General features: G+C 44.7%; 2 protein-coding genes across 3 annotated transcripts; one reads left to right on the forward strand and one right to left on the reverse strand.

Annotated features, from left to right (window-relative positions):
• Window positions 1–51,835: 51,835 nt before the first annotated feature.
• On the reverse strand, window positions 51,836–68,426 carry LSM1 (LSM1 homolog, mRNA degradation associated). Its single transcript, XM_044282986.1, has 4 exons — window positions 68,287–68,426; window positions 64,857–64,925; window positions 54,841–54,956; window positions 51,836–52,252 (listed from the first exon to the last, which is right to left on the reverse strand). The coding sequence occupies exons 1-4, from the start codon at window positions 68,330–68,332 to the stop codon at window positions 52,082–52,084; spliced, it is 402 nt and encodes a 133-aa protein (XP_044138921.1). The 5' UTR covers window positions 68,333–68,426; the 3' UTR covers window positions 51,836–52,081.
• Window positions 68,427–68,853: 427 nt separating this feature from the next.
• BAG4 (BAG cochaperone 4) lies at window positions 68,854–100,185 on the forward strand. 2 transcript variants are annotated; one of them, XM_044282988.1, is made up of 5 exons: window positions 68,854–69,119; window positions 86,725–86,817; window positions 91,475–91,726; window positions 96,492–96,647; window positions 97,475–100,185. In XM_044282988.1, the coding sequence occupies exons 1-5, from the start codon at window positions 68,946–68,948 to the stop codon at window positions 97,946–97,948; spliced, it is 1,149 nt and encodes a 382-aa protein (XP_044138923.1). In that variant the 5' UTR covers window positions 68,854–68,945; the 3' UTR covers window positions 97,949–100,185. The 2 variants fall into 2 exon arrangements, with proteins under 2 accessions (XP_044138923.1, XP_044138922.1); XM_044282987.1 differs by having other exon boundaries at window positions 68,855–69,119; window positions 96,489–96,647.
• Window positions 100,186–143,767: the final 43,582 nt, after the last annotated feature.

Consider the following 143,767-nt stretch of genomic DNA (forward strand, 5'->3'; position numbering starts at 1 on the left):
GTCAGCTTCGATTCACTCATCTCTATACATAACAATATAAAACAAAGTGACATGAAACAATGCAGTAGCACAATCATGATATACAGTAGAAATACTAAGAGAACATGGTCACATTTATTATAGTAAAATTATGGTACCAGGGAAAAGAGGGGGTAACACAGATGGGGTAAAATTTAAATGATGTAGATGGAAGTACATGGAGATAGCTAAGAAGGACGCAGCCGTACAAGTCAAAGCCCTTTGGAAAATACCCTAATTATTGTGCAGTACCACCACATATGGGACAAAAGAGCCTACCTGTGAGAACCACACCTCCAACAAAGAGCGGAATCAACAAAACCAAAACGATGAAAGAGTTCTCGGGTCTTGTACCGGCGGGAAAGTAATTTATAAGAGTTTTCTTGTAGCAAAACAAATTTGGAGAAACTATGTGAGAAAGCTAGCATAGATTTCATAAAAGGCTGTATTTACGGTAACTCTTTTTCCCACGAAAGGAGAGACGAAGGTTTACTGCTTCATTTTGTGACTTTTTGAAGCCAGAATTCTGGAGTAAAGGCATGATAAACCAGGGCCTCAGTATTTATTACCCCAATTCTGCAGTTTTAAGAAATATCCCTTATGTGTATCCCATATATAGTATACGACGTGAGTCAAATACCTGCCTCATGAATGGAGGAGCATCTTGGATTTTGAGGCATTTACTTTTTAAGAGGTTTTTCAAACATCATTTGAGATGTAGTGGTTTATACTAGAGTAATAGTGGCTCTCCCAAATTATTTCCTTGGAATGGTGCTCTTGTCGGAGGTGGTTCACCTGCCCACTGGTGTGTATGTAAATGATAATAGTAAGAAAAGTCGACAGGCACTCTATATGTGGTTTTAGAGGATATTTATTAATTGATATTTTACAAGGTTTTTGTTAAAAATATTGCTATTAAATTTTTTTAAAAATTAAAATAATTGAAATATTAAAATGTTGAAATCCCTCATTTATTATGGTGGGGGAAGGGTGGTGTGGTCTGGGTACCAGGGTGTGACCTGAAAGATATTCCGATGAGGGAAGGAGTTAATGTAGACACCTCGGTGGAGGGGGACTAAATGGTGTAACAAAAAATTATATTCAAATAGTGAACCAGAAAATTATTATAAAGAATTTGTAAAAAAGTTCATATAAAAGTTCAAAACATGATCAATAGTGAAAAAAAGTAGATATTCGATATGAAATATTCGATACGAAAATATAAAGAATTCAATGATGTTCAAAAAATGTCTCCAAGATATGTCCAAAAGTTTAGAATAAAATGCAGGTGTATATATATATATATATATGTTGGATTTAATCGATAGAAAAAGGAGAAAAAATATAAAATAAAAATAAGATAGGGTAGTTGAGAGATAGTCTCTACAGGTATATCCACATGCGATGATATAGGTGGAACTGGACTTTAGTTCAAGCCAAGAGTTGGTAATGTCATATTTGTTTACAGTTAGTTGCTGGTGGCGTCCCACACAGTTATTGTACTCACCCTTTGGTCTGAGTTAGGTACCTGTCCGATAGAGCTCTAGCTGATGCGTACTGTATGTTCCACGCTTTCTTTCGCTGGATCGGCGTCTGAATAGGCAGTAGTTAATGCGCTGATAGTTTGTCCGTGCACGTGGTGTGTTGCGCGCCTTTTTTTGTTGCGCGCCTTTTTTCGCTGGGTCGGCGTCTCATGTGCTTAGTCACGTGGTTGTTAGCCGTTCAGTAATTGACTTTTTCTTTCTATCAGTCGCAAAGATGTTCCAATAAAATTCCAATAAAGATTCTTATGAAGTTCCGATCTTCTCAAGATCTTCTTGGTTGAGGCGTGGGTTTTGGTGGGTAGTCGCAAAATTGTATATGCAAAGTTGCCAATTGCCATACGCGTTTCGAGGTGTTCCTACCTCTTCATCAGTCAGATATATAATTCCACATGTGTTAATTCATAGTTTTGATGCCTTCAGTGTGAATCTACAATTGTCATAGTCATGAAAATAAAGAAAACTCTTTGAATGAGAAGGTGTGTCCAAACTTTTGGTCTGTAGTGTACATCACCAAAAGACCCATTTCAGAGACGAGACTACAACATTTCAGCAATTCATCTATGGGTGCAGTGAGCATTTTGACCCCACAGGTGTTTCATAGAATCAATCAGAACCAATAAGATGCCAGGAATATTGAAAATTACCAAAAATATGCAGTTTTACCTGATTTTTTTATTTTTTACAAGATTTAACCAGAGATAAATCATCCCACAAATTGTAACGCAGTTTCTCCCAAGTACGGCAATACCCAATGTGGTTATAAGTAGAGTTGAGCGAACACCTGGATGTTCGGGTTCGAGAAGTTCGGCCGAACATCCCGGAAATGTTCGGGTTCGGGATCCGAACCCGATCCGAACTTCGTCCCGAACCCGAACCCCATTGAAGTCAATGGGGACCCGAACTTTTCGGCACTAAAAAGGCTGTAAAACAGCCCAGGAAAGAGCTAGAGGGCTGCAAAAGGCAGCAACATGTAGGTAAATCCCCTGCAAACAAATGTGGATAGGGAAATGAATTAAAATAAAAATTAAATAAATAAAAATTAACCAAAATCAATTGGAGAGAGGTTCCATAGCAGAGAATCTGGCTTCCCGTCACCCACCACTGGAACAGTCCATTCTCAGATATTTAGGCCCCGGCACCCAGGCAGAGGAGAGAGGTCCCGTAACAGAGAATCTGTCTTCATGTCAGCAGAGAATTAGTCTGCATGTCATAGCAGAGAATGAGGCTTCACGTCAGCCACCACTGCAACAGTCCATTGGCATATATTTAGGCCCAGCACCCAGGCAGAGGAGGGAGGTCCCGTAACAGAGAATCTGTCTTCATGTCAGCAGAGAATTAGTCTGCATGTCATAGCAGAGAATGAGGCTTCACGTCAGCCACCACTGCAACAGTCCATTGGCATATATTTAGGCCCAGCACACACACAGGCAGAGGAGAGAGGTCCCGTAACAGAGAATCTGGCTTCATGTCAGCAGAGAATCAGTCTGCATGTCATAGCAGAGAATGAGGCTTCACGTCACCCACCACTGCAACAGTCCATTGGCATATATTTAGGCCTAGCACACAGGCAGAGCAGAGAGGTCCCGTAACAGACAATCTGGCTTCATGTCAGCAGAGAATCAGTCTGCATGTCATAGCAGAGAATGAGGCTTCACGTCACCCACCACTGCAACAGTCCATTGGCATATATTTAGGCCTAGCACACAGGCAGAGCAGAGAGGTCCCGTAACAGACAATCTGGCTTCATGACAGCAGAGAATTAGTCTGCATGTCATAGCAGAGAATGAGGCTTCACGTCAGCCACCACTGCAACAGTCCATTGGCATATATTTAGGCCCAGCACCCAGGCAGAGGAGAGAGGTCCCGTAACAGACAATCTGGCTTCATGTCAGCAGAGAATTAGTCTGCATGTCATAGCAGAGAATCAGGCTTCACGTCAGCCACCACTGCAACAGTCCATTGTCATAAATTTAGGCCCAGCACCCAGGCAGAGGAGAGAGGTCCCGTAACAGACAATCTGGCTTCATGTCAGCAGAGAATTAGTCTGCATGTCATAGCAGAGAATGAGGCTTCACGTCAGCCACCACTGCAACAGTCCATTGGCATATATTTAGGCCTAGCACACAGGCAGAGCAGAGAGGTCCCGTAACAGACAATCTGGCTTCATGACAGCAGAGAATCAGTCTGCATGTCATAGCAGAGAATCAGGCTTCACGTCAGCCACCACTGCAACAGTCCATTGTCATAAATTTAGGCCCAGCACCCAGGCAGAGGAGAGAGGTCCCGTAACAGAGAATCTGGCTTCATGTCAGCAGAGAATCAGTCTTCATATCATAGCAGAGAATCAGGCTTCACGTCACCCACCACTGTAAGAGTCAATTTTCATAAATTTAGGCCCAGAACCCAGGCAGAGGAGAAAGGTCCCGTAACAGACAATCTGGCTTCATGTCAGCAGAGAATCAGTCTTCATATCATAGCCTAGAATCAGGCTTCACGTCACCCACCACTGTAAGAGTCAATTTTCATAAATTTAGGCCCAGAACCCAGGCAGAGGAGAAAGGTCCCGTAACAGACAATCTGGCTTCATGTCAGCAGAGAATCAGTCTTCATATCATAGCAGAGAATCAGGCTTCACGTCACCCACCACTGCAACAGTCAATTGTCATAAATTTAGGCCCAGCACCCAGGCAGAGGAGAGAGCTCCCGTAACAGAGGATCTGGCTTCATGTCAGCAGAGAATCAGTCTGCATGTCATAGCAGAGAATGAGGCTTCACGTCACCCACCACTGCAACAGTCCATTGGCATATATTTAGGCCTAGCACACAGGCAGAGCAGAGAGGTCCCGTAACAGACAATCTGGCTTCATGTCAGCAGAGAATCAGTCTGCATGTCATAGCAGAGAATGAGGCTTCACGTCACCCACCACTGCAACAGTCCATTGGCATATATTTAGGCCTAGCACACAGGCAGAGCAGAGAGGTCCCGTAACAGACAATCTGGCTTCATGACAGCAGAGAATCAGTCTGCATGTCATAGCAGAGAATGAGGCTTCACGTCAGCCACCACTGCAACAGTCCATTGGCATATATTTAGGCCTAGCACACAGGCAGAGCAGAGAGGTCCCGTAACAGACAATCTGGCTTCATGACAGCAGAGAATCAGTCTGCATGTCATAGCAGAGAATCAGGCTTCACGTCAGCCACCACTGCAACAGTCCATTGTCATAAATTTAGGCCCAGCACCCAGGCAGAGGAGAGAGGTCCCGTAACAGAGAATCTGGCTTCATGTCAGCAGAGAATCAGTCTTCATATCATAGCAGAGAATCAGGCTTCACGTCACCCACCACTGTAAGAGTCAATTTTCATAAATTTAGGCCCAGAACCCAGGCAGAGGAGAAAGGTCCCGTAACAGACAATCTGGCTTCATGTCAGCAGAGAATCAGTCTTCATATCATAGCCTAGAATCAGGCTTCACGTCACCCACCACTGTAAGAGTCAATTTTCATAAATTTAGGCCCAGAACCCAGGCAGAGGAGAAAGGTCCCGTAACAGACAATCTGGCTTCATGTCAGCAGAGAATCAGTCTTCATATCATAGCAGAGAATCAGGCTTCACGTCACCCACCACTGCAACAGTCAATTGTCATAAATTTAGGCCCAGCACCCAGGCAGAGGAGAGAGCTCCCGTAACAGAGGATCTGGCTTCATGTCAGCAGAGAATCAGTCTGCATGTCATAGCAGAGAATGAGGCTTCACGTCACCCACCACTGCAACAGTCCATTGGCATATATTTAGGCCTAGCACACAGGCAGAGCAGAGAGGTCCCGTAACAGACAATCTGGCTTCATGTCAGCAGAGAATCAGTCTGCATGTCATAGCAGAGAATGAGGCTTCACGTCACCCACCACTGCAACAGTCCATTGGCATATATTTAGGCCTAGCACACAGGCAGAGCAGAGAGGTCCCGTAACAGACAATCTGGCTTCATGACAGCAGAGAATCAGTCTGCATGTCATAGCAGAGAATGAGGCTTCACGTCACCCACCACTGCAACAGTCCATTGGCATATATTTAGGCCTAGCACACAGGCAGAGCAGAGAGGTCCCGTAACAGACAATCTGGCTTCATGTCAGCAGAGAATCAGTCTGCATGTCATAGCAGAGAATGAGGCTTCACGTCACCCACCACTGCAACAGTCCATTGGCATATATTTAGGCCTAGCACACAGGCAGAGCAGAGAGGTCCCGTAACAGACGATCTGGCTTCATGTCAGCAGAGAATCAGTCTGCATGTCATAGCAGAGAATCAGGCTTCACGTCAGCCACCACTGCAACAGTCCATGGTCATAAATTTAGGCCCAGCACCCAGGCAGAGGAGAGAGGTCCCGTAACAGACAATCTGGCTTCATGTCAGCAGAGAATTAGTCTGCATGTCATAGCAGAGAATCAGGCTTCATGTCAGCCACCACTGCAACAGTCCATTGGCATATATTTAGGCCTAGCACACAGGCAGAGGAGAGGTTCATTCAACTTTGGGTAGCATCGCAATATAATGGTAAAATGAAAATAAAAATAGGATTGAATGAGGAAGTGCCCTGGAGTCCAATAATATATGGTTATGGGGAGGTAGTTAATGTCTAATCTGGACAAGGGACGGACAGGTCCTGTGGGATCCATGCCTGGTTCATTTTTATGAACGTCAGCTTGTCCACATTGGCTGTAGACAGGCGGCTGCGTTTGTCTGTAATGACGCCCCCTGCCGTGCTGAATACACGTTCAGACAAAACGCTGGCTGCCGGGCAGGCCAGCACCTCCAAGGCATAAAAGGCTAGCTCTGGCCACGTGGACAATTTAGAGACCCAGAAGTTGAATGGGGCCGAACCATCAGTCAGTACGTGGAGGGGTGTGCACACGTACTGTTCCACCATGTTAGTGAAATGTTGCCTCCTGCTAACACGTTGCGTATCAGGTGGTGGTGCAGTTAGCTGTGGCGTGTTGACAAAAGTTTTCCACATCTCTGCCATGCTAACCCTGCCCTCAGAGGAGCTGGCCGTGACACAGCTGCCTTGGCGACCTCTTGCTCCTCCTCTGCCTTGGCCTTGGGCTTCCACTTGTTCCCCTGTGACATTTGGGAATGCTCTCAGTAGCGCGTCTACCAACGTGCGCTTGTACTCGCGCATCTTCCTATCACGCTCCAGTGCAGGAAGTAAGGTGGGCACATTGTCTTTGTAGCGTGGATCCAGCAGGGTGGCAACCCAGTAGTCCGCACAGGTTAAAATGTGGGCAACTCTGCTGTCGTTGCGCAGGCACTGCAGCATGTAGTCGCTCATGTGTGCCAGGCTGCCCAGGGGTAAGGACAAGCTGTCCTCTGTGGGAGGCGTATCGTCATCGTCCTGCCTTTCCCCCCAGCCACGCACCAGTGATGGACCCGAGCTGCGTTGGGTGCCACCCCGCTGTGACCATGCTTCATCCTCATCCTCCTCCACCTCCTCCTCATCCTCGTCCTCCTCGTCCTCCAGTAGTGGGCCCTGGCTGGCCACATTTGTACCTGGCCTCTGCTGTTGCAAAAAACCTCCCTCTGAGTCACTTCGAAGAGACTGGCCTGAAAGTGCTAAAAATGACCCCTCTTCCTCATCCTCCTCCTCCTCCTCCTGGGCCACCTCCTGTTCCATCATCGCCCTAAGTGTTTTCTCAAGGAGACATAGAAGTGGTATTGTAACGCTGATAACGGTGTCATCGCCACTGGCCATGTTGGTGGAGTACTCGAAACAGCGCAACAGGGCACACAGGTCTCGCATGGAGGCCCAGTCATTGGTGGTGAAGTGGTGCTGTTCTGTAGTGCGACTGACCCGTGCGTGCTGCAGCTGAAACTCCACTATGGCCTGCTGCTGCTCGCACAGTCTGTCCAGCATGTGCAAGGTGGAGTTCCACCTGGTGGGCACGTCGCATATGAGGCGGTGAGCGGGAAGGCCGAAGTTACGCTGTAGCGCAGACAGGCGAGCAGCGGCAGGATGTGAACGCCGGAAGCGCGAACAGACGGCCCGCACTTTATGCAGCAGCTCTGACATGTCGGGGTAGTTGTGAATGAACTTCTGCACCACCAAATTCAGCACATGCGCCAAGCAAGGGATGTGCGTCAAATTGGCTAGTCCCAGAGCTGCAACGAGATTTCGCCCATTATCACACACCACCAGGCCGGGCTTGAGGCTCACCGGCAGCAACCACTCGTCGGTCTGTTGTTCAATACCCCGCCACAACTCCTGTGCGGTGTGGGGCCTGTCCCCCAAACATATGAGTTTCAGAATGGCCTGCTGACGTTTACCCCGGGCTGTGCTGAAGTTGGTGGTGAAGGTGTGTGGCTGACTGGATGAGCAGGTGGAAGAAGAGGAGGAGGAAGCCGAGAAGGAGGAGGTGGCAACAGGAGGCAAAGAATGTTGCCCTGCGATCCTTGGCGGCGGCAGGACGTGCGCCAAACAGCTCTCCGCCTGGGGCCCAGCTGCCACTACATTTACCCAGTGTGCAGTTAGGGAGATATAGCGTCCCTGGCCGTGCTTACTGGTCCACGTATCTGTGGTTAGGTGGACCTTGCTACAGATGGCGTTGCGCAGTGCACACTTGATTTTATCGGATACTTGGTTGTGCAGGGAAGGCACGGCTCTCTTGGAGAAGTAGTGCCGGCTGGGAACAACATACTGTGGGACAGCAAGCGACATGAGCTGTTTGAAGCTGTCTGTGTCCACCAGCCTAAATGACAGCATTTCATAGGCCAGTAGTTTAGAAATGCTGGCATTCAGGGCCAGGGATCGAGGGTGGCTAGGTGGGAATTTACGCTTTCTATCAAATGTTTGTGAGATGGAGAGCTGAACGCTGGCGTGTGACATGGTTGAGACGCTTGGTGACGGAGGTGGTGGTGGTGGTGTTGGTGGTACATCCCCTGTTTGCTGGGCGGCAGGTGCCAACGTTCCTCCAGAGGCGGAGGAAGAGGCCGAGGCGGCAGCAGCAGAATAGGCCGAGGCGGCAGCAGCAGAAGAGGTAGCAGGGGGAGCCTGAGTGACTTCCTTGGTTTTAAGGTGTTTACTCCACTGCAGTTCATGCTTTGCATGCAGGTGCCTGGTCATGCAGGTTGTGCTCAGGTTCAGAACGTTAATGCCTCGCTTCAGGCTCTGATGGCACAGCGTGCAAACCACTCGGGTCTTGTCGTCAGCACATTGTTTGAAGAAGTGCCATGCCAGGGAACTCCTTGAAGCTGCCTTTGGGGTGCTCGGTCCCAGATGGCGGCGGTCAGTAGCAGGCGGAGTCTCTTGGCGGCGGGTGTTCTGCTTTTGCCCACTGCTCCCTCTTTTGCTACGCTGTTGGCTCGGTCTCACCACTGCCTCTTCCTCCGAACTGTGAAAGTCAGTGGCACGACCTTCATTCCATGTGGGGTCTAGGACCTCATCGTCCCCTGCATCGTCTTCCACCCAGTCTTGATCCCTGACCTCCTGTTCAGTCTGCACACTGCAGAAAGACGCAGCAGTTGGCACCTGTGTTTCGTCATCATCAGAGACATGCTGAGGTGGTATTCCCATGTCCTCATCATCAGGAAACATAAGTGGTTGTGCGTCAGTGCATTCTATGTCTTTCACCGCTGGGGAAGGGCTAGGTGGATGCCCTTGGGAAACCCTGCCAGCGGAGTCTTCAAACAGCATAAGAGACTGCTGCATAACTTGAGGCTGAGACAGTTTCCCTGGTATGCATGGGGGTGATGTGACAGACTGATGGGGTTGGTTTTCAGGCGCCATCTGTGCGCTTTCTGCAGAAGACTGGGTGGGAGATAATGTGAACGTGCTGGATCCACTGTCGGCCACCCAATTGACTAATGCCTGTACCTGCTCAGGCCTTACCATCCTTAGAACGGCATTGGGCCCCACCATATATCGCTGTAAATTCTGGCGGCTACTGGGACCTGAGGTAGTTGGTACACTAGGACGTGTGGATGTGGCAGAACGGCCACGTCCTCTCCCAGCACCAGAGGGTCCACTAACACCACCACGACCATGTCCACGTCCGCGTCCCTTACTAGATGTTTTTCTCATTGTTATGGTTCACCACAACAACAAATATATTATTTGGCCCAATGTATTGTATTCAAATTCAGCGGGATATAAATTTGAGGCCTAGTATTTAGGCGCTGGGTGACCGGTATGGATTTAGTGACAGAATTAGACTTGGAAATGCACAGAAGCGTGTGTGTGAAGTTATTCTGAATGACCCTATGTGCACCTTCAATATTATATACCCTTTTAGGGATAGATTTCAAATAGCTCTGATATAGCAGAAACCACTAAATTATGAAATTGCTAAATTGGGAATTGTACTTCAACCCAGAACAAAAAATGTGCTTTGACGGACACTAAATATCTTGCCCAGCAACAACAGTACAGCGGTGGGTAACGAGAGATTTAGAGGGATTTAAATTTGAGGCCTAGTATTTAGGCGCTGGGTCACCGGTATGGATTTAGTGACAGAATTAGACTTGGAAATGCACAGAAGCGTGTGTGTGAAGTTATTCTGAATGACCCTATGTGCACCTTCAATATTATATACCCTTTTAGGGATAGATTTCAAATAGCTCTGATATAGCAGAAACCACTAAATTATGAAATTGCTAAATTGGGAATTGTACTTCAACCCAGAACAAAAATGTGCTTTGACGGACACTAAATATCTTGCCCAGCAACAACAGTACAGCGGTGGGTAACGAGAGATTTAGAGGGATTTAAATTTGAGGCCTAGTATTTAGGCGCTGGGTGACAGGTATGGGTTTAGTGACAGAATTAGACTTGAAAATACACAGTAGCGGGTGTGTGTGAAGTTATTCTGAATGACCCAATGTGCACCTTCAATATTATATACCCTTTTTGGGATAGATTTCAAATAGCTCTGATATAGCAGGAACCACTAAATTATGAAATTGCTAAATTGGGAATTGTACTTCAACCCAGAACAAAAAATGTGCTTTGACGGACACTAAATATCTTGCCCAGCAACAACAGTACAGCGGTGGGTAACGAGAGATTTAGAGGGATTTAAATTTGAGGCCTAGTATTTAGGCGCTGGGTCACCGGTATGGATTTAGTGACAGAATTAGACTTGGAAATGCACAGAAGCGTGTGTGTGAAGTTATTCTGAATGACCCTATGTGCACCTTCAATATTATATACCCTTTTAGGGATAGATTTCAAATAGCTCTGATATAGCAGAAACCACTAAATTATGAAATTGCTAAATTGGGAATTGTACTTCAACCCAGAACAAAAAATGTGCTTTGACGGACACTAAATATCTTGCCCAGCAACAACAGTACAGCGGTGGGTAACGAGAGATTTAGAGGGATTTAAATTTGAGGCCTAGTATTTAGGCGCTGGGTCACCGGTATGGATTTAGTGACAGAATTAGACTTGGAAATGCACAGAAGCGTGTGTGTGAAGTTATTCTGAATGACCCTATGTGCACCTTCAATATTATATACCCTTTTAGGGATAGATTTCAAATAGCTCTGATATAGCAGAAACCACTAAATTATGAAATTGCTAAATTGGGAATTGTACTTCAACCCAGAACAAAAAATGTGCTTTGACGGACACTAAATATCTTGCCCAGCAACAACAGTACAGTGGTGGGTAACGAGAGATTTAGAGGGATTTAAATTTGAGGCCTAGTATTTAGGCGCTGGGTCACCGGTATGGATTTAGTGACAGAATTAGACTTGGAAATGCACAGAAGCGTGTGTGTGAAGTTATTCTGAATGACCCTATGTGCACCTTCAATATTATATACCCTTTTAGGGATAGATTTCAAATAGCTCTGATATAGCAGAAACCACTAAATTATGAAATTGCTAAATTGGGAATTGTACTTCAACCCAGAACAAAAAATGTGCTTTGACGGACACTAAATATCTTGCCCAGCAACAACAGTACACCGGTGGGTAACGAGAGATTTAGAGGGAATTAAATTTGAGGCCTAGTATTTAGGCGCTGGGTCACCGGTATGGATTTAGTGACAGAATTAGACTTGGAAATACACAGTAGCGGGTGTGTGTGAAGTTATTCTGAATGACCCTATGTGCACCTTCAATATTATATACCCTTTTAGGGATAGATTTCAAATAGCTCTGATATAGCAGAAACCACTAAATTATGAAATTGCTAAATTGGGAATTGTACTTCAACCCAGAACAAAAAATGTGCTTTGACGGACACTAAATATCTTGCCCAGCAACAACAGTACAGCGGTGGGTAACGAGAGATTTAGAGGGAATTAAATTTGAGGCCTAGTATTTAGGCGCTGGGTCACCGGTATGGATTTAGTGACAGAATTAGACTTGGAAATGCACAGAAGCGTGTGTGTGAAGTTATTCTGAATGACCCTATGTGCACCTTCAATATTATATACCCTTTTTGGGATAGATTTCAAATAGCTCTGATATAGCAGGAACCACTAAATTATGAAATTGCTAAATTGGGAATTGTACTTCAACCCAGAACAAAAAATGTGCTTTGACGGGCACTAAATAACTTTCCCAGCTACAACAGGACAACGGTAACGAGAGATTTAGAGGGATTTAAATTTGAGGCCTAGTATTTAGGCGCTGGGTGACAGGTATGGGTTTAGTGACAGAATTAGACTTGGAAATACACAGTAGCGGGTGTGTGTGAAGTTATTCTGAATGACCCTATGTGCACCTTCAATATTATATACCCTTTTAGGGATAGATTTCAAATAGCTCTGATATAGCAGAAACCACTAAATTATGAAATTGCTAAATTTGGAATTGTACTTCAACCCAGAACAAAAAATGTGCTTTGACGGACACTAAATATCTTGCCCAGCAACAACAGTACACCGGTGGGTAACGAGAGATTTAGAGGGAATTAAATTTGAGGCCTAGTATTTAGGCGCTGGGTCACCGGTATGGATTTAGTGACAGAATTAGACTTGGAAATACACAGTAGCGGGTGTGTGTGAAGTTATTCTGAATGACCCTATGTGCACCTTCAATATTATATACCCTTTTAGGGATAGATTTCAAATAGCTCTGATATAGCAGAAACCACTAAATTATGAAATTGCTAAATTGGGAATTGTACTTCAACCCAGAACAAAAATGTGCTTTGACGGACACTAAATATCTTGCCCAGCAACAACAGTACAGCGGTGGGTAACGAGAGATTTAGAGGGATTTAAATTTGAGGCCTAGTATTTAGGCGCTGGGTCACCGGTATGGATTTAGTGACAGAATTAGACTTGGAAATGCACAGAAGCGTGTGTGTGAAGTTATTCTGAATGACCCTATGTGCACCTTCAATATTATATACCCTTTTAGGGATAGATTTCAAATAGCTCTGATATAGCAGAAACCACTAAATTATGAAATTGCTAAATTGGGAATTGTACTTCAACCCAGAACAAAAAATGTGCTTTGACGGACACTAAATATCTTGCCCAGCAACAACAGTACAGTGGTGGGTAACGAGAGATTTAGAGGGATTTAAATTTGAGGCCTAGTATTTAGGCGCTGGGTCACCGGTATGGATTTAGTGACAGAATTAGACTTGGAAATGCACAGAAGCGTGTGTGTGAAGTTATTCTGAATGACCCTATGTGCACCTTCAATATTATATACCCTTTTAGGGATAGATTTCAAATAGCTCTGATATAGCAGAAACCACTAAATTATGAAATTGCTAAATTGGGAATTGTACTTCAACCCAGAACAAAAAATGTGCTTTGACGGACACTAAATATCTTGCCCAGCAACAACAGTACACCGGTGGGTAACGAGAGATTTAGAGGGAATTAAATTTGAGGCCTAGTATTTAGGCGCTGGGTCACCGGTATGGATTTAGTGACAGAATTAGACTTGGAAATACACAGTAGCGGGTGTGTGTGAAGTTATTCTGAATGACCCTATGTGCACCTTCAATATTATATACCCTTTTAGGGATAGATTTCAAATAGCTCTGATATAGCAGAAACCACTAAATTATGAAATTGCTAAATTGGGAATTGTACTTCAACCCAGAACAAAAAATGTGCTTTGACGGACACTAAATATCTTGCCCAGCAACAACAGTACAGCGGTGGGTAACGAGAGATTTAGAGGGAATTAAATTTGAGGCCTAGTATTTAGGCGCTGGGTCACCGGTATGGATTTAGTGACAGAATTAGACTTGGAAATGCACAGAAGCGTGTGTGTGAAGTTATTCTGAATGACCCTATGTGCACCTTCAATATTATATACCCTTTTTGGGATAGATTTCAAATAGCTCTGATATAGCAGGAACCACTAAATTATGAAATTGCTAAATTGGGAATTGTACTTCAACCCAGAACAAAAATGTGCTTTGACGGGCACTAAATAACTTTCCCAGCTACAACAGGACAACGGTAACGAGAGATTTAGAGGGATTTAAATTTGAGGCCTAGTATTTAGGCGCTGGGTGACAGGTATGGGTTTAGTGACAGAATTAGACTTGGAAATACACAGTAGCGGGTGTGTGTGAAGTTATTCTGAATGACCCTATGTGCACCTTCAATATTATATACCCTTTTAGGGATAGATTTCAAATAGCTCTGATATAGCAGAAACCACTAAATTATGAAATTGCTAAATTTGGAATTGTACTTCAACCCAGAACAAAAAATGTGCTTTGACGGACACTAAATATCTTGCCCAGCAACAACAGTACACCGGTGGGTAACGAGAGATTTAGAGGGAATTAAATTTGAGGCCTAGTATTTAGGCGCTGGGTCACCGGTATGGATTTAGTGACAGAATTAGACTTGGAAATACACAGTAGCGGGTGTGTGTGAAGTTATTCTGAATGACCCTATGTGCACCTTCAATATTATATACCCTTTTAGGGATAGATTTCAAATAGCTCTGATATAGCAGAAACCACTAAATTATGAAATTGCTAAATTGGGAATTGTACTTCAACCCAGAACAAAAAATGTGCTTTGACGGACACTAAATATCTTGCCCAGCAACAACAGTACAGCGGTGGGTAACGAGAGATTTAGAGGGAATTAAATTTGAGGCCTAGTATTTAGGCGCTGGGTCACCGGTATGGATTTAGTGACAGAATTAGACTTGGAAATGCACAGAAGCGTGTGTGTGAAGTTATTCTGAATGACCCTATGTGCACCTTCAATATTATATACCCTTTTTGGGATAGATTTCAAATAGCTCTGATATAGCAGGAACCACTAAATTATGAAATTGCTAAATTGGGAATTGTACTTCAACCCAGAACAAAAAATGTGCTTTGACGGGCACTAAATAACTTTCCCAGCTACAACAGGACAACGGTAACGAGAGATTTAGAGGGATTTAAATTTGAGGCCTAGTATTTAGGCGCTGGGTGACAGGTATGGGTTTAGTGACAGAATTAGACTTGGAAATACACAGTAGCGGGTGTGTGTGAAGTTATTCTGAATGACCCTATGTGCACCTTCAATATTATATACCCTTTTAGGGATAGATTTCAAATAGCTCTGATATAGCAGAAACCACTAAATTATGAAATTGCTAAATTGGGAATTGTACTTCAACCCAGAACAAAAAATGTGCTTTGACGGACACTAAATATCTTGCCCAGCAACAACAGTACAGCGGTGGGTAACGAGAGATTTAGAGGGAATTAAATTTGAGGCCTAGTATTTAGGCGCTGGGTCACCGGTATGGATTTAGTGACAGAATTAGACTTGGAAATACACAGTAGCGGGTGTGTGTGAAGTTACTCTGAATGACCCTATGTGCACCTTCAATATTATATACCCTTTTTGGGATAGATTTCAAAGAGCTCTGATATAGCAGGAACCACTAAATTATGAAATTGCTAAATTGGGAATTGTATTTCAACCCAGAACAAGAAATGTGCTTGAACGGACACTAAATAACTCGCCCAGCTACAGCACTAGGGACAGATTTAGCTGGATATAAATTTGAGGCCTAGTATTTAGGCGCTGGGTGACCGGTATGGATTTAGTGACAGAATTAGACTGGGATATGGCCAAAAATGAACAGACTATTGCTGGTTAAATGCACTTGGTGTGACAGCTTCACCCTGATGTAGGCTTTAGCCAAAAAACAACCACACCATTGAGGGTTAAATGCACTTGGTGACAGGCGCAGCTTGCCCCTGATTTTGTATATGGCCAAAAAATGAACAGACTATTGCTGGTTAAATGCACTTGGTGTGACAGCTTCACCCTGATGTAGGCTTTAGCCAAAAAACAACCACACCATTGAGGGTTAAATGCACTTGGTGACAGGCGCAGCTTGCCCCTGATTTTGTATATGGCCAAAAAATGAACAGACTATTGCTGGTTAAATGCACTTGGTGTGACAGCTTCACCCTGATGTAGGCTTTAGCCAAAAAACAACCACACCATTGAGGGTTAAATGCACTTGGTGACAGGCGCAGCTTGCCCCTGATTTTGTATATGGCCAAAAAATGAACAGACTATTGCTGGTTAAATGCACTTGGTGTGACAGCTTCACCCTGATGTAGGCTTTAGCCAAAAAACAACCACACCATTGAGGGTTAAATGCACTTGGTCGCAGCTTGTGCTGGCGCACCACAAGACACAAAATGGCCGCCGATCACCCCAGAAAAATGAGACTGACAAACGGTCTGTGCAGCCTAAAAACAGTGAGCAATTGAGGATCAGCAGCTCAATGATCCACAGCTGCAGATCGATCAGTTAATCAAGTCCTTTGGAGGAGTTAATCTGCCTAATCTCGCCCTACTGTCGCAGCCGCAACCTCTCCCTACGCTAATCAGAGCAGAGTGACGGGCGGCGCTATGTGACTCCAGCTTAAATAGAGGCTGGGTCACATGGTGCTCTGGCCAATCACAGCCATGCCAATAGTAGGCATGGCTGTGATGGCCTCTTGGGGCAAGTAGTATGACGCTTGTTGATTGGCTGCTTTGCAGCCTTTCAAAAAGCGCCAAGAAAGCGTCACAAAAGCGCGAAGAAAGCGACGAACACCGAACCCGAACCCGGACTTTTACGAAAATGTCCGGGTTCGGGTCCGTGTCACGGACACCCCAAAATTCGGTACGAACCCGAACTATACAGTTCGAGTTCGCTCATCCCTAGTTATAACCTGTCGTGTGGGCACACAGCAGGGCTCAGAAGGCAAGGAGCCCTACTTGACATTTGAAACACAGATTATGTTGGAATGGATTTGGGCACCTAGACGCATTTGCAGAGCCCCTGAAGACCCAGTACAGCAGTACAGTCAATCCCCCCCCCCCCAAGAAATGACCCCATTTTGGAAATTACACCCCTCAAGTAATTCAGCTAGGGGTGTATGCAAAGTTTTGACACCATAGACTTTATTGACATTGGACAGCAAAAATTAAACTTTACATTTTTTAGCTGATGGGTGGAGGTGCCAGGAACTGATCAGATATTGATGACCTGTCCTGAGGATAGATCATCGGTATAGAGCATTCGGTAAAAGCAGTACACAAAGTGTTACACAATTTCTCTTGAGTATAGCAATACCCCATATATGATCAGAAACTGCTGTTTAGGGACACAGCAGTGATCAGGAGGGAAGGAGCACCATTTGGATTTTGCGGCATTGATTTCTTTTAACAGCTAAAAAAAATAGTATTTTATTTTTTTGGGGGGCTGGGGTCTGTATAACTTTTTGATCACTTTTTCTTAGATTTTTGGAGCGATAAAGTGGCCAATTTTAGGGTACATATGACATTTTGATCACTTTTTATTCCATTTTTTTTAGGAAGTCAGGTGGTCAAATAACTTGAAAAGAAGGAGAAGTCCAGCTCAGTACGGGTGCAAATAAGTGGCTCTTTTATTCCAGCGGTTTTAAAATTTCCATGCAACAAGGTGTGAACAGTGACGCGTTTCAGACCTCTATAACATAAGGGTCCTTCCTCATGACAAACACAAAATGTAATGGGAGCCCCCTCTGATAAATACCTGTCCAATCGCAGACTGATGTGTATCACCTGGGAGAGGGAGGTATCAGGGGAGGTCCCGCAATGTCCTCAGTTAAAAAATACTAAATGTGGCTTGGTGATTAAAATCATAAGAGTGGTGCTTTCATAGATGAATATATATATCTCGATACAAGTAGAAAAAACAGGAACATAAAAAAAAATTTAATAAATACAAAGGTCAGAAAATAGTGATACTAATGATAATAATATCAGCAAATTCAATATTGCAAAATAAGGTCATGACGTTTATTGAGACCTACTGGCTGCTGGCGAGATCCCAGTTGAAAAATCCAGAAGGCCTCTCTATTAAGAAGTTTTCTTCTGTGGTCACCCCCTCTTGGTGGTAAGAAGACCCTCTCTATACCCTGCACTTTCAGGCCAGATGTGTCCCCTGCATGCAATACCGCCAAGTGTAGACTGGCAGCTGAGACGTTGCGGCTCTTTTCATGCGGTATGTCCGAAATGTGCTTACGTATCCTGTTTTTCAATGGATTGATTGTGCAGCCTACATATTGCAGTGAGCATATTTCACAGGTAATCAAGTACACCACATATTTGGTATTGCAATTGATATATGATTGTATGGTGAATATTTTGCCATCTGCTGTGGACTTGAAAACCTTGTCGGTGACCATATGCTCCCAGCAAATGCATTTACGGTGTCTGCATTTGTAACTACCCTTGAAATAAAGCCATGTGGGTTGTGTGGGTTTTTCCTCTGTGAAAAAACTCGGACTAAGGGCTGTTTCACACGAGCGGATGCCGTGTGTGACATCCGCTGCGTGAATGACAGCCAAGTTTCGGCGTGCCCGTATCAGTTCTCCATTTGGAATGTTGCGGATGGTGTGGGGTGGGTGGCATGAATGTCCGAAGCAAGAATTAAAATAGGCAGCCAGCTCTGGTATGGACGCCACACACCCCCGACCACACCATGGTGGGAGGGTTGCTTCCTCCTCATCGACACCTCCCCTTTTATGGATCGCCTGCTCTGGTATGGACGTTACATCGATGACCTGCTCATGGTGTGGTCGGGGGGTGGCGTCCATACCAGAGCTGGCTGCCTATTTTAATTCTTGCTTGGATCCCATACAATTTATTTTTCATTTTGACACTGCAGAAATTCAATTCTTGGATTTGTGCCTGAGGGGTAACCCTGTAACTTGCAGGTTTATTACATCCACCTACCGCAAAGAATTGGCCGGTAACACCACGCTATTCGCACATTCACGCCACCCACCCCACACCATCCGCAACATTCCAAAGGGAGAACTGATACGGGCACGCCGCAACTGCTCGGATATTGACACTTACAACAGGGAAGCTTCTGAAATACAAACCAGATTGTTGCGTAGGGCATATACACCTAGCAACATAGAACGAGCTAATAGATTTGTCTCGGATATGGATAGACATCAGTTGGTATTTCCCAAGCTCCGTTCTGACCGTGCATGTGCCAGTGCTCCCAATACGGGAAAACATACCACCTATTTTGTAACACATTACAGTCAGGAATTTCCTGAGTATTTTCATGTCTTAGACTTTGATGGGCAGTGGGCTAATGTTGTATCTGATGGCATGAGATGTGTTGCAAGAAGAGCTCCCACTGTAGGTAATTTAATTAGTCTGAGTTTTTTTCACAGAGGAAAACCCCACACAACCCACATGGCTTAATTTCAAGGGTAGTTACAAATGCGGACACCGTAAATGCATTTGCTGGGAGCATATGGTCACCGACAAGGTTTTCAAGTCCACAGCAGATGGCAAAATATTCAACATACAATCATATATCAATTGCAATACCAAATAGGTGGTGTACTTGATTACCTGTGAAATATGCTCACTGCAATATGTAGGCTGCACAATCAATCCATTGAAAAACAGGATGCGTAAGCACATTTCGGACATACCGCATGACAAGAGCCGCAACGTCTCAGCTGCCAGTCTACACTTGGCGGTATTGCATGCAGGGGACACATCTGGCCTGAAAGTGCAGGGTATAGAGAGGGTCTTCTTACCACCAAGAGGGGGTGACCACAGAAGAAAACTTCTTAATAGAGAGGCCTTCTGGATTTTTCAACTGGGATCTCGCCAGCAGCCAGTAGGTCTCAAAAAACGTCATGACCTTATTTTTCAATATTGAATTTGCTGATATTATTATCATTAGTATCACTATTTTCTGCCCTTTGTATTTATTCTATTTCTTTTTATGTTCCTGTTTTTTTACTTGTATGGAGACATATATATTCATCTATGAACGCACTACTTCCTCTTATGATTTTAATCACCAAGCCACATTTAGTATTTTTTAACTGAGGACATTGCGGGACCTCCCCCTGATGCCTCCCTCTCCCAGGTGATACACATCAGTCTGCGATTGGACAGGTATTTATCAGAGGGGGCTCCCATTACATTTTGTGTTTGTCACGAGGAAGGACCCTAATGTTATAGAGGTCTGAAACGCGTCACTGTTCACACCTTGTTGCATGGAAATGTTAAAACCGCTGGAATAAAAGAGCCACTTATTTGCACCCGTACTGAGCTGGACTTCTCCTTCTTTTCAAGTTATTTGACCACCTGACTTCCTAAAAAAAATTAATAAAAAGTGATCAAAATGTCATATGTACCCTAAAATTGGCCACTTTATCGCTCCAAAAATCTAAGAAAAAGTGATAAAAAAGTTATACGGACCCCAGCCGAAAAAAAAAATATATACAATTTTTTTAGCTGTTAAAAAAATCAATGCCGCAAAATCCAAATGGTGCTCCTTCCATCCTGATCACTGCTGTGTCCCTAAACAGCAGTTTCTGATCATATATGGGGCATTGCCATACTCAAGAGAAATTGTGTAACACTTTGTGTACTGCTTTTACCGAATGCTCTATACCGATGATCTATCCTCAGGACAGGTCATCAATATCTGATCAGTTCCTGGCACCTCCACCCATCAGCTAAAAAATGTCAAGTTTAATTTTTGCTGTCCAATGTCAATAAAGTCTATTAAACACTTGTGGTGTCAAAACCTTCCATACACCCCTAGCTGAATTACTTGAGGGGTGTAATTTCCAAAATGGGGTCATTTCTTGGGGGGGGGGGGGGGGGGCTCTGCAAATGCGTCTAGGTGCCCAAATCCATTCCAACATAATCTGTGTTTCAAATGTCAAGTAAGGCTCCTTGCCTTCTGAGCCCTGCTGTGTGCCCACACGACAGGTTATAACCACATTAGGTATTGCCGCACTGTTCACACCTTGTTGCATGGAAATTTTAAAACCGCTGGAATAAAAGAGCCACTTATTTGCACCCGTACTGAGCTGGACTTCTCCTTCTTTTCAAGTATTTCATTCATTCCTGTGTCCGGGTGCGGTGTCCGTGCCCAGAGGGTGTTGTGGAGCAGGTGAGAGCTGCCTTACGCTTAATTATCAGGTGGTCAAATACTAAAAATTCAGTCAATGTTTTTTTTTTTTTTTTTTTTTAAATTATGTTTACCATGCGAGGAACATGATAACTTTATCCTATGTGTTGATATGATTATGATTAAACCGTATTTATATGGTTTTTTTTTTGCTTTACTAACTTTGCATCATTTTTTATTAGAAATCATTTGTAGTTTACATCGCTGTGTTGTAAGAAGCAACTTTTTAATTTTTCTGATGAGGGATCTGTATGAGGGCTTGTTTTTGGTGGGACAAGCTATATGTTTTTATTGCTACCATCTGGGGGAATATATGACCTTTTGATCTCTTTTTATACCATTTTTTGGGAGGTGAAGTGACCAAAAACATAAATTCTGTCATTCTGACATTTTGTTTTTACTGCGTTCACTGTGCAGGAAAAGTAATATAATCTTATAGATGGCACCCTCTGAGAATGGCACAAGCACACCTCCTGTGTCCGCGCCATTCACTTCACATAAACGCGTACATTTGCAGTAATTGGATGCTGTATTTGCCACAAGTCAGTTTTAATTTTCTGATGTTTGGTCAACTGTGATATGAATGTGAAGTGGAATCCTGTAAGAGTGATATCAGTGCAGACATGAAGCAGTAGGCCACAAAAACTCATGGAACAGGCCGCCAAGTTGTGTGTAAAAATCGCCTGTCCTCAATTGGATGACTTAGGCCTCTTTCACACGGGCATTGCGGGAAAAGGTGCGGGTGCGTTGCGGGAACATGCGTGATATTTCCACGCGAGTGCAAAACATTGTAATGCTTTTTGCACGCGCGTGAGAAAAATCGGCATGTTTGGTACATCGCGCAGCCCGGCTTTTCTTCTGTCTTCTTCTTTGCTGTGTGCAGGAAAAGGACCTGTGGTGACGTCACTCCGGTCATCACATGGTCCGTCACATGATCCATCACCATGATAAAAGATCATGTGATGACTGGAGTGACGTCACCACAGGTCCTTTTCCTGCACACAGCAAAGATAAGGATAAAAGAGAAGCCGGGCTGCGCGAGCAAGTGGATTAAGGTGAGTTAAATTGTAAATTGTACTATGCATTCTGTATTCAGAATGCTACTATTTTCCCTTATAACCATGTTATAAGGGAAAATAATAATGATTGGGTCTCCATCCCGATCGTCTCTTAGCAACCGTGCGTGAAAATTGCTTGCGGATGCTTGCGATTTTCACGCAACCCCATTCATTTCTATAGGGCCTGCGTTATGTGAAAAACGCACAAAGTAGAGCATGCTGCGATTTTCACGCAATGCACAAGTGATGCGTGAAAATCACAGCTCGTGTGCACAGCCCCATAGAAATGAATGGGTCCGGATTCAGTGCGGGTGCAATGCGTTCAACTCACGCATCACATCCGCGCGGAATACTCGCCCGTGTGAAAGGGGCCTTACTCCTCTAGAAGTGACATCAGCACAAGAATGGTGCATCTGAAGCTCCATGAAATGGACAACTTTCTTCTCCAACATCAGTGCTTGAACTCACAGTGCTGGTTTGACCAAATAAGCTAATTGTTCACCTACTTTCCAACATCCTGTAAACAATATAGTAAAAATTATGCAAAACAGTGAGGTATTGGTTGTGCACAGCTCCACCAACAGTTTGTATGCAAGACCCTCTTTTGATTAGATGAAGTCTGAATGATGGGCTGGAGGAATTGCCTGGATGTAGATCAGGTCTAATTGGAGGGGGGGGTCTGATCTGAGGTCTGATATGGGGGTCTGACATGGTGGTCAAAAGGGGGTCTGATATTGGGGTTGGGGCCTATCATGAAGGTCTGATGGGGGTCTTATTTGGGGTTTGATATAAGGGTCTTATCTGAGGTTCTGATATAGGGGTCTGAGGATCTGATATAGGGATCTGATATCAGGGTCTGATCTAAGGTGTGATATGGGGGGTCTGTTTTGAAGTCTGATATTGGGCTCTGATATGGAGGTCTGATCTGAGGATCTGATATGGGGGTCTGATCTTAGGATTTGATCTGAAAGGTAAGGGGGTATTTTTCATACTGGCGCACAATATAAGGGGGTATTTTTTTGTACTGACACAATATATGGGGGTATGTTTGTACTGGTGCACATTGTAAGGGGGTATTTTTGTACTGGTGCACATTATAAGGGGGGTATTTTTCTACTGGCACACATTATAAGGAGAATTATTACTATTGGGGGGACTATGAGAAACATGATTAGTAGTATGGGCACAATGGTGGCATTATTATTATTATTGGGTGCACTGTTAACACTAAGTGCACACTGGGAGATAATTATTTCTATTGGTAGGACTTTGGAGAGCACTGCTACTGTGGAGGACAACTTGGCACAGTATCATCTTATCACAATCATTTTGGGGGGACATTATGTTTACACTATTAGGGTCCCTTCACACGTCTGTAGCGCATTGCGGATCTGCAAATTGCGGATCCACAATACACCCGGCCGGCACCCCATAGAAATGCCTATTCTTCTCCGCAATTGCGGACAAGAATAGGAAATGTTCTATTTTTTTCCGGAGCCGCGGATCGGAAGATTAGCAGCATGCTCCGGAAATGCGTATGCGGACAGCATACTGTGTGCTGTCCGCATCCATTCCTGCCCCCACAGAGAATGAATGGGTCTGCACCCGTTCCACAATTTGTGGAACGGATGCGGACCCATTATTACGGATGTGTGAATGGAGCCTTAGTGTGTAATGATTAGCAGGTGCGAACCCGCTGTCCCACATTACCAATAGTGATGAGCGGCAGGGGCAATATTCAAATTCATGATATTTAGCGAATATTTGGGCGAATATTCGTCATATATTTGCGAATTTGCAATTATTTTCTTGATTGCGAAAATCGGCAATGTAATGTAATCACTTTTGCTACATTTTTCAAGCTGCTAGAAGTTTCTTGAGACTGGAGAAAATGGTCGGCACGGCAGAACATTACAATAGCTTTATATGCAGATAGAGTGCTCCAGTATATCGGCAATTAATGATGCGCCTATTTTTTTTGCAATACGTGTAACTTCACATTTTAGCAGGTCTGACTACATATTACTGATTGGTGCACTAAGTACTGTTGTGACATCACAGCACTATGTCTGTAGCGTGTATGTATGGACAGCAGAACTATATCAGTGTCACGGATGGTGTTGCAGAAAACAAGAAGTAACAAATAAAGATCCGACTGACTTGATCCCAAACTAAGGAACAAAAGGGTGAGCCCTATTAAAGCCCTATAGCTCTCCCTGACTGCTCAGCCCATGCAAAGATCTCTGTGATAGAAAGTTGCATGTCCGCGTACCTAGACTGAGTGACACCTGAAAACTCTATAATAGTGAAGGGACACGACCACCGGCTCCCTGCACTAAATATGGAGAGCGTCAGGGTCACCTAGAATCAAGCCAACAGGAAAACACAAATAAAGGGATAGACTTATCTGAGAAAGCAGCAGTAGCAAACTTCTAGCAGTGAGCACAATCCAGGAAGTAGTATAAACCGCAAAGTGAGGCAGTATGGGAGGGGATATAAAGGGAGGCAATCCCTGCTAGTAGATGACAGCTGGGAGAGGGAGAAGAGATGTCAAAGGGAAACCAAAACAAAAGAACATCATGCAGGAGGTACTGAAGAACGTCTATCAGAACTTCTCAGAGATCTGGCGGTGACAATCAGGATATAACCTACACTGACTATCTCCCACTAACTATCTGTATTATATATATGAGCTATCTAACTAACTAACTAATGTAATGACACAGCAGAGCACAGCAATGTCACTGCTCTCTCTCTCTCAGAACTGCAAAAAACAGCAGAAAATGGTTGCTGGGGAGGTTCTTATATAGTAAGGGGCGGGCAACTTTCCTATTGGTTGCTAGGGATGTTGCTAAGCTCAGACAAAGACATTGCAGCCTTCTCATTGGCCCACAAGCAAGAAGGGAGGTTACTGATGGAATTAAAATCTAGAATGTTCGTGAATACGAATATATAGCACTATATTCTAAATCTTCGCGAATTCTCAAAGTAACGATATTCGCGATTAAAATTTTCAATTCTAATATTTGTGCCCAACGCTAATTACCAATCTCCTCAGAGGGCAATGACTAAGTGCACCCCTCGTTCTTTACCTCTGATGGTGAGGATAGACTTTCTCGAGGGGTACACCAGGTACTACCTCTGTGGGGGACTGGAACACAAGGGAACGGAACCTGGGCATGGACCCACTGGGCTGACCTCCAGATGGTATGGTACAGCCAGAGAGTGCTGGGAGGCCAGAGGCTGATCAGGCGGTGGCAAGGTCAGAGTACAAGGACCAAGGTCAGGGCTGAGAGCAGTATGGTGGAGTCTGTTAACGAGGTCAGGGCAGGCAGCAATATAGCAAGGTCTGTAAATGAGGTATAAGGTCAGGGCAGGCAGTCCGTTAAACAAGATGCAAGGTCCGGTACACAGTAATGGTAAGCGTCAAAGAAACACCTTCGCTAAACAGGAACTAGACTAGGCTAGGAACCAAAGTTGCTTAGGTGCCTTCCTGTAGAAGGAGGCGCCTTTCACCTTTAAATGTAAATTATTGAAGGGGGCACTATCTGTGTGGTACTAGTATTTTCAGGGGGGACTGTTTCTGCAGTATAGTATTGGGGAGCACAGTGGGCACAGTATTGGAGGTGGCAGGATAGGATGTTGAGACGGTGGGAGGAGGGTGGAAAGTAGGAAACTAAGATTTATGTTTGTCAATTCTGCAGAGACAAGCGATAGTTGAAAGAAATCATCATGGCGGTCTGATCTGAATGGAGAAGATGAGGAAAGAGAACATCTACATCAGAGGAGACGTCCAAGGATGTAAGAGGTATGTGGCGCTGTATTACCCTGTATGTTCTGTATGTAATGTTTTCCAAGTATGTCTTTAACAGTAGGGTTGGAGAGAAGGGGTTAGGTTGAGAATTTGGCATTGGGCGGGGGAGGGGCCCATTAAAATTTTTACCTCAGGCAACAGAAAAACTAGGTGCACCCCTACCCCTTGCCATAGCACTGAGGGGGGCCCAAGCTGAACTCTTGCACCAGGGTCCATAAACATACCCCTTGGCTGAAGATAATCTAGAAGAGGAATTGGAGCAACGAATGTGGAGATCTCTGGATCCATGTGAGGTACAGGGCTGGTTCTAGCTTTGTTAGAAAGAGATTGTCATGTACTATATGATGTCATGGCATATACCCTTTAATGGATGTGATATCACTATATGGAGGACTGGCAATGGGGGATTCAGTCACAGCAGTCTTTTTCAAGACTAAAATAATTTTATTGGCCTACGTCCAGCAAAATTAATGGCTTTTCCCTCAGATCTTTCCCACTAAATATTCTGATTTGAAGACCACCTGATGGGGATCGGCATGGTGTGGACAGTTGCCAAGCTGTTTTTTTCTCCCCTCTGCACAGTGCCAATCTTGCTTCGATCATTTGAGACTGGTTTCTATGGATACACTGCCTAACAACCAGGTCGGCTTATAATGCAGCATATCCCTAGTAACTTGTCAGTCTGAAATACGTCAGGTCCACAGCTCAAGGCTAAGTTGGCTTGATCTAAGGAAGGAAATATCAGAGTAAACTTTTCTCTTCTTCTAATCAGGAAGTAAATCTACTGTCTCAACTTTTTTCATAGCCGGGGAGGTAAGAGCCTGGGGAGGCGAAGAACTGTATGCAAAACATCCCTAATTATATGGAGAGATGCAGCACGCTACTATCATCAAGCAAACAAATTTCCAGGTTACGGGTGTTTAAAGAGAATGTACCATCAGAAAATTGTGGATAATTTAACCCCTTCAACACCTAACGACTTTACGTTTTTGCATTTTTGGGGTGTTTTTTTGTTTACTTCCTGCCTTTGCAAAACCATACCTTTACATTTTTCCGTTTACATAGATGTATGAGGGCTTGTTTTTTGCAGGAAAAATGTCATTTTCTAATGGCACCATTTAATATTGCATATAATGTAGTGGGAAGCTGGAAAAAATTACAAATAGAGTGGAATTGAAAAAAAAAAAATGCTATTCCGAAACAGTTTTATAGGTTTTGTTTTTACGGCGTTCTCTATGTGGTAAAACCGACCTTTTACATTCATTCTCCAGGTAAGTACGATTACAGTGATACCGCATTTATATAGTTCTTAGGCTGAGTTCACACCAGCGTTCAGCCTTTTCGTTCTCCTGCTCCGTTATAGGAGCAGGAGAACGGAAAGGACGGATTGGGCACATAACTGAGGCGAGCGAAGCCTACGGACCCCATAGACTATAATGGGGTCCGTTAGGTTTACGCTCAGAAAATGATTTTGGAGCGGAGACAAAAGTCCTGCATGCACAACTTTTGTCTCCGCTCCAAAATCATCATCTGAGCATAAACCTAACGGACCCCATTATAGTCTATGGGGTCCGTAGGCTCCGCTCGCCTCAGTTATGTGCCCAATCTGTCCTATAACGGAGCAGGAGAACGGAAAGGCTGAACGCTGAGGTGAACGAGGCCTTATTGGGTCTTAATACTTTAAAAAAAATAAAAACTGTAAAGAAAAATTTTTTTTTCTTTGCATCGCTATATTCCGACCCCATAACTTTTATAGTTACGTCTACGGACCTGTTAGAGCACTCATTTTTGTGGGGTGATCTGTAGTTTTTATTGATACCATTTTGGAGTGTTTAGGACTTTTTGATCACCTTAAATTAAGAATTTAAATATTTTTTTTCATTTTTTCCCCCTGCAGTTCAGTTGTTAGCTTTACTGTGTAGAGTATATGCAAAGAAGGGGAGCAGTAATGTTTTACAATCCGGCCTTCTGTACACCGCGGATGTTTATTACTTTCCATAACCAATGGACATCTGACGAAACATCTACCTGCTCCCTGTAACCTCCTCCTGTATTAACCAGATACACATGGTTATTCAAGTGAGGCCTTCTCAAGAACTGGTAAGACCTTTCCATTTCTTGATTCCGTACCATCTCATAGGTTTTAGATACTAGGGATCAAATGGTCCCCCCTACATAGGCCTGCGTGTAAACCACCATAGACCTAGGGAGGACGACACCTGGATCGGCACGTAGCGCTACACGGCGCAGCCCTCCAGGGGTCTTGTCTGTCTTATTGTATTTTTCTGTTTGTAAGGGGTCTTTTACTCCCTTCTTGGGAGAATAGACACATTAAAAGCTAAGTTTTAAAACGTTACTGCTCCCCTTCTTTGCATATACTTTACCTCTCTGAGCGGTACCTAGGTGAACTTCCCCTGCAGTCAAGTATCCTAGGAAGACATTATTTTTCTACTGTGTAGACTGGGGCAGAGTCAGCAGGGTCATCTCATTATTTTAGAGAAAAGTGATTTAATGACAGTGCTATAGTACTGCCGGATAAAGCAGAATAGCAATAATATACATACATATAAGGGCTTGTTCACACGACCGTTGCCCCTCCGTGTTGGTGCTGTGGACCGCAAATTGCGGTCTGCAATGCACAGGCACCGGCCGTGGGGCTACCACATGCGGATTGCGACCCCATTCACTTAAATAGGGTCTGTCATACGTCCGTTCCGGTGTTTGCGGTGCGGAGGCACGGAACGGAACCCACGGAAGTACTTCGTATTTAATCCGTAGGGTTCCGTTTCGTATAATGCCTATACAGACAATACAGGAAGGACGTATGTGACTACAATATGGGTGACCCGGGGAAGCATAATATAATTAGCTATGTAATCTCAAACATTTTTGGTCTTTTTGGGTCCCCTCCTGCCTTGATTCATGTCCTGCAGGCTGAGGAAGTCATGACAAGCAACCTCTAGTGGCAATCAGCACGTGCAGTGCACAGATGAATCCGAGGCTAGTGCACCTCACATCACTCCTCCTGCACCGGATGGCACTGGAGATGACTCCTGATGACATATCCAGCCTGTGGGGACATCAATCAAGCCAGGAAAGAGATCGGCCAGCATACGTCTTCCAAGTTGCGACCCCTGCCCCACGACTCCTGACACGCATTGGAATATAGCAGGCAAATTTGTATTTTTGACTTAGGCCGAATTGCTCAATATCTTAAAGATGTCAGTGTCCTGGATAGCAAGTTGGTGATGGCTTGAGAGCCTAAATCTTGATGAAAAATTCCCTTAAAAGGGGCTTCTGCATTTAACGTAGAGCTGTTTTCCCTTCGTGTGGATGGAAACAAGTCAGACCCCCACCGATCGGATAGTGATGTCATACCCCAGCGATAGGTCATCATGGTGGTGGACACCAAAGCTTTATTTCACACTGAAGTTTCAGCTAGTTGGCTCTAGAAGCTGCATCCTCCTCCTTACAGCAGAATGATTGAGAACATCCTCTGTGGGAACCTTCAGCATCCTACACACAATGTCAGACCGGCTGTTCCTTTCTGCTGTGACTATATGCAGCTCTGCTCTCTGTTAATATTTTCTTTATAAGGGAATTTTAGGATATTGTTATTACAAGTTTTGGTCTAAACGATGGTAGGAATGTTGAGCTATCTGCAGTTTTCCAGCTTTTCATGAGCTTTAGGCATTACTTAAAGAAACAGTCCACCCAAAATAACAAGGTCCAATCCCATGTGTATGGGAACCTCTCTCAGTTCTATGCACAAATGTGTGGTCTCATGTGAGCTCTTCAGAGTGATGACTGTGAATTATGCAGCTCTACCTCCCTCTCTTACAGCGACTGCAAGCATCAGTCACAGCTGCATTACATCTGTCTAGCAAACCAAATTTTTGTGCCCTAGGGCTAGTCATTTTTTATGTTCAAAACACCAACAATATATTCTATTAGGAAAAAGGAATATCAACATGGAATGTCAGGATCTACCAATATTAGTCATAGTGAAGGGCCATTGAAGGGATAGTCCAAGATTACCAAAATCAGCCTTTTATTTAGGAAACTGTGCCACGTCTGTCAGTTGGCTGTGTTTGGTATTGCAATGCAGTCCCATTCTCTTAAAAAATAATAACAATAAAAAAAATAATAGACAATTTTTTTTTGGGGGGGCAGTTTTTTAATTTATTTTGGCAGTGCTATACCATTGAGAATTAAAAAAATTATTGCCCTAATGTATCAGTCAGAAGAGACTGATAAAGCTCCTATATAGATAGTAAACTAATTGTCAGTTTACTGCTGCTGGGAGGGAAAGATTTTAATTGAAGGGTAATCCTCATTGTTAATGGTAGGTGTAGAATTGGGATAACAGTATGACTGCTCTATTGCTTTCTTGCTAGAAATAGGTAAAGGTGTACAGAGAGGAAAATTGTACTGTACTTACCAGTATACAGTTACTACGAAGGGGGGTCCCTGTGGCCTTAGTGATGGTCTGCTGTGCCAGGGTAGAAAGTAGAATACACAAAAAAACTTCAAAATCCAGAAAACCTATTACATAGTATATATTCATATAGGCTCCTAATATGTGATTCAAAATTTTTGATGCAAGTGTCCCTTTAAATGAGCATCTAGATGCAATTCCCCCCCAGTGATACCGGCTAATCACTGAACCAGCTTTCTTTTAGAGAACGGCTACGTGGTGATTTCGGTCATGCTAATCTGGGTTGGATTTTTGTGCGATACTGGGGGTCACAGTCACAGCAAACGCCATTTATTTCTCGCTGGAACCCCATTCATTTCTGTGGCTGCCCTGCTACACTGCAATACTTGGACACAGCAGTTGTCACGTGACCAAGATCACCATGTAACCGTACCCTTAAAGGGGTTGTCTGGTAAATTTATAATTTTTGTTAATCAACTGCCCACAGCATGGCCCATACTTACCTGCCTCCGCTGTCTCCATCTTCCGCTCCATGTACTGCTTCAGCGGTGATGTGCTGCTTGCGACCATGTCACCGCTGAAGCCAGTCATTGACTGCAGCAATGCATGTGATTATGGATGTGAAGAGCGCGGGGACCGGAAGATGGAGACAGCGGAGACAGCACAGAGGACCAGAGTGGCTTGGAGCAGGTAAGGATGAATCTTCTGTATCAGGTGTCATGCTGCGGGTCCTTGATAAAAAATAAATAAATAATAATTCTTATGGGAAAACCCTGTTAAAGGAATTGAAAGATGAGACAACACTTGACTACTACTCTGAAGAAGCCTAAAAGGGATGCAGTTGGCGAGCACTTCGGTGATAAGAGTGGAAGTTGTGAGAATTTTTACATTCTTGCACCATTTACAGTACAATTCCTTTTTTTTGTTTTTGGGAAATAGATTGATGATAAGGTGTCCCATTGCCGAGACTACCTGCAGTCAGCGGATGAAACTGACAGGAACCTGATTCTTTATGGTAAGAGCAGTGAGACTATGGAGCTCTGCAAGAGGAGGTGGTGATGGGGAGTACATCAACATCATCTATTTATCCCCAGGACTGTGACCGCGACGAGGGGACATCCTCTGCGTCTGGAGGAAAGAAGGTTTGTACACAAACATAGAAGAGGATTCTTTACGGTAAGAGCAGTGAGACTATGGAACTCTCTGCCTGAGGAGGTGGTGATGGTGAGTACAATAAAGGAATCCAAGAGGGGCCTGGATGTATTTCTGGAGCGTAATAATATTACAGGCTATAGCTACTAGAGAGGGGTCGTTGATCCAGGGAGTTATTCTGATTGCCTGATTGGAGTTGGGAAGGAATTTTTCACCTAAAATTCGGAAAATTAGCTTCTACCTCACATATTTTTTTTTGCCTTCCTCTGGATCAACTTGCAGGATAACAGACTGAACTGGATGGACAGATGTCTTTTTTCAGCCTTATGTACTATGTTACTATGACAGTGGGTGTTCGGTTTCCCTGCAGCACCACCGCAGGCGAAATAATGCATTGCACTGTGTCCATTGAAATTAGTGGCTATCCATGTAACGTAATTATGCTTTTAGTCCTCCAGATAAAAAATATTCTGCTAAGGGTGCATTCACACGACCGTATAAATGGATCCGCATCCGTTCTGCAATTTTGCGAAACAGGTGCGGACCCATTCATTTTTAATCTGTTGTTCCGTTCCGCGGCCCCGCAAAAATATAGAGCGTGTGCTATTCTTGCACGCAACCACGGACAAGAATAGGCATTCTCTATACAGCGCTGGCCATGTGCAATCTGCAAAACGGTATCTGTGTTTTGCAGATCCGCAATTTGCAAACTGCAAAACGCTTACGGTCGTGTGAATGCATCCTAATAAAGTCCTGAATGAGGTAGTCTCCCATATTAACTCAAACGGGCCTAATAGGGAGTTAGATGAGGGACTTGGGTGTCTGCATGATGATCAATGACCCCAATGCTTGCACAATACTCAGAGGGATGGATTGATACAGAGTTTTGTAACTTCTTCTACAGTAACACGCTGCTTGTTCGGGCAAGCTGAAAGTGCTTGTGTAACACCCTGTGACGTGCACATCCACTACCGCATTATTAATCCTTTCCTAGAATGTGGATCTACAAGAGTTTAATGGGTTCCAAAATTTACTCCGTATTATTTACCCGTAGTGATATGTGGTGACTAGAGTTGAGCGAACACCTGGATGTTCGGGTTCGAGAAGTTCGGCCGAACATCCCGGAAATGTTCGGGTTCGGGATCCGAACCCGATCCGAACTTCGTCCCGAACCCGAACCCCATTGAAGTCAATGGGGACCCGAACTTTTCGGCACTAAAAAGGCTGTAAAACAGCCCAGGAAAGAGCTAGAGGGCTGCAAAAGGCAGCAACATGTAGGTAAATCCCCTGCAAACAAATGTGGATAGGGAAATGAATTAAAATAAAAATTAAATAAATAAAAATTAACCAAAATCAATTGGAGAGAGGTTCCATAGCAGAGAATCTGGCTTCCCGTCACCCACCACTGGAACAGTCCATTCTCAGATATTTAGGCCCCGGCACCCAGGCAGAGGAGAGAGGTCCCGTAACAGACAATCTGGCTTCATGTCAGCAGAGAATCAGTCTGCATGTCATAGCAGAGAATCAGGCTTCACGTCAGCCACCACTGCAACAGTCCATTGGCATATATTTAGGCCCAGCACACACACAGGCAGAGGAGAGAGGTCCCGTAACAGAGAATCTGGCTTCATGTCAGCAGAGAATCAGTCTGCATGTCATAGCAGAGAATGAGGCTTCACGTCACCCACCACTGCAACAGTCCATTGGCATATATTTAGGCCTAGCACACAGGCAGAGCAGAGAGGTCCCGTAACAGACAATCTGGCTTCATGACAGCAGAGAATCAGTCTGCATGTCATAGCAGAGAATGAGGCTTCACGTCAGCCACCACTGCAACAGTCCATTGGCATATATTTAGGCCTAGCACACAGGCAGAGCAGAGAGGTCCCGTAACAGACAATCTGGCTTCATGTCAGCAGAGAATCAGTCTGCATGTCATAGCAGAGAATCAGGCTTCACGTCAGCCACCACTGCAACAGTCCATTGTCATAAATTTAGGCCCAGCACCCAGGCAGAGGAGAGAGGTCCCGTAACAGACAATCTGGCTTCATGTCAGCAGAGAATTAGTCTGCATGTCATAGCAGAGAATCAGGCTTCATGTCAGCCACCACTGCAACAGTCCATTGGCATATATTTAGGTCCAGCACCCAGGCAGAGGAGGGAGGTCCCGTAACAGAGAATCTGTCTTCATGTCAGCAGAGAATCAGTCTGCATGTCATAGCAGAGAATGAGGCTTCACGTCACCCACCACTGCAACAGTCCATTGGCATATATTTAGGCCTAGCACACAGGCAGAGCAGAGAGGTCCCGTAACAGACAATCTGGCTTCATGTCAGCAGAGAATCAGTCTGCATGTCATAGCAGAGAATGAGGCTTCACGTCAGCCACCACTGCAACAGTCCATTGGCATATTTTTAGGCCTAGCACACAGGCAGAGCAGAGAGGTCCCGTAACAGACAATCTGGCTTCATGTCAGCAGAGAATCAGTCTGCATGTCATAGCAGAGAATGAGGCTTCACGTCAGCCACCACTGCAACAGTCCATTGGCATATTTTTAGGCCTAGCACACAGGCAGAGCAGAGAGGTCCCGTAACAGACAATCTGGCTTCATGTCAGCAGAGAATCAGTCTGCATGTCATAGCAGAGAATCAGGCTTCACGTCAGCCACCACTGCAACAGTCCATTGTCATAAATTTAGGCCCAGCACCCAGGCAGAGGAGAGAGGTCCCGTAACAGACAATCTGGCTTCATGTCAGCAGAGAATTAGTCTGCATGTCATAGCAGAGAATCAGGCTTCATGTCAGCCACCACTGCAACAGTCCATTGGCATATATTTAGGCCCAGCACCCAGGCAGAGGAGGGAGGTCCCGTAACAGAGAATCTGTCTTCATGTCAGCAGAGAATCAGTCTGCATGTCATAGCAGAGAATGAGGCTTCACGTCAGCCACCACTGCAACAGTCCATTGGCATATATTTAGGCCTAGCACACAGGCAGAGGAGAGGTTCATTCAACTTTGGGTAGCCTCGCAATATAATGGTAAAATGAAAATAAAAATAGGATTGAATGAGGAAGTGCCCTGGAGTCCAATAATATATGGTTATGGGGAGGTAGTTAATGTCTAATCTGGACAAGGGACGGACAGGTCCTGTGGGATCCATGCCTGGTTCATTTTTATGAACGTCAGCTTGTCCACATTGGCTGTAGACAGGCGGCTGCGTTTGTCTGTAATGACGCCCCCTGCCGTGCTGAATACACGTTCAGACAAAACGCTGGCTGCCGGGCAGGCCAGCACCTCCAAGGCATAAAAGGCTAGCTCTGGCCACGTGGACAATTTAGAGACCCAGAAGTTGAATGGGGCCGAACCATCAGTCAGTACGTGGAGGGGTGTGCACACGTACTGTTCCACCATGTTAGTGAAATGTTGCCTCCTGCTAACACGTTGCGTATCAGGTGGTGGTGCAGTTAGCTGTGGCGTGTTGACAAAAGTTTTCCACATCTCTGCCATGCTAACCCTGCCCTCAGAGGAGCTGGCCGTGACACAGCTGCCTTGGCGACCTCTTGCTCCTCCTCTGCCTTGGCCTTGGGCTTCCACTTGTTCCCCTGTGACATTTGGGAATGCTCTCAGTAGCGCGTCTACCAACGTGCGCTTGTACTCGCGCATCTTCCTATCACGCTCCAGTGCAGGAAGTAAGGTGGGCACATTGTCTTTGTAGCGTGGATCCAGCAGGGTGGCAACCCAGTAGTCCGCACAGGTTAAAATGTGGGCAACTCTGCTGTCGTTGCGCAGGCACTGCAGCATGTAGTCGCTCATGTGTGCCAGGCTGCCCAGGGGTAAGGACAAGCTGTCCTCTGTGGGAGGCGTATCGTCATCGTCCTGCCTTTCCCCCCAGCCACGCACCAGTGATGGACCCGAGCTGCGTTGGGTGCCACCCCGCTGTGACCATGCTTCATCCTCATCCTCCTCCACCTCCTCCTCATCCTCGTCCTCCTCGTCCTCCAGTAGTGGGCCCTGGCTGGCCACATTTGTACCTGGCCTCTGCTGTTGCCAAAAACCTCCCTCTGAGTCACTTCGAAGAGACTGGCCTGAAAGTGCTAAAAATGACCCCTCTTCCTCCTCCTCCTCCTCCTGGGCCACCTCCTCTTCCATCATCGCCCTAAGTGTTTTCTCAAGGAGACATAGAAGTGGTATTGTAACGCTGATAACGGCGTCATCGCCACTGACCATGTTGGTGGAGTACTCGAAACAGCGCAACAGGGCACACAGGTCTCGCATGGAGGCCCAGTCATTGGTGGTGAAGTGGTGCTGTTCTGTAGTGCGACTGACCCGTGCGTGCTGCAGCTGAAACTCCACTATGGCCTGCTGCTGCTCGCACAGTCTGTCCAGCATGTGCAAGGTGGAGTTCCACCTGGTGGGCACGTCGCATATGAGGCGGTGAGCGGGAAGGCCGAAGTTACGCTGTAGCGCAGACAGGCGAGCAGCAGCAGGATGTGAACGCCGGAAGCGCGAACAGACGGCCCGCACTTTATGCAGCAGCTCTGACATGTCGGGGTAGTTGTGAATGAACTTCTGCACCACCAAATTCAGCACATGCGCCAAGCAAGGGATGTGCGTCAAATTGGCTAGTCCCAGAGCTGCAACGAGATTTCGCCCATTATCACACACCACCAGGCCGGGCTTGAGGCTCACCGGCAGCAACCACTCGTCGGTCTGTTGTTCTATACCCCGCCACAACTCCTGTGCGGTGTGGGGCCTGTCCCCCAAACATATGAGTTTCAGAATGGCCTGCTGACGTTTACCCCGGGCTGTGCTGAAGTTGGTGGTGAAGGTGTGTGGCTGACTGGATGAGCAGGTGGAAGAAGAGGAGGAGGAAGCCGAGAAGGAGGAGGTGGCAACAGGAGGCAAAGAATGTTGCCCTGCGATCCTTGGCGGCGGAAGGACGTGCGCCAAACAGCTCTCCGCCTGGGGCCCAGCTGCCACTACATTTACCCAGTGTGCAGTTAGGGAGATATAGCGTCCCTGGCCGTGCTTACTGGTCCACGTATCTGTGGTTAGGTGGACCTTGCCACAGATGGCGTTGCGCAGTGCACACTTGATTTTATCGGATACTTGGTTGTGCAGGGAAGGCACGGCTCTCTTGGAGAAGTAGTGCCGGCTGGGAACAACATACTGTGGGACAGCAAGCGACATGAGCTGTTTGAAGCTGTCTGTGTCCACCAGCCTAAATGACAGCATTTCATAGGCCAGTAGTTTAGAAATGCTGGCATTCAGGGCCAGGGATCGAGGGTGGCTAGGTGGGAATTTACGCTTTCTATCAAATGTTTGTGAGATGGAGAGCTGAACGCTGGCGTGTGACATGGTTGAGACGCTTGGTGACGGAGGTGGTGGTGGTGGTGTTGGTGGTACATCCCCTGTTTGCTGGGCGGCAGGTGCCAACGTTCCTCCAGAGGCGGAGGAAGAGGCCGAGGCGGCAGCAGCAGAATAGGCCGAGGCGGCAGCAGCAGAAGAGGTAGCAGGGGGAGCCTGAGTGACTTCCTTGGTTTTAAGGTGTTTACTCCACTGCAGTTCATGCTTTGCATGCAGGTGCCTGGTCATGCAGGTTGTGCTCAGGTTCAGAACGTTAATGCCTCGCTTCAGGCTCTGATGGCACAGCGTGCAAACCACTCGGGTCTTGTCGTCAGCACATTGTTTGAAGAAGTGCCATGCCAGGGAACTCCTTGAAGCTGCCTTTGGGGTGCTCGGTCCCAGATGGCGGCGGTCAGTAGCAGGCGGAGTCTCTTGGCGGCGGGTGTTCTGCTTTTGCCCACTGCTCCCTCTTTTGCTACGCTGTTGGCTCGGTCTCACCACTGCCTCTTCCTCCGAACTGTGAAAGTCAGTGGCACGACCTTCATTCCATGTGGGGTCTAGGACCTCATCGTCCCCTGCATCGTCTTCCACCCAGTCTTGATCCCTGACCTCCTGTTCAGTCTGCACACTGCAGAAAGACGCAGCAGTTGGCACCTGTGTTTCGTCATCATCAGAGACATGCTGAGGTGGTATTCCCATGTCCTCATCATCAGGAAACATAAGTGGTTGTGCGTCAGTGCATTCTATGTCTTTCACCGCTGGGGAAGGGCTAGGTGGATGCCCTTGGGAAACCCTGCCAGCGGAGTCTTCAAACAGCATAAGAGACTGCTGCATAACTTGAGGCTGAGACAGTTTCCCTGGTATGCATGGGGGTGATGTGACAGACTGATGGGGTTGGTTTTCAGGCGCCATCTGTGCGCTTTCTGCAGAAGACTGGGTGGGAGATAATGTGAACGTGCTGGATCCACTGTCGGCCACCCAATTGACTAATGCCTGTACCTGCTCAGGCCTTACCATCCTTAGAACGGCATTGGGCCCCACCATATATCGCTGTAAATTCTGGCGGCTACTGGGACCTGAGGTAGTTGGTACACTAGGACGTGTGGATGTGGCAGAACGGCCACGTCCTCTCCCAGCACCAGAGGGTCCACTAACACCACCACGACCATGTCCACGTCCGCGTCCCTTACTAGATGTTTTTCTCATTGTTATGGTTCACCACAACAACAAATATATTATTTGGCCCAATGTATTGTATTCAAATTCAGCGGGATATAAATTTGAGGCCTAGTATTTAGGCGCTGGGTGACCGGTATGGATTTAGTGACAGAATTAGACTTGGAAATGCACAGAAGCGTGTGTGTGAAGTTATTCTGAATGACCCTATGTGCACCTTCAATATGATCTACCCTTTTAGGGATAGATTTCAAATAGCTCTGATATAGCAGAAACGACTAAATTATGAAATTGCTAAATTGGGAATTGTATTTCAACCCAGAACAAAAAATGTGCTTTGACGGACACTAAATAACTTTCCCAGCCACAACAGGACAGCGGTAACGAGAGATTTAGCGGGATATAAATTTGAGGCCTAGTATTTAGGCGCTGGGTGACAGGTATGGGTTTAGTGACAGAATTAGATTTGGAAATGCACAGTAGCGGGTGTGTGAAGTTATTCTGAATGACCCTATGTGCACCTTGAATATTATATACCCTTTTAGGGATAGATTTCAAATAGCTCTGATATAGCAGAAACCACTAAATTATGAAATTGCTAAATTGGGAATTGTATTTCAACCCAGAACAAGAAATGTGCTTGAACGGACACTAAATAACTCGCCCAGCTACAGCACTAGGGACAGATTTAGCGGGATATAAATTTGAGGCCTAGTATTTAGGCGCTGGGTGACAGGTATGGGTTTAGTGCCAGAATTAGACTTGGAAATACACAGTAGCGGGTGTGTGTGAAGTTATTCTGAATGACCCAATGTGCACCTTGAATATTATATACCCTTTTAGGGATAGATTTCAAATAGCTCTGATATAGCAGAAACCACTAAATTATGAAATTGCTAAATTGGGAATTGTATTTCAACCCAGAACAAGAAATGTGCTTGAACGGACACTAAATAACTCGCCCAGCTACAGCACTAGGGACAGATTTAGCGGGATATAAATTTGAGGCCTAGTATTTAGGCGCTGGGTGACAGGTATGGGTTTAGTGCCAGAATTAGACTTGGAAATACACAGTAGCGGGTGTGTGTGAAGTTATTCTGAATGACCCAATGTGCACCTTGAATATTATATACCCTTTTAGGGATAGATTTCAAATAGCTCTGATATAGCAGAAACCACTAAATTATGAAATTGCTAAATTGGGAATTGTATTTCAACCCAGAACAAGAAATGTGCTTGAACGGACACTAAATAACTCGCCCAGCTACAGCACTAGGGACAGATTTAGCTGGATATAAATTTGAGGCCTAGTATTTAGGCGCTGGGTGACAGGTATGGGTTTAGTGCCAGAATTAGACTTGGAAATACACAGTAGCGGGTGTGTGTGAAGTTATTCTGAATGACCCAATGTGCACCTTGAATATTATATACCCTTTTAGGGATAGATTTCAAATAGCTCTGATATAGCAGAAACCACTAAATTATGAAATTGCTAAATTGGGAATTGTATTTCAACCCAGAACAAGAAATGTGCTTGAACGGACACTAAATAACTCGCCCAGCTACAGCACTAGGGACAGATTTAGCGGGATATAAATTTGAGGCCTAGTATTTAGGCGCTGGGTGACAGGTATGGGTTTAGTGCCAGAATTAGACTTGGAAATACACAGTAGCGGGTGTGTGTGAAGTTATTCTGAATGACCCAATGTGCACCTTGAATATTATATACCCTTTTAGGGATAGATTTCAAATAGCTCTGATATAGCAGAAACCACTAAATTATGAAATTGCTAAATTGGGAATTGTATTTCAACCCAGAACAAGAAATGTGCTTGAACGGACACTAAATAACTCGCCCAGCTACAGCACTAAGGACAGATTTAGCGGGATATAAATTTGAGGCCTAGTATTTAGGCGCTGGGTGACAGGTATGGGTTTAGTGCCAGAATTAGACTTGGAAATACACAGTAGCGGGTGTGTGTGAAGTTATTCTGAATGACCCAATGTGCACCTTGAATATTATATACCCTTTTAGGGATAGATTTCAAATAGCTCTGATATAGCAGAAACCACTAAATTATGAAATTGCTAAATTGGGAATTGTATTTCAACCCAGAACAAGAAATGTGCTTGAACGGACACTAAATAACTCGCCCAGCTACAGCACTAAGGACAGATTTAGCGGGATATAAATTTGAGGCCTAGTATTTAGGCGCTGGGTGACAGGTATGGGTTTAGTGCCAGAATTAGACTTGGAAATACACAGTAGCGGGTGTGTGTGAAGTTATTCTGAATGACCCAATGTGCACCTTGAATATTATATACCCTTTTAGGGATAGATTTCAAATAGCTCTGATATAGCAGAAACCACTAAATTATGAAATTGCTAAATTGGGAATTGTATTTCAACCCAGAACAAGAAATGTGCTTGAACGGACACTAAATAACTCGCCCAGCTACAGCACTAGGGACAGATTTAGCGGGATATAAATTTGAGGCCTAGTATTTAGGCGCTGGGTGACAGGTATGGGTTTAGTGCCAGAATTAGACTTGGAAATACACAGTAGCGGGTGTGTGTGAAGTTATTCTGAATGACCCAATGTGCACCTTGAATATTATATACCCTTTTAGGGATAGATTTCAAATAGCTCTGATATAGCAGAAACCACTAAATTATGAAATTGCTAAATTGGGAATTGTATTTCAACCCAGAACAAGAAATGTGCTTGAACGGACACTAAATAACTCGCCCAGCTACAGCACTAGGGACAGATTTAGCGGGATATAAATTTGAGGCCTAGTATTTAGGCGCTGGGTGACAGGTATGGGTTTAGTGACAGAATTAGACTTGGAAATACACAGTAGCGGGTGTGTGTGAAGTTATTCTGAATGACCCAATGTGCACCTTGAATATTATATACCCTTTTAGGGATAGATTTCAAATAGCTCTGATATAGCAGAAACCACTAAATTATGAAATTGCTAAATTGGGAATTGTATTTCAACCCAGAACAAGAAATGTGCTTGAACGGACACTAAATAACTCGCCCAGCTACAGCACTAAGGACAGATTTAGCGGGATATAAATTTGAGGCCTAGTATTTAGGCGCTGGGTGACAGGTATGGGTTTAGTGCCAGAATTAGACTTGGAAATACACAGTAGCGGGTGTGTGTGAAGTTATTCTGAATGACCCAATGTGCACCTTGAATATTATATACCCTTTTAGGGATAGATTTCAAATAGCTCTGATATAGCAGAAACCACTAAATTATGAAATTGCTAAATTGGGAATTGTATTTCAACCCAGAACAAGAAATGTGCTTGAACGGACACTAAATAACTCGCCCAGCTACAGCACTAGGGACAGATTTAGCTGGATATAAATTTGAGGCCTAGTATTTAGGCGCTGGGTGACAGGTATGGGTTTAGTGCCAGAATTAGACTTGGAAATACACAGTAGCGGGTGTGTGTGAAGTTATTCTGAATGACCCAATGTGCACCTTGAATATTATATACCCTTTTAGGGATAGATTTCAAATAGCTCTGATATAGCAGAAACCACTAAATTATGAAATTGCTAAATTGGGAATTGTATTTCAACCCAGAACAAGAAATGTGCTTGAACGGACACTAAATAACTCGCCCAGCTACAGCACTAAGGACAGATTTAGCGGGATATAAATTTGAGGCCTAGTATTTAGGCGCTGGGTGACCGGTATGGATTTAGTGACAGAATTAGACTGGGATATGGCCAAAAAATAAACAGACTATTGCTGGTTAAATGCACTTGGTGTGACAGCTTCACCCTGATGTAGGCTTTAGCCAAAAAACAACCACACCATTGAGGGTTAAATGCACTTGGTGACAGGCGCAGCTTGCCCCTGATTTAGTATATGGCCAAAAAATGAACAGACTATTGCTGGTTAAATGCACTTGGTGTGACAGCTTCACCCTGATGTAGGCTTTAGCCAAAAAACAACCACACCATTGAGGGTTAAATGCACTTGGTGACAGGCGCAGCTTGCCCCTGATTTTGTATATGGCCAAAAAATGAACAGACTATTGCTGGTTAAATGCACTTGGTGTGACAGCTTCACCCTGATGTAGGCTTTAGCCAAAAAACAACCACACCATTGAGGGTTAAATGCACTTGGTCGCAGCTTGTGCTGGCGCACCACAAGACACAAAATGGCCGCCGATCACCCCAGAAAAATGTGACTGACAAACGGTCTGGGCAGCCTAAAAACAGTGAGCAATTGAGGATCAGCAGCTCAATGATCCACAGCTGCAGATCGATCAGTTAATCAAGTCCTTTGGAGGAGTTAATCTGCCTAATCTCGCCCTACTGTCGCAGCCGCAACCTCTCCCTACGCTAATCAGAGCAGAGTGACGGGCGGCGCTATGTGACTCCAGCTTAAATAGAGGCTGGGTCACATGGTGCTCTGGCCAATCACAGCCATGCCAATAGTAGGCATGGCTGTGATGGCCTCTTGGGGCAAGTAGTATGACGCTTGTTGATTGGCTGCTTTGCAGCCTTTCAAAAAGCGCCAAGAAAGCGTCACAAAAGCGCGAAGAAAGCGACGAACACCGAACCCGGACTTTTACGAAAATGTCCGGGTTCGGGTCCGTGTCACGGACACCCCAAAATTCGGTACGAACCCGAACTATACAGTTCGAGTTCGCTCATCCCTAGTGGTGACACGTCCGCCATGTGGGTTCGATGGCTCGATACTTCCAGCACATTGGTGTTCTTCCAATATTGTTCTGCTTTCCCACACAACATATGCATTCCATCAGACATCATGCGGCCCAGTCAACAGGTCCAACTAAAATCACAGGCATTGGCTTAGGTTATGGGCATTGTGCAAGATTAGAAAAATACAGCAGATTTTTCCCCTGAAACAGCGTCACGTCTGTCCGAGGGTTGTGTAAGGAATGGCAGGTCAGCTTCACTGGAGTGCCTGGGGCTGAGCTGCAGTCCCGGTGAACAGTAGACATGTTTTTCTAATCCTAGACTGCCCCTTTAAGTGCATCCACTAAATAGCTCCCCATTTTAATTTGAAGGGGTCGGGGGTGAGGTTAAGTCTCTAATTTGTTTCCCGACGTGTTTTTTAACAATGTTTTTTTTTGGGGTGGTTTATTTTAGTCACACTTTTTTAAAACTTTTTTTTTTTCGCCGATAGAGAAGTCCATGGGAAATTCCTTGAAAAAATACGGCACATCCAGATCATACTGCAATTTGAAAACAACAAAAAAAAGTGTCTTAAGGGGTTATTCCATGATCGATGTGAAAAATGAAAATCAGACCTCATATAGGACATGACAACGTCTTTCTGACAAAGCCAGAACCAGCCCTGCACCTCACATGGATCCAGAGATCTCCACATTCATTGCTGGAATTGTTCTACTAGGTTTCTAGAGTCTGGCATCTAAGGGTGTGTGTCCTGTCTGCTGCAATTCTCCTATCACAACTCAGGGGCATGTGCTGTACTGCATTTCTTTTCCTATTACAGCCCAGGGGGCATGTCCTTTCTGGTTCAGGTTTCTCCCTAGGGAGCATCTATTCTCATGGGGTGTGTCCTTTCTGCTGCAGTTCCCTCCCTGTAACTATCACGGCTTCTGACGGTAGTTGAAGGACAGAACTGAGCATGTGTGACCTCCTCAGTAGGTGAATGTGCACATTACTATACAGATTGAACACCAGAGGGCGCCATTTTAATAAAGTAGGGAATATCTCACAAGTGGAGCATTTCTGTAACAAAGTAAATCACAAAAGTAACTAGTTTTATTAAACTAACATTTAATGGTGGCCCAAGCCCTTTTTTTTCCCTATAGAGAAGTCCATGGGAAATTCCTTTAAAAAAAAACGGCACATTAAGATCATACTGCAATTTAAAAACGGCAGTAGTGGCCCAACCCCTTTAAAGCAGGGCTACAAAAAATATAGTGTTCCTATTGGCCAACATGTAACATGTGACTGGGGTGATTTTTGCTCCAAAAATTTAATTCTGGCATTTTTGAAAAGGACTAATGCCTGCAGCCTGCTGGGGCCATCTTCCTATGACTGAACACGTACTGCAGTGCCGTAAATTGGAAATTGCTCCGGGAGGAGGATACCCCAGTAAGATGTCATGGTAATAACATTAGAGAAACTTGGAGCTACAGTGGGTGCCGGGATTAAGAATCCATATATTTGTATAAGTTATTCGGCACCACACAGATGTTACACGCAGTACATCCATGGAAAGATGTATGTGCATGCAGAGAGTGGAGATCTGCCCATACCGGCCAATCAGATTCAAGCTTTCATCTTTCAAAGGCTCCTTGAGAAATCAAAACTGCTAACCGATTGGTTGCAACGGCTTGTCTATGGGGCGGATGAACCAGCTGAGTGCTGTGCTTGGCTAAGCTATGTCAGTACCACAGACAAAGGGTTTTCCGACATTTTACTACTGATGACCTATCTACTGTGAGCACCGTGGCCTTCTCTCAGCTCACCAAGCACAGCGCCGCACATCGTATAGTGGCTGTGCTTGGTATTGCAGCTCAGCCCCGTTCACTTCTATGGAGCCGAGCTGCATCTAGACCACGTGACTGATGAACATGTCGTCACTGGCCTAGGGAAAAGTTGAGAGAAGGCCGTGGGACTACTGCGAGCAACAGTAAGTTCTCAAACAGCTGATTGGCGGGGGGTCCTGGGTGTTGGACCCCTGCCGATCAGGTACTGAGGACCTAACCTGACGAAGGGTCATCAGTATTAAAATCTCAGAAAACCCCTTTAAATGGAGCGGCACTGCACATGCGTCTGCTTCATGCAAACTCCTCCTGCTGCAGTCATTTACTGAGGATAAATGGGGGCTCGGGACTTGTGATAGGGGTGCTCGCCCTCAGACATTAATTACCTGTCCTTTAAATAGGCCAATGTGGTAAAACTTACTAATTAAAAGGGGTTGTCTCACTTCATCAAATGGCATTAACCATGTAGACAAAGTTAATACAAAGCACTTACTAATGTATTGTTATCATACATATTGCTTCTTTTGCTGGCTGTTTTCTTTTATTCATCAAATTATACACTGCTTGTTTCCATGATAACAACCACCCTGCGATCCATCAGTGGTGGTTGTGCTTACACAGTATAGGAAAAAGCACCAGCTTATTTGGTGGCTGGAACCGCAAGAGAGCACTTAGGCTAGTGATTTTTTTTTCCTATGGTGTGCAAGCACGACCACCACTACTGGATTGCAGGGTGGTCATAACCATGAAAACGAGAAGTGTATAATGTGATGGAAAAATGAATCCAGCCAACAAAGGAAGCAATATGGAGAATCATAATACATTAGTAAGTGCCTTGTATTAACTTTATCTACATAATAAATTCCATTTGCTGAAGTGAGACAACCCCTTTAAGCAAACACTGCAGTCCACAAATAGCAGCTCTTGTAGCAAGTACAGTGGAAATAAAAAGTCTGCACACCCCATGTTAAAATGTCAGGTGTCTGTGCTGTAAAAAAAAAAAAGATAAATCATTTCAGAACTTTTTCCACCTTTAATGTTACATATAAACTGTACAACTCAATTGAAAAACAAACTGAAACCTTTTAGGTGGAGGGAAGAAAACAAAAATAACTAAAATAATGTGGTTGCATAAGTGTGCACACCCCTTTATAAGTGGAGATATAGCTGTGTTCAGAATTAAGCAATCACATTCACAATCCTGTTAAATAGGAGTCAGCATACACCGGCCATCATTTCAAGTGCCTCTGATTAACCCCAAATAAAGTTCAGCTGCTCTAGTTGGTCTTTCCTGACATTTTCTTAGTCGCATCCCACAGCAAAAGCCACTGGTCCACAGAGAGCTTCCAAAGCATCAGAGGGATCTCATTGTTAGAAGGTATCAGTCAGGAGAAGGGTACAAGGCATTAGATATACCATGGAGCACAGTGGAGACAGTCATCATCAAGTGGAGAAAATATGGCACAACAGTGACATTACCAAGAACTGGACATCCCTCCAAAATTTATGAAAAGACGAGAAGAAAACTTGTCTGGGAGGCTACCAAGAGGCCTACAGCAACATTAAAGGAGCTGCAGGAACATCTGGCAATTACTGGCTGTGTGGTACATGTGACAACAATCTCCCGTATTCTTCATATGTCTGGGCTATGGGGTAGAGTGGCAAGATGAAAGCCTTTTCTTACGAAGAAAAACATCCAAGCCAGGCCACATTTTGCAAAAACACATCTGAAGTCTCCCAAAAGTATGTGGGAAAAGGTGTTATGGTCTGATGAACCCAAGGTTGAACTTTTTGGCCATAATTCCAAAAGATATGTTTGGCGCAAAAACAACATTGCCCATCACCAAAAGAACACCATACCCACAGTGAAGCATGGTGGTGGCAGCATCATGCCAAGGGGCTGTTGTTCTTCAGCTGGAACTGGGGCCTTAGTTAAGCTAGAGGGAATTATGAACAGTTCCAAATACTGGTCAATATTGGCACAAAACCTTCAGACTTCTGTTAGAAAGCTGAACATGAAGAGGAACTTCATCTTTCAGCATGACAACGACCCAAAGCATACATCCAAATCAACAAAGGAATGGCTTCACCAGAAGAAGATTAAAGTTTTGGAATGGCCCAGCCAGAGCCCAGACCTGAATCCGATTGACAATCTGTGGGGTGATCTGAAGAGGGCTGTGCACAGGAGATGCCCTCTCAATCTGACAGATTTGGAGTGTTTTTGCAAAGAAGAGCGGGCAAATCTTGCCAAGTCAAAATGTGCCATGCTGATAGACTCATACTTACAAAGACCGAGTGCTGTAATAAAATCAAAAGGTTCTTCAACAAAGTATTAGTTTAAGGCAGTGTTTCCCAACCAGTGTGCCTCCAGCTGTTGCAAAACTACAACTCCCAGCATGCCTGGACAGCCTTTGGCTGTGCGGGCATGCTGGGAGTTGTAGTTTTGCAACAGCTGGAGGCACACTGGTTGGGAAACACTGGTTTAAGGGTCTGCACACTTATGAAACCATATTTATTTTTTTGTTTTCTTCCCTCCACCTAAAAAGATTTCAGTTTGTTGTTGAATTGAGTTGTACAGTTTATAGGACACATTAAAGGTGGAAAAAGTTCTGAAATGATTTATCTTTGTCTCATTTTTTTTACATCACAGAAACCTGACATTTTAACAGGGGTGTGTAGACTTTTTATATCCACTGTATCTAAACATAAGAAAAACAAAAACCTCTGGGTGTATTAAAGAAGCTGCGGAGAGCCCCTTTAAGAGTGACAAGTCTCTTCACCAATGTGACTAGAAATCCTTCATCCAGACAGGACCAGAAACCTGCTTAAATAAACTCTTTTTCTAAAACCTGTAAATCACCGGCCGCACAAATTGCCATAATAGGACGAGCCAAGTCCCTGCAGAACCAGACGAGCCGGTCCCTATTATAGTTCAGCATTCCAGCCGCACGTCAGATGAAAGCTACACACAAGCCTCCCGGCTCTGCTATATATAGCACTCAGAGATGGTCCGACTGGTCCTACCAATACCTGGTATTTGATAGCAGGAAAGATACCGTCAATCTGCGCAAATACCTTACTAATTTTAGCTTGAGATGCTGTCAAGAAATGTCTTACGTAAAACCATCATGTCAAAGTCAATAATGTAGTTGTCTATGTGCAGAATGTCCTTGGAAGTCCCATGGGAACTTCTCCTCATTGTCCTTTGCTCTAAGGTGAGAAAGAGGAAATTGTCCAAGTGTATTACCCTGAAAAACAGGTCATGCTGAGATGTATGATACAGGTAGGAATGTCCTGAGGCGTGGGGGAGGGGATAGTCAAAGGTTTGAGTGATGACCCAAGGAGCACCACCCAGGACAATATAATGGTGGCTGTGATCTGTCCACCAGATAAAGGCCCCTTAGGCCAGCACGGTGCCATCATCTCATGTGATGGACAATGGACATTTTTTGCAATGATTTTACGACCTCATAATATGGCCTCAAGAACGCGACCGTATTTTTTCATCCATGTGCGATCGCACACTGGCCCATTTGTTTCTATGGAGCATACACACAGTCATATTTTTTGTGGATCCGTATGGCCGTTCCACAAATTATAAAAGATGTCTTATTTTGGTCTGTATTGCGGAACAGGACAGCTATTTCAACTGATGGGAGTAAGAAAAACACAGGGTGAACATGGAAGGTATCTGTATATAGCGTAGCGTGGTTTGTGGACAGAAATACGGACATGGCCACTGCAGATTCAGTTACAAAATCACGCAGATGACTGCTCCAGTAATAGTCAATAGGGTCCATTGGGCACCATTCATTTCTGTCATGATGATTCCTAGGCTGTCATGTTTTTTTTTTTTTTTTACCCCAGACCTAGAACAGAAAAACCGATGCAGTTGTGAACATAGCCTGAGCGATCCCAGGACCTCAGGCTGTGCAGAGAACCAGAGCCGGCCCCATTGGAACAGACCAGGTGGGCAAATACATCACTCAAATCCCTTCATGCTAAGGTCTCATGCACACAACCAATGTTTTGGTCCGCATCCAAGCTGCAGTTTTAGCAGCTGGGATGCGGACCCATTCACTTCAATGGGGCCGCAACAGAAAAAATATATATAACCTGTCCTATTCTTGTCCACGTTTTGCAGACAAGAATAGGCAGTTATATTTATGGCTGTCTGTGCCGTTCCGCAAATTGTGGAACGCACACTTATTCCATCCGCAGTTTGCAGACCACAAAACACACAACAGTCATGTTCATGAGGCCAAGAGGATCACTGGGTCATGACATCATATCAATATTGTCGCATTTCGGTATGGGAGCGAAACCCACACCGAACGGAGGCAGGAAAGGGGAAAAGGCCTGGAAACTAGAGAAAGGAACTGGCCACCTAGAGAAACCCTAATCAAAGTCCTGACTGACTGCAAATACAAACTGACCCCAGAGGTAGGTGAGTTCATACACAGGCACCTAAAGTCCCAACTCACCCTGTAGGATCCTGGTACTAGTGTTAGGACAAGAGACAACCTATTCCTCCAAACGGTAGGACGAACAGGAGTCTCCCTCAGGCCTAAACACAAATGACAGGGAAAAGAGCAACACAAGATAAACCAAAAGGGAAAAAAAGACACTTCAAATAGATATGGAAGCACAGGAACTCCGCCGAGTTACAAACATCAGTAATCCAAAGCAAGACTATAGCTATAAACTGCACAGCATGGTGGGAGAAGCCACAATAAATAGGGAACGCTAAATGACCACATAAGCAACACCTGAGGCAAGGGGTGTGGCCATCACCAGAAACAAATTGATCCACAAGGAACCTGACAGATCAAACCACGTGTTGCCAGTCTCACTGATCTCCTGGCACAGGAACGTCCGTGACAAATATGTCACTTTAGAAGATTGAAAACCTCTTGGAAGAGGCAGGGAAGACTTTTGGCTTTTCCATTCACATGAATATATGAGTGCTGTTCATTTTGGGGTATGCTAGGGAGGCTCGTTCCCGTCACCACCTGACATTGGCTGAAACCACTCCCGCGCACGGTGAGAAGTACCAGTGGTCATGCGGGGTTCAGAAGCAACGCAGATGTCAGGAAAGTATATTTTGTGTGTGAGGGGCCCAGGCATATGGGTCGGATAACCCCCTTTAAAAAGGTCATGCACAATGCAGTGTAAATATTTTACCTTCATTCTCAAGGGCCATTGCCCAACGTTCTGGACAGCACAGACACGGAGCATTAACATGATTGCTAATACTCTTTGCCTCTCTGTGACCTTTTCTCTACAAAATCCCGGTGACAACTTTATTTCACTGTGATTTTGTAGTAAAACGATTACAGAGAGTTACGGAGCATTATCAATCATGTTAATGCTCAGTGTCTCTGCCGTCTCTTTCACGCAGTGGATTACCCGCACGGCATCCGCTCGTGTGAAAGAGCCCTAAGGGAGAGAGAGAAAAAAAAAAGCAAGTTTGTTTTTAAAGACGCTGAAGCAAAATCTGAATGGTGGAAAAAAAAAATGCTTTCAAAGAAGGCAGGGATGGTCACACAACTTTGCATAAATCAATAGTGCAAGCGACCACAAGAAACTTTGTAATTTGTTTTAGCATTGAGAAATGTCTAGTTCTCCTGTTTACTAGCTCCTCTACACCAATTGCCTTTCACTTTAAAAATGGCTTTTCTCCATCCAGGACAGATCATATTACATGTCAAATGCAAGTCTATGGAGAGGGAAGGGTGAGCAGGAGCTGAAGAGACACAAAGCCAAGCAGGACTGCACAGCTACATAGGAAGCTTATAGATCAGCACACATGCTTCGTTCACAAAAATACAGGTCAGGCTACTTTCACACTAGCGTTTTTTTGCAGACCCGGCGTGGATCTGCAAAAATGCTTTCGTTACAATACAACCGCATGCATCAGTCATGAATGGATCCAGTTGTATGGTCTTATATAGATAGCCTTGACGGATCTGTCATGACACAAATTGAAAGCCAATGGGCGGCGGATCAGCATGTCCCTGTTTTATTCCTTTCGGGGGCAGTGGAGTTCTCATTTTTGATCCGGCGGATCAGTTTACTTTTGTATCCGAGCAAACTGATCCGTCCCCACTGACTTACATTGGAAGTCAGGACTGATCCGTCTTGCTCCACACCACATCGCGGACAGCAACCAAACATTTTGGTGCATTCCGTTTTGTTCAATTTTGTCCCCATTGACAATGAACGGGGGACAAAACTGAAGCGTTTTCATCTGCTATTGAGCTCCTATGACTGATCTCAATAGCAGAATTGAAACCGCTAATGTTAAAGTAGCCTCAGTACTTCTCTGTAATATCCTCCATTATCCTGGGGCTGAGGGCAGCTGAGTGACTGTGAAACAGGAAGGATATTCTCATCTACTTTCTGTGTGCAGTCGATGGCAGCTAGCCGCCACCACCCACCATGTCTGAGAGAACTGCAACCAGCATGGAAAACTGCTTTAAAAAAAAAATAATTATGTCACATATTGGCCAGAAATGGTGTTATTTCTCATGTACACACTGTACTTTTGATTAATGCAATATGCTGAATGCTCTAAGGGGGGGAATCTATATTACTCCAGCCAGTTTTAAACTACTAAAACTTCACAACCCCTTTAACCCCTTGCAACTATAGCTAATGTTTGCTGCTTGAGAGCAATTTTTTTTTCTTTTCGGCTGAATTGTTCCTTAGGCTTATATAGCTTTATTAACTTTAACTTTGGGGGGGTGGGGGCTTCGGGGGACACCGCAATTTACATTTATGTATTAAGTTTTTTTTTTTTTTACATTATACATTTTTCACAGTCAACCCTATACATATGTGTCAGCCATAACTTTCTGATGGAGGCACATGAGGGCTTTTAGTTAAATCATTTTGGGTATTTTTTTCAAATTGTGTAAAATTATACAGTTTATAACCATTAAAAAACAGGTTGATTTAGAGTCGCAGTAGGGGACTACAAAGTGCATGGTGGTCACATTCTATATACTGTGTTCGTACACAGTATATGAAAGTCCTTATTGCCCGTCAGTAATAGTCTCTTTTAGGGACGCACCACAAGTGGACATACAGTTAAAGATAGTCCAGGCTGGACTAATACACCGTTATCCCTGGTTTATGGGCAGAGCACGACCCGGACACCATATGGAGATCTTACATTCCCTTTGTCATGCACTGCCGCCTCTTTTCCAGTGTAAATTACAATTTTCTATAGCCATAGACAAACCAGTCCTATAGGTGAACAGTCCCACAGTTGCCAACCATTATAAGATCTGCACAGCCATGTACATTATGGTATAATAAAGAGAAGTAGCACAATCATTAAAAAATAAACCAGTCAAAAAAGAAATCTTTAATGGGGTGCCTTCCCCTCATCATCATGGAATATAAGTGCTCTCATCTAGGGATCACATACAACAGAAATCATTACGCAAGTTTGAACCATTATTCACAGAGTGCGGCAGACAAGTCCGAACAGAAAAAAAAAAAAAAGGAAAAAACGCAAAGTAATCCCCCTGGGATCTGTATAAGTGTGGACACCTACAGTGGCATTGTCCACGCAGGAGCTCAGTACTCGTCCAGGGTGTCCGCTCTAGGAATGGACAGGCCTCGTTCCTTCAGGGCCTGCACCTTCACCCTCTCGGCCTCCTGTTTGCTTTGCTGCTGCACACGCTGCTCCTCTAAGATCTCCTCGATGGAGACCTGCAGTAATTGAGTGTCGCTCTCCTTTTCCAGGTCCTGTAGGGATACAAGAAGCGCAATCATTTAGACGATCCACTACTGTCCATGATCATCTGGTGTGCATGGAGCAATTCTATACCGACATGGGCCACATGAAACTCCGCACGACCAATCCTCATGTCCTCAGGGGACAAATACCGCCAGAGGTTACCGGCAGCCGCTTTCTTCCCTCTACCTATGTCTACATGGTGGCGCTGTTCTAAGGTGTATGGCCAGCCCTGGACACAAGCCTTTTCCTTTACCGATGCCTTTCTGAGAAATGGATGTTAAAAATTGCCCCATTTCAAAAAAGGTATGCACGCCGTTGGTGAAAACGGACAAAATAGAACTATTTCTTTTACATCCGTTCTTCACGGGCCTTCAAACAAACTGCCGTGTGAATAACCCCCCAGACTTATTGTGGTTTTTGTTTCTATGGGGAAACGACTTTACAGAATCGAACAAGCCATTGACATCCACACAACAGGTCAATTTCTGCAAGAGAATAGAAGACTAGAACATGTCCTATTATTGTCCACATTACAGACAAGTGTAGTACTGCTCTATTCAGGGCCGGCCATTCCGCAAAATGTGGAGTGCACACCCGGTATCTGTGTTTTGCGGATCCGTTGTTTGGGGACCGCAAAACAACAATGATCGCCATTGCACAGGCTGCAGAGAAAAGAAAATCAGTGACATAGATTGACCTGCGGTGCGGAATTTAAAACCTCACCAGCTGCAATGCAAATTAATCAGTACGGTATATTAGATAGTTAGAAGATGGACATTATACTCTAAAGCCTGCAGTATGAAAAGCACTCGAAAAGAGAAGGCAGATAACATTTGTGGCCCCAAGCCCCTCTGTAATATAGGAGAGAGCCAACTCTCAATGAGAGCATTAAAGGGGTTGTCTGGGCTACAGCTATTGAGGACCTATCCTCAGGAGAGAGGATGGGTTTGTTCAGGAGCAGCAACACAAACGGCTTGTAAAGAGCAAAAAATGGCGAATACGCAGCAGCTGGGCAGGGGATCGCAGATCCAAAGCGGTCCAATGGCATGTAGAAAGAATGGAGGGCCACAGCAGTGTCTCGCCAGAAAACTTCTTTATTCAGGAACACTCCTCATAACAAGGCATATAAAATAGTTTGCAGCAACGTTTCGGCTAAGAGTAGCCTTTGTCAAGCATGTTAACAAGTTAAAATCACAGCCTATAAGTAGCACATGATAAGCCCACCCACACCGCTAAGCAACCAATGAGATTAAGATTTACGTATAACACACCTGTGTGGAAAATCAATGGGGACCAACATGCTAAAACAAATTAGCCAGCTGTAACAAGACATACCTATGTGGGGCCATCATATACAGAGCTCCTCCGTCCATCCAGCGTCCCATAGTCGGCAATGCGCATGTCTGCATACGTCATCGCATGCGCCACCACAAGGCGGCGTGCGTATGACGTGCCCAAGTGAATCCGGATGCATAGTCCACGCCGGGCCACTTACGTCATCAGGCGGCGGCCGACTAACGTCACAAGGCCACTCCCACCTGGCGCTCCAGATTGGCATATGCATGAGGATTCGAATGGGGCTGTACATGGAGGGCGATCGCACCACTGTGACACATGAACAGTGTGCAAAAACGCTCGCCAAAGATAACAACAATAAGGCATAAAAAAAGCGCACTGCCCTTGCTACTAGCGCAAGGAAAAAACAAGCAGATATGCAAAAACGTATAGGCATCACATAGGTACAGCAGGCATAATAAAAAATAAGAATCACTAGATGTTGATAACAGATAGTGTTCTCACTAAGCACAAGTTCCCATTGATACATGATATACCATATACAGGTGTGTGTGGAAAAAAACCACAATAATCATCATGATGCTATAAAGCGGTGTGATTAGGGCACATAATTAAAAAAACAAAGCAAAAAAATACTGTAACAGAAGAGAAATATGAAATCAGCCATATAGAGAATATTTCTTGATTAAATCCAGAATTTAGCTGATACCAGCCACATTAAACTCTAGATTTAAACCAAATGGCTGTAAGGATTTCAGTGTGTAGATCCATTTGAGTTCCTTCTTCCTTAATATCGCATCCCTGTCACCCCCTCTCCGTAACGGGCCCACACTGTCAATAACTCTAAAGCGAAGCTGGTTAACAGAATGCCCCGCCTCCACGAAATGTTTCGCAACGGGCTTATCCATGTTCATCTTGCGTATGGTACTCTTGTGTTTGTTAATACGTTCTCTAATCTCCATGGTGGTCTCTCCCACATAAATAAGGCTGCAGGGGCACTGGATGGCATAAATCACATCCCGTGACCTGCAGGTGTAATAGCCCTTGATTTTATATTTTTTCCCACTGTAAGGGTGGGAGAAATATTCACCTTTGAGAACGTTACCACAATTACAGCAAGATAAACATGGATAAGTCCCGTTTTTGCGCGGTGCAAGAAGTTTTTGTGTCGGTGACTGGCCACCTACATCGGATTTAACCAGTCTATCACGGAGGCTAGGGTTCCGTCTGTATGCCATCAGCAGTGCACACGTTTCTTGGAACGAGGTTTAAAGGTCTATAAATGGGCAATCTTACTTACTATTTCTCCAAGAAGGACCACATTTTCTCCTCGCACAACAAATATTCCCCTAGGAATATCCCCGTATTTCTTCCCAACGTGTATCCTTTCCACCGTCTGGTGCAGAACAAGATTCGCTAAAACACAAGTAAGGATGAGAGATCAGATCATCTGCCCTCAAAACACATTTCTACCTGGAGTCCTTACAGTCTACAGGCCAGGCGCCATGTCACTATGTCCTGCAGCTGAAGTTTTTTTTAAAGGGGTTGTCACAGACTGAAAAAAAAAGGGGTCATTTTTTCTCTCCCTCACACCGTGCTGCTCGTCCATGACCCATGTCTGGCATTGGACATAAGTCCCATCCACCTGAACACTAGGCACAGCTCATTGTCTAGATCAGTGTTTCCCAACCAGTGTGCCTCCAGCTGTTGCAAAACTACAACTCCCAGCATACCCGCACAGTCAAAGGCTGTCCGGGCATGCTGGGAGTTGTAGTTTTGCAACAGCTGGAGGCACATTGGTTGGGAAACACTGGTCTAGATCAAGGATGCCCTCCAACTGTTGCAAAACTACAACTCCCAGAATGCCCAGACAGTCTACAGCTATCAGCATACAGCAGGGCATGGTGGGAGTTGTAGTTTTACAACAGCTGGAGGGCCACAGGTTGAGCATCCCTGGTCTAGATAGTGAAAATTCACAGGTCCTGGGGACACAATTAAGCTGATGCAGTCACAGGTGTCGAGGAAAATCTAATTCTAGACGCGCTGCTGTCAATTATGAGCACCTTTCCTTAAAACGCTGCATTTTGACGTCGCTCTATTATTCCTTCTGGAAAGGAACAAACTAGATTTTTGTACTTACCATAATATAAGTTTCTCTTCTGTTCATTGGGGGACACAGGCTTGACCTTGGGTAAAGCTGTTGCCACTAGGAGGCGACACTAAGCACACAAAGTGTGAGCTCCTCCCTCCAGCTATACCCTTCCTACAGGGCCTAAGCTAAAGCAGTTTGTGCAAAAGCAGTAGAAGCACAACAAAAACCGGAAACCAAACTATGTACAAACCCAGAACCACGCAGACCAGAAAGGGCCCGCAAACCGAGAGAACGGGTGGGAGCTGTGTCCCCCAATGAACGGAAGAGAAAGATTTTACGGCAAGTACAAAAATCTAGTTCTCATCCGTAACATTGGGGGAACACAGGCTTGACCATCGGACGTCCCAAGGGTTGGCCATAAATGGATCCGGACAATCAGAGAACCGCCGTCTGCAAAACTCTACGCCCCAGAGAAGCGTCAGAAGACGCCAAGGTATTTGTACTCTGTACAATTTGGAAAAGGTGTGCAAAGATGACCAGGTAGCCGCCTTACACACCTGAAGGGCCGAAGACCCATGATGCACTGCCCATGAGGCCCCCACTGCCCGAGCAGAATGAGCAGTAACCTGGAAAGGTGGGGCCCGGACACTGACACGGTACACTCCCACAATGGCCAAATGAATCCATTGGGAAATGGAAACTTTGGACGCAGCCAGCCCTTGTCTCGGCCCCTCTTGAATGACAAATAATGAATCCGTCCGTCGGAAAGAGGACGTCCGAGAGATAGATGTGAATGGCCCAAACCAAATCTAGAGTGTGGTGTGACTGCTTACGAGGAGGAGACGGAACAGGACAAAAGGAAGGGAGAATGATCTCTTCACTGAGATAGAATGCTGACGTGACCTTCGGAAGGAAGGACCGGACGAAGGACTACCTTGTCCTGATGGAGGATAAGGAAGGGCGACCGATAGGGTGTCGAACTCGCGGCTCTTTCCTAAGTAGGACAGGAAGCGAAGGGACACCTGCTGCAAAGGCTCAAACGGAGAGAACTGGAGAGCGCTGAGCACAAGATTAGGAGGATTCAACGGAGGACGGAAAGATGGCGCAGCATGCGCAACTCCCTGCAGAAATGTCCGAACCGCAGAAGCCAAGTTCCGCCAAAAAAGAATGGAAAGGGACGAAATTTGCCTTTTGAGGGAACTGAGAGCCAGCCCCAAGTCCATGCCTGACTGCAGGAAAGACAAGAGTCTTGGCAACGAAAACCAAATTGGATAGATCCGGGAGGACGACGGCTTCCTAGCACGAATTATGGTCTGGACAACAGCATCCGAGAAACCCTGAGCCCTTAGTACGGCGGCTTCAACAGCCTCGCCGTTAAATGTAGAGACCCTAAATTCGGGTGGAAGACTTTTGGTGAGTGACGGGATCGCCTGAAGGAAAAACTAGACACGGCAGATTGTCTACCATAGTGGACAGTTTGGAACACTGTATTTGGTGAGGGGCATAGCAGTCCCTCAGCATACACACTGGTCCTCCGGTGAGACAAAGTCAGCGTCTGACAACTTTTCCCTTGGAACATGCCTCTTCTAATGAAAATGCGTTGGAGCAAGACTCCCTGGGAGGTAGAGGAAACTGGGGACGCAGAGGCCCTTCAAGGAGAGGGCGGTCTGGCCAGTTTTACAGGACGGCAGCGATAGGGAGTCAGAGTCAGTTTTAATGGGGCCATCCACAGCAAGTAACCTGAGAAGGGGAGCCAGTAATACTTACCCATCTGGCATGTTCTGCTCCCCTGGTTTAAGCTGGGTCACCATCTTCGGTGGGCAGCCCCTTGGGGAGGGCCGCTACACCGGAAACAGAGGGGACTTGTTGTGGGCGGCCGTGGTGACCCGAAGGCTGGCGGGATGCAGAGGCTTTAGGAACCCCCTGGTCTCCCGTCTCCTGGGTGTGAGTGCAGGCAGATAGGACTGCCTGAGATCCTGCTAGAAGAAAAGAAAAATCAGCAGACCTGCAAAGCTGAGAGGTCTGCCTCCTACAGACTGATTTAGCTTAGTCCCTGTAGGAAGGGTATAGATGGAGGGAGGAGCTCACACTTTTGTGCTTAGTGTCGCCTCCTACTGGCAGCAGCTATACCCATGGTCAAGCCTGTGTCCCCCAATGATACGGATGAGAAACATGGATTGTTAAAATAGGTTACACACTTACACGTCTGCTCTACGAGAAGTGGCAATCCAACAGGAGGTGAATGAAGATAAAGCACCTAATGACCCCAATCTATACCTAGAGCACCAAGAAAATGGAAAAGCATCTCCAAAGGGTGTTTGAGAACGGCCTCCAACTTGGATGTTGCCCAGACGAGCGTTGGGGGGGGGGGGGGGGGGGGTTCTCCATCTCTCCCGCCTCCCCCATACACATTCAGCATGGATGTATATCAATGGGGAGAGAGGAGAACGACACAGCCAGACCCCTCTGGCGGAAGCTCATCTCCTGGACTGCATGCAGATCTCCACTATCGTGTGATCGTTGCCTGGCACAAATATAAGGTGGTGGTTTTTAACCCTTAGTGGTACTCACAGAGCTAATTAAAACCACATAAAATCTGAAAAAACACTGTGCCCTCTGGAGACCCCCTCTCCGCAATAGGTCATTTGCATTACAAATGTTTAAGTTCCAGCAATTTTCCTGCCGTCATTTGAATAACAATCAGTCACATCACAAGGCTTCCTGCTAAAAGGAGCGACTGGGAATATGGGAATAACGCGACCAGGAAGTCTTCAAGGCAATGGCATGAGTCATTAAAGAGGTTCTCCGGTTTATTATTAGGGAAGGCTCTGGTCGGGAATCCTGCCTTTTGGTAACCGCGGAGAGCGGTTATAAACATATAATAATCATCTCACCCTCCGTCCAATACAAGCAACCCACTGAAGTGAATAAACACTGTAATGCTTAGCCTCGCCTGTGGCGGCGCTGCAGGATAAATGAACACTTTTTTCACGGTCCGCAAAACAGGGTTCCATTGTTCCGTGATCCGTGTCAGTTTTTTCTTCCGTGTGTCTTCCTTGATTTTTGGAGGATCACCAGACCAGAAAAGTGAAAAAAAAAAATCTAAGTCAAGTTTGCCTTGAAAATGATAGGAAAAAAAAAAACGGACACGGATGACAATCTTGCGTGCCTCAGTGTTTTTTCACGGACCCATTGACTTGAATGGGTCCGCGAACCATTGTCCGTCAAAAAAAAGGACAGGTCTTATTTTTTTGACGGACAGGAAACACTGATCACGGACGACAAACGGTGCATTTTCCGAGTTTAACGGACCAATTGAAAGTCAATGGGTCCGCAGATAATCACGGAAAACGGAACGGACACGGATGCACACAACGGTCGTGTGCACGAGGCCTTAGTGAGGGGCCCGGCATATGGACATTTTTTTGTCTCGGATAACCCCATTAATTGTACATCTTGCTGTGTGAATTGTACTTTCACTTTGTGCCGTCATACACAGCACGATCTGCTGCCAGCAAACGACAAGTGTCCACATGAAAGATCTATTACCCAATGAACGAGCGTTTCGCTCCTTCATCGGGTAATCGTGGCTCATTTCCGCCTCCAGATAAGCGCTAACAAGCATTTCTATGAATGATTATTAGCGATAAGGGCACATTCACACTGCTGTATAAATTAGTCTGCATCTGTTCCGCAATTCCGCAGAACGGGTGCGAACCCATTCATTTCAACAGGCCGCAAAAGATACCGACAGCACACCGTGTGATGTCCGCATCCGTAGTTCCATTCCGCGGTCCTGCAAAAAAGATAGAGCGTGTCCTACTCTTGTCCGCAATTGCAGACAAGAATAGGCATTTTCTTTTATAGCGGCCGCCATGTGTGGTCCGCAGACGGGCCGGTATCTGTGTTTTGCAGAACATGTGAATGTAGCCTTATCTGTGGGATTCTCAGCCCGTGTAAAGGGCCCTTAAAGCCACATTCTTAGCTTTAAAAAAAAAAGGTAAGAGCTGCGCTATAATCCTTGGACAACCCCTTTAAGGCTACTTTCACACCTGCGTTAGGTGCGGATCCGTCTGGTATCTGCACAGACGGATCCGCACCTATAAATGCAAACAATGGTATCCATTCAGAACGGATCTGTCTGCATTCTATAAAAAAAAAAAAAAAAAAAAAAAAAAAAAAAGGTCCAAGTCTAATTGGTAGTCAGACGGATCCATCCTGACTTTACATTGAAAGTCAATGGGGGACAGATCCGTTTGCAATTGCACCATAGTGTGTCAACGTCAAACGGATCCGTCCCCATTGACTTACATTGTAAGTCAGGACGGATCCGTTTGGCTCCGCACGACCAGGCGGACACCAAAACGCTGCAAGCAGCATTTTGGTGTCCGCCTCCAGAGCGTAATGGAGGCAGAATGGAGCCAAACTGATGCATTCTGAACGGATCCGCATCCATTCAAAATGCATTGGGGCTAAACTGATCCGTTTGGGGACTGCTTGCGAGAGCCTTGAAATGGATCTCACAGACTGACACCGAAACACTGGTGTGAACGCATAGCACCCGCACTGAATCCTGACCCATTCATTTCAATGGGTCTGTGTACATGAGCGTTGTTTTTCACGCATCAGTTCTGCGTTGCGTGAAAATCGCAGCATGTTCTATATTCTGCGTTTTTCACGCAGCCCTGGCTCCATAGAAGTGAATGGGGCTGCGTGAAAAACGCATTGCATCCTCAAGCAAGTGCGGGTGCGATGCGTTTTTCACTGATGGTTGCTAGGAGATGTTGTTTGTAAACATTCAGTTTTTTATCACGTGCGTGAAAAACGCATCAAAACGCATTGCACCCGCGCGGAAAAAAACTGAACAACTAAACGCAATCGCAGACAAAACTGACTGAACTTGCTTGCAAAATAGTGCGAGTTTCACTGAACTCACCCTGAACGCATCTGGCCCCAATCCGCAAAACCAGCCCAAGGCTAATACTACAACTGTCTACAAAAGACCTTACAAATATATCACAATGGGAGAAAATAACTATGGAAATAATGGTGCTAATTAATTAACCATTAGATGACACGTCAAAAAAATATCAGGGCATCGGTAGGATAGCGGGTACCGGTTTTATTTATATAAAATATAATTTAACTTTCTAATATACCCATATCTATTCATACCCCTTGAATATTTCCACATTTTTTTCACGTTATATCCACAAACTTGTACAACTCCTGGCACCCCCGCAGATCAGTAGTTTGAAGAGAAGGCCGCGCTCCATGTGAACGCAGCTTTCCCTTCATCGTTTACCTGCTCGCCATCACAACCACAGCGGCGAGCAGTGCAATTACAAGCCGTCCCATTCACTTCTATGGGACGGCTCCTTCCATTCAAGTGTATAGGGCCGTCCAATAGAAGTGACTAGGGGAGCTTAGGTGGAGTTACACCTGCTCACTGCTGCGGTTACGACAGAAAGCAGGTAGACAATGAAGAGAAGGCAGCACGGCCTTCTCTTCGAACAACTGATCGTGGGGGTGCCCGGAGTCAGACCTGGACCGATCCGATATTGATTACCTACTGTGAGGAAAGATCATCAATATAAATACAGTGGACAAGCCCTTTAAACGTATCTTATTGGGATTTTGTGTGATAGACCAACACAAAGTAAGTATGTGTGAAGTGAGAAGAAAACGATATAGTTTTAAAAATCTGAAAAGTGCAGCGTGCATTTGTATTCAGCCCCCTGTACTCCGATACCCCTAAATAAAATCCAGTTCGACCAACTGCCTTCAGAAGTCACCTAATTAGTAAATAGAGTCCACCTGTGTGTAATGTCTTCTCAGTATACCTACAGCTGTTCTGTGAAGGCCTCAGGGGTTTGTTAGAGAACATTAGTAATCAAACAGCATCATGAAAACCAAGGAACACACCAGACAGGTCAGGGATACAGTTGTGGAGAAGTGTAAAGCAGGGTTACGTTATAAAGAAATATCCCAAGCTCTGGACATCTCACGGAGCACTGTTCAATCAATCATCCGAAAACTGATGGAGTATGGTACAACTGCAAACCTACCAAGACATGGCCGACCACCTAAACTGACAGCCCAGGCAAGGAGAGCACCAATTAGAGAAGCAGCCAAGAGGTCCACGGTCGCTCGAGAAGCAGCCAAGAGGTCCACGGTCGCTCGAGAAGCTGCAGAGATCCACAGCTCAGGTGGGAGAATCTGTCCACAGGATAACTATTAGTCAGGTACTCCACAAATCTGGCCTTTATGGAAGAGTCACAAGAAGAAAGCCATAAGAAGACCCATTTGCAGTTCGCCACAAGCCATGTAGGAGACACAGCAAACATGTGGAAGAAGGTGCTCTGGTCAGATGAGACCAAAGTTCAACTTTTTGGCCTAAATGCAAAATGCTATGAGTGGCAGAAAACTAACTGCACATCACCCTAAACACACCATCCCCACTGTGAAACATGGTGGTGGCAGCAGCATCATGCTGCGAGGATGCTTTTCTTTCAGCAGGGACAGGGAAGCTGGTCAGAGTTGATGGAAAATGGATGGAGCTAAATACAAGGCAATCCTGGAGGAAAACCTATTAGGCTGGTTTCACACGGGTGTTGCGGATTGGGGCCGGATGCGTTCAGTGAAACTCGCACTATTTTGCAAGCAAGTTCAGTCAGTTTTGTCTGTGATTGCGTTTAGTTGTTCAGTTTTTTCCACGCGGGTGCAATGCGTTTTGATGCGTTTTTCACGCGCGTGATAAAAAACTGAATGTTTACAAACATCTCTTAGCAACCATCAGTGAAAAACGCATCGCACCCGCACTTGCTTGCGGATGCAATGCGTTTTTCACGCAGCCCCATTCACTTCTATGGGGCCAGGGCTGCGTGAAAAACGCAGAATATAGAACATGCTGCGATTTTCACACAACGCAGAAGTGATGCGTGAAAAACAACGCTCATGTACACAGACCCATTGAAATGAATGGGTCAGGATTCAGTGCGGGTGCTATGCGTTCACGTCACGCACTGCACCCGCGCGGAAATCACGCTCGTGTGAAAGGGACCTTAGAGGCTGCAAAAGATTTCAGACTGGGGCAGAGGTTCACCTTCCAGCAGGACAACGACCCTAAACACACAGCCAGAGCTACAATGGAATGGTTTAGATCAAAGTATATTCATGTGTTAGAACAGTCCAGTCAAAGTCCAGACCTAAATCCCATGGAGAATCGGTGGCAAGACTAGAAAATTGCTGCTCAGACGTTCTCTATCCAATCTGACCGAGCTCAGGCTATTTTGCAAAGAATGGGCAAAAATTTCAGCCTCTAGATGTGCAAATCTGGTGGAGACGTACCCCAAAAGACATGCAGGTATAATTGCAGCGAAATGTGGTCCTGCATAGTACTGACTCAGGGGGCTGAATACAACGTTTATTAAAGTGTGTGGGTGTGACGTGAAAAAAAAAAAAAATAATAATATTAGTAAAATATAAAATTCTCTTTATTGCCTTATTCTAACCCCTATAACTTTTTTATAGTTATGTCTATAGAGCTATGTGGCGGGGCTCATTTTTTGTGGGACAATCTGTACTTCATTTTAAAAGGTGCGTGTGAATTTTTTTTTTCACAAAAAAAGGCCATTTTAAATTTTATCTTCTGTTATGCCATTCACCATATGCCATGCATTTTTGGATGCGGCGATGCCCATGATTTTTTTAGTTTCTTTTTATTTTGGGGAAATGGGTGTGTGATTTGAACTTTTCTATTTCACTGCCTTCCAATACAGTGCTGCCACCTGCAGGCCTGTATTGGAATATATCAGCGATAGGTATCGGAGCCTGCTTGGGGCTCCGAGGTATTACTGGCATATAACAGCTTCCCCGATCTCAGCTGAGAAATGGCTGTTGCGAGAGTGTGCGGCTCTTGCATCTTCACTGCTCAGGTGCTGTGGTTACATTTGGCCAGGGCATCTGAGGGGTTAAAAGGGCTTCTGTCACCCCACTAAAGTGATTTTTTTTTTTGGGCTAGTGAAATTAGTTCTATTGCGATATATGACAATATAATTGTGTCACTTACTTTGATCCAGCAGTTTCTGCAAAAAACGAAGTTTTATAATATGTAAATTCTGTCTCTACCACAAGTAGGGCGTCTACTTGCTGGTAGCTGCTGCAGAAATCCGCCCCCTCGTCGTGTTGATTGACAGGGCCAGCCGGGATCTCCTCCTCCGGCCGGCCCTGTCGGAATTTCAAAAATCGCGCGCCTGTGTTGATTCGGCGCAGGCGCTCTGAGATGAGGAGGCTCGTCTCCTCAGAACTCCCTCAGTGCGCTTGCGCCGATGACATCACCAAAATAGAAGACGTCATCGGCGCAGGCGCACTGAGGGAGTGCTGAGGAGACTAGCCTCCTCATCTCAGAGCGCCTGCGCCGAATCAACACAGGCGCGCGATTTTTGAAATTCCGACAGGGCTGGCCAGAGGAGGAGATCCCGGCTGGCCCTGTCAATCAACACGACGAGGGGGCGGATTTCTGCAGCAGCTACCAGCAAGTAGCCGCCCTACTTGCTGGTAGAGACCGAATTTACATATTATAAAACTTCGTTTTTTGCAGAAACTGCTGGATCAAAGTAAGTAACACAATTATATTGTCATATATCGCAATATAACTAATTTCACTAGCCCAAAAAAAAAATAATCACTTTAGTGGGGTGACAGAAGCCCTTTAAGTGTACGCGATTGGCCTTATGGCTGATCACAGACAATAGCCCCAGGCCTCTGCTGTTCCAAACCTGGAGGTTATGGTGCTCGCTAGTGGGCACCACCTTTAAAGTGACAACTTCAGCTGCACATGTCCAGCGGAGATTGCAAAGGAGTTTATGCCACACAACCCAAATAAGGGAACAGATGAGCAAAGTCCCCATCTTTACTGGATGGCAGCAAATTGGCCGACTTACCAGTGATGGCTCCTAACCTGAAGCATAGATCTGCCAGGAGTCTGGGAAAGCTGAATGACCTCCATCAAGCTACATGTAATAACAAGCCCGGTGGCCGTCACCCAGCTTTCCCAGAAACGTCATCAAGAAAAAGCTGAATTTTAGTTCCATATTCAAACGCCACTCACGCCCTCGTCTATCTACAATGTCCGGCACGCCCTAAGAGCATGCTGGGAGTTGTAGTTTTGCAACTGCTGAGAAACCAAAGTTTAAAAGAAATAAAACCTTCAAGACACTCACCAAACTGGTCAATGCTTCTTAAGTATCCAATAAGAGTTCTCCCATCTCGTAGTAGGACCAAGTGTTTTTCTGAAACAAACAAGTGTACAGTCATTAGGTAAGGGTGGACCACCGAGTGAAGAGGGGGGTGCAGAGACCTCCCCTCAATATCAGATCAGCAGGAGTCCGACTACCAGCACCCCCGCCAATCAGCTGTCTGCGGGCTTTTCATACTATACCAAGCACAGCGCCATACTTTGTGTAGTGACTGTGCTTGGTACTGCAGCTTAAACCCATTCACCTGAATGTGACTGAGCTGCAAAAAAGGTCATGTGATCGATGGACACGATTTTACTGGCATTTCGAAACAGCCGACAGGTGGGGGTGCAGGGTTTCCGACCCCACCGAACAGATCTTGATTCTGACAGTAGGTGGAAAACACGTCTGAACTTGCCCCCAACACAGGATCCCTTGGGGGACAAGGTGATGCAGCTTGCATGTTTTCAGATACAATCGGAAGTGGAAGTGACAACCACCCCTCCCGTGGTGGGATCCCATACTTACCACAAAAAAAAACAAAAAAAAAAAACGTAACCCGAGCGGTCGGCTGTAACCTGTGTGGGAGGAAGGACCTGACAGTAAGTAGTCAATTTCCCCTCTGCGCCAGCACAGAGGAAATAACGCATTACACGCACATTGAAATGCATGAATGTGATAGATGCCCTGAAACGTTGTAGCCCCCCTCTGCTCTAATTGATGTGGACCCCTCCTCTAATAAACCCCGAATTCCTTAAAGGGGTCGTCTTATTTCAGCAAATGGCATGTATCATGGACAGAAAGTTACTACAAGGCTCTTACTAATGTATTGTGATTGTCCATATTGCCTCCTTTGCTGGAGTCATTTTTCCATCGCATTATACACTGCTCGTTTCCATGGTTATGACCACCCTGCAATCCAGCAGCGGTGGTCGTACTTGCACAAACTATAGGAAAAAGCACCAGCCTCTTTGGTGGCCGGGACCGTGGGAGTGCACATAGGATGGTGCTTTTTCCTATACTGTGCAAGCACGACCACTGCTGGATTGCTGGGTGGTCATAACTAGGGCTGCAGTAAACGATTATTTTAGTAATCGAGTATTCTATTGATTAATCGAGTAATCAATTAAGAAAAAGATAAACTGTTTTCCTTTATAAAAACTCATCAGACCCCCTGCCATCAGTCCCCAACACCATTTGTTCCCCACTGTGCGATCAGCTCAAGTGCATCAGTTTCCCCCCAGTGCCATGAGCTCCCCCTCACCCCAGTGCCACCAGCTCTGCCCCCATTGTGCCACCAGCTCTGCTGCCATGCTCCTCCTGACACCCGGATTGCACAGCGTCACTGGTTTCTATGACGCTGTGCACTCCAGGCGCCTGGCCTTAGTTGCGCCCCACCCCCTCGGTTCCACCAACTTACCTTTCCAGCAGGGGCGCTGCCGAAACTCCATCGTTCTGCGTTGCTCTGCTCCTGACGTCACACAGTGCGTCAAGTCACGGCGTGCGTACGTCAGGAGGTCAGAGCAGCGCGGGACCATGGACGTACTGTGGAGTGTCCGGAGGCCGCCTGCTGGAAAGGTGAGTATTCCAAGCGCAGCCCTAGTCATAACCATGGAAACGAACAGTGTATAATGTGATTGGATAAATGAATCCAGCCAGCAAAGGAGGCAATATGGAGAATCGCAATACATTAGTAAGTGCCTTGTATTAACTCTCTACATGATTAATGCCACTTACTGAGGCGAGACGACCCCTGTAAGCTCCACTTCACAGGACAGATATTAATGTAGATTCCACTCCAACACGCTGGCGGCAGCCACGCACAGTCCGCCTCCCATTGTTTTCGCTGTTGTTGGTACAGCTGGTGGTTTAAAGCCATGACTGTGTCCACAACATTCACGGATAACCGCCAATCAATGGGGCAAAACCGCAATTGCGCCAGTGGCACCGAAAAACTGCAGCTGCGAAATGCATTATGTGAACGGGGCAGTGCTCCAGACAAAAAAATAAATAATGAGCCACTGGCTCCTAACCTGAAAAATTTAGGACCCAAATTAAATTAGTCGCGAAATTTAATGTTCATATAATTACGGTAAAAAAAAAAAAAACACACACACACACACACACACACACACACACACACACTACCTAGGGTTTTCACCATGCCAAAATTTTGATTCAATTTTAATACCATAAAAAAGTATTGCAATACTCGATACCACGCGAATAAAAATAACACCAAAAAAGCCGCGAGCGTTCCACATTTTATTGAACGACTGGACCATAATAGAACAGTCCGACCCTAATGTTTGTCAGGACAAGGTGATTAAAAATATTGAAAATTGCACTTTTCTGTTATGGCATTCACCGCATAGTAAATATTTTAATAGCTCGCACTTTTTCGGGCGTGGCGATATGTAATAGGTTTATTTTTTTACTGTTTATATATTTTATATGCAAAATTGGGAAAGGGGGCCATTTAAAACTTTTAGTATTTATATTTTTTTTTTGCCACCAGTGGACTGATAGCAGGGAGGAGGAGGATGGGAGCGGCTGTGGCCACTGCGCCAGCAATGAATATAGTTTATGCCTGAATATAAAACGCAGGCTGCTGGTGCCAGCCCAAAATTAACCCCTCAGGTGCGGCGGATCGCAGCGCGCAGTCATAGAGGCTGGGTGCTGGGTATGGCCACCACCCACAGCCTGCATTTGTATTCAGGCATAAACTATATTCATTGGTGGCGCAGTGGCCACAACCGGTCCCCTCTATCAGCCCATTGGTGGCAGCGGCAGCACAGGGGGGTGGGGGAGGGACTGCCTCCTTCTCCCCTGTGCTGCTGAGGAGAACATGGCACGTGCTGACAGCAGCGCGTCCCATGTCAGTTCCTCGTATGTGACAGGCAGAGCAGCGGGGGGGGGGGGGGGGGGGGGGGGGTCTAGGCGCAAATGGCGACAAGACTGCAAAGTCTTGTCGCCATTTTGGAATTCTAAGTCGCATCGGCGACCATTTTGGTCACCATCTGGAGTCCTGCGGGGCCTATATGAAAATGGGCTTTCCAAGTTAGATAAAGGATACGTAGCATGGTACATAGGTAGGTGGGCTCCCTAGTCTGATGCCATACTCTACCCTGTCCATAGGGGGCAGCAAGTGCATCCTATGTCTGGTCACCAAGTAAATGGGGCTAACAGAACACATCCAGTTTTTTGGGTCAGAAATCGTTGTCACTTCCCTTCCCCCACTCTTCCAAGAAGCGATATACATTACAGCCAGCAAGGGTCGCCAGGGAGCACATCAGCCACACACACAGCAGACAGTAAGCACATCACACCAGGGCAGGAGGTTGTTATGGCAACCGTACTTCTTACACACACCACAGGAGTCAGGAAGAGCAGGGCACCCGCGCCATATACTGACTGTCAATATCCTCTATGAGGCTTGCTGTCCCCGGCATATAATTCATTCTCTCTTCCGCCCCCCTGCTTGGGGCTAACCCTCACACGGGACACCTCGTCAATAAGCCGACCGGAAACACCGCCATCTTTAAACAGAATTACTTCCGGCGCATAGGTAGCCAAATATAAACATGACATGACGTCATACGCTCGCTCCCGGCTGAATGGGCGTGGTTACACGGCTGTCATTTATCACTGCGCCGATTGGACAGAAGACAATAACGTTGCCCTAAGGCCTATGAGTCCTGATTGGTTGAAATAATCTCAGTGGGCGCGGTCGGAAAATTATTTTGTTAGAAAAACGCCTGCGCAGATTACGTTGGCCGTTCATTGGGTAAGAGGCGTTAGACGTAGACGAACTATTCACTCCTGATTGGCTAGAGTACTTATAAAGGACAAGTGAAGGCGGTAACCCATGGGTGAAGGGACGGATAATTGTCTTCACTCCCTATTGGTCGCTTGAAACTGTATTGGGCGTGTCACATTTCGCAATCTGAAGTCTAATTGGCTGGCGGTTATTTTTTGCCGGTGTGATTGGCTGACGGTCGGTTGCCATGCCGCGTACCGCGCCTGCGCAGTGGTGGTGCGTTTGTGCGGCTGGTTGTATGCTCTGCTAGTTTCATGTCGACTACGCACAGACCTGGGGATGGCAGCGGATATTATCCCCCCGGGGACGTGCTGGCTCGGCAGCGGCAGGAGGAGGCCGCCCCTGGCTGGGGTTCTGGATATTACCCTCAGGGGACGGCAAGAAGCTGGGCCGGAGGTGGAGAGATGGCAGGAGCTGCCGGAGCCCAGGTACTGCAGTCCGTTCTTATGTCTGCCCGTCACATCTGAGCCTGAGAAAGCTGGGTGACCGCCAATATGGCCGCCTCTCATCCAGAGCAGGAGTGGGAGGAGCTGGCACTGAGAACTTCAGGGAAAGTGGCTGACAACCCCTGTGGTGCTGGCTGCTGTGGTGGTCACCAAGGATCTGGCAGCCTGCATTATGCTGGCCATTGCAGGGGTTGTTACAGATTTATGCTGGAAATATGTCATGAAGTAAAGAATATCGGAGAGGTCACGTGTCTGTACGTGATGTCATGGGGGGGGGGGGCAGACCTCACAAGTGTCCCTATTTTGGATCAAAGTCCCTCTTTTTGATCTGAGGTATAAAATTGCATTATTAGTGTACTTTCACACTTGCGGCAGACACGCCGGGTGCGTCAAAACGCATGCAGACCGATGGCATTTGTCAGATGGATCCATATCCTGATCCGTATGACAAATGCATTGAAATGCCCGATCCGTCTTTTGGGTGTCATCCGGAAAAACGGATCTGGCATTTATTTTTTTAACTTTTTTTTTTTTTGGTCTGACCGCAATGCCGGATCCGGTTGCCAGGACACTCGGGGCCGGATCCGGCATTAATGCATGTCAATGGGAAAAAATGACGGATCGGGCAAGTGTTCCGGAATTTTGGCCAGAGATAAAACCGTAGCATGCTGCGGTATTATCTCCGTCCTGAAATGGCAAAAGGACTGAACTGAAGACATCCTGATGCCTCCTGTACGGATTGCTCTCCATTCAGAATGCATGGGGATATGCCTGATCAGTTCTTTTCCAGTATTGAGCCGCTGTGACGGAACTCAGTGCTGGAAAAGAAGAACGCTAGTGTGAATGTACCCTTACATGTACAATATATCTGCATATTAGACCCCATCCTGTATATTATTTCATTATTTGATGCAATTTGGATTTTAGAAATTTGTTATTGTGCGCTAAGAAAACTATTGAAGTTAGTGCTGCAGTAAGCGATTATTTTAGTAATTGAGTATTCTATTGATTATTTTTCACGATTAATCGAGTATTCTAATAAGAAAAAATGAATTAATAGACTGTTTTTCTTTATAAAAACATATCAGCCCCCCTACCATCAGTCCCCAACACCCTTTGTTCCCCGCTGTGCGATCAGCCCAAGTGCATCAGTTCCCCCAGTGCCATGTCCCCCACTTCCATCAGATCAGCCCCTCCATGTCCCCCACTTCCATCAGATCAGCCCCTCCATGTCCCCCGCTTCCATCAGATCAGCCCCTCCATGTCCCCCGCTTCCATCAGATCAGCCCCTCCATGTCCCCCGCTTCCATCAGATCAGCCCCTCCATGTCCCCCGCTTCCATCAGATCAGCCCCTCCATGTCCCCCGCTTCCATCAGATCAGCCCCTCCATGTCCCCCGCTTCCATCAGATCAGCCCCTCCATGTCCCCCGCTTCCATCAGATCAGCCCCTCCATGTCCCCCGCTTCCATCAGATCAGCCCCTCCATGTCCCCCGCTTCCATCGGATCAGCCCCTCCATGTCCCCCGCTTCCATCGGATCAGCCCCTCCATGTCCCCCGCTTCCATCGGATCAGCCCCTCCATGTCCCCCGCTTCCATCGGATCAGCCCCTCCATGTCCCCCGCTTCCATCGGATCAGCCCCTCCATGTCCCCCGCTTCCATCGGATCAGCCCCTCCATGTCCCCCGCTTCCATCGGATCAGCCCCTCCATGTCCCCCGCTTCCATCGGATCAGCCCCTCCATGTCCCCCGCTTCCATCGGATCAGCCCCTCCATGTCCCCCGCTTCCATCGGATCAGCCCCTCCATGTCCCCCGCTTCCATCGGATCAGCCCCTCCATGTCCCCCGCTTCCATCGGATCAGCCCCTCCATGTCCCCCGCTTCCATCGGATCAGCCCCTCCATGTCCCCCGCTTCCATCGGATCAGCCCCTCCATGTCCCCCGCTTCCATCGGATCAGCCCCTCCATGTCCCCCGCTTCCATCGGATCAGCCCCTCCATGTCCCCCGCTTCCATCGGATCAGCCCCTCCATGTCCCCCGCTTCCATCGGATCAGCCCCTCCATGTCCCCCGCTTCCATCGGATCAGCCCCTCCATGTCCCCCGCTTCCATCGGATCAGCCCCTCCATGTCCCCCGCTTCCATCGGATCAGCCCCTCCATGTCCCCCGCTTCCATCGGATCAGCCCCTCCATGTCCCCCGCTTCCATCGGATCAGCCCCTCCATGTCCCCCGCTTCCATCGGATCAGCCCCTCCATGTCCCCCGCTTCCATCGGATCAGCCCCTCCATGTCCCCCGCTTCCATCGGATCAGCCCCTCCATGTCCCCCGCTTCCATCGGATCAGCCCCTCCATGTCCCCCGCTTCCATCGGATCAGCCCCTCCATGTCCCCCGCTTCCATCGGATCAGCCCCTCCATGTCCCCCGCTTCCATCGGATCAGCCCCTCCATGTCCCCCGCTTCCATCGGATCAGCCCCTCCATGTCCCCCGCTTCCATCGGATCAGCCCCTCCATGTCCCCCGCTTCCATCGGATCAGCCCCTCCATGTCCCCCGCTTCCATCGGATCAGCCCCTCCATGTCCCCCGCTTCCATCGGATCAGCCCCTCCATGTCCCCCGCTTCCATCGGATCAGCCCCTCCATGTCCCCCGCTTCCATCGGATCAGCCCCTCCATGTCCCCCGCTCCCATCTGCCCCTCCATGCCACCCATTGCCGGCTGCCCCCCTTCAGTTCCATGTCCCCAGCGCCAGTGAAATAAAATACTTACCTTTCCTGTAGGGGCTCTTCCCCACAGCTCCTTCCTCTTCTTCTCCACGCGCTGCACTGGATCCTGACGTCGCACAGCGTCGGGTCATAATGCGCGCTTACGTGCACTATGACCTGATGATGTCAGGATCCAGTGCAGCATGGTACGGGCCGGCAGGTGACCATGGAGCGGTAAGTAATAGCAAGCACTCCACTCCCGCTCCGTGGTCACATGACCCAAACGAATCCTCGATGCCAAAAATTTGCATCGATTATTTTTTTGGGTCTCGAATTACTTGATTCAATCGAGTAATCGTTTCAGCCCTAATTGAAGTGTATACATACGCAGGAAAATGGATCTTTCACACAATGAACAATAGGTGTCCTTCTTTGACCGTCCAAAAAGTTGGGAGGTAATGGGGGGGGGGGGGGGGGGGGAGAGAGATCAGTCAGTAGTGCCCTGGTGGTCACTGCACAGATCTGGGCCACCCATGGTGACGTTCCACACGTACAGATGTGCTTTGGCCAGGGCAGTGCCAGGCTGGTCTGATGTAACTAGATACTCAACCCCAGGGCTGCATCAGATACTATGTGCCCCCTCCAGTTCCCTTTTTATCTATAGCCATAGCCATTTTTTTGGCATCCAGACATTTTGCCACTCTTTAATTTCTAGGAATTGTTATTATGGATTAAAGGGCCCCCCCCAGGAATATGATATTGATAACCTATCCTTAGGATATAGATTGGCAGGGGTCCCACTGATCAGTGAGGCTGCTGTACTCACTAGAGCTTCGGTGATCACGGTGGTTTCTTCTCAGCTCACCAAGCACAGTGCTGTCCGTTGTATAGTGGCTGTGCTTGGTATTGCATCTCAGCCTCATTCACTAGAGTGGGACTGAGCTGCACATAGACCATGTGACCGATGTACGGTGACGTCACATGACCTCGGAAGGGGTTGCAGCGCTAACAGAGCACTGTGCCTCTCTGAACAGCTGATCGGCGGGGGTCCCGGGCAGGCCATCAATATTGAACTCCTGAAGGGGGAAAACATTTTCCCCATTTTTGTTTATGCAGTTTACCAGTCACTGTAATGTGTTCACTATAGTCTATGGGTTATTCTGACTACAGGATACAAGTACTGTTTTGTGATATTTAACAGAAAGTATGTTAGAAGAACTTTTATTGCAATGGATTTTTATATATTTTTTATTTTAAAGGTGTTATCCAACCCCTATAATATCCCCCCCCCCCCCCCAATGCCCGGGCCCCGCATACTGGTCATACTTGCACTGCTCCCCCGGACTTGCGTTGCTCCTGATGCCTGCACAGCCGCTGCTGCATCTCCCCATGGCGTGGATCAAAACATACGGGGGGCGGGGGGAGCAGCCAGTAGCAGGTCCGGTGAACTCCGGCAGGCTCAGGATCATGGACTTGGGCCGAATGCACGCGGCTGTGGGCGGTACGTGGTATCCCGGCCTGGCATCCTGCTGACATTTGTTGCTATGACGCCGTGCGCTTCATGCCGCCGCTGCACTACAGTAATAAACTCGTATAGATCATACCAATGTATTACTGTAGTGCAGCGGCGGCATGAAGTGCACGGCGTCATAGCAACCGATGCCAGGCCGGGATACCACGGACCGCTCACGGCCGCGTGCATTCGGCCTTCGATTCAGGATGGGAGCCTGTAGTGCAGGGGTAGGCAACCTCCGGCACTACAGCTGTTGTGAAACTACAACTCCCAGCATGCATACTTCCTCTGCTCTTTTTAGAACTCTTACAGAAATGAATGGAGCATGCTGGGAATTGTAGTTTCACAACAGCTGGAATGCCGAAGGTTGATGAACCCTGCTGTAGGGTAACTCTGGACCTCCCCCTGTCAGCTCTCTGTCATCCAAAACTAATCAATCTTAGCTGCCCCCACTCGTCAGATCAGGCTGACGAGACACCTTTGCATTAACCACTTCTACCCCGGGCCAGTTTTCACCTTCCTGCCATTTTTTGCTAATCTGACATGGGTCACTTTATGTGGTAATCGCTTTGGAACGCTTTTACTTATCCAAGCCATTCTGAAATTGTTTTCTCGTGACACATTGTACTTCATGACATAAATTTGAGTCAATATATTTCACCTTTTATTTATGAAAAAAATCCCAAATGTACCAAAAATCTTGAACAATTCGCAATTTTCAAAATTTCAATTTGTCTGCTTTTAAAGCAGAAAGTGATACCTCATAAAATATTTATTACTTAACTTTCCCCATATGTCTATTTTATGTCAGCATAACTCTGTAAATGTCCTTTTATTTTTGGGGGATGTTAGAAGGCTTAGCATTTTAAAAGCAATTCTAAAAATGTTTAAGAAAATTTCCAAAACCCACTTTTTAAAGACCAGTTCAGGTCTGAAGTCACTTTGTGGGAATTACATAGTGGAAACCCCCATAAATGACCCCATTGTAGAAACTATACTCCTCAAGTTACTCAAAACAGATTTTACTAACTTTGTTCCACAAGAATTAAAGGAAAATGGAGATAAAATTTCACTTTTTTGGCAAATTTTCCATTTTAATCCATTTTTTTTCTTTAACACATCGAGGGTTAACAGCCAAACAAAACTCAACATTTATTACCCTGATTCTGAGGGTTACAGAAACACCCGACATGTGGTCGTAAACTGATGTAAGGGCACACGGCAGGGCGTAGAAGGAAAGGAGAGCCACATAGTTTTTGGAAGGCAGATTTTGCTGGACTGGTTTTTAGATGCCATGTCCTAATTGAAGCCCCCCTGATGCACCCCTACAGTAGAAACTCCCAAAAGTGACCCCATTTTGGAAACTAGGGGAATAAGGTGACATTTTATTGGTACTATTTTGTGGTACATATGATTTTTAATCGCTTTATATTACGTTTTTTGTGAGGCAAGGTAACCCAAAAATTTCTATTTTGTCATATTTTTTTTTTACAACATTTATCTGACAGGGTAGATCATGCGCTATTTTTATAGAGCAGGTTGTTACGGAAGCATTGATATCAAATATGTCTACTTTGTTTTACATAATAAAGCATTTTTGCAAAAATAAAATATGTCTCTATTTTCAGAACGCCATATTTTATTGTTTTATTTTATTTTTCTGCCGATCGTCTTGTGCACGGGCGCATTTTTTGCAGGAAGAGTTGGTTTTTATTGGTACAATTTTTGGGTACATATGATTTTTTTGATCTTTCATTATTACACTTTGAGGCAAGGTGACCAAAAAAATTGGTTGTTTTAGCACAGTTTTTATTTATTTTTAAAGCGTTCACCTGAGGGGTTAGGACATGAGATTTTTATAGTGCAGGATGTGGCGATGCCAAATATTTCTACTTTTTCTTTTTAAGGCCTCTTTCACACTTGCGTTGTCCGGATCCGGCGTGTACTCCACTTGCCGGAATTACACGCCGGATCCGGAAAAACGCAAGTGTACTGAAAGCATTTGAAGACGGATCCGTCTTCAAAATGCTTTCAGTGTTACTATGGCACCCAGGACGCTATTAAAGTCCTGGTTGCCATAGTAGTAGTGGGGAGCGGGGGAGCGGCATACTTACAGTCCGTGCGGCTCCCGGGGCGCTCCAGAATGACGTCAGAGCGCCCCATGCGCATGGATCATGTGATCCATGCGATCACGTCATCCATGCGCCTGGGGCGCCCTGACGTCACTCTGGAGCGCCCCGGGAGCCGCACGGATGGTAAGTATGCTGCTCCCCGCTCCCCACTACAGTTTACCATGGCTGCCAGGACTTTAGCGTCCCGGCAGCCATGGTAACCATTGAGAAAAAGCTAAACGTCGCATCCGGCAATGCGCCGAAACGACGTTTAGCTTAAGGCCGGATCCGGATCAATGCCTTTCAATGGGCATTCATTCCGGATCCGGCCTTGCGGCAAGTGTTCCGGATTTTTGGCCGGAGCAAAAAGCGCAGCATGCTGCGCTATTTGCTGCGGCCAAAAAACGTTCCGTTCCGGAATGGAAGACATCCTGATGCATCCTGAAGGACGGACTGTCCATTCAGAATGCATTAGGATAATCCTGATCAGTATTCTTCCGGCATAGAGCCCCGACGACGGAACTCTATGCCGGAAGACTATAACGCAGGTGTGAAAGGGCCCTAATTTAAGTTTTACACAATGATAGCATTTTTGAAACAAAAAAAAAAAATGTTGTAGTATCTCCATAGTCTGAGAGCTATAGCTTTTTTTTTATTTTTTGACCGATTGTCTTAGGTAGGGGCTCATTTTTTTGCAGGATGAGGTGACTGTTTGATTGGTACCATTTTGGGGGGCATACACCTTTTTGATCGCTTGGTATTGCACTTTTTGTTGCTTTTCTTTTTTTCTAAACAGTTTTTATTTTTTTACGGTGTTTATCGGATGGGGTGGATCATGTGATATATTTATAGAGCCGGTCGATACCTAATGTGTGTGTATTTTTTTATTTTATATTTTTTTCTATATTTTTTTTTTAATATAAAATCAGGGGAGAGGGGCTTTTTTTTCTTTATTTCTGTCCCACTCTGGGACTTCACTTTTGGGGGTCTGATCCCCTCTGCAATGCATTACAATACATCTGTATTGTAATGCGTTGCCTGATCGTGTACTACACTGAGCCATACACTAACAGGTTGCCTAAGAGACCGGGCCTGGGGCTGGATCTCCTCAGCTCCTGTAGAAGGCAGGTCCTGATGCCGTGCAAGGCATTGGGCAGCCTCTGCATGGCATCGGGCTGCCTTCTCACTCAGTGTGTCCCCGTCACAGCAGTGCAGGGACTTGATGCGCTCCCTCACCTGCCTTAAATCCCTTCTATGTCGCGGTCAGCGCTGATCGTGGCATAGAAGGGGTTAATCCGCCAGCATCGGCTTGTACAGTGATACCTGCGGATACAGCAGGGGCCCGGCTATCAGGGACTGCCGGACCCCTGCAGTGATCGGGGGCGCACCGCTCCAGTGCCCGCCCGATCACCATGACGTAATAGTACGTCAAAATGCAGGAACGCACCTGCCGCCATGACTTACTAATACGTCATATGTTGGGAAGGGGTTAAATGACACCGAAGTACACTTTACAGCTGCTAGCATTCACCGGTTACTAATGTAATCTAGGTAACCTAAGGTCAAGAAATCGTTAGAACACAAAAAGGCTCTTATTAAAGTGAACTTTTAATAGAAAAAAAGGACAGGGAGCGCAGACATACAAAAAATAACCTAAAATATTCAGACATATACATACAGTGCAAAATAACAGTTTGGAAATGAAAAGGGATAAAATCAGAACTTAATACGTTATACAACAGTTGCCTGGGGAAGCCAGAGTCTGTAGAATCCCCCCACCCCCAGACATTCATCCAAGCAGCTTCATATTACCCCCATCCACTCCGTCCTAACGTCCCGCACACTTTTTGAGTACCAAACGTGCCGGCGTTATCTAACTGCTCCCTGTTACTGAGCCGGGATCGATTAGATTTTGATGACATGGAAGCACGTGGACCAATTATGGATCAGGCCACATATTTATCTGATGTATATCGCAAGCCAGGGGTTCCATGTGTGACCTCAGCTGGAGAGCATGCTAGCCTTTTCCTATTCCCTTCAATGGTTCTGGTCTGTGTAAGGCTTGTGTATGACCCTCGCGCGGTCTTCACGTTTTATGATGGCGTTCTCTGGTCTCTGTGAAGTGGCTCCATCTTACTGATTTTTATATCTACAATCTCCTGACCTGGCTTTTGGGAAGGGAACGTGGACAAGGTTATGACCCGAGGGAGGGGTGTCTACTCCTAAAAATAATTTTGCTATCTGGACGCCTCTATTACCACACTTTTCCTCGGCCAGCACAGCCTGCCAGATTAGGTAAATGCAAGTGTGAACCTGCCCTCATCACTAGTCTATAAGCTGACACTGTTGTAAAGACTCCATTTTCTGTGCCTAAAAAGCCACAGTATGACTATTCAGTATTGTGCTTGTGAAGAAAACTAATACCATTAGGCATAAAAATCCAGTCTTTGCAGCAGAGCCTTACTATAGAGAAGTGGATAAGGCTGCTGCCTGCTGTACAGAGGATTTGGGGTCCAAATCCCAGTATAGACCTGGAAGGTTCACTGCACTGAAGTGAATATTAATGAGGCGACCAGGCCCCCCTGCTCTGGTCTCCTGACTGCCGTACCACCAGTACTACCACTTTTCAGCGGGACTGTCCTGGTGCATAGCCCATCTGTGTCCGTGCCTGGTTACAGAGAAGACTACTACTGTCTAATGATAAGAGGAGAGTGCAGTGTAAGGCCTCATGCACACGACCGTTGTTGTGTTCCGTGTCCGTTGTTCCGTTTTCCGTGATTTTCTGCGGACCAATTGACTTTCAATGGGTCAGTTGAAAACTCTGATAATGCACCGTTTGTCATCTGCGTCCGTGATCCGTGTTTCCAGTCCGTCCAAAAAATAAGACCTGTCCTATTTTTTTCACGGACAACGGTTCGCAGACCCATTCAAGTCAATGGGTCCGTTAAAAAACACGGAGGCACACAAGATTGTCGTCCGCGTCCGTTTTTTTTCCTATCATTTGCAAGGCAAACTTGACTTAGATTTTTATTTCACTTTCCTTCATGTCTGGTGATCCTCCAAATATCAAGGAAGACACACGGAAACAAAAACGGATCACGGAACAACGGAACCCCGTTTTGCGGACCGTGAAAAAATACTGTCGTGTGCATGAGGCTTAAGACTGAGTGTCTTGTTTGATGTCGTGGTGTAATTGGTACCTACAGTAAGGCTGCAGCCCTAGTGGGCATACCATGGTCACTGTTGTGGCCTAGCCCAGTTTATGGATGCCACTGTGTGGATTTTTTTTCCAGGGCTAAGTTATAGAAGACAGTCATCACTTTTAGTGTATAATATATTAGTGCTGGTCCTCTCGTATTCCTCCTGGAATCATATTCCTTTTGCTGGACAATGTGCATATTCGTGCTGTATGGGAGCACTCTCCATAGCTCATGTAGACTGGTGTCATTGGCAAGTAGGCATCAGAGCTTGAATTTTCCATAACCCTACAGATTTAGGGCTCATGCACACGTCCATTTTTCACGGATCCGCTGTTCCGTATCTGATCTATTATTTTTTTTCCCTCTGATTTAAGTCCTCTTTCATTCCGTTATTGCACAAAACATATCCGTATGGTTTCCGTATTTGATCAGTTTTTTGCAGATCGTATACAGAAACAGTAACTTATTAATCCCCAAACACATGAGCAATATGGGCTGGGCATAGCATTTCTACAGTATGGATCCGCAACGGATGTGTTCCGTATTTTTTGCGCACCCATTGACTTGAGGACAATAATAGGACATGCACTACTTTTTTGCGGAACGGCCATGCGGACAAACAGAAACGGAATGCACATGGAGTAACTTCAGTATTTTCTACAGCCCCATTGAAATGAATGGTTCCGTATACGGTCCGCAAAAAAAACTGAACGGAAGCAGAAAGAAAATACGTTCGTGTGCGTGAGCCCACTCAAATGTAATTTCTTTCTGTGTTCGTTCCGCTTTTTTTGCGGACTGTATACAGAACCATTCATTTCAATGGGTACGCAAAAAACGGAAGTTACTCCGTGTGCATTCCGTTTCCGTATGTCCATATTTCCGTTCCGCAAAAAGTCCTATTATTGTCCGCATTACGGACATGGATAGTACTGTTCCATCCCGCAAAATACGGAATGCACACGTCTGTATTTTTTTGCGGAACACAAAATAATTACGGTCGTGTGAACAAGCCCTTACTGGTATTGCACTGATGTTCAGCCCATTCCAGTGAGTGGTAGTACCCGCCACACCAGTGTGTATGGCACTGTGCCCGGATAAACAGTGGAGGGCCTGCAGTGATCCAGTCTTTGCATGAGCTGAACTCAAAGATCTGAAACATTTTCTACAAACACACAAGACCCATTACTCCCAAATATTGTTCACAGATCTGTCTAAATCTGTGTTAGTGAGCACTTCTCCTTTGCCGAGATAATCCATCCCACCTCACAGGTGTGGCATATCAAGGTGCTGATTAGACGGCATGAATATTGCACAGGTGTGCCTTAGACTGCCCACAATAAAAGGCCACTCTGAAATGTGCAGTTTGATCACACAGCACAATGCCACAGATGTTGCAATGTTTGAGGGAGCGTGCAATTGGCATGCTGACTGCAGGAATGTCTACCAGAGCTGTTGCCCATGCAATGAATGCTCATTTCTCTACCATAAGCTGTGTCCAAAGGCGTTTCAGAGAATTTGGCAGTACATCCAACCGTCCTCACAACCGCAGACCATATGTAACCACACCAGCCCAGGACCTCCACATCCAGCATGTTCACCTCCATGATCGTCTGAGACCAGCCACCCAGACAGCTGCAGCAACAATCAGTTTGCATAACCAAAGAATTTCTGCACAAACTGTCAAAATCGGGGTCTGGACCTGACTGCAGTTCGTCGTCGTAACCGACTTGAGTGGGAAAATACTCACATTCAATGGCGTCTGGCATGTTGGAGAGGCGTTCTGTTCAGGGCAGATGGCAGACAGCGTGTGTGGCGTCATGTGGGTGAGCGGTTTGCTGATGTCAACGTTGTGGATCGAGTGGCCCATGGTGGCGGTGGGGTTATGATATGGGCAGGTGTATGTTATGAACAACGAACACAGGTGCATTTTATTGATGGCATTTTGAATACATTTTTAATTTTGTTTCCCCTTTGGCGCATTAGAAGGGTGCATGATGTAACTAGTTGTAGTATCTTTTTACTGGTGGATGTAGTTGTGAGTTATCCACTCCGTTCTGATCCTCAGATGTGTCATGTGACCAACACTCCTCCTGACACAGCGTCTTACGTGTAGACAGGAAGGCCGTTTATTTGTTCATTCCTTCTGGAGCCCTGATGTTGGCCTCATGGGAAGCAATGGAGAAAGTGACCTGTCTGCTCATGAGGAGAGTCAGTGTCGGTCACAGCTGAGTATCAGAAGGGAGGGGATAACTCGCAGATACATCCATCTGTAAGAAGATTATCTTCACTACAGTTTACATCGTGGACCTTTCTACTGGGACAGAGAATAACATTTCTATTGGAGTTCTTCTTTATCTGGTTAAAAATAAACATTAGTAAAAAGATCTGTTGGTTTCAGCAATCCTGGTTGTGTGGACTGGACACTCCCCTGCATCAGTGGTTTCATCTGCCCCCCCCCCCCCCTTCTGTTTCGTTCCTGTGGCCTGTATAATGGCCCCTCTCACAGCTCTTGTGTCAATGAGAAGGTGGTCTATTTTCATGCCCTCCTATACACTGATATACAGACCAGAGAACAGTCCTATTATATAAATGATATATATATATATACACACACACCGGAGACTGTGGCCTATACACTGATATACAGACCAGAGAGCAGCTCTATTATATAAATGATATATAAACAATGGAGACTGCGTCCTATACACTGATATACAGACCGGAGAGCAGCTCTATTATGTAAATGATATATATACACTGGAGACTGCGTCCTATACACTGATATACAGACCAGAGAGCAGCTCTATTATATAAATGATATATATACACCGGAGACTGCGTCCTATACACTGATATACAGACCAGAGAGCAGCTCTATTATATAAATGATATATATACACCGGAGACTGCGTCCTATACACTGATATACAGACCAGAGAGCAGCTCTATTATGTAAATGATATATATACACTGGAGACTGCGTCCTATACACTGTTATACAGACCAGAGAGCAGCTCTATTATGTAAATGATATATATACACTGGAGACTGCGTCCTATACACTGTTATACAGACCAGAGAGCAGCTCTATTATATAAATGATATATAAACAATGGAGACTGCGTCCTATACACTGATATACAGACTGGAGAGCAGCTCTATTATATAAATGATATATATACACCGGAGACTGCGTCCTATACACTGATATACAGACCAGAGAGCAGCTCTATTATATAAATGATATATATACACTGATATACAGACCAGAGAGCAGCTCTATTATATAAATGATATATATACACTGGAGACTGCTTCCTATACACTAATATACAGACCAGAGAACATTCCTATTATATAAATGCTATATACTGTATATACAGACTGGAGAACAGTCCTATTATATAAATGAGATATATACACAGGAGACTGCGTCCTATACACTGATATACAGACCAGAGAACATTCCTATTATATAAATGGTATATATACACTGGAGACTGCGTCCTATACACTGATATACAGACCAGAGAACATTCCTATTATATAAATGATATATATATACACTGGAGACGGTGTCCTATACACTGATATACAGACCAGAGAACATTCCTTTTATATAAATGGTATATATACACTGGAGACTGCGTCCTATACACTGATATACAGACCAGAGAACATTCCTATTATATAAATGATATATATATACACTGGAGACGGTGTCCTATACACTGATATACAGACCAGAGAACATTCCTTTTATATAAATGGTATATATACACCAGAGACTGCATCCTATACACTGATATACAGAGCGGAGAACATTCCTATTATATAAATGATATATATACACCGGAGACTGCGTCCTATACACTGATATACAGACCGGAGAACATTCCTATTATATAAATGGTATATATACACTGGAGACTGCGTCCTATACACTGATATACAGACCAGAGAGCAGCTCTATTATATAAATGATATATATACACCGGAGACTGCGTCCTATACACTGATATACAGACCAGAGAGCAGCTCTATTATATAAATGATATATATACACTGATATACAGACCAGAGAGCAGCTCTATTATATAAATGATATATATACACTGGAGACTGCTTCCTATACACTAATATACAGACCAGAGAACATTCCTATTATATAAATGATATATACTGTATATACAGACTGGAGAACAGTCCTATTATATAAATGAGATATATACACAGGAGACTGCGTCCTATACACTGATATACAGACCAGAGAACATTCCTATTATATAAATGGTATATATACACTGGAGACTGCGTCCTATACACTGATATACAGACCAGAGAACATTCCTATTATATAAATGATATATATATACACTGGAGACGGTGTCCTATACACTGATATACAGACCAGAGAACATTCCTTTTATATAAATGGTATATATACACCAGAGACTGCATCCTATACACTGATATACAGAGCGGAGAACATTCCTATTATATAAATGATATATATACACCAGAGACTTCGTCCTATACACTGATATACAGACCGGAGAACATTCCTATTATATAAATGGTATATATACACTGGAGACTGCGTCCTATACACTGATATACAGACCAGAGAGCAGCTCTATTATATAAATGATATATATACACCGGAGACTGCGTCCTATACACTGATATACAGACCAGAGAGCAGCTCTATTATATAAATGATATATATACACCGGAGACTGCGTCCTATACACTGATATACAGACCAGAGAGCAGCTCTATTATGTAAATGATATATATACACTGGAGACTGCGTCCTATACACTGTTATACAGACCAGAGAGCAGCTCTATTATATAAATGATATATAAACAATGGAGACTGCGTCCTATACACTGATATACAGACTGGAGAGCAGCTCTATTATATAAATGATATATAAACAATGGAGACTGCGTCCTATACACTGATATACAGACTGGAGAGCAGCTCTATTATATAAATGATATATATACACCGGAGACTGCGTCCTATACACTGATATACAGACCAGAGAGCAGCTCTATTATATAAATGATATATATACACTGATATACAGACCAGAGAGCAGCTCTATTATATAAATGATATATATACACTGATATACAGACCAGAGAGCAGCTCTATTATATAAATGATATATATACACTGGAGACTGCTTCCTATACACTAATATACAGACCAGAGAACATTCCTATTATATAAATGATATATACTGTATATACAGACTGGAGAACAGTCCTATTATATAAATGAGATATATACACAGGAGACTGCGTCCTATACACTGATATACAGACCAGAGAACATTCCTATTATATAAATGGTATATATACACTGGAGACTGCGTCCTATACACTGATATACAGACCAGAGAACATTCCTATTATATAAATGATATATATATACACTGGAGACGGTGTCCTATACACTGATATACAGACCAGAGAACATTCCTTTTATATAAATGGTATATATACACCAGAGACTGCATCCTATACACTGATATACAGAGCGGAGAACATTCCTATTATATAAATGATATATATACACCGGAGACTGCGTCCTATACACTGATATACAGACCGGAGAACATTCCTATTATATAAATGGTATATATACACTGGAGACTGCGTCCTATACACTGATATACAGACCAGAGAGCAGCTCTATTATATAAATGATATATAAACAATGGAGACTGCGTCCTATACACTGATATACAGACCGGAGAGCAGCTCTATTATGTAAATGATATATATACACTGGAGACTGCGTCCTATACACTGATATACAGACCAGAGAGCAGCTCTATTATATAAATGATATATATACACCGGAGACTGCGTCCTATACACTGATATACAGACCAGAGAGCAGCTCTATTATATAAATGATATATATACACCGGAGACTGCGTCCTATACACTGATATACAGACCAGAGAGCAGCTCTATTATGTAAATGATATATATACACTGGAGACTGCGTCCTATACACTGTTATACAGACCAGAGAGCAGCTCTATTATATAAATGATATATAAACAATGGAGACTGCGTCCTATACACTGATATACAGACTGGAGAGCAGCTCTATTATATAAATGATATATATACACCGGAGACTGCGTCCTATACACTGATATACAGACCAGAGAGCAGCTCTATTATGTAAATGATATATATACACTGGAGACTGCGTCCTATACACTGTTATACAGACCAGAGAGCAGCTCTATTATATAAATGATATATAAACAATGGAGACTGCGTCCTATACACTGATATACAGACCAGAGAGCAGCTCTATTATATAAATGATATATAAACAATGGAGACTGCGTCCTATACACTGATATACAGACTGGAGAGCAGCTCTATTATATAAATGATATATATACACCGGAGACTGCGTCCTATACACTGATATACAGACCAGAGAGCAGCTCTATTATATAAATGATATATATACACTGATATACAGACCAGAGAGCAGCTCTATTATATAAATGATATATATACACTGGAGACTGCTTCCTATACACTAATATACAGACCAGAGAACATTCCTATTATATAAATGATATATACTGTATATACAGACTGGAGAACAGTCCTATTATATAAATGAGATATATACACAGGAGACTGCGTCCTATACACTGATATACAGACCAGAGAACATTCCTATTATATAAATGGTATATATACACTGGAGACTGCGTCCTATACACTGATATACAGACCAGAGAACATTCCTATTATATAAATGATATATATATACACCGGAGACTGCGTCCTATACACTGATATACAGACCAGAGAACATTCCTTTTATATAAATGGTATATATACACCAGAGACTGCATCCTATACACTGATATACAGAGCGGAGAACATTCCTATTATATAAATGATATATATACACCGGAGACTGCGTCCTATACACTGATATACAGACCGGAGAACATTCCTATTATATAAATGGTATATATACACTGGAGACTGCGTCCTATACACTGATATACAGACCGGAGAACAATCTACGTGTACGCCGGTGTACAGACAGGTTGTGTCGCATTGTTCATTCATTCCATAGTACAGAAGATCACAGTCATACATCATTTATTTTGGAAGACGTCTTGAGTATCTCAGTAATCCCTGTTATGATGACACAGGCGCTCCTTGTGCATTTGTCCTGGCTTGCTCACACGTCTTTATCACGTGGGCTGATCGTCACGCCATGACTCATTGTGTAATACCTGTGGTAAGTCAGAGGACACTTCCTTCGTGCACTTCGGAGGTAAGGCTGTGTGCTCTCTTGTCCTGAATATTACATATCCAGTCTTGTATTGGTATTTTTCTGCTGGTCCTGGAGGGATATATTGGGCTGTCTACATTGTAAATGTAATTGTATGGTAGCACTGATGGTAGCCTCAGGCGACTTTCACACTGGCGTTTTGGCTTTCCGTTTCTGAGATCCGTTCAGGGCTCCCACAAGCGGTCTTTCTGTCACAAAAGGTTACCTGTTTTTCTAACTGTGTGACTGGTACTTTTTTTACGTTCACTTTGTGCCGATAATCTAATAAACCTATTTTCTAAATTACTAAAAGGTCATAAACTGTAATTTTAAGCTGCCTTCTTATCAGTAAGATGAGAACTGAGCTATAATAAGTATAATGTCAGAGAGCAGAGATAAGGAGCCGGTCAGCTTCCTGCCTGACTGAACAGACTGAAAATTCAGATCCTGCTACTAAAAGGCCTCCATATTTTTAATAAAGACCGATTTAAAAAAAAAAATGCTTTTTACCTGAAAAGGAGTACAATACAATAATAAAAAAAACTGCCCCCATAAGTGTACATGGCCTTTAAAGGGGTTGTCCAGGACTTCTCTATTAATATCAGGTAGACCATCTACTGCAAGCAATCTTTCAATGGTCTTATAACAAAGAAGTATCTGGTGTCAGTTTTATTTCACATTAGTTTGACTTATCGTGAAAATGTATCTCTGCTTTGTCCTAGAATTCTCCATATCCTGGGTACGATCCTAGTGGGTGGTCCTGTGCTGGTCAACCCCGTCCTCCCTATACTCCTGCTTATACAGTTGGCGGTCAGGTAAGTAAATGGGTCACCTATCCTCATCTATTATACATGTGAGAATGTAACGCTTAAGAGAAAACGCCATCTTTCTGCAGACCTCCGCTCTCTGTAAATCTCCTCCTCGGTCCACGATGAAATCCATCTAGTGTAAAACAGTAAAAGTCAGGGGGGTGCAGCTGCAGTTCCTGTGTGTGAGGCTGCATGCTGGGAGAGGGAGAACTGGGGAGGCACTAACATCACCCCTTAAAGGGGTTGTCCGAGTTATGAAAAAAAAAATATATAGCACTGTAAATCTGATGGGCAGCAATATATATCTAAGCTAAGCATGTTTTAGGCAAAAGCAAATCTATATTTCCTCATTTCCCTGGTTCTCTTCTGGCCCTTTGTTTACCTGCCATAACAACAATCTCTGAGGTTTTCCTTATGAATATTTGTGCCCCTCCCCCCCTGCTCTGCAAAGAGAGCGAATACAAGTGCTGCCCCGAGCAACATGTCTGACTGCTGGGATACTCAGCAGCATGTTGTATGTGTAGGACTACAAGTCCCAGCTGTATAATGACACTGCTAAGGGAGTGGATACAAGAGCTGCCCCGAGCGACATGTCTGACTGCTGGGATACTCAGCAGCATGTTGTATGTGTAGGACTACAAGTCCCAGCTGTATAATGACACTGCTAAGGGAGTGGATACAAGAGCTGCCCTGAGTGACATGTCTGCCTGCTGGGATACTCAGCAGCATGTTGTATGTGTAGGACTACAAGTCCCAGCTGTATAATGACACTGCTAAGGGAGTGGATGCAAGAGCTGCCCTGAGTGACATGTCTGCCTGCTGGGATACTCAGCAGCATGTTGTATGTGTAGGACTACAAGTCCCAGCTGTATAATGACTAGGGCTGCAACGATTAATCGATGTAATCGATTATATTCGATAACTGGATTCGTTGTCGACGAATCCAGTTATCGAATAATCGCCGATTCGTTGCTATGCGGGCGGGCGCTGCATCTTTATTTTACCTTTTTACAATGACGCTCCCGCTCCTGTAACAGCCAGGCAGAGCGGACGGCGGCGTAACGTCACTCAATCACGTGACGCGCCTGCTCCGCCTCCTTCATTCATGAAGTGGGCGGAGCAGGCGCGTCACGTGATTGAGTGACGTTACGCCGCCGTCCGCTCTGCCTGGCTGTTACAGGAGCGGGAGCGTCATTGTAAAAAGGTAAAATAAAGATGCAAGCGCCGGGGCTGTTAGGGGGAAGGGGGGTCTGTGTATAGCACTGCTATGGGGAGGGGGGAGGATCTGTCTATAGCACTGCTATGGGGAGGAGGGGGGGTCTGTGTATGGCACTGCTATGGGGAGGGGGGTCTGTGCACTGTTATGAGGAAAGGGATCTGTATCTGTGCACTGTTATGCCCATAACAGTGCACATATCCCCCTCTCCATAACTACGCCGTCCACAGATCCCCCATAATAGTGTCGTCCACAGATCCCCCATAATAGTGTCGTCCACAGATCCCCCATAAACGCCGTCCACAGATCCCCCATAAACGCCGTCCACAGATCCCCCATAAACGCCGTCCACAGATCCCCCATAAACGCCGTCCACAGATCCCCCATAAACGCCGTCCACAGATCCCCCATAAACGCCGTCCACAGATCCCCCATAAACGCCGTCCACAGATCCCCCATAAACGCCGTCCACAGATCCCCCATAAACGCCGTCCACAGATCCCCCATAAACGCCGTCCACAGATCCCCCATAAGTGTCGTCCACAGATCCCCCCATAAGTGTCGTCCACAGATCCCCCCATAAGTGTCGTCCACAGATCCCCCCCATAAGTGTCGTCCACAGATCCCCCCCATAAGTGTCGTCCACAGATCCCCCCATAAGTGTCGTCCACAGATCCCCCCATAAGTGTCGTCCACAGATCCCCCCATAAGTGTCGTCCACAGATCCCCCCATAAGTGTCGTCCACAGATCCCCCCATAAGTGTCGTCCACAGATCCCCCCATAAGTGTCGTCCACAGATCCCCCCATAAGTGTCGTCCACAGATCCCCCCATAAGTGTCGTCCACAGATCCCCCCATAAGTGTCGTCCACAGATCCCCCATAAGTGTCGTCCACAGATCCCCCATAAGTGTCGTCCACAGATCCCCCATAAGTGTCGTCCACAATTTGTTTTAATATGGCCTTTGAACATAATTTTTCAAGTAAGATCATATAAACCTCTGTTTTGTAATTTTGTCGTTTTTCCCGATTAATCGATTAATCGTAGAAATTAATCGGCAACTAATCGATTATTCAAATAATCGTTAGCTGCAGCCCTAATAATGACACTATTTCTTACTAATCAAATAAAGCTGGTTAACGTTCGTGAATCTGTCTAGTATCACAGCCTGGTGAACGTATCAAAAGAACAAAACACAACTTTATTGTAAAATAATAAAGTACAATAAAGTTTTGTTTTGTTCTTTTAATACGTTCATCAGGCTGTGATACTGTACAATGACACTGCTGAAACACACATGATCTTCTCCCTACATGTTCTTGTGCAATGCTCTGCAGAACTCCTCTAACAGTTACTGTGCCCAGCATTTGTCTCCGCACTGCCTGCAGCTTCTCAGTAAGGGCTTTTTCACACGAACGTAAGGGCTCCGTGCCCGTGCTGTGGACCGCAAATAGCAGTCCACAATGCAGCCGCATACGGATCGCAGACCCATTCACTTGAATAGAGTCCACGATCCGTCCGTTCCGCAAAAATATAGAACAAGTTCTATCTTTTTGTGGAACGAAAGCACGGAACAGAACACCACAGAAGCACTTCGTAGTGCTTCCGTGGTGTTCCGTTCCGCACCGCATCTCCGGATTTGCGGACCCATTCAAGTTAATGCGGAATGCACATGGCTGGTGACCCGTGTATTGTGGAACCGCCGTATGCGGCCCGCAGCACGGGCACGGAGCCCTTATGTTCGTGTGCAAGAGCCCTAAAGCGTTCAGCCCGGAGTCTGTGCTGCTGAAGGGGTTAAAGTTTTTCCTGAAGAATCCTGGTAGAGAGCAGACAGCAGCAGCTGGGCCAGTGCAGGGGGGCGTGGCCAGCACAGTGACATCTGGTGTACAGACACATATCTGCTCTCTCAGGCTTGTGCACGAAACCTCATCAGAGCAGGGAGAGAAGCTGACATCACACGTCATGTGACCCTCTGTGAAATCTGAGAAAGGAGCAACTATAGATGCAGTAAGTGCATGGTAAAGCCTTTACATTTGATTAGTTGATTAGAAACATACAAAACAAAAAAATAACTTGGACAACCCCTATAACAAGTCTTCTCAGTAGGAGTACAAAGGGTAAATCTTCACTTTCAGAAAACATCACATGACCGATCCATTTTGTGGTCCACAAATTGTGGATCGGGAAAACGACAAATGCGGTTTATGTGTTGTCCACATTTTATTTGCGCACCTATTGCCATCAGTGGATTCATGGTGCATATTTTGCAGACTAAGGCCTCATGCACACGACCGTTGTGGTGTTCCGTTCCGCAAAATGGGGTTCCGTTGTTCCGTGATCCGTTTCCGTGTGTCTTCCTTTATTTTTGGAGGACCACCAGACATAAAGGAAAGTAATAAAAAGTCGAAGACAGGTTTGCCATGCAAATCATAGAAAAAAAACGGACACAGATGCAGGGACACGGATGACAATCTTGTGTGCCTCCGCGTTTTTGTTGCGGTCCCATTGACTTGAATGTGTCCGCGAACTGTTTTCCGCGAAAATAATAAAACGGGTTATATTTTTTTGACGGACTGGAATCACGGACACAGATGGCAAACGGTGCATTAGCTGAGTTTTCAACTGACCCATTGAAAGTCAATGGGTCCGCAGAAAATCATGAAAAACGGAACAACGGACACGGAATAAAACAATGGTCGTGTGCATGAGCCTTGTTCTATTTTATTTTTTTTTTTTTTTTACAGAATGCATGCGGAAAGCACGGACACGGTTGCTTGCATGGGTCATAACTTGCGCCTCGGCTGCACAGATGCAGACAGCTCACAGATTACATTTTTTACGGCTCCATAGACATAAATGGGTCCTGTGAGCCGCAAAAAATTAGTGTTTGATTCGGACTGAAAATACGGTTGTGTGAGTGCACCCTTAGGGATTGTTCACATGACCACAATTTTGCGTAACGGGTGCGGACCCATTAATTTCAATGGGGCCGCAAAAGATGTGGACGGCGCACCGTGGGCTGTCTGCATCCGTTGTTCCGTTTCGCAGCCCTGCAAAAAATATAGAGCATGTCCTATTCTTGCGGACAAGAAATAGGCATTTCTAAAACGGGCCTGCCTGCTCCGTTCTGCAAATTGCTGAATTCATACAGGCGGCATCCGTGTTTTGCAGATCTGCAATTTGCCCGGTCGTGTGAAGTGCGCCCTTAGACGAAGCAATTCTGTCTGCACTACATCTAATATCTATAGCGGCTTAAGGAGGGATTGATGGATGATATATGCCGTGAAAGTCACGCCCATGAGGTACTGTTGTAAGGTGCCTTGCTTTCATTCATCTATTTAATCCACATGACAGTCCACCTTTCCGGTGTTTGTCACTAGCCTGTATGAAACTCCTATAAGTGGTCTTATCTGTAAGGCTAATGTCTTATTATTTTCTTTCCTCACAGGGGATGGAGCATTATGCCAATGGTTCATATGGACCACCTTATAACCAGTCTGCAATGAACCCACCTTACCCTGGTCTCCATCCAGCAAATCCTTACTACCCACCCCCCTCACAGCCTCACTATCCCGTCGATCCCTACAAGTCGGCCATGCAGCAAGGGGCTCCTCAAGCTCCTTCTCATTGGGGATACCCCCAGCAAGGTTGTCCCAGCATTCCTCAGCAGCATCCCCCGTATCCTCAGTACCCTCCTCCGGTGAGTATTGGCTGTGTGAATGCTTTCTGAGGTTTATTCCTTTTCATACTCCTTTAGGCTGGGTTCACATCACGTTTTATGCTTCCGTTTAAAGTGTACGTTAGAAGAAGAAGAAGAAAAAAATATAAAAATTCACTACACCACGTTCTTGTATCCCGAAGACTGCGTTAAAAAAATGTATACTTTTTTTAACAATAGAACTCTATGGTGAACGGATGACACTGTATAGCATCAGTCTGAGGCATCCGTTTAACGTATGCGTTTTTTGTACACGTTAAACGGATGGGAAAAATGTGATGTTTAGTGACACTATAATTAACCTCAAGGTGGCCGGCCTCCTTTCCCATCTAAATGTAGGAATGGCACTTGTATTAGAGAGGGGTTGTCCCAGAAAGGTAACTTATCGCCCATCCACAGTATAGGTGATGGGGCAGATTTACTAATAAACTCAGTCTTAAACGGGTCTTCCCACTTATCATGTAGAGGAAGTTAATACAAGGCACTTACTAATGTATTGTGATTAGTCCATATTGCTTCCTTTGCTGGCTGGATTCATTTTTTCATCCCATTATACACTGCTCCTTTCCATGGTTATGACCACCTTGCCAGTCCATCAGTGTTGGTCGTGCTTGCACAATATAGGAAAAAGCACTAGCCTATGTGTGCTAGCATGGTCCCGACCACCAGAGAGGCTGATGTTTTTTCCAAGCACGACCACCACTAATGGAATGCAGAGTGGTCTGTAACCATGGAAACGAGCTGTGTATAATGTGATGGAAAAATGAATCCAGCCAGCAAAGGAGGCAATATGGAAAATCGCAATACATTAGTAAGTGCCTTGTAGTAACTTTTTCTACATGATAAATGCATTTTGCTGAAGTGAGAGGACCCCTTTAACCCTTAGGCCCCTTTCACACGGGCGTTGCGGGAAAATGTGCGGGTGCGTTGCGGGAACACCCGCGACTTGTCATGCGTTTTGCACTCGCGTGAGAAAAATTGCGCGTGTTTTGTACCCAAACCTGAACTTCTTCATAGAAGTTCAGGCTTAGGATCGATGTTCTGTAGATTGTATTATTTTCCCTTATAACATGGTTATAAGGGAAAATAATAGCATTCTGAATACAGAATGCATAGTAAAATTGCGCTGGAAGGGTTAAAAAAAAAAAAAAAAAAAAAATTTTTTAACTCACCTTAATCCACTTGCTCGCGTAGCCGGCATCTCCTTCTGGCTCCTTTGCTGAACAGGACCTGGGGTGAGCATTAAATACATGAACAGGACCTGTGATGACGTCACTCCGGTCATCACATGATCTTTTACCATGGTGATGGATCATGTGATGACTGTTACGTCACCAAAGGTCCTTGTTACTGCACAAAGCTCAGATGAAGACAGAAGGAGATGCCGGGCTACGCGAGCAAGTGCACTAAGGTGAGTTAAATATTTTATATAACTCTTCCAGTGCAATTTTACTATGCATTCTGTATTCAGAATGCTATTATTTCCCCTTATAACCATGTTATAAGGGAAAATAATAATGATCGGGTCTCCATCCCGATCGTCTCCTAGCAACAGTGCGTGAAAATCGCACCGCATCCGCACTTGCTTGCGGATGCTTGCGATTTTCACGCAACCCCATTCACTTCTATGGGGCCTGCGTTGCGTGGATTATCGCACCGCAACGCACAAAGAGGAGCATGCTGCGATTTTCACGCAACGCATAAGTGATGCGTGAAAATCACCGCTCATGTGAACAGCCCCATAGAAATGAATGGGTCGGTATTCAGTGTGGGTGCAATGCGTTCAACTCGCGCATCGCATCCGTGCGGAATACTCTCCCGTGTGAAAGGGGCCTTAGGATAACGGAGATTTTTTTTCATTTTTCTTCCTTGAACCTTTAACTTTTTTTTATTTTCCCATTCATATAGCTGTAGGAGGGCTTATTTATTTGCGGGACAAATTGTACTTTCTAATGTCACCATTTAATATGGCATACGATGTAGTGGGGAAAAAAATTCCAAATGGGCTGGAATAGGAAAAAAATAAAAAAACACAATTCCTTCACCTTTTTACGGGTTTTGTTCCCACGGCGTTCCCTTTGCGGCAAAACTGACCTGCCCCCTTCTTTCTCTGGGTCAGTACGATTACAATGATACCACATATGTATAGGGTTTTTATGTCTAAATAGTGTAAAAATAAATGTAAACTTTGAAGAAAAAAAAAAAAGTTAAATCACCATATTCTGTCCCCCATAACTTTTTACAGTTATATCTAACGAGCTGTTAGATATAACTGTAAAAAGTTATCGGGGACAGAATATGGTGATTTAACTTTTTTTTTTTTTTTAAAGTTTACATTTATTTTTACACTATTTAGACATAAAAACCCTATACATATGTGGTATCATTGTAATCGTACTGACCCAGAGAAAGAAGGGGGCAGGTCAGTTTTGCCGCAAAGGGAACGCCGTGGGAACAAAACCCGTAAAAAGGTGAAGGAATTGTGTTTTTGTTTTTTTTTTTCCTATTCCAGCCCATTTGGAAAAAAATATTTGGGGGCTCATTTTTTGCGGGACAATCTTTTAGTTTTTATTAATACCATTTTGTAGTGTGTGACTTTTTGATCACATTTTATTACATTTTTTGGGGTAAGAGAAGCTATGAAAAAATGGCAAATTGGCCATTTTGACAGGTTTTTTTCGTTACACCATTCACCGTATTGGAAAAATATTTTTATATTTTAATAGTATGGACGTTTTCAGATGCAGCGATTCCCATGATGTTTATAGTTTGTTATTTATGTATTTTATGGAAAGGGTGGTGATTTTAAACTTTAATTTTTTTATATATATTTTTTTTCTTTTCTTTTTTACTTATGATGTTGAAGCTTGTATTTGAGCCTACAAAATCCTTTTTTTTTTTTTTTTTTTTTTTTTTTTTTTTTAAATTATTCTGAACCCTCATGGGTCTTTTAGACCCATGATTTGTACAGAATTGCTAATTTCTTATGTTGGCCTGCTTGACAAAATAAGAATTTCAGCTTCAATACCCTGGGTCTCTTCAAAGGGACCCAGCGTATTGATTTAAATTACCGGCATCCTCATTGGCCGGAAAGGATGACGGTAAGAAGCTCAGAAGTGGGAGCTTCTGGGTTTTTCACCCTTTTTAGATGCCATAATCACACTGATTAAGGTATCTAAAGGCTTTAATGACCTCGATCGCCATTATTGTCTCTTGCAGTCATTAGCCGCGTGTCTCTACTGTTTGACACCAATGCCTTTTCAATAGTAAAGATGTCCCAGAGTGTATTATTGGTGGGGTTCTGACCACTGGGACCTCCACCATCATGAGATCAGAGGGTCTGTGGTTGAGCATTTGCTCTCTGGGGCTGATGTGGGTGTCATGGGGGTCTTTACAGTATGCCAGTGCTATCTAATCATTAACTGGATAGAAGGTTTGTCCCAATGACACTGGACAGTCCAGCGTGACCATGTGATTAGCTGTATAAACTGCATCTACGCTCTCTATATTTAGGGGAGTTCATTTTATCACAGAGGTGAGAACCTTCTCTCACCAAGATGATACGGGTGAACATTACTGTGGAGCAACTCGTTTTATAACCGGAGAATGATAACTTCTCCCTCTAATTGTTTTCCTGCCTGAGAGGTGATCAGCATGGGCCCTCTTTAATCCGTGGCTGTGCTTCCCTCCAGTCTGGGAGAGAGATGAATATTTAGCTGTCGTGATTAACAACCGTATGATCTATGGTGGAGACTGCAAGCATAGTAAGTGTTTTGCAATTGTAAGGGTGGGTAAGACCACCTCAAATACCACCATGTATGCTTTACAGGGCATCTGTCAGCAGGTTTGTACCTATGACACTGGCTGACCTGTTACAAGTGCACTTGGCAGCTGAAGGCATCTGTGTTGGCCCCATGTTCATATGTGCCTGCATTGCTGAGAAAAATGATGTTTTAATATATGCAAATGAACCTCTAGGAGCAACGGGGGCGTTGCCATTACACCTAGAGGCTCTGCTCTCTCTGCAACTACCACATCCTCTACACTTTCACAAGTCCAGGCAGTGTAAAGGGGATGACACCTGGCCCTGTCAATCAAAGTGCAGAGGGGACGGCAGTTGCAGAGAGAGCAGAGCCTCTAGGTGTAATGGCAATGCCCCCGCTGCTCCTAGAGGCTCATTTGCATATATTAAAACTTCATTTTGCTCAGCAATGCGGGCACATATGAACATGGGACCAACACAGATGCCTTCAGCTTCCAATTACACATGTAACAGGTCATCCAGCTTCATAGGTGCAAATCTGCTGACAAATGGCTTCAGGCGACCACCATGTAGCCAGCACCCTCCATAGACAACCTCAGGAGACCCCATATACTTGCCTCATCTATTGATGGCCAGAGGCGTCCTCCAGCATCAACATTTTCTGGACCGCAAGCAAATAATTTAGGCTAGCGCCACGTCATGACCTCTGCAACCCTGCTAGAAGTATCCTTACTATTTGTCCATAAGGCCATATGGACGTGTTAGCGTGGTGCCCCCAGCTCCGGTCCCCACATCTATGAGCCAGGGCAGAGAGTGGCTATCTTGCTCTGGCAGGCCCATGTCATCTGTGTATTCCATTCGTTTTAACATTTTTAAAAGATTGTGTGCCAGGTCTTCCCCTTTTGACCAGTTGCTCTGTTGCCCAAAGTATCAAAATAGCATGACGTGAGACCTTGATTGTGCACTGTATTTATGCCACAGCAGGGTCCTAGAGATGACAGCTGGAATATGTATGGGGCTCCTAACCACTACCAGTGGCATTCTGCACCACCGCAAAACCCAAATGGCACACAATATATGCCTGGAGGCAGACCACCCTGGCCAGGAGGAGATGTCCAGTCGCCAGTTTATGATGTAAAGGTAGGAATTACCGACTTGTCCTGCATCAGATCAGCCTGAACTAAGCAAATTCTGTTCCACAGGTCAATAAATTGAGTTCTAAAACTGCATACCGAGCAGATGTTATTAATCACAAGGACAGGGTGTCCCGTGTCCCTTGTTTGAATGTCATGATGGGTATACACGTGCAGCACCGCTCCATTCATGGTTCCTGGAACTCCCTAAGATGGCCGATAGTTGCACTCGGCTATCTCGGTCGGTCTTGTAGAATTTGAATGGAGGAGTAGTGCGCATGAATGACCGCCCCTCTGCTTGAACTGGGGACAAAGGACCTGCTTCTCATGATTAGTGGGGCCCTAACATTCAGAAGTGTTTATTTTGACTTTCATGCGTATTTCTGCACTTTAGACTTTTTGTTTATTTTTTTTTTTGCCCAGATCAGCATCCACGAAGCCTGTTTAGTCTGTTAAGTCCCTGTCGCAGCATTAATCCTGGCGCAAAGGGCAGGGACTGAATACACCCCACATAGACTACGCTAATGCACAGCTCCCAGGCCCCCAGCCTTCCTTGTTAAGACCAGACCTATGACTGCATGATGATGTTTTAGTGGCTCCAAACCAGATGACAGGTTACCTTTAAGCATCTCTAAGTTCCTAATGTATTTTTACTTTTATTTGGAAGCTCTCCATGGTGGAGATGGTGCTTCACTTGTCCCATATCAGAATCTGCTTGTGCCAACATAGCTGAGGGCTGAAACTAGTACATGGGAGCAGTATGATGATAGACACACGTGATAACTTGTCATACAAAAAAAACAACCTTTTTTTTCCTCTTCATTCTAATTTTAGGATACGCCTCAAAATCCTGGTTACAACCACCAGAGGCAGTTCCCAGGCTATTCCTCAGATATCCCTCAATCATGCCAGCCTTCTGAACCCAAGCCAAACCTTCCTCCACCCAACCCTCATTACAGCGCCTCTCCACAGATGTACAACAGGAAGGAGCCTTCAAATCCAGAACCTATTCCTAGGTCCAAAGAAGGCAGCAGTTCCCCACCCGATCCTTCAAGCGGCACACATCCAGGAATATTAAAGATCACCCAGGTCTTGGAAAGGGTGGTCGATATGGAAAGAGAAGTGGATGAATTCGTAGGCAAAAAGACTGACATGAGTTATCGGTGTTTAGAAGAGATGTTGACCAAGGAATTACTAGAGCTAGATTCGGTAGAAACCGGGGGCCAGGAAAGTATTCGGCAAGCTCGGAAGGAAGCCGTGAAAAAATTGCAGTCTATTTTGGAAAGGCTAGAGAAGAAGGGGCTGTGATGGTGGAACCTCTTCAGGCAAGCCAGCTATGGCTGCAGTCTATTAAAGAAATCTTGGGCATTCTTGAAGAACCTATGTGGCCCTATGTGTTTGTTGAAGATCTGAAGAAGTGAAAATCTCATCCAAGGACGCAGTTGTGTTGGTTTTGAGAAATAAGATAACAAAAGTTCCTCTTTTTCTTGCAGGGGGAGGGGAAGTGGTGATTTAGAGTGATACTTTGCCATGGCTAACAAATGTACAGATAGACCACCATTTTTGAGTCACCTTGAGGAATGTACAGAAATGACTATTTCCAAAAACTTTTCGATACAAAAAAATGTACTCGAAACCATAGTTTTGAGTAATCTGAAGTTTTTTGTTTTTTTTTTCCTGGTAAATCAAGCCATTTATGAATAAACAGATTTTAATTATTTGAATCTGTATACCGATAACGGTGCAGACTTGGGGACTAACCGAAGACCATTAGGTCTTTGGCCCTTGTGATTTTGAAATAAGAAACCGGAACAGACCTGTGACCTATACTTTACTTTGGCCATAAATTCTTGTCTGTACTATTTCCTTCTGAATAAAGGAAGTGGAATGGTCATTGGGACGAGAAATCTTGACTTCTCTGTGTTCTTCATAAATCCAAACTATGTGTTGTGCTATCAGTCTTGAGACTGGGAATAAGGACCACTTTGATAGATGGGACCTACAGGAAACACAAACAGGTGCCTAAACCTTTCTCCGTTTTCAGTAGTGGTGATATATTTGGGATATGACTTTCCATAGACATTGAGATCTTTACTGGCATATCAAACTTTTTCTGGTGGGATTTGAAGGTCTATGGGCCACCATACATCTGCCACAAAGACCTTATGAAAGTTGGCTGACTCTGCCAGTGTCTCATATGTTTGATCATCTGAAGCCTCACAGTTTAGAAGTGTAGACGGTTTGGTGCCTCCACAACCTGAAAGAGAAGAAGTTTTGCACAAAAACCTCCACAAACATTATTATGTGCATTTTCAAAGCTCTTGAGATATTTCCTACTGTGTTTACATGTGCTGCATGAATGAGCTTCTTCATGGAGCTAATTTTTTTTTTTTAAACAAAAATCTTGTTTGTTTGGCAGTAAGGGACAGATAAAAGTGTAATTTAAAGCAGTATTACCTTCTTGACACTTACAACATATACACAAGATATGCCATAGATGCAAATTCCATTACTGGGGCCCCATCTCGTGTCCGCTGTTACTGGAGAGGTGGCCGCACGTGCTTCTACCTCCATTAATTTCTATAGGAGCTCTAAAAATAGGCAAGCATGCTTATTCAGCTATTTTAATATCTCCCATAGAAGTTAACCGAGAGAGAGCCACACATGCGCAGCCACCTCTCTCCATTCATAGCTGACCCAAGACAGGACCCCGTTGAGATAGATGGGACACTCTGGCTATGCCATGAATATCGAGATGGGGATATCCCTTTAAGATCTGAGTATTCCAGAGATTTCAATGTGCACAGTCCTTTTACTTTCAAGGGAGGTATGCCGTCAGCAGAGGTGTCTGGCAACTGCTCATTGCCATCTCTCCACAGAAAACACATGCACACTCGGCTAAGCATAGTCTGCATAAAAAAGGTGGAGGGTGGGGGGGGGAGGGGTAGCTGTGGTATGCTAAACTGCTGCCAGCACTAGGAGAGCAATACAAACATAGATTTTGTGAAGCTTTTATTATCCAGATTAGTGAAGTTTTATTCTGCTCCTTAAGTGCACTGGAGGCGGAGCTTCACCATGAAGTGCTTTTTGCATTGAGCTGCGTCACAGCCCCTCCCCTCTACTGAGTGACAGCTGGAGTGGTCACCTGGTTGGATGCTACAGCTGTCACTCAAGAGCACCTGACAGTGAAGCTCTGCCTCCCGGGCACTTGCAGAATTGGTATAAAAGTTTGTATTCATATTAATCCTGGTAACCAAAGCCCCACAATATGTGTTCGCCCTGCTCTCCGGAGGTCCTACCTACTGTTGGCAGCAGTTTAGCTTGGTCAAAACTGCTGACAGCCTCTCTTTTAATGGATATCAAATGCTAAATAATTATGTTATCAATTTTGATGACATTATTATTATTATTGTAACATTCTCCCTTCTCAGGCTGCTGTATTAGGGTCCATTCACACGTCCGCAAGTGCTTTGCGGACCGCACATGGCCGGCACTATGATACAAATGCCTATTCTTGGCTGTAGACAACACTAGGACATGCTCTATCTTTTTTTTTTTTTTTTGCAGGCCGCGGAACGGAAGTGAGGATGCGGACAGCACTTGGTGTGCTGTCCACATCCTTTGTGGCCCCATTGAAATGAATGGGTTCGGACCCATTCATGCGGACGTGTGAATGGACCCTACATCAGATTATTTTTTTTTCCGTGTAGAACTTCTGAAAGGGATATGTTCCTTGCCTTCTGATTATAATCTAACTTGTGTTTTTAGGTTCAATAGTTCTAATTGAAGGACGACTCCACTGCATGAATTCATTTAGGAATAATGATAGATTTAGAATTAAAGGGGTTGTCCAGGACCCTTCTGCCCAGTCCGACATTGGCTGTGGAGAGACACCACCGCACACTGGGTGGTACAGTTACCAAGGCAATGGTCTGATGCCCAGCAAGTGCATGGGTCCTATTCTAGTTCATGATACTCACTGCCCATCGAATTGTTGCCTTGGCAACTTTACCCCCTGATGGAGAATACACCTGGCACCCGTGGTACATGTACACTGTCCACCATGTCTGAGAGCACATGTATGGGATTTTACTGCTGAGGGTGAGTCTGTATTAGTTGACTAGGGCAAATTTTTAGGTTCCATATGTCCATGTCTTGGGTCCTGTGCTGGTTCATTTTCTACTTTATCCTTAGAACGGTCAGGGCTTTAGCTGATACAGAGCACCAAATCCACTCCATAGACACAGAGGTAACATTCTTGTTGTTTGCAGCCACCACTAGGGGGAGCTTCCAGTATCCTATTTTATTATTCAGTGTTAACTGTATTCAATAAACTCCCCCTAGTGGTAGCTGTTGACAAGAATATTATTCATTTCTGTCTATACAGGGGAGTTGGAGCTTTGGATCAGAAAAAACACTATAAAGAGATATTTTGAACAGAATCTGCAAAGAAGTTTAGATCTTTAACAAAAAGCACAATGGGGTTGAAATAGATCTGCACTTTAAGGTGCTTAACCCTAAAATATAGTAGAAATAACGAGGCTGTAGTGGCACCTTGCCCACCTGCTTACCTTACGATTCCTGACCATACTCCTTCGCTATAGCTGTTCTTGTCAGTGGCATCGTCTGGGTGGACTATGGAGGATTAAAGGGTATCCTTGTATAAAACACTTGACATGTCATGGTGATTGGTTTTGATCGGTGTGGGTCTGAGTGCTGATTTACCCTACTGATCCCTGAAACAGAGGGGCGTTCCCCTTCGGCTTTGATCGTCCTCCAAGAGATAAATGCCCGGTGTCTAGACTCGTACTTTCTAAGAAACTCTGAACTGCATGCTGTCTCGGGGGGGCCAATGACAACTGAAAGGGCCCAGCCCTCAGCTACCCTCTTTGCTTTACCTATCAGCGAGGATCGCCATTCTTGGACCCCACCGATCAGAACTTTTGAGCGTGACACTATGACCTATCAAAAGTTTTAAAAGACAGTAAAAGAAAATTCTCTTTCCAGCTGCAGTTTTGGGTATTCCCTTTTATTCAGTAACAGTATGGCAGCCAGTGGCGGTTGTCCCTTACATCATAGGCTCGGTGCCCTCGTGCTCGTCGGTAGGTGCACACACTGGCGACAACTAAGCTTTAACAAACAAAAAAAGCAATAGGAAGTGATGCATCCTGGGATGTAAATGCAGTAAAATACGGTATTTATATGCCTCCATTTATAATTCTCAAACCTGCTTTTGAGAATGATAAAACTCCACCTCGTGTATGTCTTTTTCCAGGCCGGTGTGGACACCTCTTAGTAAAAAAAAATAAAACAATTGTCTGAACTCTGGGAATAATATAAGACAATCGTAAACTTTTCTCACAGGAGGGTTGAGATTATCCTGCCAGGATATTACCAATTAAATCATCTCAGGAAAATGACTGTGTCCAGTTGATAGGTTCGTGGAAGTAGCAAAAATGAACCCAAGTACTTTTTAATGACCCGTTAGTATGGGGGAGTTATCCTTTAAATCACCATGACGACAAGGAGGATTCAAAACTCGCGTCAAGCTGTCTTGGGGGGATGATGGGAAGTTTTAATATTTGCACTGAGGAGAACTGGTTGCTATGTACATTGACACATATATATAATGAAGGCGCTTGTTGAGTTTCCTAAATAAAGCCATATAGAAATCCTGCGGCCGGTTATTTTCTTGCTGTGTGACTTGTATTCTGCATTTATCATCGGTTTTCCCCTCTGCAGGCGCCATCTCGAATTGAGCTTGTGTGCTCTAATGTCTCCCATATACAGCACACAGACATACGTGCAGCTGCATGGGGTTGCTGTGAACCCATCACTGGGTAGAGCTAGTAAAACACTCACTGGAACAGTACCAATGTCTGTGTCTCTCACTGTAGCTCTTTCTGCTCTCCTCTCCATTGACTTTTATGGGCAGCAGTTGTAACCAGGTCCCTCAGAAACTGAAACTCCGTTTTGTCTCTGCCTTTAGAAAGACCGCCAGATAATCATTATCGTTCCTAGGAAGGATCGTTAGCGATTCACTTCAGGATTCTTGGCTCATTGGCTATTCTTCTGTGCACGGGTCTATATGTAGCTTTGCAATCGGTAAGGGTCCCAGCATAGGCCCTCTGCCCTTTAGGAGTTGTGTCTCTATGGCGCAGGTATCCGTGTAGGGAACCTGCCACCTGAAATGACCTGTAGGAGTGTTCCTTGTGAATGAGACAAGGCGTTGCTGTGCCATAAGCCAGCTCAGATCTGTTTTCTCTCGAATGTTATAACAAAGAGGCAGCGCTGCCAAGTCCTGGGAGGAAGGGACACGCCCGGCCACATAATGAGTCACACCAGGGCTCTGTGCAAGGATTCATTGGAGAAAATTCTCCTACATGTCCTTTAGGCTCTTAGAAACATGGTTCCCGCTGTATTCACAGACATTCAAAACCCAATGTGAATACGTGATCACCAGGTTGATACAACAGTGTAAGGCTACACGCACGCGACCGTATGTGTTTTGACATCTGTATGGCATCCTTTTTTTTTTTTTTTTAATGCAGATTCATTGTAACAATGCCAATCCTTGTCTGCGAAACGAACAAGAATAGGACGTGTTCTATTTATTTTTTTGCGGGGCTACGTAACGTACATATGGATGCAGATAGCACATGATGTGCTATCCGTGTTTTTTTGCTGACCCATTAAAATAAATATGTCCGCATCCCATTTTTATAAATGTGACTTTTGACAAAAGGAAAACCAACTTGTGGGAACAAGTGACAGGTCGGTATTAAAACCGGACGCGTTTATTTTTATCTAACAGAAATGAAATTATCATTCAACAAGAACATCTCGAGTTTGAGACAAACATTGCAATTTAGGCAACGTTCACACTTGCGGCAGAGGATTCCGGCAGGCAGTTCAGTCGCCGGAACTGCCTGCCGGATCCGGCAAACCGGACGCAAATTGATGGCATTTGTCAGATGGATCCGGATCCATCTCTCTGGTGTCATCCGGAAAAACGGATCCGGAGATTGGAAAGCCGGATGCGTTTTGCCAAAACACTTAATGCCGGATCTGGCACTAATACACTTCAATGGATCCGGCATTCCGGCAAGTGTTCAGTATTTTTGGCTGGAGCGAAAACTGCAGCATTCTGCAGTATTTTCTCCGTTCAAAAAAACGTAAGAGGGACTGAACTGATGCATCCTGAACGGAATGCTCTCCATTCAGAATGCATTAGGGTAAAACTTTTTTTTTCCCCCCAGGTATTAAGATCCTGTGATGGAACTCGATACCGGAAAACAAAAACGCTAGTGTGAAAGTACCCTTACCACAGGAAATGTCGCAAATATTCTTTAAAAGTCTCAAATGTGACCTGGCAAAGGGATGGCTGAAATGGCGCATTTTGGTTTTAAAAAGTTGCATTTTAGTGCCATTGGTGGTAAAATAGGAGAATATTCAAGGTTATAGTTAAAAAAAAAAAAAAAATGAATCCCATTTTAAAAGTGGTGTGGACCTTGTGATATGTGAAACATCTCCGCTTTTGATTTGTAATGTTAGTATTTTTTTGGGTCAAATTGCACCATTATTGATAAATGTCCCCCATTACTTTCTACATACGTCAGTCTAATTAAAATCACATCCATGAAGAATCCCCATAAACACGGCCATTACTTTTTAATTTCTTCATCCCTGCATCTTGAATGGCAGAACTTCTGAATTTTTATAATGGCGCCATTTTGGGGTACATTTAATGTATACATTTTATTAAAGGAGATTTAAAGAAGAAAATAGGGATAGGCTCCAGAATAGGGGCCTTGCCAACAGGAACTGCACAGTTGCTGCAAAGTGTGAACACAACGTATTTTTGGTCGGCATCCGATCTGCATTTTTTTGGGCTCTGATCCGGACCCATTCACTTCAATGGGTCTGCATAAGATGCGAACAGCGGTCCGTTGCTCCGTTCCGTGGCCCTGAAAAAAAAAAAAATAGATCATGTCTTATTATTGCCCATTTTGCAGGACAAGAATAGGTATTTCTAAAATAGGACGCCTGTTCCGTTCTGCAAATTGCAGAACACACACGGGTGGCATCTGTGTTTTGCGCATCTGCAATTTGCGGACCGGAACATACGGCGCATTCATGTGCATGAGTCTTTACTGTACTGCAATCAGTCAAAGTTCTGTTATATTTAGGCTGTGTTCACATGGTGCAGTTTTGCAGTAAATGGCTGTTAATAAATGGATGAAGTTTGTTAGAACTGCAACCCCTTTGCGGCTGCTGAGTTATCTGGGTGCAGTTCTGCTGCACCGCGTATACCGCCTTGTGTGGCTGTACCCTTTGATGGCTGGGACGTGGTTTCTGTCGGGAGTTCAGTTCAATGGACTGCAAATAAGGACTGTGTTATTTTGGAAAAGTGCTTGTGAGCGAGTTATTGGTAAAAGAGTTTTGGCCGAGAGAGGAAGCAGGTTCCATATGTGTGGAGAATCCCAACCAGAACCCGTCTAACCGAAAGCCATCTCTGCATTGCATCAGTGAATACGGCTCATCTGCAGTGATCTTCTGGCTCCCCCCTGTGGCTGTGATTTGTAATTACATCAAGTTCTGAGAATTTCCCATTGACAAACATTTTTGATATATCTCAATACATATAAAAAAGCAAAAATTACAGATTTCCTACCGGGTTGTTTTCACAGCTCATAGGCATCTCCAGTTTATAATAAAGATCCGTTGCAAAGCTGCTTCATTTTTGATGTATTGGATCAATAAAAAAAATGGTAGCAAAGGTGGTCCTAGCACTTAGATCAAGGGAATTCCATTGAAACACCACAGTACTGTACGTTTTGGATGTGCTGCACCCATAGCAGGCTGTTGAATATATTGATTTGAACTCAATCTTTTACGCCTATTTTCCGTCCTATTTATATAGGTGCTAGTCTAACTTCTACTTCACTCTAGGGCTGGTGTACTTTTCTGTCTTGTAGGAGGCACATCTGGGCATTACAACTGTGATGAGGGCACAATGTGGGCATGACTACTGTGAAGGGGGCACAGTGTGGGCATTACTACTGTTTGCTGGCACAAAGGTGGAATAATTACTATGTGGGGGCATTAAGTGGACTGAGCATGTATTGTAATACTTTGGGCAGAATTAGAGGCGTGGCCTAGTATGAAAAAAATATTTCCCCTCTGATTTTCAAAAGTTGGGAGGTATGCAGGGATAATGGTCACAGGGATAACACAGTACAGCGATAATGTACACAGTGATGTCAGTACAGGGATAATCTGCATAGTGATGTCACAGTTTAAGGATAATGAACACAGTGATGTCACAGTACAGGGATAATGTTCACAGTGATGTCACAGTACAGGGATAATGTTCACAGTGATGTCACAGTACAGGGATAATCTGCATAGTGATGTCACAGTTTAAGGATAATGAACACAGTGATGTCACAGTACAGGGATAATGCTTGAAGTGATACCATAGTACAGGGATAATGTTCACAGTGATGTCACAGTACAGGGATAATGTACACAGTGATGTCACAGTACAAGGATAATGTACATAGTGATGTCACAGTACAGGGATAATGTACACAGTGATGTCACAATGCAGGAATAATACGCATAGTGATGTCACAGTACAGGGATAATGTACACACAGTGATGTCACAGTGCAAGGATAATGCACACAGTGATGTCACAGTACAGTGATAATGTACACAGTGATGTCACAGTACAAGGATAATGTACACAGTGATGTCACAGTACAGGGATAATGTACACAGTGATGTCACAGTACAGGAATAATAAGCATAGTGATGTCACAGTACAGGAATAATAAGCATAGTGATGTCACAGTACAGGGATAAAGTAAACAGTGATGTCACAATGCAGGAATAATCTACATTGCAGCTCACTGCACAAGGCATTAATATCAGGGATAATGCGTAATATGATGCATCATAATACTGCATGCTGGGCCAGAGGGGAGGCACAGTGTTGGCATTGTAGCTGAAGAGGATGGGAGTAGTGGTGGTGGCAAAAAGGGTGGTTGTAGTCCTCACAGTGGCTAATCCTACTCCCTCTAGCACTCCCTGGTTGTACATGCAGTGCATGGAGGGATGCACCCTTTCTTCCCTTGGGGGACACTTGGGACTTTCTATGGCTCCTGCCTGGTTCTGGTTGGGATGTCCTTGACATTAGGTGTATGAGTAGCAGGGTGCAAGGCAGAAGGGCAGGTGTAGGGGGCTGGCTGATGACCAGGCCAGTTTGGTTATATAATAAATTATTTATTTACTTAGCAGATGATGGGTGTTGTAGCACATACAGAAGAAGTAGGCACAGTTGTGAGGTATATAACAGCAGAATTCTCCAAAAGGTTGTATATAGGCAATTCAATGATGATAGCAGTCCTCCCTGAGCCTCTATCTAGATACTCTTTGCATTCTTCACAAATTAACCACAGGTGTTGTCGGGGATATAAAGCAAAAGGCTTTATATAAAAGAAAGGATCAAAGGAAAAATGTAAAATGGAATTGATCCTCGAGGTGGACATATAAAAGACCTCAAAAAGAGATTGTTGTTAATTTAATTATGTTGTACAATCAGTAAATCATGATACAAGCGTCTATGCAAAAATATAAATGATTTATTATACAATAACTTGATACAATCAAAGCTTAATGAATATAAAAGTCAATAATATGCAATAACACACAGTGATATGCAGTACCCAAAATTCGTCACTAGATGGCACTAACACAAAGACCAAAGTATACACAGTACCTCTCAAACATAAAGTGTAATACGATCCGTCTTGACCACAATTATCAGATCTAAAATTCAATAATGTTAATGATAGATACGAACACTTGCTCTGCACAAACCATGACAAATCTCAGAAAATTGGTAGTATTGCCACACAACATATAAATGATCAAGCCTGGTATTGACTATGGAATGAAATTATTCCAATCAGAGAGTTTCCTCTGAAATCAATATTAGATATTTTATTCAGTAATATGCATCTTTACTGAATAGTGACAATATTGATGTAACACTTTTAACACTATACATCCGCCATACAACAGTGAGTTTTCTAAATATCAGGCTAATTAATTTATATCAACACTACACTTAATAAAGTTATACGTTACCTGAGAATGCAGATGATATGCAAAGTCTAAGGGAAATCAGCTCTAAGGTACGTTCTGGTCATTGGGATTTTTCTCCTGTGGTCTCTCCTTTCTTTCTTTCTCTGTTTTCCTTGTTCCCCCTGTCTTTCCTTCCTGTTGCTGCTCTCTTCCCTCATGTGTGTGTGGTTTATGATCACAAACTTATCAGTTAGACACACCTTCCTAACTTGGAGTTTTTCAATCATTGTTGGCTAGGCGTGTGATAATGATGGTGATGTCATTGTATTACCCAAAATGCATTTCTGCTGTTGGTGTAATGTTACTCATTTACCCCTAGGTGACACTATTACCTAAGCTATTAGTATCATTCTAGTAAGGGTTAAATATCCAAGTTTGACTTTCTCACACTCTATACACATGACATATGGAACCTTAAATCAGAGCTAGGGGATTAGTTTTTGACACAAAAACGAACTAAAACACAAACTTTGTGGTACCATTTATACTTTTCCCATACTCTCAGATTTATGTACCGATAGTCATATAATGAACCTTGTTCTTTCTCGGATATAGCTGTGCCTTCTCTGCTACTCCAATGGGTGATTGATGGTTAGTTAAAATAACACATCTTTCCCTAGACAGAGACTCATTAACAAGGTTTATACTTAAACTGTTTTCATCATTCTCTAGGAATGTATGTGTTCCTATTGAGAAATATATAAGATAACAGATACATAAATGTCCTTAATAATACGTAACAATATAAAACAATACGTAGGTCCTATTGATTTTCTTAGACAAAAACTAAGGTTGATTATATGTGTATATAGATATTACAGATTTTCTGCTTCATTAATAGATATCAAACTGTAGGACTAATTAGTACCAGCTACTTCTAGAGAACATCCTTATCTCCTGTCATAAATCCATAAGGAGACAAGGATGCCTCTTCTCAGACTGGTACATCCATGAGAAGAAACCTTATGAACAGTGTCCTTCCCATGGCCCTCTCTCGGCCATCTTTAAAATACATAACACTATGGCCTCTTATGGGTCTAATCAAATCCACTATAATTAGGATATTTATATATGAATGTTATATACTTATGAAAAAGAACAACAGCGTGAAAACTCTCTCAATATACTTTCTGCGATGCCCCAGTCTGCATGGTGCAGTCCTTAGATCCGGATGGCAAGTCCATCTCAGAAGTGTGCCAGGTGCCAGAGACAATTAGCCCTTTTCACAAGCAGTAAAGTCTTTTGCCAAAAACGTGCATTTACGTTACTGTCTCAGTCCATCTGGACTTTAAGTGTTTCTCAACCCTCTTTCTCTCAGTCCAGTAGGTTTTCTGGCAGCTTTCAGTCTCAACGATGAAGGTTCCCTGCACTAGGCCTAGTTGTCAGCAGGTCATACATACACATCCTTCCTCTAGGCCTGATCAGCAGACTCCTAACCAGGGGGGTAGCGCCAGACCATCTTGAAGCAACCAAAATAAAACTGCTCATACTACCTCCTTCCCGTATATCACCTTTTGGGATTTATAGTGCATATACGTTATCTCCGTAAACATTTTAAAATGGTAAACCTGAGTATTAACACTTTAACTGTAAATTACAATATTAACCCTTTAGCAGTGACCCATTGGCTCATTGCAATAGCACAGATACATGATGAAACGCAACATAGGAGCACAAAGCCTCTTCCTGGTGGAATACCTCCTGACCCGGTTACAGGTCAACCCCAGAATGGACCTCACTTACCAGATCAAGTTGTGCTGGTTGAGGCAGAAGAACCGTGTAAAAAGAAGTATCTGTGAGCGCTGCTCCTTCTTGATATCAGCTAACCCAGAGTTGCAATATAAAATAAATACATAAAAAAGGCATGAAGCAGGATATAGGGCGCTGATCACGATAAAATGATATGATTTATCGATAAAACCAAAACACGTTTCGGAAACTGTCCGCTTCCTTCCTGCCAATTACAAGTGAGTCCCCGTGTAGGCACAGAAAAAATCCCCCACACCGGAAGCACAGTCAGTGGAAAGTTGTCCATTGTGGTCTTCCTTTCTGAGCCTCGGCATACATCTATTTTGTTTTTTCCAGCAATTATAATTGGCGGTGTTTTTCTTGAGAGATTTTGCACTTGCAGAATCAATGATTGGATGACTTTGGACGGCTTAGTGACGGCAGGAATCTGGATCGGAGGAGTTCAGGCAGCTAGCCCTGCTGGCAGAACAATGAGGAGGAGTCTGTCACGGCTAAGGATGGGGAAAACCCTCAGCTGTGCGATGACAGCGGATGGTACTCATGACTTGGCCAGAACCACAGAATTAGGGAGCAGGTCACCTCCTATTGCTTCCCTAATCTGACCCTAACTCCTAGCGACATGAGCTGACCTTGAAGGTAGGAGGGCTCATGCTCTGGAACCTCGGGTCCCTACTAGCCCTCCGCAGGTCCCTAAGCTAGGAGCTGGGTAGACTACCTGTTCCTCCTGGACATGGAGAAATAGGAGTCTAAAGAGGGACAAACTATAAAGACAGGGGAAACAGAAACAGTCATATGGCAATGGCAGGTAAGTGCAACTAGTACTAACACTTACCTGCCACAGACACAGAGCCTGGGACCCAGGTATCAGTGCTGCTATCCACAAACACAAACGACAGAGCACACACACCACACAGGACACCAGGAAACCATACGCTGTAAAGAATAGACATGACACACAAACACATCCTCATAACATCGTGTATAAACAATACATAACAATTTGTTTATGACCACAAGGGTGGCCCCCACTGGCAGATGGAATTACCAGGAGGGTGTCTCCAGCAAAGCATGGCTGAAGAACCCCCTCAGCTTCTGATCTCCAAAGAGGCTTTATAGCCCAAAGTGGCCACACCCACACAGACACACACAGGAGAGGGAAATAACCCTTCCAACACTAACCAGGGAGTGAAACCACTTAAAGGGGAAGTATCCAAAAGCAGATCACACTGCAGCTGTTACCGCAAGCAACGACATGGGTGGCAACCATGTCCTGGGAGTCAGCCAGAAGGCCGAGACACTGCCACCACATGTACACATCCAAACCAAACGTTGCCACGGGCAGCCACAGTGAAGGGAAGAGTCACAGTGCACACCAAACATAAACTTCGTGCACACCAGACATACAAAGTGCATAACATACACACACACCTAACTGAGAGGTGGCTAGGTGCAACCGCATGAACATTGCCGCAAGCTGCCTAGCACCAGCTCAGGCTGCTCTACTGCGAAAATACAAAATAACTTGTTGCCCGCGGCAACCACAAGTGAGGCAGCACACTAGCGGCCCTCACCTGTGGTTGAACACCCAATAACAAACCGCAGGCAACAGCATGCGGTTCAGGAGTCACGACCATGACCATGGCCGTGACAGAGTCAGACAGAGCCACACTAAAACTGGTCTTGTTTGGCAGCAGCCAGCCAGAAGTGACTGATGGAGGATTTCTGCCAGCCACCAGCCTGAATAGGGGTCAGGCTCCCGTCAAGGGATCAGCGGTGGATGCCCAGGATTTGGTCCAGGGATCCAGGGGAACCCCTTGAGTTGTGTCTGCAGTGTGGCCATGAAGCGCTGCACAGTGCTGTGTCTGCTCAACACCTTTCCGTCTTTGCTGAGGAACGGAACACCACAGGAGGAGAATCCAGCCGTGGCGCTATCAGACTATTCTCCTGTCCCGCTTTGTTCTGTTCTCCAGGCTGGGCTCCAGTGTCCACTTGCAGAGAGATCAGGGAATGGGAGAGGAGTGATAGTAGCAAGAATGGTGGTTGTAGTACTCGCTCACTCTGTCGCTCCCCTGGGCTGTGCAATGATGGGAAATGATTCTTCCCTTTGGCGTACTCTCTGGTTCTGAGGCACTCCTGGCTGATTTCGGTTGAGGTACCCTTTATGTTCAACGTTTTGAGGTGAAAGGCAGTGTCCCTTTGTGCAGCTGTAGATGTCAGTGCAGTGTATCAGCGCAGGGAATAATGAAGCCATGTTAACAGGAAATGATTCTTTACTGAAGGATTAAGCTGAAGTACATCAGTTACAGTTCTCGTCATGCAACGGACTGGCAGGAGTTACACAAATGCACTTTTCTCAGGCTGGTGAAGGAAAACAGCCCCATCTAGTGGTCAATGAGTGGGAATATGACCTATTAACCCGTTCCCGACATATGATCTACTATTACCTCATAATGGGAAGTGACTTCCCGCAATTTGACATTATAGTACTGGCACCAGAGCGGTGCGCGCCTGATCAGTGCAGGGGCCCAGCTATGACTGGCAGCCAGGCCCCTGCTGTAATCGACAGCGTCACTGAAAATGGCTATGTCGGTCGGCGGATTAGCCCCTTGTATGCCGCGGTCAAAGATGACCGCGGCATACAGGGGGTGTCAGAGGGACTGCAGGTCCATTTACTTTCCATTGAGTCCCCGCGCTGCGGAGACAGGGAGTCGATGGTTGAGAAGGCAACCCGATGCGGAAGCCTAGGAGATCCAGCCCCTTAGACCGGGTCTACTAGGCAATAGTGATGAGCGGCAGGGGCAATATTCGAATTTGCGATATTCGCCATAAATTCGCGAATTGGTGAACTCCAGTCATTATTTTCATGATTGCGAAAATCGGTAATGTAATATTCACGTACAGCGCGCGCAATACAGGCGTGGGTCACTGTTGCTACATTTTTCAAGCTTCTAGAAGTTTGCTGAGACTGGAGAAAATGGTTGGCAGCAACTTTCGTGACTCCTGATCACTGTAAGAAATTTTACATTACAGCACTGTGCTCCAATATATTTGTGATGGCAAAAATCGGCACTAATAATGCGCATATTTTTGGTGCAATACATGCAACTTCACATTTCATCAGGTCTGAGTAGATATTACTGATTGTTGTGACATCACAGCACTATGTCTGTTGCCTGTATGTATGGACAGCAGAGAAACAGTAATTCCTATCACACTACCTAACACCCTGCACTGGAGCCTATCAGCTACACTATATCACTATCTGACTATCACACACTAACTATCTGTATTATATATATAGTTAGTGGGAGATAGTCGCCCCCCTCCCTCCCATTTTATTTTTATTTATATTTTTTCTGTATGAAGAAGCTGCGGCTGCTTCGTAAGCGCCAAAGTCTCTTCCTAGGCCATATGACATCATATTCATCGTTCACATGGTCTAGGTGCAGCTCAATCCCATCTGAGTGATTGGGTCTGAGCTGTAATACCACGCACAGTGCTATTAACCACTTGGCGCCACGCTAACGCCGAAAGGCGTCATCTCCGCGGCGCTCCCAGGCTACGCTAACGCCGATTGGCGTCATCTCGCGTGAGCCGAGATTTCCTGTGAACGCGCGCACACAGGCGCGCGCGCTCACAGGAACGGAAGGTAAGCGAGTGGATCTCCAGCCTGCCAGCGGCGATTGCTCGCTGGCAGGCTGGAGATCCGAATTTTTTAACCCCTAACAGGTATATTAGACGCTGTTTTCATAACAGCGTCTAATATACCTCCTACCTGGTCCTCTGGTGGTCCCTTTTGTTAGGATCGACCACCAGAGGACTCAGGTAGGTCAGTACAGTCGCACCAAACACCACACTACACTACACTACACCCCCCCGTCACTTATTAACCCCTTATAAACCCCTGATCACCCATGATCACCCCATATAAACTCCCTGATCACCCCCCTGTCATTGATCACCGCCCTGTCATTGATCACCCCCCTGTCAGGCTCCGTTCAGACGTCCGTATGATTTTTACGGATCCACGGATACATGGATCGGATCCGCAAAAAGCATACGGACGTCTGAATGGAGCCTTACAGGGGGGTGATCAATGACAGGCGGGTGATCACCCAATATACACTCCCTGATCACCCCCCTGTCATTGATAACCCCCCTGTAAGGCTCCATTCAGACGTCAGCATGCGTTTTGTGGATCCGATCCATGTATCCATGGATCCGTAAAAAATCATGCGGATGTCTGAATGGAGCCTTACAGGGGGGGTGATCAGTGACAGGGGGGTGATTACCCTGATCACCCCTGTCATTGATAACCCCCCTGTAAGGCTCCATTCAGACATCCGCATGCGTTTTGTGGATCCGATCCATGTATCCATGGATCCGTAAAAAATCATACGGACGTCTGAATGGAGCCTTACAGGGGGGTGATCAATGACAGGCGGGTGATCACCCATATACACTCCCTGATCACCCCCTGTCATTGATCACCCCCCTGTCATTGATCACTCCCCTGTAAGGCTCCATTCAGACGTCCGCATGATTTTTACGGATCCATGGATACATGGATCGGATCCGCAAAACACATGCGGACGTCTGAATGGAGCCTTACAGGGGGTGATCAATGACAGGCGGGTGATCACCCATATACACTCCCTGATCACCCCCCTGTCATTGATAACCCCCCTGTAAGGCTCCATTCAGACGTCAGCATGCGTTTTGTGGATCCGATCCATGTATCCATGGATCCGTAAAAAATCATGCGGATGTCTGAATGGAGCCTTACAGGGGGGGTGATCAGTGACAGGGGGGTGATTACCCTGATCACCCCCTGTCATTGATAACCCCCCTGTAAGGCTCCATTCAGACGTCCGCATGCGTTTTGTGGATCCGATCCATGTATCCATGGATCCGTAAAAAATCATGCGGATGTCTGAATGGAGCCTTACAGGGGGGGTGATCAGTGACAGGGGGGTGATTACCCTGATCACCCCCTGTCATTGATAACCCCCCTGTAAGGCTCCATTCAGACGTCCGCATGCGTTTTGTGGATCCGATCCATGGATCCGTAAAAAATCATGCGGATGTCTGAATGGAGCCTTACAGGGGGGGTGATCAGTGACAGGGGGGTGATCACCCTGATTACCCTGATCACCCCCTGTCATTGATAACCCCCCTGTAAGGCTCCATTCAGACGTCCGCATGCGTTTTGTGGATCCGATACATGTATCCATGGATCCGTAAAAAATCATCCGGATGTCTGAATGGAGCCTTACAGGGGGGGGTGATCAGTGACAGGGGGGTGATTACCCTGATCACCCCCTGTCATTGATAACCCCCCTGTAAGGCTCCATTCAGACGTCCGCATGCGTTTTGTGGATCCGATACATGTATCCATGGATCCGTAAAAAATCATGCGGATGTCTGAATGGAGCCTTACAGGGGGGGTGATCAGTGACAGGGGGGTGATCACCCTGATTACCCTGATCACCCCCTGTCATTGATAACCCCCCTGTAAGGCTCCATTCAGACGTCCGCATGCGTTCTGTGGATCCGATCCATGGATCCGTAAAAAATCATGCGGATGTCTGAATGGAGCCTTACAGGGGGGGTGATCAATGACAGGGGGGTGATCAGGGAGTCTATATGGGTGATCACCCGCCTGTCATTGATCACCCCCTGTCATTGATCACCCCCTGTCATTGATCACCCCCCTGTCATTGATCACCCCCCTGTCATTGATCACCCCCCCCCCCCCCTGGTAAGGCTCCATTCAGACATTTTTTTGGGCACAAGTTAGCGGAAATTTTTTGTTTGTTTTTGTTTTTGTTTTTTCTTACTAAGTCTCATATTCCACTAACTTGTGTCAAAAAATAAAATCTCACATGGACGCACCATACCCCTCACGGAATCCAAATGCGTAAACATTTTTAGACATTTATATTCCAGACTTCTTCTCACGCTTTAGGGCCCCTAAAAAGCCAGGGCAGTATAAATACCCCACATGTGACCCCATTTCGGAAAGAAGACACCCCAAGGTATTCCGTGAGGGGCGTATTGAGTCCATGAAAGATTGAAATTTTTGTCCTAAGTTAGCGGAAAGTGAGACTTTGTGAGAAAAAAACAAAAAAAAATCAATATCCGCTAACTTATGCAAAAAAAAAAAAAATTCTAGGAACTCGCCATGCCCCTCATTGAATACCTTGGGGTGTCTTCTTTCCAAAGTGGGGTCACATGTGGGGTATTTATACTGCCCTGGCTTTTTAGGGGCCCGAAAGTGTGAGAAGAAGTCTGGGATCCAAATGTCTAAAAATGCCCTCCTAAACGGAATTTGGGCCCCTTTGCGCATCTAGGCTGCAAAAAAGTGTGACACATCTGGTATCGCCGTACTCAGGAGAAGTTGGGGAATGTGTTTTGGGGTGTCATTTTACATATACCCATGCTGGGTGAGAGAAATATCTTGGTCAAATGCCAACTTTGTATAAAAAAATGGGAAAAGTTGTCTTTTGCCAAGATATTTCTCTCACCCAGCATGGGTATATGTAAAATGACACCCCAAAACACATTCCCCAACTTCTCCTGAGTACGGCGATACCAGATGTGTGACACTTTTTTGCAGCCAAGGTGGGCAAAGGGGCACATATTCCAAAGTGCACCTTTCGGATTTCCCCGGCCATTTTTTACACATTTTGATTGCAAGGTACTTCTTACACATTTGGGCCCCTAAATTGCCAGGGCAGTATAACTACGCCACAAGTGACCCCATTTTGGAAAGAAGACACCCCAAGGTATTCCGTGAGGGGCACGGCGAGTTCCTAGAATGTTTTATTTTTTGTCACAAGTTAGCGGAAAATGATGATTTTTCTTTTTTTTTCTTTTTTCCTTACAAAGTCTCATATTCCACTAACTTGCGACAAAAAATAAAAAATTCTAGGAACTCGCCATGCCCCTCACGGAATACCTTGGGGTGTCTTCTTTCCAAAATGGGGTCACTTGTGGCGTAGTTATACTGCCCTGGCAATTTAGGGGCCCAAATGTGTAAGAAGTACCTTGCAATCAAAATGTGTAAAAAATGGCCGGGGAAATCCGAAAGGTGCACTTTGGAATATGTGCCCCTTTGCCCACCTTGGCAGCAAAAAAGTGTGACACATCTGGTATCGCCGTACTCAGGAGAAGTTGGGGAATGTGTTTTGGGGTGTCATTTTACATATACCCATGCTGGGTGAGAGAAATATCTTGGCAAAAGACAACTTTTCCCATTTTTTTATACAAAGTTGGCATTTGACCAAGATATTTCTCTCACCCAGCATGGGTATATGTAAAATGACACCCCAAAACACATTCCCCAACTTCTCCTGAGTACGGCGATACCAGATGTGTCACACTTTTTTGCTGCCAAGGTGGGCAAAGGGGCACATATTCCAAAGTGCACCTTTCGGATTTCACCGGTCATTTTTTACACATTTTGATTGCAAAGTTCTTCTCACACATTTGGGCCCCTAAATTGCCAGGGCAGTATAACTACGCCACAAGTGACCCCATTTTGGAAAGAAGACACCCCAAGGTATTCCGTGAGGGGCATGGCAAGTTTTTAGAATTTTTTATTTTTTGTCGCAAGTTAGTGGAATATGAGACTTTGTAAGAAAAAATAAAAAAAATAAAATCATCATCATTTTCCGCTAACTTGTGACAAAAAATAAAAAGTTCTATGAACTCACTATGCCCATCAGCGAATACCTTAGGGTGTCTACTTTCCGAAATGGGGTCATTTGTGGGGTTTTTCTACTGTTTGGGCATTGTAGAACCTCAGGAATCATGACAGGTGCTCAGAAAGTCAGAGCTGTTTCAAAAAGCGGAAATTCACATTTTTGTACCATAGTTTGTAAATGCTATAACTTTTACCCAAACCATTTTTTTTTTGCCCAAACATTTTTTTTTTATCAAAGACATGTAGAACAATAAATTTGGCGAAAAATGTATATATGGATGTCGTTTTTTTTGCAAAATTTTACAGCTGAAAGTGAAAAATGTCATTTTTTTGCAAAAAAAATCGTTAAATTTCGATTAATAACAAAAAAAAGTAAAAATGTCAGCAGCAATAAAATACCACCAAATGAAAGCTCTATTAGTGAGAAGAAAAGGAGGTAAAATTCATTTGGGTGGTAAGTTGCATGACCGAGCAATAAACCGCTAAAGTTGTGGAGTGCCGATTTGTAAAAAAGGGCCTGGTCACTAGGGGGGTATAAACCTGTGGTCCTTAAGTGGTTAAATGGACAGCGCTGTGCTTGGTAACGAGCAAAGAGGCTGCGGCACTCACTTTAACATTGAGCTCTCCTCAAACAGCTGATTGGTGGGGGTGCCAGGAGTCTGACCCCCACCATCTCATAACTCTCTGAGTACAGATTTCATAGAAGTTACCTGCAGTCCTATGTAACACCCCACATAACACAGTGAACTATTGTGGGGTGTTACATAGAACTGCATAGAACATCTACTACATTATCTGTACACAGAAAGTTATCAGGACTTTTACATCGGACTGCAGGTGACAAATTAAAATACATACAATTATGATAAAAAAAGACTTGGAGGAGAAGATGAGACGCAGGTCACAGTGGTGAGCCAGCTCTACATATAGGAGAATACAGCACCACATACCTGTTACATCCAGTGACATCTCCTGTCATGTATATCTTCTCTTTCCTCTTCTCCTCCATTTGACCCAGACCGCCATGACTAATTCTTTCAGTCGCATCTCGTCTCTACAGAGTTTGTTACACAGACACGTCAGAGTTCTCATAATTGGGGTCATTTATCAAACTGGTGTAAAGTAGAACTGGCTTAGTTGCCCTTAGCAGCCAATCAGATTCCACCTTTCATTTTCCAAAGGAGCTGTCAAAAATGAAAGGTGAAATCTGTTGCTATGGGTAACTAACCCAGTTCTACTTTACACCAGTTTGATAAATTACCCTAAAGGTCCCTATATTGTCTACAGCAATTATAATGTCCCCTACAGTGCCCCCAGTAATAATAACACCCTATATTGTTCTCCAGGTAATAATGCCTGTATAGTGTCCCCAAAAATAATGTCCCCTAATAGAAACGCCCCCACAGTGCCCCCATATAATAATTTTCTCCACACTGCCCCCATATAATAATTTCCCCCTCACTGCCCCATAATCTAATGTAATTGACTCAGCAAAGCACAGAGCACAGTAATGTCACTGCTCTCTCTCTCACAACTACAAAAAACTGTAGAAAATGGCTGCTGGGGAGGTTCTTATATAGTAAGGGGCAGGCAACTTTTCTATTGGTTGCTAGGGATGTTGCTAAGCTCTGACAAAGACATTGCAGCCTTCTCATTGGCCCACAAGCAAGAAGGGAGGTTACTGATGAAAGAAAAATCTAGAATATTTGTGATTACCAATATATAGCACTATATTCTACATCTACGCGAATTCTCAAAGTGCCGATATTTGCGATTAAAATTTGCAACTAGAATATTCGGGATCCACACTACTAGACAACTGTCAATGTAATGCTGACAGGCAATACATTACAATACAGGATATATTGTAATGCATTGTAGAGGGGATTAGACCTCCAGAAGTTAAAGTTCCAAAGTGGGACAAAAATAAGTAAAAAAAAAAAAGTTATACATAGTGACCGGCTCTATGAAAATGTCACATAATCCACCGTCAGGTGAACGCCCTAAAAAAAAAAAAAAAAATGCCAAAAAAGCAATTTTTTGTCACCGTACATCGCAGAAAGTGTAATACCAAGCGATCAAAAAGTCATATATACCTCAAAATAGTACCAATCAAATTGTCAACTCATCCGACATGAGCCCCTACATAGGACAATAAAAAAAATATAGCTTTCAGAAAATGGAGACACAAAAACAAGATATTTTTTATTTTTTTTGAAGAATGCATTTTGTGTAAAACGAAAATAAAAAAAATAGCCTTATCACTGTATCTGTAACGACCTGCTCTATAAAAATATCACATGATCTACCCCCTAAGATGAATAGTGTAAAAAATAATAATAATTTGTGCCAAAACAACCAATTTTTTCATCGACTTGCCCCACAGTGTAATATTGAATGATTAAAAAATCATATGTACCCAAAAATGGTACCAATAAAAACGTCAACTCTTCCCAATCAAACATGTCCCTACACAAGACGATTAGCAGAAAAATAAAAAAATATATAGCTTTCAGAAAATGGAGATACAAAAACTAGTGTTGATCGAACACCAAAGTGCTCGGGTGTTTCGGTGCTCGGGTGGAACACCTCGGGATGCTCGGGTGCTCTACCGAGCAGCATTGACAGACCGTTGGAAGCTGTTGATGACTTGCGGAAATGGGCACACATGCGGCGCACCTTCACCAGTAGCTCAGGCAAATTGGGGTAGGTTTTGAGAAACCGCTGAACCACTAAGTTGAACACGTGGGCTAGGCATGGGATGTGTCTGAGCTTGCCGAGCTCCAAAGCCGCCACCAAGTTACGGCCATTATCAGACACAACCATGCCTGGTTCTAGGTTTAGTGGCGAGAGCCACAGCTCAGTCTGGTCTCTTATCCCCTACCACAGCTCTGCGGCGGTGTGCTGTTTGTCACCTAAGCAGATCAGCTTAAGCACAGCCTGTTGATGCTTCCTCACTGAAGTGCTACACTGCTTCCAGCTACCGACTGATGGCTGACTGGTGCTGCAAGAGTATAATTCTGAGGTAGAAGTGGAGGAGGAGAAGTGGGGGTTGGAGCCACAAACGTAGGTCGTGGCTGAAACATGGATGGAATTAGGGCCCGCAATCCTTGGCGTCAGTAGCACCTGTGTCATCCCAGGGTACGACTCGCTCCCGGCCTCTACAACGTTCAACCAGTGTGTCATCAGGGAAATGTAGCGTCCCTGGCCAAAAGCACTTGTCCGTGTTAAGTGGATCTTCCCAGTAACTGCTGGTGTAAGGCGGGCACGGCACACCATAGAAAATAGTGGCGGCTGGGGACTGCGTAATGAGGGACGGCCGCCGACATCAGGCTGTGGAAGGCCTCAGTGTCCACAAGCCTAATGGCAACATTTCCAGGGCCAGTAATTTGGAAAGTTGCACATTTAGTGCTTTGGCCTGTGGGTGGGTGGCTGGGTATTTGCGCTTGCGTTCAAATGCCTGGGATAAGGACATTTGTACGCTGCGCTAGGACACGGAAGTGGATATGGTCGCTGATGGTGCTTGCGAAGGTCCAGGTGCAGAGCGGGAGGCCTGCTCCTTCGACAGGGGATTGGCCAGCACGTAACACAGGGGAAGAGGAGGCAGTGGTGTGACCCGCAGACACAGGTGTTCTGCCCACCTATTACGGTGCTTTGATGCCATGTGGCGGACCATGCTGGTGGTGGTGAGGTTGCTAGTGTTCACGACCCTGCTCATTTTTGTATGGCACAGGTTGCAAATTACAATTTTTTTTGTCGTCCGCACTTTCCTCAAAAAAGCGCCAGACTGCGGAACACCTCCCCCTTGGCAAGGGAGATTTCCACAAGGGTGTGCTCCAGGGAACAGTTTCGGGCCTGTTTGGTGTGGCCCGCCTTCTCCCTTTTGCCACCCCATTGCCTCTTCCTGCGGTGCTGCGGATCCCTCACCCTCTGTACTGCTGTCCTCGCTCAGCTTGCCACCTTCCCAGGTTGGGTCAGTGACTTCATTGTCCACTACCTCCTCTTCCACTTCCTCACTCTGCTCATTCTCCTGACTTGTTGACCTAACAACAACCTGAGTTATTGACAACTGTATCTCATCCTCATCATCAACCAAGACACTAATTGCCGTTGACTTATTGGCAACTGTGTCTCATCATCATCATCCACCTTGTGAAACACTAATTGCCGTTCCCCACCGTCATCTTCTTGTGTTTGTGGATGCTCAAGAGTTTGGGAATCAGTGCACAAGATCTCATGTCCCTCTTCAAGCGGGCTTGTCGAGAGGCCCAAATAAAAGAATGGCGCTGAAAAGAGCTCCTCGGAATATCCGAGTGTGGGATCACTTGTTTGGCAAGACTCTCCATGGTGGGAGGAAGGAGGATCATGGTGAGGATTGTGTTGGCCAGACTCTTGCCTACTGAGACTGGACTTGGTGGAAGACAGGGTGGTGCTTAACTGACTGGAAGCATTATCTGCTGCAATCCAACCAACCACCTGATCGTACTGGTCTGACTTTGAGAGAGTTTTCCTGCACCACCCTGCAAACTGGGACATGAAGCTAGGTATCGTGGATGATTGATTTTCTTGTGCTCTGGCAGCAGGCACAGTTTCAACGCGCCCAGGGCCACGGCCTCTGCGTGCACCATCAGCAGCACAGCCACTTCCCTGTCCCTTACTGCTCACCTTCTTCATATAAAATGTTATATATGCTTGAAAGTATGTCACACGTACAGTAGCGTAGGATTTGTAAGTCTATGCGCAAAAAAATTTAAAAAGGTATTTGGGATGTGGAAACATCACACAGGAGATATACCGCAGATATGTGGAAACGTTACACAGGAGAAATACCGCAGATAATGTCACTGATGTCAGCAGCGGCTAATATAAAATTACAGGGAATGTCACAGGTATTTGCGATGTGGAAACATCACACAGGAGATATACCGCAGATATGTGGAAACGTTACACAGGAGAAATACCGCAGATAATGTCACTGATGTCAGCAGCGGCTAATAAAAAATTACAGGGAATAACGCAGGTATTTTGGATGTGGAAACGTTACACAGGAGATGTACCCAAAGTAATGTCACTGTCCGCAGCGGACACCGTCTAAGGAAAAAGTACACTGGATGTCACAGATATTTTTGGGATATGCACACGTTACACAGGAGATGTAGCGCAGATAATGTCGCTGTCTGCAGCGGCCTAACTTTTGCACGCTATTAAGCTCAGAATGCGCCAAAAATAGATATAGCTGCTGCCACATACAACAATAGTCCTTAAAAGGACTTTTGGGTCTCTGACAATTTATTTTTTTTTTTTTTAGATTTTTAATTAATTCTTTATTATTTTTGTTAAACAGATACTGGGCACTCTCTTAATATAGGAACCTCATAGTTTATTAATATTACTACACATAAACAATTAATACATTACTACTTAAGATGATAAAACATGCAATATAGATAAAAAAGATTCCTCAAATATTTGGTACCAATCACACATAAAATTAATAAAATATAGAGTGTCTCTGGGTATTTGAGGGATGAAACAAGACTTCCAATGTACTGTCCTTCCCACTTTGATTCGTTTTTGGGAGTGTTGAAAAAATTCTCCACAAAACGAAATAGCAATACAGCTAATGTTGCAGTGATCTGTTTATGCGGCGTCCCGCAATTACTCACTGTTTCGCTGTACACTTGTGCTCCGCCGCTATGTCCATGCTGTAAACTCCGGGATGTCTTATGATAGTCGCAATCCCTTAGCTGTCTTCCCGGCGCCGCTCCGTAGGTCTAAGAGCCGGCACTTGGGTAAGTTTACAGACTCCTTGTACCGCGCTGGGCTTGCTGTATAGGTGAGCGTGATATGCTCTTACAGCCAGTCCTCAGAGGTGCGCGTCGGATCTGCAGTTTGAGACAGGAGTGATTTCAATGCGGGCGGTGTATTAGCACACAGAGTCCAAGTCCATCCAGGGGTCCTAGCACCAAACGCGTTTCGGGGTCTATTGTTACCCCTTCCTCAGTGGTCTTTATTATTTTTTCCTCCAACAAGACATACAAACCATTCAGAGTGTACATCTCTGAACACAAAATAGCATTGCAAGTGCAATAGATAATTCAATAACATACATAAGGGCATTATGTATTCACTGATAAAGAGCAGTCAATATACACAATCAATATATAATGATATATTTAAGCAATCCTCCCACGTAGAACTAAGAAGTACTGGCAGATCTGAGCAACAGACGACCTAGCGTCCCCTTCAATTGGCCCACTAGGCCATCTAGTCTGTGTGCAGCTCTGCCTGTGACTGCCATTCATCTGTTCTGCATAGGGTCCAGGCATCTGCTTGTCTGCCTGTTTAGGTAGCTCTGCCTGTGACCGCCATGCATCCGTTCCGCATGGGGTCCAGGCATCTGCTTGTCTGCCTGTTTGGGTAGCTCTGCCTGTGACCGCCATGCATCCGTTCCGCATGGGGTCCAGGCATCTGCTTGTCTGCCTGTTTAGGTAGCTCTGCCTGTGACCGCCATGCATCCGTTCCACATGGGGTCCAGGCAGCTATAGTTAATTTAAGTTCAATTTCACTTACTGAAGCACAATTCAAATGACTGAATAATGGACTAAAATTTGCTCCCACGACCAAGATGAGCAAATTCGACACCTACATAGGTGTGGATAAATGTATTAGGAAACGTTGTCTTAAAAAATACTATATTAAGAATCCAATAACGACAGAAATAAATAAAGATAATAGAGGTAAATACAAACATACTGAACTTAAAAATAAGTCAAAAAAGTTTCAAAGGCAAGAAATAAGTCATGAAATTGCCACTTTTCGCAAATGTGTTGAACATGGTATAAGAAAGATGAACGATAGGCCACTTAAACATAACAATTTAACAAGACAAAAAATTCAAGCTATCAAACAACTTCAAAAACAAGAACACATAGTAATACCCCTGACTGACAAAGAGGGCGCCATTGTAATTTTGGAGGCAGACAAATATAGTAATGAATACAGAAGACAATTATCAGAGGAAACCATATATATAAAATTAACAGGGGACCCAACCAAACAATATTATAAAACTCTCACGGAATATTGCAATAAAGGTTTAGAAAAAAAATACTCTTGGAACAAGAACATAGATTGATATTAAACACACAACAAAAATTACCGTTTTTTTATTGTATACCCAAGATACATAAGAATCTACAAGATCCACCTGAATGTCCTATAATTTCCGGTATAGGTTCCCTCACATCCAATTTATCCCAATATATAGACAAACTATTACAACCAACAGTTAAAAATATAAGGTCTTATATCAAAGACACCACACAAATCATTCAGATTATTGAAAATCTAGAATTCAAATCCCATTGGATTGTTGGTACATTGGACGTTCACTCTCTCTATACCATTATTGATCACTACCAAGGGATGGAAGCTATGAAGTAACAACTACAAATAGGAGGTCAATTGTGTGAGGAACAGATAGACTATCTATAAGAACAAAATGGACTGGGCACTCTCTGATATCTCGACCAATGCTGAATTTATTAAAAATACCTAGTACTACCCAAATGGGGGGTAAACTAAGAACAATAAAATATCGGATAGAACATAAAAATCGAGGACATATACAATAAAATAATATCACAATAAAATCTATAACATAACTGATAAAAAAATCGCTGTATGAAACAAAGTGCATATACTGATAACTCGAACAATTGGTAAAACAGCATACACAATAGCAGCAATCAATGGTGTGGAATGAAAAACCTCAAGCTCTTGAGGATCGATGCTTGTTCGATTATGAATTTAAGCATGAAGATAAAAGTCTGAGTCCCATAAGAATCGATATTGGATCGAATGAAGTTGGTTAATTGGAACTCAATCGCATATGAAAACTTGTATTAAGCTCTTCCCCAACAAGCAGTACTAGCAGCGTCCCGCTATGTTGAAATCTCAGCGGCGTCCCACTGAGGAAGGGGTTATCCAATACCCTGAAACGCGTCTGGTTTTAATCCCCCAAAGGATCTCTTGCCAAGTGTGATGAAGAAAATCTATATGAAAGTGCCTACCTAATCCTATCTGCCGCGCAGTAGGTGACTAAAATCTTGTCGAATTAAAGACCGTGTACAACTATCGAGGTCCACGTGCAAACAAGTCGCCGACGTGGGAGTTTAGACGGAAGAAAGTTTGTAAGACTACGGTCGATTACACTCAAAGACCAACGTCCAGAGCAATTTTTGGGCACTTGCTCCATCGAATGGTAAGATCGTTTGATTTTTTATGCCAGCTTATGTGTGCCGGGCACACAGACCAATTCAAAAATGGTTAAAGATGACTGGCTTTTACAGATGTGGAAAATGCAGTAATTGCAAAGTCACTTAATTTCCCCAAAAAACGGTCAAGATTCACTCGACAACAAATTCTTATACACATAAAATAAAGAATTTTCTAACCTGTGATTCCACTAATGTTATTTACATTATTCAATCTCCCTGCAATAAACAATATGTAGGTAGGACAAAAAGATGATATTGGAACACATCACCAATATTAAGAATGGTTATGATAAACAGTCTTTGTCAAATCACTTTAATCAATTTCACAATAGAGACCCTACGGGTTTAACATTTGCTACTTTGGAGAAAGTGGGAAAATACTGGAGGGGAGGTGACCACATTACCAAAATGTCACGACTGGAATCAAGGAGGATTTTTTATTTTAATACCGGGAGGCCTAAATGCAGAACTAGAATTATTTGGAATTTTATAACGGATGGGTGCCTTTCGCTGACGAGAGATCGGAGTCTGGCTGTCTATCAACACTCCTATCCCTCCTTGGCGGAAGGTCCTCATCCCCCTTCTTCTTCCTCCTCCTCCTCTCATCTTCCTTATCCATTTTTTTCCATTTTTGTTTCCATACATTCATTTCTTGGTCTATCCATTATCATAATTATTCACGTATGAAAAACATTAAGAGATAAAAAGTAAATCCTTTCTAAAAATAAACATTAAAAATAAGGATGAAAATGTTATACTGTAAGTCATATTTGAAGTAATTGTAGGAGGAGCCCTCAGTGTCTATCAGACAGATTGAATAAAGGAACCCTGCTATGCATTTGCCCATTGATTGTATTTTGTATTTTATCATTCTATGTTTTTATTTTTATTTTCATTTTTATTATTGTTTGTATGTGAAGTTTATATACAATATATATATATATATATATATATACAATTTATTGAAAATATAGACATAAAGGAATGTAGATATGATATATAATATGATATATAAAGAGTCAGAAGAGATAAAGACATTCATATGCAACTATATACAAAACAACGCAGTAGTTCGCAAAAACCGCAAGAAAAACGCAAGAAAACCATGTGGGAACATTTAGATAATATTGGAATATCATATAATAAGTTTTAGAGGATATAATTCATGTTTGTCACGTGAAATACCATCTAAACAGACGAAAATGGACCGATTATAAAAAGAAGTAATCATCTAAGGATTTAGATCCACTTGTCACGGAAGGTGTACAGGAAACTAGAGGACACAAAATGAAGATCCAACTGACTGGATCCAAAACTAAGGAACAAAAGGGAGAGCCCTGCATCAGACCTGGCTCTCTCCCTAACTGCTCAGCCTATGCGAAAATCCCAATGGTAGATGATCGCATATCCTCGTACCTCGACTGTATAACACCTGAACACCCTATAATAGTGAGGGGACACGACCACCGGCTCCCTACACTTGATACGGAGGGAGTCAGGGTCACCTGGGATCCAGCAAACAGGAAAACACAAATGAACGAACAAAACTTATCTGTAGAAGACTCAGAAGTAGGATCAGCATGCACACACTCCAGGAAGTAATATAAACCGCAAAGTGATGCAGTATGGGGAGGGATTTAAAGGGATGCAATCAGTGCAACTACATGACAGCTGAGAGAGGCTAACGAGATGAGAAAATGAAAGCAAAACAAAAGGAACCTGTCACCACCAGACATCTGAGAAGCTCTGACAAACGTCTAGAACCTCCTCCTTGAGGTTCCTTTGTTTTGCTTTCATTTTCTCATCTCGTTAGCCTCTCTCAGCTGTCATGTAGTTGCACTGATTGCATCCCTTTAAATCCTTTTCCCATAGTGCATCACTTTGCGGTTTATAAAACTTCCTGGAGTGTGTGCATGCTGTTCCTACTTCTTAGTCTTCTACAAGATAAGTTTTGTTCATTTATTTGTGTTTTTCAGTTTGCTGGATCCCAGGTGACCCTGACTCCCTCCGTATCTAGTGTAGGGAGCCGGTGTTCGTGTCCCCTCACTATTATAGGGTGTTCAGGTGTTATACAGTCGAGGTACGAGGATATGCGATCATCTACCATAGGGATTTTCGCATAGGCTGAGCAGTCAGGAAGAGAGCCAGGTCTGATGCAGGGCTCTCCCTTTTTGTTCCTTAGTTTTGGATCCAGTCAGTCGTATATTCATTTGGTGTTTTCTAGTTTCCTGCACACCTTCCGTGACATTATAAACCGCCGAAACCGTCTCAAGCATGGATCCGGTTTCACTTTTGACTGAACGCATGCAGGGTCTTTCATTTGAGGTAGCAGATCTCCGTAAGACTGTTTCTAAGTTTCAAGTGACCGGTTCAGCTTGCGTTCAAGGAGCTTGTTCTGAGCCTAAGATCTCGCTCCCGGATACGTTCTCCGGGGGTAGTGAGAATTTTGTTTGTTTTAGAGAGGCTTGCAAACTCCATTTCGCCTACTTCCCCATTCCTCTGGTGATGAGGAACGGAGGGTGGGGATCATCATATCGCTGCTCAGGGATAACGCTCAGTCCTGGGCCTTCTCGCTGCCGGTGGGGGCACGGCCCCTCCATTCAGTGGATGAATTCTTTTTAGCCCTGGGTCAGATATATGATGATCCGGATCGTGTTGCTCTGGCTGAGTCTAGATTACGTCTTTTATGTCAGGGTAAACAATCCGCAGAAATATACTGTTCAGAATTTCGGAGATGGGCAGCTGATACTGGTTGGAATGATGGTGCACTCCGAAGTCAATTTTGCCATGGTCTTTCAGAGGGATTGAAAGACGCATTCACCTTTCATGAGAGGCCTACCTCCTTGGACTCTGCCATGTCTCGGGCCGTTCGTATTGACAGGCGTCTTAGAGAGAGAGGAGAGATCACTCCTTCCTGTCATGCTCAGTCCCAGGACAGTGCGGCGGTCTCATTCTGTGCACAGGGGTCTCAGTCGCTGTCAACCCCTTCTGAGCAGGGGCCCATGCAGCTGGGTTTGATTGCCTCTAACAATAGAAGATTCAGCCCTCATGGGAAGGTTTGTTTCTGTTGTGAAGGTATAAATCATTTGGCAAATGTTTGTCCCTCTAGGAGATTCAGGCAGTTTTTTGAGAGTAATAAAGAAACAAAAAGTAAAAAATCCTTTAAAAATGTTCCATCTGTTACCATTGGCAGGGTTGATGCGGAGATTGAAGGTTTTCCGTTTGCTTGTAGTTCCCGTTTTGTCCTGCCTGCCAGGGTGGCGCTAGAGAGCAAGAAAAATTTTGTGAGATTTTTGTAGATAGTGGAGCAGCTTTCATTCTCATTGATAATCAATTTGCTATAACTCATGGTTTCCAGGTATGCACTTTGGGAAAGGATATACCTGTTTTTGCTATTGATTCCGCTCCACTTTCTCAGAAATCATTAAAGGGCATAGTTCACAATATCCGTTTGATTGTGAGTGATGCTCATGTTGAGGATGTGTCATGTTTCGTCCTTAGCGGGTTGCCTACTCCTTTAGTGTTGGGGCTACCCTGGCTCACTAAACATAACCCCACCATTGATTGGCAAGCGAGGCAAATAAATGGTTGGAGTGACTTTTGCAGAGAGAATTGCCTCACGACATCTGTTTCTGAGGTTTCTACTAAGACTGTACCATCTTTTCTCTCTGAATTTTCGGATGTCTTCTCTGAGAGTGGTGTTCAGGACTTGCCCCCGCACAGGGAGTACGATTGCCCTATTAATCTCATCCCAGGAGCCAAGCTGCCTAAATCTCGTTTATACAATCTCTCCCAACCTGAAAGGGTCGCTATGCGTGCTTATATCTCTGAGAGTCTGAGAAAGGGACACATACGACCCTCAAAGTCACCTGTTGCCGCTGGTTTTTTCTTTGTTAAGAAAAAAGATGGTTCATTAAGACCATGTCTGGATTTCAGGGAGCTGAACAGTATCACAATTCGTGACCCTTATCCGCTTCCTTTGATCCCGGACCTGTTTACCAGATTGTTGGGGCTAAAGTTTTTTCCAAGTTGGATCTTAGAGGGGCATACAACCTGGTCAGGGTAAGAGAAGGAGATGAATGGAAGACGGCCTTCAATACCCCTGAGGGCCATTTTGAGAATTTGGTTATGCCTTTTAGTTTGATGAATGCTCCAGCCGTCTTTCAGCATTTTGTGAACAGCATTTTTTATCATTTAATGGGTAAATTTGTATTAGTGTATCTCCTGATTTCAAAACTCATAGGGAACACTTACGTCAGGTCTTGCTCATCCTGCGGGAGAATAAATTGTACGCTAAACTGGAGAAATGTGTGTTTGCGGTTCCAGAAATTCAATTTCTGGGGTTTCTTCTCTCCGCTTCTGGTTTTCGCATGGACCCCGAGAAGGTCCGCGCTGTGCTTGAGTGGGAGCTTAATTTTGTTAATTTTGTTGTCACTTTCCGCCCTGGGGTTAGGAATGTGAAGGCGGATGCCCTGTCACGTTGTTTTCCGGGAGGTGGGAATTTTGAAGACCCGGGTCCCATGGCTAAAGGTGTGGTGGTCTCTGCTCTTTATCCTGAATTGGAGGCAGAGGTTCAGGTAGCCCAGTCAGAGGCTCCTGATCTTTGTCCTCCTGGGAGGTTGTTTGTGCCTCTCGCTTTAAGCATGCACACACTCCAGGAAGTTGTATAAACCGCAAAGTGATGCACTATGGGAAAAGGATTTAACGGGATGCAATCAGTGCAACTACATGACAGCTGAGAGAGGCTAACGAGATGAGAAAATGAAAGCAAAACAAAGGAACCTCAAGGAGGAGGTTCTAGACGTCTGTCAGAGCTTCTCAGATGTCTGGTGGTGACAGTACCCCTCCTTCTACGAGTGGACTCCGGACACTCAGAGCCCACCTTCTCAGGATGGGACCTATGGAAAGCCCTGATGAGACAAGTGGCCTTAATGTCCGTCACTGGGACCCACATCCTCTCCTCAGGACCATAACCCATAAATGAACGAGGTACTGGAGAGAACCGCGGACAACACGAGAATCCACAATCCTAGAGACCTGAAATTCAAGATTACCATCAACCACAATCGGAGGAGGAGGCAAAGACGAGGGTACAATGGGTTGGACATAAGGTTTTAATAAGGACTTATGAAAAACATTATGGATCTTCCAAGTCTGAGGAAGATCAAGATAGTAGGCAACAGGATTGATGACGGACAAGATTTTGTAAGGCCCAATAAACTTAGGACCCAACTTCCAGGAGGGAACCTTCAATTTGATATTCTTAGTAGACAACCACACCAGATCACCAACATTCAGGTCCGGACCAGGCATACGTCTCTTATCCGCCACACGCTTATATCTCTCACTCATGCTCTTTATATTATCCTGAATCTTTTGCCAAATAGATGACAAAGACGAGGAGAATCTGTCCTCATCAGGTAAACCAGAAGACCCCTCTCCAGAGAATGTCCCAAACTGCGGATGAAACCCATATGCACCAAAAAATGGTGACTTATCAGAGGACTCCTGACGACGGTTATTTAAAGCAAACTCAGCAAGGGACAAAAAAGGACACCAATCCTCCTGATTCTCCGCCACAAAACAGCGCAGATATGTCTCCAGATTCTGATTGACGCGCTCTGTCTGACCATTCGACTGTGGGTGGAAAGCAGAAGAGAATGACAACCGAACCCCCAAGTGAGAACAGAAAGCCTTCCAGAATCTGGAAACAAACTGTGCGCCCCTATCAGAGACTATGTCTGAAGGAATACCATGCAATTTGACAAAGTTATCAATAAATGCCTGCGCCAGCGTCTTAGCATTGGGCAAACCAGGAAAAGGAATGAAATGCACCATTTTGCTAAAACGGTCCACCACCACCAGAATCACAGTCTTCCCCGAGGAACGAGGCAGGTCCGTAATGAAGTCCATGGACAGATGTGTCCAAGGACAGGAAGGAATGGGTAAGGGAAGGAGAGGACCTGATGGCCATGAATGAGGGACTTTGGCACGAGCGCAGGTCTCGCAGGCTGCCACAAAACCCTCAACCGACTTACGAAGCGCCGGCCACCAGAATCTCCGAGCGATGAGATCCACTGTGGCTCTTGCCCCCGGGTTCGAGAAAAAGGCACACGGTCGCCATTTGGCAGGAGAGTGACCCTGAGACAAGACCGCACCCACACCCACCTCAGAAGCATCAACCTCAACTATGAAGGGTAGATGAATATCAGGTTGTACCAAGATGGGAGCGGAAGCAAAACTCTCCTTGATATTAGAAAAGGCCTTACACGCCTCTACCGACCAGGAGGAAAAATCTACCCCCTTTCTAGTCATATCAGTGAGTGGTTTAACAACAGAGGAATAATTCAAAATAAACTTCCTGTAATAATTGGCAAAACCCAAAAAACGCATCAGCACCTTCTGATTCTCAGGAAGCTCCCACTCAAGCACAGCGCGGACCTTCTCGGGGTCCATGCGAAAACCAGAAGCGGAGAGAAGAAACCCCAGAAATTGAATTTCTGGAACCGCAAACACACATTTCCCTAGTTTAGCGTACAATTTATTCTCCCGCAGGATGAGCAAGACCTGACGTAAGTGTTTCTTATGAGTTTTGAAATCAGGAGAAAAAATCTAAATGTCATCTAGATACACTAATACAAATTTCCCCATTAAATGATAAAAAATGCTGTTCACAAAATGCTGAAAGACGGCTGGAGCATTCATCAAACCAAAAGTCATAACCAAATTCTCAAAATGGTCCTCAGGGGTATTGAAGGCCGTCTTCCATTCGTCTCCTTCTCTGATTCTGACCAGGTTGTATGCCCCTCTTAGATCCAACTTGGAAAAAACTTTAGCCCCAACAATCTGGTTAAACAGGTCCGGGATCAGAGGAAGCAGATAAGTGTCACGAATTGTGATACTGTTCAGCTCCCTGAAATCCAGACATGGTCTTAAAGAACCATCTTTTTTCTTAACAAAGAAAAAAACAGCGGCAACAGGTGACTTCGAGGGTCGTATGTGTCCCTTTCTCAGACTCTCAGAGATATAAGCACGCATAGCGACCCTTTCAGGTTGGGAGAGATTGTATAAACGAGATTTAGGCAGCTGGCGCCTGGGGTGAGATTAATAGGGCAATCGTACTCCCTGTGCGGGGGCAAGTCCTGAACACCACTCTCAGAGAACACATCCGAAAATTCAGAGAGAAAAGATGGTACAGTCTTAGTAGAAACCTCGGAAACAGATGTCGTGAGGCAATTCTCTCTGCAAAAGTCACTCCAACCATTTATTTGCCTCGCTTGCCAATTAATGGTGGGGTTATGTTTAGTGAGCCAGGGTAACCCCAACACTAGAGGAGTAGGCAACCCGCTTAGGACGAAACATGACACATCCTCAACATGGGTATCACTCACAATCAAACGGATATTGTGAACTATGCCCTTTAACGATTTCTGAGAAAGTGGAACGGAATCAATAGCAAAAACATGTATATCCTTTTCCAAAGTGCATACCTGGAAACCATGAGTTATAGCAAATTGACTATCAATGAGATTGACAGCTGCTCCACTATCTACAAAAATCTCACAAAAAATGTTCTTGCTCTCTAGCGCCACCCTGGCAGGTAGGACAAAACGGGAACTACAAGCAAACGGAAAACCTTCAATTTCCGCATCAACCTTGCCAATAGTAACAGATGGAACATTTTTAGAGGATTTTTTTCTTTTTGTTTCTTTATTACTCTCAAAAAACTGCCTGAATCTGCTAGAGGGACAAACATTTGCCAAATGATTTATACCTCCACAACAGAAACAAACCTTCCCATGAGAGCTGAATCCTCTATTGCCAGAGGCAATCAAACCCAGCTGCATGGGCCCCTGCTCAGAAGGGATTGAGAGCGACTGAGACCCCTGTGCACTGAATTAGACCGCGGCACTGTCCTTGGACTGAGTATGACAGGAAGGAGTGATCTCTCCTCTCTCTCTAAGACGCCTGTCAATACGAACGGCCCGAGACATGGCAGAGTCCAAGGAGGTAGGTCTCGCATTTGCCTTTCATGAATTTTTCAATCCCTCTGAAAGACCATGGCAAAATTGACTTCGGAGTGCAGCATCATTCCAACCAGTATCAGCTGCCCATCTCCGAAATTCTGAGCAGTATATCTGTGCGGATTGTTTACCCTGACATAAAAGACGTAGTTTAGACTCAGCCAGAGCAATACGATCCGGATCATCATATATCTGACCCAGGACTAAAAATAATTCATCCACTGAACGGAGGGGCCGTGCCCCCACCGGCAGCGAAAAGGCCCAGGACTGAGCGTTATCCTGAGCAGCGAGATGATGATCCCCACCCTCCGTTCCTCATCACCAGAGGAATGGGGAAGTAGGAAAAAATGGAGTTTGCAAGCCTCTCTAAAACAAACAAAATTCTCACTACCCCCGGAGAACGTATCCGGGAGCGAGATCTTAGGCTCAGAACAAACTCCATGAACGCAAGCTGAACTGGTCACTTGAAACTGAGAAAGAGTCTCACGGAGATCTGCTACCTCCAATGAAAGACCCTGCATGCGTTCAGTCAAAAGTGAAACCGGATCCATGCTTGAGACGGTTTTGGGCGGTTTATAATGTCACGGAAGGTGTACAGGAAACTAGAAGACACAAAATGAAGATCTGACTGACTGGATCCAAAACTAAGGAACAAAAGGGAGAGCCCTGCATCAGACCTGGCTCTCTCCCTAACTGCTCAGCCTATGCGAAAATCCCAATGGTAGATGATCGCATATCCTCGTATCTTGACTGTATAACACCTGAACACCCTATAATAGTGAGGGGACACGACCACCGGCTCCCTACACTTGATACGGAGGGAGTCAGGGTCACCTGGGATCCAGCAAACAGGAAAACACAAATGAACGAACAAAACTTATCTGTAGAAGACTCAGAAGTAGGATCAGCATGCACACACTCCAGGAAGTAATATAAACCGCAAAGTGATGCAGTATGGGGAGGGATTTAAAGGGATGCAATCAGTGCAACTACATGACAGCTGAAAGGCTAACGAGATGAGAAAATGAAAGCAAAACAAAAGGAACCTCAAGGAGGAGGTTCTGAAGGACGTCTGTCAGAGCTTCTCAGATGTCTGGTGGTGACGCCACTCCACTGTTTTGATCTAACCTTTTGATCCACGTTAGATAGCCCAGGAAGTATGTATATATAAGTGTACTAACATATTGGTGAACTTAGTCACTGAGGAAGGAGTAAGGCCATACCCCGAAACGCGTCTAATATGTATTAAGTCAACTGCAACGTGGGACTTAATACATAGGCACTCATCTCCGCTCATTCACTTCTAACAGTGAGTACCATGCATGGAAAATAATTTATTCTCATACACTGTTTGGAGCAACTTTATTGTCTAAAATAGAGTGACCCTGGATTGGGCACCTCTGACATATATTCTTCAAACACTCTATGAACTTATCTGTAGAAGATCTCGATATGAACTCTGAACTAATCATATGTTTATTATCTGATCGCATCATCTGATCACATTCTCAAAGTCTTTTTCAAGTTATTATAAATAGACATTACCAACACTCATAGTGGCTATTTAGAAAGCATGGACTTATAATGTGCTATATACACTCACCTAAAGAATTATTAGGAACACCATACTAATACGGTGTTGGACCCCCTTTTGCCTTCAGAACTGCCTTAATTCTACGTGGCATTGATTCAACAAGGTGCTGATAGCATTCTTTAGAAATGTTGGCCCATATTGATAGGATAGCATCTTGCAGTTGATTTGAGCTTTGTGACATGGTGCATTATCCTGCTGGAAGTAGCCATCAGAGGATGGGTATATGGTGGTCATGAAGGGATGGACATGGTCAGAAACAATGCTCAGGTAGCCCGTGGCATTTAAACGATGGCCAATTGGCACTAAGGGGCCTAAAGTGTGCCCAGAAAACATCCCCCACACCATTACACCACCACCACCAGCCTGCACAGTGGTAACAAGGCATGATGGATACATGTTCTCATTCTGTTTACGCCAAATTCGGACTCTACCATTTGAATGTCTCAACAGAAATCGAGACTCATCAGACCAGGCAACATTTTTCCAGTCTTCAACAGTCAAATTTTGGTGATTTTGTGCAAATTGTAGCCTCTTTTTCCTATTTGTAGTGGAGAAGATGAGTGGTACCCGGTGGGGTCTTCTGCTGTTGTAGCCCACCTTTCTTTCCCATTCTGACATTCAGTTTGGAGTTCAGGAGATTGTCTTGACCAGGACCACAACCCTACATGCATTGACGCAACTGCCATGTGATTGGTTGACTAGATAATCGCATTAATGAGAAATAGAACAGGTGTTCCTAATAATTCTTTAGGTGAGTGTATATTAACCTGTTCCGGACACAAGGTGTACAGGTACGCCCTGATGTCCTGGTACTTAAGGACACAGGGCGTACCTGTACACCCTGTGTATATCTGATCACCGCCGCGCGGCAGGCAGTGATCAGAACCCGGTGCCTGCTCAAATCAGTCCTGTGACCCCCCCCATGTATGCGATCGCAGCAAACCGCAGGTCAATTCAGACCTGCGGTTTGCTGCGTTTCCGGGACCCGATAACCCAGAACAGGATGATCGGTGGTGTGATAATACACCACCAATCACCATCCTGATATCCTGAGAAGTGATGTAACATCACCTCTCAGGATCAGCTCTGATTGGTCGGCTGCAGGGGCGGGAGGTTCAAATTAGAGCAGCACTCCTCTCCTCCTCCTTTTCAGTCCGGGGAGCCGAGGAGAGAGGAGCGCTGCACGTCGTTGATCTCAGCCAGAACCCCCATCTGTCCAGGGATCACCCCATCTGTGCCCAGCACCCCCATCTGTGCAATCAGGTATTTAGGGAAAGGTTAGGGACAGGTTAGGTTAGGCAGGGATATAAAGGGAAAGTTAGTGGAAGAAAAAAAAAAACTGTTTCCGATTGCATCACCCTAAATCGTGTATCTGGGGTCCAAATTTTTTTTTTCTTTTTTTTGTGTGCGTACGCTGACTGGCACTCTTAGAGTCCGGCCACTGTTAGCGCATCGCACACCCCACCGCTGATCAACTTTGGACGGTTGATCAGCGATTTAGATTTTTTTTTCTAATTTTTTGCCTTTTTTAGTTATTTCATTTTTTTGTCTGTTAGGTTTAGGGTAAGTTTGCGAACACCCGTGCCCCTACACACACGCACACCAAATAAAGTTTATCACGCACACACACACACTCCCCTATGGCCCGCCGGATGTTCTCGGCAAAGGAGGCATACGCCCAGCTTGCCTCCGACTCCGAGAGTCCTAGTGAGGATAAGGATGACCCCACTTTCCTTTTGTTATCCGCGTCCTCCTCATCATCTAGCAATGCTGCCGCCGCCAGGCGGAACAAGGGGGCCGCCATGCTAGGGACCCTGTGGCCCACCCTAGTACGAGCAGCTCTGGGACTCGTACTAGTTTTCCGGCCCACCAGATAAGTCCACCGGAGCCCCCTGCCGGTGAACTTGTCTGGTGTACCCTAGAGCAGTTTGAGCCCGTGATTCCTGATTTTGTAGGCCAACCAGGAATATACAATCGGTATATGGGAGGAGTTGATCTCTCTGATCAAGTCCTCAAGCCATATAATGCCATGCGCAAAACCCGGGCATGATACAAAAAATTTGCGGTCTACTTGTTACAGGTTGCCTTGTACAACTCTTTTGTGCTGTCCCGCAGCGCTGGCAACACAGGGAGGTTCCTTCAGTTCTATGAGGCAGTCCTCAAGGACCTGATCTTTTCTGACCGGGAGTACCTCAGGAACTGTAGGCGCCCAGATCGTCCCTGGCCAACACTTTCCAGGTGTGGTCCCCCATACTAGAAAGAAGGGACCGACCCCAAAAAAGTGCAGAGTGTATAACAGGAGGGGGATACGGAAGGACACCACCACTCAGTGTGACACGTGCCCCGATCATCCGGACCTCTACATTGACGGTTGCTTCAGGGAGTACCACACTTACATGGAGTACTAAATTTATATCCCAATTTAGCCACTGACAATCGGATAAAAAAAACTATAGTTCTCAGACTTGAGACACTAAAACTACTGACATATTAGGTATCGCCACATCCATAAGAATCTGCTCTATAAAAATACTCCATGACCTAACCCCACACGGTCAAAAAAATAAAATAAAAACGGTGCAAAAATTTAATTTTTTTGTCACCTTACATCACAAAAATTGTAATAGCAAGCGATTAAAAATATGCCCCCCAAAATAGTGCCAATAAAACAGTCTACTCATCCCACAAAAAATGAGCCCCTACCTAAGATAATCGGCTAAAAACAAAAAACAAAATGACTCTTAGACTATTGAGATACTAAAATGTTTTTTTTTTGTTTATAAAAAGATAATATAGTTTAATTTTTTAATTTTTTTTTTTAAAGTAGACATATTAGGTATCGCCGCATCCGTAAGAATCTGCTCTATAAAAATACCCCATGAACTAACCCCTCAGATGAACACGATCAAAATTTTTTAATAAAAACAGTGCCAAAACAGCAATTTTTTGGCAAATTTTCCAATTTAATCAGTTTTTTTCCAGTAACAAAGCAAGGGTTAACAGCCAAACAAAACTTAATATTTATTACCCTGATTCTGCAGTTTGCAGAAACACCCCATATGTGGTCCTAAACTGCTGTATGACCAAACGGCAGGGCGCAGAAGGAAAGGAATGCCGTATGGTTTCTGGAAGGCAGATTTTGATGGCCTTTATTTTTTGGGCACCATGTCCCATTTGAAGCCCCCCTGATGCAACCCTAGAGTAGAAACTCCATAAAAGCGACACCATCTTGTGCAACACCTAAAGGGTTAACAAAGTTAGCAAAATCAGTTTTGAATACCTTGAGGGATGTAGTTTCTTAGATGGGGTCACTTTTATAGAGTTTCTACTCTAGGGGTGCATCAGGGGGGCTTCAAATGGGACATGGTGTAAATAAACCAGTCCAGCAAAATCTGCCTTCCAAAAACCACACGGTGCACCTTTCCCTCTATGCCCTTCCGTGTGCCCGTACAGTAGTTTATAGCCACATATGTGGTGTTTCTGCAAACTACAGAATTGGGGCATTAAATATAGCATTTTGTTTGGCTGTTAACCCTTGCTTTGTTACTGGAAAAAATAGATTAAAATGGAAAATTTGCCCAAAAATCTGAATTCTGAAATTTTATCTCCATTTGCCATTAACTCCTAAAATGGGGTCATTTATGTTTTGTTTTTTTTTACTATGTAAGCTCTACAGAACTGAACTGGTTCCTAAAAAGTGGGTTTTGGAAATTATCTTAAATTTTTTAGAATTGCTTCTAAAATTCTAAGCCTTCTAATGTACTAAAAATTAAAATGACACTTACAAAGTGATGCCAACATAAAGTAGACATATGGTGAATGTTAAGTAATAAATATTTTATGAGGTATCACTATCTGTTTTAAAAGCAGAGAAATTAAAATTTAGAATAATGCGGATTTTTTCCAAATTTCTGGCAACTTTTGGATTTAAAAAAATAAATAAAGGTGAAATAGATCAACTCAAATTTACCACTGTCATGAAGTACAATGTGTCACGAGAAAACAATCTCAGAATGGCTTGGATAAGTAAAAACTTTATTACCACATAAAGTAAGATTTGCAAAAAATAGCCTGGGCAGCAATGTGAAAAATAGCTCTGTCTTGAAGAGGTTAATACCTTGTGCATACATATGTAGAGGGATGAATTTACCACCCCAAAAAATAGAGTTTTAACCTCTGTTTTGCAGTGTACCGCGGCTCTGCAGTGGGGCGCTGCCCACTTTTGTCCTCTACCTCTCTGAGCCTCTGCATGTAGTGAATGCATAGTATCCGGAGTGAATCCTAATCTATTCATTTCAATGGGTTTGTGCACATGAGCGGCATTTTTCATGGGTCATCTTTAGGAAAAAGCACTGCGTTTTTTTTTACACCTTAGAGATGAATGGGGTTTGCGTAAAAAAAAATGGAAGGCAACCAGATGCAATGTGTTTTTCACTGATGGTTGCTGCTAGGAGATATAGATTATTCTTCAGTTTTGTGAAAAACACACATGATCTGGATACAATCCAGATGGAAAAAATGCACTCACTTAATGCAATCACAGAAAAAAACGAATTGAACTTGTGTGCAAAACCATCATTTTTTTCTGGAGCAGATACTGACACAATCCGTATAGGAAAAATTTGTACCTGGGATTTTACTTTCCTTGAGTCCGGAGGCAGCACAATATGGGTTAATAGTGTGTCCTCTTCTTTCTAGGACCGCCCATCCTAGTAAAAACAAGTAATCAAATAGTTAATTAATTAATGGCCTCCCCTATAAGGGACCGATCCCAGTATGCCTCGGTGTGTTAAAGAAATAGACTCAGACAAACATATGCAAAAACTAAATTTATTAGGGAGGGTAAACTTGTGCTGCCTCCGGACTCAAGGAAAGTAAAATCCCAGGTACGAATTTTTCCTTTCCCCTATCGTCCTCCGGCAGCACAATATGAGGGAGGGACTTTCATCCACTGCTGCTGACAAAACCCCAGTACCAAAGGCTGAGCTCCTAGCATTGATGTCCAGACGATAGTGCTTAGCAAACGTCAGAGATGAGGACCATGATGCGGCGTTGCAGATATCTTCAATGGGAACTTGCGCCATTTCAGCCCAGGAGGTTGCTGCAGCTCTGGTTGAATGGGCCCTGATTGGAAAGGGTGGAGGAAGGGCTTCAAGAGAATAGGCTTCCATAATTGTGGACTTTATCCACCTTGCAAGAGAGTCTTTAGAAGGCAGTTGTCCCTTTCTTGGACCAGCGAAGAGAACAAAAAGATTTTCGGTTTTCCTGAAGTCTTCAGTTCTTTGGAGATAGATTTGTAATGTTCTTTTAACATCTAGAGTATTCAGAAGTATCTGTTGCTCGTTAACAGGATCAGGAAAAAATACCGGGAGAAATGACTCCCTATTCTTGTTAGCTGAAGAAGGCACTTTCGGCAGAAAAGTAGGAACTGTACGCAATAGGACTCCATCTGGTAAAAAGCGTACATAGGGAAATCTGGACGACAAGGCCTGAAGTTCTCCCAGCCTCTTAGCGGAAGTGACGGCCGTCAAAAATAGTCTTGTAAGGAAGCCATTTGAGATCTACATCTTGTAAAGGCTCAAAAGGTGCTGAGGCAAGTCTTTTTAGGACTAAGGAAAGGTCCCAAATAGGAGTAGGATCTATATGCACTGGTTGCAGTCTTCTAACTGCCTTGAAGAACCTGAGGATTAGAGGGTGATGAAGGAATTTATTTTCTGTCATGGAGTTAATGGCAGTCATATGGGCTCTCAGGGTATTTGGTTTGAGACATTTTTGAAACCCATCTTGAAGAAATTACAGTACTGAAGAGGCGTCAAGGTCATTGTGGCCAGAATCAGAACTCCAGGAAACAAATTTCCTCCATATTTTAGAATATTTCCTGTTAGTCGAGTCTTTGCGAGAGGCAAGAAGAGTATTAATGACAGACTGTGAGAGACCTTCGGCTTCTAATTTAGATCTTTCAACTTCCAGGCAGTAAGATATAGATGGTCTAGACTCTGATGATATAGGCCGTTCTGGAGAAGAAGATCCGGACAAGGAGGGAGCTTCCAGAATTCTCCCCTGGACAGATGAAGGAGGAGCAGGAACCATGACCTCCTTGGCCAAAAGGGAGTTATCATAATTACAAATAGAGGCTTCTCTTCTACTATTTTCCGTAATGTCTTCGGAATGAGAGGAACTGGGGGAAAAACGTAGGCGGAAAGGTCCTTCCAACTTATTGAGAAAGCATCTACCACTGCAGGATTGTCGGAGATCTTCAGAAAACAGAACCTGCTTAACTTCTTGTTCGTTGCAGATCAGGTCCCAGGACGGGCAACCCCACTTGGCTACAATGTTTTGGAAGACAATAGGATTTAGTTCCCATTCCGCTTGGTTGACTATCTTCCTGCTCAGAAGATCCGCTTGAGTATTCAAGAAGCCTCTGATATGCAGAGCTTTCAACTCCGCAAGATGTGATTCTGCCCATTTGAAAATTTTCTTGCATAAATTCAGAAGGGGCTTGCTCCTCGTGCCCCCTTGCTTGTTCAAATAAAATACTGTGACAAGATTGTCTGAATGGAGCACTGATTTCCCTGACACCTCGGTATCGAACTTGTACAGTGCTAACAGTACAGCTTTCAATTCTTTGTAATTCGAAGACTGTCCCATTTCTATGGGGGACCAGCGGCCTTGCACCCACTTGTTCTTGAGGTGCGCTCCCCAGCCTTGGCCGGATGCATCCGTCATGATGATTACTGAGGAGAGAAACTGGAAATTCTTCCCTTTGGTCAGATTGCTTGAGTGAAGCCACCATTTAAGGCTCTGTACTGTGGAGGAAGATAACTTCACCTTCGCCCCCAACTGGTAATGGCTGCGCCGCCAAGACTGGAGTAGATTCTGCTGAAGATCTCGGGTGTGGATATTCGCCCAGGGCACTGCATCCGCAACAGCTGTCAGATGTCCCAGTGTTTTCATAACTCTGTGGACGGACGGTGACGGCAGAGATATAAGTGTCCTTATCTCCTTCTTCAGTAATTCCATTTTTGGTAGAGGAAGGTATAACTTCATGGAGACCGTGTCTATCAGGAAGCCGAGAAAAATCTTGGAAGTGGAGGGAATCAGAATCAGATCGGACTTTGCCCAGTTCAACAGGAAACCTACAGACTGGAGAAGTTTTATGGTCTCTTCTAAATGATGCTGCAGAAGATTCTCTGACTGTGCAACGACAAGCCAGTCGTCCAAATAGGGGAAAATCTAAACGATGACAGCAATCTTTGTGAAGACCCTTGGGGCAGAACACAAGCCGAACGGGAGGGCCCTGAATTGGAAATGCCGCATCCTTTTTCCCATCCTGATGGCGACTCTCAAGTATTTTCTTGATTGTAACTGGATCGGAATGTGGAGGTATGCGTCCTTTAAGTCCAGGAAGGACATAAACTGATTCTTTCTGAGGACCGCAGTAATGGACCTTATTGTTTCCATTTTGAAATGGATCTTCTTCATGCAGCGATTTACATAACGGAGATCTATGATTAAGCGGCTTTTTCCATCGGGTTTGGGAACACGAAAGACTCTGGAGTAGACACCTGAATATTCTTGATGAACTGGAACTGGTTCTAGGGCTCCTTTTTCCACTAACTCTTTTAAAAGCTGGACGATCTCTGGGTCTCTTCCATCGTTGAGAAGAAACCTGTCTCTTGGTAGATGGCTGAACTCTAGAGCATAGCCATTGTGAACGACATTCAGTGACCAACAATCTGAAGTAATCTGCTGCCATTTGGGGTAGAAGAGTGCCAGGCGTCCTCCCACTTTCTGACCTCTGGCGTCAGAACTCAGGTTTGGTAGATCTGTTATCGTCGGTCTTTTTTCTGGACTTCTCCGCCGGAATCCAGGTTCTACGGTCAGATCTTCCACAACTGGAACGGCCTCTAAAGGTAGATCTCCTGGAATCTTGACCCCTGTAGGGACGAAAAAAGCTCCTCTCTCTGCGTTTAGGCTGTGGAAAACTTAACGCTTTATCTTCCATATTGGCCTCAAGAAGTTTATCGAGATGAGAACCGAACAATTTGCCAGGTACGAAGGGAAGGGAACACAGGTTAATCTTGGAAGAGGGGTCTCCAGACCAGAGTTTTAGCCATATGGCTCTTCTAACAGAATTAGCAAGTGCCATGTTCTTAGCGATAAGCCTTAAGGAGTCAACTGGAAAGTTGCAAAGAAATTCTGCCGCCAGCTTCAAAGACGGTAGTTGCCGGAGTAGATCTTCCCTGGAGACGCCATCTTCAATGTCTCTGCCTAATTGGCTAAGCCAAACCTTTAGAGCACGGGCTACAGGTACCGTGGCCATAGCTGCTTTGTTAATGGAAGCGAGATACGTATGTAATCTCTTAAGCAGAGTATCCGCTTAAGAGTATCCGCTTTCTTCTCCATAATAACAATGCCGAATCATCTGAAGGGAAAAAATATTTTTTTGTTAATCTGGTTACTGCTAAATCTACTCTGGCGGGAGACTCCCAACTTGTGGATTCCGCAGGATCGGTCTTGTAGATATTTTTGAATCTTGACCCTAGATTAATCCTTGCTACCGGTTGCTCCCATTCTTTATGCATAATTGCATCTAGGACCGGGTGGCTGGGAAACA

The sequence above is a fragment of the Bufo gargarizans genome, chromosome 2 (genome assembly GCF_014858855.1).
Source record: "Bufo gargarizans isolate SCDJY-AF-19 chromosome 2, ASM1485885v1, whole genome shotgun sequence".
Taxonomy (NCBI): Eukaryota; Metazoa; Chordata; class Amphibia; order Anura; family Bufonidae; genus Bufo; species Bufo gargarizans.

Coding starts and splice junctions, on each gene's coding strand:
- BAG4 (XM_044282987.1), top strand. CDS start 68,946: ATGTCGACTACGCACAGACCTGGGGATGGCAGCGGATATTATCCCCCC. Junction 69,120..86,724: donor CAGGAGCTGCCGGAGCCCAG/GTACTGCAGTCC, acceptor GCTTTGTCCTAG/AATTCTCCATATCCTGGGTA. Junction 96,648..97,474: donor CGCCAGTTTATGATGTAAAG/GTAGGAATTACC, acceptor TTCTAATTTTAG/GATACGCCTCAAAATCCTGG.
- LSM1 (XM_044282986.1), bottom strand. CDS start 68,332: ATGAATTATATGCCGGGGACAGCAAGCCTCATAGAGGATATTGACA. Junction 54,957..64,856: donor AAGAAGCATTGACCAGTTTG/GTGAGTGTCTTG, acceptor CTTGTGTTTTAG/CGAATCTTGTTCTGCACCAG. Junction 52,253..54,840: donor TGGTCCTTCTTGGAGAAATA/GTAAGTAAGATT, acceptor GTATCCCTACAG/GACCTGGAAAAGGAGAGCGA.